Source organism: Equus przewalskii, chromosome 19 (genome assembly GCF_037783145.1).
Source record: "Equus przewalskii isolate Varuska chromosome 19, EquPr2, whole genome shotgun sequence".
In the NCBI taxonomy this organism is placed as follows: Eukaryota; Metazoa; Chordata; class Mammalia; order Perissodactyla; family Equidae; genus Equus; species Equus przewalskii.
In genome coordinates, this window is record NC_091849.1 from 8711618 (window position 1) to 8855796 (window position 144179).

At 37.4% G+C, this 144179-nt stretch overlaps 1 protein-coding gene and 1 long non-coding RNA gene across 9 annotated transcripts; both read right to left on the reverse strand.

Annotated features, from left to right (window-relative positions):
- Nucleotides 1-25593: 25593 nt before the first annotated feature.
- Nucleotides 25594-28100, reverse strand: LOC139077242 (uncharacterized). Its single transcript, XR_011529577.1, has 4 exons — nucleotides 27927-28100; nucleotides 27435-27508; nucleotides 26914-26987; nucleotides 25594-25814 (listed from the first exon to the last, which is right to left on the reverse strand). It is a non-coding gene; the product is annotated as an uncharacterized lncRNA (long non-coding RNA).
- Nucleotides 28101-29514: 1414 nt separating this feature from the next.
- SLC35B3 (solute carrier family 35 member B3) lies at nucleotides 29515-55102 on the reverse strand. Of its 8 annotated transcripts, none has more exons than XM_070584032.1 (11): nucleotides 53526-53672; nucleotides 51904-52000; nucleotides 47928-48221; nucleotides 45237-45358; nucleotides 41202-41356; nucleotides 39799-39906; nucleotides 36507-36604; nucleotides 34484-34576; nucleotides 33972-34083; nucleotides 31225-31294; nucleotides 29515-30132 (listed from the first exon to the last, which is right to left on the reverse strand). In XM_070584032.1, exons 3-11 carry the CDS (start codon nucleotides 48126-48128, stop codon nucleotides 29982-29984), a joined length of 1110 nt encoding a protein of 369 aa, XP_070440133.1. In that variant the 5' UTR covers nucleotides 48129-48221; nucleotides 51904-52000; nucleotides 53526-53672; the 3' UTR covers nucleotides 29515-29981. The 8 variants fall into 8 exon arrangements, with proteins under 8 accessions (XP_070440133.1, XP_070440134.1, XP_070440135.1 ...); XM_070584033.1 differs by having other exon boundaries at nucleotides 53449-53630; XM_070584034.1 differs by having other exon boundaries at nucleotides 53363-53624.
- Between the last annotated feature and the right edge of the window lie 89077 nt (nucleotides 55103-144179).

Here is a 144179-nt window from a genome sequence, read left to right on the forward strand (position 1 = left end):
AAACCTACTGGAACTTCAAATTTTACAAGTGGCATTTTAGAGAGCTTTCCTGAGTTTGTCAAATGATCAATATCAAGTAGCCTCTACATAAGTCTTATCTGCTGTAAAATGGATCAGTAGTCAAAATTATGGCAAAGACAGGTGATGAAATGCTTTGCACTATCTACTTACAATGCAACAAGGTAGATAACTTTAACGATGGCTTTCAGTGAAGGGTTTTGCTGTTTTAAAGATTTTAAAGCACTTTTCTTAGTTTCCAGCTAAGATGTGAATATTTCAGACACACTTTGTGAATGTGTGTATGAGCGTGAGCATGAGACAGTCACTGGTTATCCCAACAGACTGTGTCTCTTTAGAATCTTTGTTCCTTAGTCTTACAGGAAAGGTGTCTCAAGTTTCCCCACGTCAGTGGGAGCAGAAACCTGGACACTGTGTCCGGGACCCTTCCATGGAGAGTTAGCAGGATCCCGGCACAGCATGCCAAAGGACTTCTCAGAGGTGACTGGGCAGTTTGGGAAAGGCAGGAGGGTGGCTTAGACTGACGTTTGGGAAAAATAGACCTCAGGTCCTCAGTCTCTGGCTGCCGAAAGGATGTAAAAAGCCTCTAACGAGAATGCTTTCACTTTTGAAATCCAGAAAGGTAAATTTCCCAAGGACTGTAAAATGACTCTTGTCTCCTGTATTGATATTGTTCTCTGAAAAATAAATGTCTTTTTGCATTATTTAAATAGCACATAATTAAGTACTAAGGGCTCTCTGTTACTTGTATCCAAAGCACAGCCAGCGAGCTATGGAGGCCTGGAGGGTGTGGAGAAGCATCATCTCTGAGTGGAGAGAGGAAAAACAATAGAGTGAGAGACAGACAGAGACCAGGGGCGGAAGAAGACAAGGGAAGTGTTTAACATTCAGAATTTGTCCACAGCCGATAATTTATTGGAACTCATCTGTAACAAGGCCTGGCACTGATTTATAAGTTGATTTGAAAAATAAATAAAAGTGATAGAAACCTGCATTTGGTTTTAATGATAGACTGTTGCAGCGTGAAAAGTAAGGATATGAAACATTGCAAGGAAATTAGATAGTATGCCCTGAAGACAATTGCAGCTACCAGCCCATTAATTGTTAGATATTTATTATTAAAAATTTCTTTTCATGAGTGACTGCAGAATATTTGTGCTACTCAAGCTGTTGAGTTCTGACATGAATGGAGTGTGGGGAGCTCATTTGTTTCTTTGTCTGTGTGTGCATGTGTGTGTGTGTGTGTGGTTGTGTATGGGTAACTGACAAGGCAACTGACCAAACTCGATGATAAATCTTTGCTGCAAAAACACAAGCATAGATGGGCTGCCTCTTAAACAACTTGGAGCAAAGCAAGGAATGCTAGAGCACTTGTCATTTCTGAAGTCATCATCGTCATCCTCACCATTGTTACCATCATCATTATTATTACTATTATTGTTTTTAAACCTGGTGTAAAAACAAGTTAGGTCTTTCTACCTCAGAAAATACAATTCCAAAGTCACTAGCAATAGCACCCCAGAGGGACTTTAACCTATAAATATGAAAAGTAATTTGTTATCTTACCAGCATTTAATTTATAATGTTTCTTTTTGGTCTGGGAAGATCCAGAAGGATTGCCACTTGAACATACCATGGTTTAGATTATTATACACAATGGGTGCCCCCCAAAACAGGGGCATTCCTCCTTCAAGTTATAGTGTGTCTAAAACTGCTTTCTTGAAAAATAGGTAATACATTTATTTTCTCATTGAGAAAAAGAGAATGGGTCTTTGATTAACCAGAAATTACTCATCATTACAGACTAACATTGTAAACATTTTTCATTCCTATTTAACACTTTCTATTGTGGTTCTCTTATTTGCCAGTTATTTTTAGGAAAAGGATATATTTGGACAGATTTATATTTATTTTAAATATGTAATTATCTTGTTCAGATACATATTTTTTTGAAATCAGGAGGCACTTTATGGCTAATCAATTCATGATTCACTCTTAGGGCTATTTTCAGTTTAACTTTTGTACATCAAAACAAACGATAGGGGCCAGCCCCTTGGCCGAGTGGTTAAGTTTGCGTGCTCCTCTTCGGCGGCCCAGGGTTTTGCCAGTTTGAATCGTGAGTGTGGACATGGCACCGCTCATCAAGCCATGCTGAGGCAGCATCCCACATGCCACAACTAGAAGGACCCACAACTAGAAATACACAACTATGTACCGGGGGGCTTTGGGGAGAAAAACGAAAAATAAAATCTTAAAAAAAAAACAAAAACACCAAATGATAGCCATCCACAATAACAAAGGACAGACCTGAACCCTGATACTTACATCACTCTACCGTGCAATGAGGAAGCACACAGAGAGATAATTTACAGTGAAGAGGGTTGGGATAGCAGAGATAACATTGTTTATAGCATATTTAAAAAATAGCTGTGATGAGTTGCAACGCAAATCAGTACATTTAATTTGCCATTATTTAATATCTAATAAAAATACAGTGTAGGGGCTGGCCCTATGGCTGAGTGGTTAAGTTCACATGTTCCGCTTCAGTGGCCTGGGGTTCATCAGTTCAGATCCTGGGCACAGACCTACACACCGCTTGTCAGGCCATGCTGTGGCATCCCACATAGAAGAACTAGAATGACTTACAACTAGGATATACAACTATGTACTGGGTCTTTGAGGAGGAAAAAAACAAAAAATAAAGAAAAAAGGAAGATTGGCAACAGATGTTAGCTCAGGACCAATCTTCCTCACCAAAGAAAAAAAGGCATACCTATAAAAAAAATACAGTCTAGGTGGTCTGTGTGTCACGATGTCTGGCTTTGCCGTCCAGTGATTTACTAATGCAATTCCTTCGTACAGTTTTGCTGACGGCTTTTATCTATAGAGCACTGAATTCTATGGGAAATCATTGACAACCTGAGCAAATGCTTGGGCTCAGATTTTGACTAAATTGTAAGCTTCCTGAGGGTGAAGACTGTACGTATTTCTGTCTTTGTAGCTCCAGGGCCCAGCCTGGTACCAATCACTTTGTAAGTGAGGGATTGATTAGTTTACTCAGCCCTCAGGCTTCATTTTGATGAGTGTGAAAAATCAATCAGCAAGCCTTTGCGGCTTCTCGTTCCTCCTCTTGCCCCAGTGTTGCCCACTTGGCTGAGAACCAGGCTTGCATCCTGGAATGGATAACTAACAACATATATGCTGGAGCATAAATTCCCCTGAGAGCTCTGGGGCTGTCCCACTCTCTCCATTCACTGCAAGATACAAGGTACATTGTCGTTCCTTCCTCCTCTCAAACCACCTTACCTGTCATTTCTTCGAGAATATGTGGATATTCTTAACTCCAACCCTCTCCACGGTCAGCTTTGCTTATATTTCCTGCCTTTTTCCCTCTCCCGCCTGTCTCACAGGAAGGAATATCTGCTTTCCAAAACTAACCCCACCACAATGTGTGTTGATCTTGTACCCACTTTCCCTGAGACTTCATTCCATCATTTGTCGCATCTCTCTCCCTTCTTCAAGTTCCTTCTTTCCATAAACAATTTTCCTTCAGACTTCAAGCAAACTCAGGTATCCCCACAACCGGATGTTTGTTTCCTTTTTAAACTCAGCTTCTCCTTCAAGCTATCATCATCATTTGTCCACTGCTTGAAAAAACAGTCCATGCTTGCTGGCCCTCCTTTGTCATTCTTCGATGTCTTGAAATGTGGTTTACGTCACAAAAAGACTAATCACCAAATCTCGTGGGTTTTCTCATCCTTCCTTCAAACACTTCTTACACGCTAATCAGAGGCACTAGTTTTCCTTGCACCCTTTTGTTTCTTCACCCCAAATTCCCCACGTATCGATGTGACTCAAAGCTTTGCCCTCAGAGCTCATCATCTCATGTTTCCTCAACTATCACCTCTGTGTGAGTGGGGTTCCAAAATTTTTGTTTCTAGCCCCAGCAACAAAATCTTGTCATAAGCCAGACCAAAGTTGTCACATTGTTCCTGGACCAAGTCATGCTTCTCACTTTTCTGCTTATGGCATTACCATATTTCTCCAATCACCTGGGCTAGAAATCTTAGGAGAGCTATTCCCATGGTGTGCTGGTAACGGGCACCACCCGAAAGCCCTCATTTGCAGTATTTTTCTATAAAGGACCAGATAGTAAATATTCTAGGCTTCCAGGCCACGTGGTCTCCGTTGCAACTACTTAACTGCTGCTGCGGGTGAAAGCAGCCACGGACAATGCACAGGTGAATGAGCACATCTTGTTCCAATTTTATCTGTGGACGCTGAAATTTGAATTTCATGTAATTTTGTCATATAATATGTCATTATCCTCTAATATTATCTTCCAATTTTTTTTCAACTGCCATCCTTACTTCACGGCTGTACAAAACCAGGCAGGCAGTACTTTGCTGATCCCTGGTGTAAATAGTCCCACCACGGTTGATTCCAAGATACTAATGGTTGTGGCTTGCAAAATTGGTGCAAATGTAATGATCAGTTCTTGCTAGCTGATAAAATCTGGCTCCAACAGGATGTTCATAGGTGTTAATTTGTTTTAAAAGAAGTGTTCCACTGTCAAACACGTTTGTAAAGACAAGTCAAGTAAAAAGAGTTTGCATACAGTGGAACTTCCCAGAACCGTGGATTTCCTCCTGTGCGTCGTGACTCTCCGGGAGGAGGTCTGGAGCGCAGTGTTTCCCAGTGGACTTGACTGACAGCTCTGAGGAGCGTTTCTCAGGAACACAATTTGGAGGGTGTTGTCTTGGTGTCATTTTAGACTCCCCACTTTTCCATTCTCTAATGTACAATCAAATGCCAAGCTTGTCACTTCTACCCCTTCATTTGCCATTGTCCCTTCCACAATCCTAAGCCAGGTTTCCATCTCTCTTGTCTAAATGAGCCAGTCCTCCCACTGGTCTGTTTCTTCATTTCTCACATGCTGTTGCTAAACCAATCTTCTTAGAGTAAATCTTGCATTTCTTACCTGGACAACTGCACTGCCTCCCTCCCTGGGTCTCTGCTTCTACTCTACTTCCCACATGATAGTCACAGTGATGCTGTTAAACAATAAGTCAGTGCACATCCCTCCTTTAATGACGTATCATCACACTCAGAAGCTCATGGTAAGGATTTTTTCTTTGGACATGAACAAAGTACAGGCACTAGCCATGTAGATATCTGAGGGACCCAAGTGTAAGGGCCCCAAGAAGAGCTTGTTTGGTGTGTGTGGGGCAGCGGTGAGGGCAAGACTGAGGGGTAAAGGATGAAGTCGAGAGGTAGCGGGGGGCCAGATCACCTGTCTAATGTCCTAGCCGGGTTGGACCATTCTCTATTCTCTGCCCTCCCCAGGGGACCCTGCCAATGGAAGGTCTGACTCATTTCTTCCCCCTCACCTAGAGTGGCCAGCTTATGCCTATTTTCCTGGGGTAATTATCATTTGTACCCCCTTTTACTTTCAAAAGTATCTAGGTTTGGCTGACATTATATGCTTAGCTTACCCTCACCTCCTCCAATTTCCTTCATCAAAACCTTCCCATTCAGATGTCACCTGCTTGTGATGCCTTTTCTGATCCTCTTGACTGGCTATGATCTATCCCTTTCCAAAGACACATCATCTTTCTTCTTTCCTCTCTTTGTCTCCTGGTTATACTTATTTACAGTCTTCTCTTCTTCCTTCTAGAGTTTTTCAACACAAAGCTATACTTTAGTAGATGCCACCAAAGTGCCTAGGACAGTGCCTTGCACAAAAGTGAATCCCCAGTACCTGTGTGCTGGGTGATCAATGACTGACTGGCTGACTAGAAGTCCATCAGAAGGTCCATTACCTGCACGAGAGTTCAAGACCCATGAGTTAGGGTCTCCTTTCTTAAAAAAATTTTACAAGTAGTGAGTTTTTCTCCCAAATCATTGTGTGGAGGAATTATGTAAGAGTTTACAAACTACAGAGAACAAAAGTGTTTAGCTAGGTAATTTAGAACAATGTTTTCTAAGGTATGTTTCTTAAAACACTGGTTGAGCCTGATGTGAGTGAAGTGTTTATCGAAAAAAGAATTGTGTGGTCAATCAAGGAAACGCTGTGTTAGAGCTCAACAGGACTTGTAGAGTACTTGTTTGTTAACAGTGGGGTTCTTAGAACTTTTAATAAATGCATGTGCATTGCAAATCTCTGAAGAGGGGCTATAGTAGCTAACATTTTCCAAATTTAGTTGATCATGGATGCCTCCTCTGAATCCCCCCTTCTTTTCTCTATGGAGCCTATCATAGGGGGAATAGTGATTTAGAAAGTGGTTTTACAATTCCTTACAAGGATATTTCCACTGTATTCATTTCCCAGGTTCATTCTAACCATGAGTTGTTAATATACCTTAAAATCTTATGAAGCACTTTTCCCTGGTGTCAATTTCCTAACAGAGGTCTCTGGAGAAGCATGACCAGTGGGCACTGCACTCAGGCCTCGGAGGCGCAGGGCCTGCAATGCTGTCAGACTGAGCTCAGGCCCCTAAGCTGGACAATTCAGCCTCCATTCTTTGCTTTTTATTTCCACTCTTGCTCAGAGCTTTGTAACTTCGAGCTGAAGTCATTTACTTTCCACCTTTCTTTCTCCTCTTACCCATCCTGCATAAGCTCCCATAGTCAGCCTCCCAAACACAGCTTTCATCAAACCACCCCGTGGTCAATAACCCTCAGTGGTCCTCTTTTTCCTGCAGAGTTATTTCCAGCTTATTGACCTGGAAGTCTAGGTGCTGTCTCAAGAGCACCACAGAGTAATAATATTTGTAGGAGGAAGACTTTCTATTGCATATGATACAAAAATCACAGACATGAGCAGCTCTTAAGAACATGCTGTCAAACTAAGCATGATTGGCTGTTTCTGAATTTTTTTCTGGAAATTTCTTGCTGCTTGTATTTTCATGTTAGTTAAATGTTAAATGCTTAAAGAAAATTTTTTGAGAGAAAAACTTTAATTTTGAAAAACCCCACCTAATTCACAAACTTACTTTTCTAAACTGAACAACTATCACTCCTGTTTGATTTTTCCAAGGTGATACCTAATCTAACTCATGATCCAAGAGAGCAGTTTCAATACCACAGGGTCAAGTTGAACTTGTAACCTACTCTCGTCATATTCTTTTCAAACACAACCTTCTACTACTCTGTACTACTCTCTCCTGCACCCGTGCTACGCAGAGTGTGGTCACAGACCAGCAGCCTCAAGATCACTTAAGAGCTTGTTAGAAATGCTGAGTCTCAGGCTCCCCTCCAAACCTAGTGAATAAGTATCTGCTCTTGAACAAGATTCCCCAAGCACACTAAGTTTCAGGAGCGAGGTGAGAGGCAAGCCGCTTAAATCTCAGTTCTCTAGTTTGTAAAGAATGATCTTCTCTCTCTTAACTGTTGTGAGGATGAAATAAAACATTTCATTCTGGTGACTGTGAAGCATATTATTAATTTGCATCATATGACGCTGGGTTACTCACTGTCCATGCACACCCACGCACCTTTCTGCTTCTGAACATTCCCTCCGTCTCACGTGCTTTCCCACCTTTCCCTGTAAGCATCTGAATTATACTGTTATCGGCTGAATTGTGTTCCCCCAGAATGCATATGTTGAAGTCCTAATGCACAGTACCTCCGAAAGTGGATGTACTTGGAGATAGGGCCTTTAAAGAGATGATTAAGTTAAAATGAGGTCATGATGGTGAATCCTAATCCTATGTGACTGCTGCCCTTATAAGAAGAGATTAGGACACAGACACACAGAGGGAGGACTATGTGAGGACACAGGGAGAAGATAACCATTTACAAGCCAAGGAGAGAGGCCTCAGAAGAAACCAGCCCTGTCAACACTTTGATCTTGGACTTCTGCTCTCAAGAAAGGTGAGAAATATATTTCTGTTGTTGAAGCCACCCAGTCTGTGGTCTTTATTAGGGCGCCTTAGCTGACTAATACACTGTCTTTCTTGATGTCAGCTCAAGTGCTTTCTCCTCCAGCCACCTGATCCCCCTGCCCTGTCCCCCTACGCAACTACATTGGGTACATTTTTAAATTAACTCAACACACGTAACGCCATATGTCTTCAAATATGTATTATAATTCTGGATACTTGGAAAATTCTATATAGTGCCCACCGTACTTGCCTGTGAATACCAGTTATTCAGTATATGTTTGTTGACTGATTGGTTGAAAGAAGAGTTCAGTTCAGGTCTTCATAGTCCCAGCCAGTGTGCTAGCTAGCCCAAGAATTCTCCTGCTTCTAGAGAAGCAAAGTAGATTTTGCTTTAAGGATGCCTCGAGCATATATTTGAGCACATATTTGAGCATATATAGGTGTTTGTGAATTCAGTTTGGGGCAGCCAAAACTATAGGAAAGAGGAAATCTTAATGCCTTGCCTTTGAATTTGCTTTGAAATTTCTAACTCCTTACTTTATTTGACCTCCCAGCCCCGCTCCATCCTACAACAGTGTGGGGTGGGCAAAGAAGATGTTATTGCTCCTATTTGAAAGATAAGAACCCCAAGGTCAACAGGCTTAGCCAAGGCCCCTAACGAGCTAGCAGGCTAGAAGGGCCAGTAGGAGGCTCCTGGCATTTGATAACAAACAGGTCCTGTGATGAACTTGTCAGTGAGTGATCTCACAGGAGGAAAAGGAAAAGACTCTCTTACCGCCCCCCACCCCTAAAAAAACCCAAAACAAAACAGAACAAAAAAGCAGAACTTGCATGTGAGCAAACCAGAAACCTTATTTTTCAACTCTCTATGCCGCAACTTCTTAGATTTAAAACCAAAATTGAAAGCAATCTCTGTAGAATTTCTCTGGGGAGAAACGACCTACTTCAGCTTATATTCCTCCCTGTGGTTTCTCTGAGCCTTGGGAATTACCTTGTCCATGTATTTTCATTCAGAATGAATGCTTTAATATATTTCTTTAATCATCTGTTGCATCAGAGAATATTGTTTCATGCATATTAAAGACTTGAGCATGTAATAGACCAGTGTTCTAATAAGAGCACTCAAAGCATGTCACTAGTCTTATTGCTTTTCTTGGCTTCAGGATAGATGTGTTTTATTTGGCAAATAATAATAATAATAGTGCTTATATTAAAGAAAAGGAATTATTTTATTTGCAAGGGGTGTCTTGGCCTTGTACAGATCGTTATTCTTTTGAACAGGTTGACCCTCTACCCCACTTCTCAGCGTTTTATTCCCCATTCAGGCAAATCAATCAATGAGTATTAGGAACCTTCTGTGTGTCCAGCATCAGGCTGTGCAGAAGTAATAAAGATGCAACCTTTGTCTCGAAGTCTGATTTGGGTGTATGAGACTGGCACAAAATAAATAGTTAAATGTACAAACCACATGCTCTAGGAAAACACAGAAGGGAAAAGACTTCAGAGAGGGATGGGGCTTAAGTGGGATTTTGGGAAAAAAGAAGGATTGAGATGGTGGGACCAAAGGAAGGAGGGGATTGGGGGCAAGAGGGAAGAATGTGAACAAAGGCACAATGCTGAGCATTCATGCAATAAACATTTGCTGTTCCAAGTGTTGTTCTAGGTGAGGGAGCCACAAAGATGAAAGACATGGTCCATATTCTAGAGGTAAAGCGAGAAGAGACCCTAGCAGATTGCTGTACAGAGTGGTAAGTGCCATGCTAGGGCTAAGCATAGTCTGCTCATTGACCTCTGAGGAGGGCTACATGACACAGTTGGGGGAGGAAAGAGAGGACAAAGAAAGGTTTCCCAGAGTCGTTCATGCCTAAGAGGACTTTTAAGACAAGAAGGGATTAGCCAGAAGAAGGAGAGGAAGAACATTCCAGACAGATGGACTCATTTGGTGAGGGCAAGCAGGAAAGAGAGAACAGAGAGCTCATCACACGTCTCGGTTTGGCTGGAGCGAGATGCATGTGCCCAAGAGACTAAGTGATGAGGCTGGAGATACAAGCATGGCCCAGGCTAAGGAGAACCAGGCAGATCGTACTAAAGGATTCTGAGTTTACCCTGAAGGTGGCAGGGATGAGCAATAGAAGAGCAAGAAGGAAGAAGGCCTGGTTAGAACACACGCTTCTCTAGAGGTTAATAAAAAAGAAGGAAGAGAGTTTGGAAAGGAAAGAGAAGGGAAGTGGTGATGACTTGTCTTTCAAGAAGTTTGGATTCAAGCTGGGAGGAACTGTGGTCACTGCAGGTTCATGTTCTTGTTCTGGCATTTATTTTTGTGAGGCTTCATTTGATGTGAGTTTCATGCACAGGATAATATGCAGTCAAAATAATCAAACCAGATCATCTGCGTGGGGGCCATTGACATTGCACTCTCTGATGTAGCTAACATCACTTGATGATGACAAATGGAAAATTAATGTTATGCTTTAATGATCTCAACTAGTGCCTCTCCTTCTCAAATAATGCTTTGTCACAATTTCTGATGCATTTAAATTCTTTGCATAAAATAACATGTGCTAAGTGAATTTGAACGTCATAACTGGTCCTTTTTCTTTTTGTACTTTTTATCCCTATTTATAGATTCAAAAATCTTCAGGAGTAGATTTACCTAGCACTCTGTTAGAACTGTGAAAAGTCAGTGGACATTGTCTTCCTTCCTTGATCTCAATCAATAAAGAATATTTGGGTGGTCTTGGACAATAAGGTAATGGAAAATGGAAATGTACCAGAGAGAGTAAGAGTGGCATATTTCATTGTGATCCTTCAGCATGATTCTGGAAATAAATTCACAGGATCTTGCCATTCAGTTTACCAGCCTGTAAAATGCCCTTAAAGCTTTCCCACACAAATGCCCGAGGGATGGATAATGCAACTAATGGCAACTTTCTATATGACTTCAGGATTTATTGGTGAAAATGGAATGTACTGTCATTTAGAGACTTTATATCTTCCAGGAGTGAGTAAATATGTATTGTCAGTATGGATCCTCCTACAACTTAAAAGTGGGGTCTGGATGTGATGAAAAATATGTAAGGTAATATCTCTTTAATCTAACAGGTATATGCAACAGATGAGAGAGCTTATTTTCAGGGAATCTTAAAAGATCAAGATAAAATGAAAATTAAACTGCCTAAAAACTTCATATAATGTAAAATTTATATAATGGAAAAATAGAATTTTTTTAAACCTAGTACCTAAGAGTTAGGAAAAGTAGATTAAGAGTCACAATATTTGGTGAAGTCCCCAAAGCAACTGTTGGAAAAAATAATGTGAAAGTTGATCTAATAGAAAAGTGTTAGTACACAGTATATCTGAAATAACCATAAGATAAAAAATATAAAACATATTCAAATTGTTTTAGGTCATGTAAAAAAATTGTGCAAAATGTCACGCTAGAAAGAAGTACACACAATTATGTTACATTCTAATAATGTTTAAAAGTTCCGACATTGGAAAATGAAAATAAACTTTTAAAATTATATATTATAATAAGTTCTGGAGATATGCTTATGTTACCTCTTTCATTAGAGGTGCCTTGCGTAGGAGTTCGGGAGACATTTTACCATCCACAACACAGTCTACAGCCTTGCTCATTGTATCAGTCAGCTCAGGCTGCCATAACTAAACTCCACAGATGGGTGGCTTAGCCAACATTTATTTTCTCACAGTTCTGAAGGCTGGAAGTCCAAGATCAAGGTGCCAGGTTGGTTTCTGGTGAGACCTCTCTTCCTGGCCTCCAGATGGCCGCCTTCTCTCTTGTCCTCACATGGCCTTTCCTCTGTGCATGTGCAGACGGAGAGAAAGATCACTGGTGTCTCTTCCTCTTCTTATAAGGACAGCAGTCCTACTGGATTAGGGCTCCACCCTTATGAGCTTATTTGACCTTAATTACTTCCTTATAGGCCCTATGTCCATATACAGTCACGTTGGGGTTAAGGCTTCAACATATGAATTTTGTGAGGGGCACAATTCAGTCCATAACACTTATCAACGTCAACTCTGAGAAGAGCTTACCCACAGCTGAAGTGCTTAAAACTCTTACTAAGACACTTTCTTCTTCTTATGTGTTGATATATAAATATTTTTAGTCACATGTCTTTATACCAGCTATCTTTTGTAAATTCTAGAATTATTTATAAGAATATCAGCAACATTGAAATATTTCATATAAACCATGATATTTCATCTAAATCATACTTTAGAATGACTAAAGTAACATTCTAATAGAAGCAGTGGATAAGAAGCCTAGGCTGGGATGCCCAGATGGTGGAGAAGAGGTTTAATAGGGTAAGAAATATAAACAGATAGATGTGGGAATCAGTGACAGCGTGAGGGCTGAAGAAACCCTGTTCAGGCTTGTTTCTTCAGGGAGAACAACAGGCTTGGCTTTTAAAAGCTTGCTTTTGTTATTGTTCTCTTGCCTAGAGTTTTTAAGGCAAAACATATGGTTTCACAGAAGGTAGCTCAGCTGGGAGTCAGAACCCTATATTCTACTCAACCAGTCCTGCCTCCATCTCCTCTTCTATAAAGTGAGGTTAGTTGGACATTGATGTGAATTCTGGGGTCACGTAGATGTCGGGGATGGGAACTTATTTAGGGATATTCTTGATGGAGAGGGAGCTTAGAAAGCTTCTCTGCAGGAAGAAAACCAGAGAGAAGCACGAAATAGCTATGTGGACAGAAGGAACATGAGGAACCGCCTGGGATCCTGATGGCTTTCTTCGTCCTTCTTCCAGTCCTGTGGGGGTCTGGTTTGCAATTCCTGCTCTTGAGTTTCCTAAGAGACATCACAGTGCCCTGGTAATAAATCCATTCCCAGCCTCTTGACAAAACTGCTCAACTATGACTTTGTAGTGTAGAACTTGTGCTCGACAATCCCTTTATCACTATACTTTATCTTGGCAAACTGCTCTGGAATTTAACCACATTTTTATTGCTTTTCCAGCCGGTGTCCCCTTATTTGCCTCTCCTACAAAAGCAATCATATATAGTTTACTCTATAGTTAACAGTATTGTGCTAATCTGGCCAAGCATGACCATAGACTGAATTTTAATGAGCTTCTAACCCCAGGTAGTAATCTGGCACAATTTCCAGCAAATGCATGCCATTGGCTATAAAGAAGCAGTTAAGCTTCAGAAAAGACGTACCACTGAAAATCTGTCACTGGAAATTCAACTGATGATGCCCGATGAGTGTAGGTTGGTAGTGTCAGTATGGGAAATGAATTATGTCCTTGTCATATATCATCTATGAAATAATTCACATCTAAAAATGCTTTATGGTGATTCCCAAACACCACAAGATGAGACTTACCCAGGGAAGATTTTTAAACATAAATTCCTAGGCTCATCCCAGAACTATGGGATAAAAACCTGTGGGAGATGAGGTCTGGGAGTCCGGGTATTTACAGTTCCATATATGATTCTGAGGCTAAGCCAGGTTTGAGGACTACTGCTCTAGAATACATCTAACATCCAGGGGGAATCTTGTAACTGAAAATAAAATGCCAATCAATATAGAAAAATCAATTGTATTTCTATATATCAGCAATGAATAATTGGAAATTGAAATTTAAAAAGTACAATTTACAATAGCACCCAAAACTTGAAATATTTGGGCATAAATCTAATTAAGATATACATGCTGAAAGCTACAAAATACTGATGAAAGAGTTCAAAGAAGATCTAAATAAATAGAGATAAATACAATATTCACAAATTGGAAGATTTAATATTGTTAAGATGTCAATTCACCTAAATTGATCTATAGGTTCAACTCAATCCCAATCAAAATCCTAGCAGCAATTTTTTAAAAAGAAATTGACAAGCTAAGTCTAAAATGTACATAAAAAGACAAAGGAAGTTGATTAGCCTAAACAATTTTGAAAAAGCAGAACAAAGTTGTAGAACCCACACTACCTGATTTTAAGACTTATTTGAAAGTTGTCCTAATCAAGACAGTGTAGTATTGGCAAAAAGACAGACACATAAATTGACGGAATAGACTAGAACGTCCAGAATTAGACTCATGCATATATAGTCAATTGTTTTTTGAGAAAAAGTGCAAAGACAGTTTAGTGGAGAAGGGAACTTCTTTCCAATAAATGGTGCTGGAACAATTGAATATCCATATGCAAAACAATGAACTTTGACATACTTTTCATTATATGCAAACATTAACTCAAAAAGGATAACCAGACCTAAATGTAAAACCTAAAACTATAAAACTTCTAGAAGAGAACATAAAAGAAAAACTTTTGTGATCTTGAGTAAGGCAAAGATTTATTGGAAATGACCAAAATCATGATTTATAAAAGAAAAAGATGGTAAATTGGGCTTCATCCAAATTAAAAGCTTCTGCTCTTTGTAGAACATTGTTGAGAAAATGAAGAAAAGTCACACACCGGGAGAAAATATTTGCAAAACTTGTATCTGACGAAGAACGTGTATCCAGAATATATAAAGAATTCCTAAAACTCAATAATAAGGAAACAATCCAGTAAAAAATGGGCAAGATTTGAATGTACACTTTACCCAAGTAGATATACAGATGGCAACATATGCCCATGAAAAGATACTCAAAATCATAATTATTAGGGAAATGCCTATTAAAATCACAATAAGATACATTTATACATCTATTAGAATAGCTAAAATGTAAACAGCTTACAGTACCCAGTGTTGGTGAGGATGCAGAGCAGCTGTAAGTCTCAGACATTGCTGATGGGAATGCTGCTTTGGAAAACAGTTTGGGAGCTTCTTAGAAACATACACGTACAATATGGCACAAAGTTCCCACTCCTGGGTGTTTATTTACTCAAGATAAATGAAACTTATGTTCACATAAAAGCCTGTACATAGATGTTTATTGTGGCTTTATTCATAATCACCAAAATCAGAAACAAGCCAAATGTCCATCAACAACTGAAATGATAAACTGTGGTACATCCATATAATGAAATACTACTCAGCAATAAAAAAGGATAGACTGCTGATACACGCCACAATAGGGATGAATTTCAAATACACTATTAGGCTAAGTGAAAAAAGCCAGACTCAAAAGGCTCTACATACTATTTGATTCCATTTTAAATGACATTCTGGAAAAGAGAAAACCATGGAGACAGAAAGCATATCATTGGTTGCCAAAAGCTGGTAGGGAAGAGAGGTTGACTACAAAAGGCATGAGGGAATTTTCTGGGTAGTGTAATTATATGTACACTACTCTATGTGTTGGTCAACATACATAGAACTGTATATGAAAAGGGTGAATTTTACTGTGTAAATGATGCATCAATAAACCTGTTTAAAAAGAAAAAATAAAGACAAACAAAATTCCAGTTTCATGGGCCAAGGTATATGTATTTTGCTTTGTTTCATCATTTCTAGGATCCAAATTATCTTTTCTTTTTCCTCAAAACAACTAATGTAATAAGTGGGCTGCCAGTCTTTCCTGCTGTGGTAATTCTGAGAGGACAGCGTGTTATTGTGTCACTCTATCTGCTGCTGGGAGGGGCTTTCAGCACCTACCGTTATTATCACACAGCCCCGCCCAGCTGCAGTGAGGTACTAACAGACTGGGATAGAGGGGGAGAGGAGGACTTACGCTTCTATTATACATCAGACAACCTGTGAGATGAAAAAAAATTTTTTTTAATTTAAAAAAGATCTTCAGATCCAATTAAGAAGTGAAACTGAACACCAATTTTTGCACTTAAACTGGGCATGGTTAGGTTGTTCTCGGCCAGTTGGCCTCTGTATGTGTTTGAACCAGAATGTTCACAAACGAGGCAGGAACTTCTATGATGTCAGGACTGCCTGTGTGCCTAAGCAGGTAGTGTGCTAAAGGAAAATATTAGCTGATCTCCAGAATGCCAGCAAATTGGTTAGTATTTGGAAGTACACAGCAAATACAAAAGAGTTGAGGGATATGAATTGAATTGTAAAAAAAGATACTCAACGTATTTAATTTCCAGAATTTGCCATCTCCCTATTGGACCTCAGAGAGGTGAAATGACTTGCCCACAGCTGGTAAGCGGCAGAAATCATATTTGAACTCAGGTCTTCTGACTCCAGGGCCAGTGCACATGGATTGCTTTCCTTTGTCTCACAGAAGTCCACAAATGGAGAAGCCGAGATGCTGCGGTAGCTCACGCCAAGAGCGGCCAGCAGCACTCCTTTCCTTGGACTCTAGTGCTGTTAAGTTGAATATAACAATTTTTAAATTAACTCTTACTTGGCATTCCATTATCATTAGATTGATTTAACTTAGTTACATTTTTAATTATTTCAGAGTTAGGAGATACATGGCAAACAATTTTATTTTCTTTTATGACTCTTTTTTTCCTTGGGGAGGAAGACTGGCTCTGAGCTAACATCTGTTGCCACTCTTCTTTTCGCTTGAGGAAGATTGTCACTGGACTAAGATCTGTGCCAATCTTCCTCTATTTAGTATGTGGGACGTTGCCACAGCATGGCTTGATGAGTGGTGTGCAGGTCCAGGCTTGGGATCCAAACTCGTGAACCCTGGGCCACTGAAGTGGAGTGCATGAACTTAACCACTATGCCACTGGGCCGGCCCCCCTTTTATGACTTTTGAAAATACTCTAGAAATGAGGAAGGAAAATACTTGGTAACATTCTTCACCAGAGCATGACATTTCTTTTCTCTTGCCTTCCATGGCACCAGCCTCCTGGTTCTCTTTCTTCCCAGTTCTTTGTAGACCCCCTGGTGGGATCATCTCCTTCTGCTTGCCTGTTAGATGCTGGCATTTCTCAGAGTTCTGTCCTTGGGCCTTTTTCCTTCTTAGCGTATATGACATCTCCTAGGTGATCTCGTGCATTCAGTTTCCACTACATCTGTAGACCATTGACTTCATCTTCGGTACAGACCGTTCTGTCTCAGAGAACCATAGATCCCATTTCTTCTTATTGGACAGCACTGCCTGGATGAGCCACAGATAACCGTCTCGACACGCCCCGGATGGAACTCATCGCCTTGCCTCCACTCTGCTCTGCACCTTCTCGGCTCCTCCTTGTTCCCTATGGCATGAATAGCACCTGGGAATCATTCTCGAGTCCTTTCCCTCCCTCCTCACATGCCGGTTTTCACCCAGTCTCACTGTTCTGCCTCCTTTCTATCTCTCAAAGTCTTCCCCTCCTATGCCTTCATCGCAGCCTTCCTCAAGGCTAATCTGCATTATTCTAATTCCTTTCCTCACCGCTCCTCTGCCCCTCAGCTTTGCCCCCTCTCCTTCCTGAGGTGCAAGGCTGAATCCCGTTACTTCCAGCTGAAAGCCCCACAATGGCTTTCCACTCCCAAAAGACAAAACCCAGGCTCCAAGGCTTCCCCCACCTTCCTCTGCAGCTACTTGAAATCCGAGTCTCAGCCGCAATGAACTACCTGCAGCTATCCAGGCACCCTTTGCTGTTAATCAGCTTCAATTATTCACTTTTCCTTCTCCTCCGCCCAACCTCTTACAGCTGGGTGTTAGGTCTTTGCTTTTAACGTCCTTGTCATTATGGATAGTTTCAGCAAGTGTTACATATACTTTTTAAACATTTAAAATTATTTCTTGTTTCCACATTTTCCCCACTCAATTTTTCACAAGGAACAAGCAAATCTTATTAAATTAAAATATCTAACCTTTATTAAAACACCTTATGTATAAGTAATTGCTTTCTCTTTATTTTTCTGATATGGTTCAGATGAATATAGGAAGTGTAAGACTTCAAAAAAGTGATTCTTCTTTAAAGTCTATTCACATTTACAAGGCTTCCAATTTTTTGTGTAACTCACACCATCCTGAAGCAAGCTCCGGGGCTGAGGATTTACTCCCGGCTCTCCAAGAAGAGATTAGGGCATTTCTTGCCTATCACACTGAGCTTCTTCATTTCCTTCTTCTTCCTCTTTTTAAAAAAATAATCAATAGACTCTATTTCTTAGAACAGTTTTAGATCTACAGAATAATTGAGCAGATAGTACACAAGTTCCATATACGCACCACACTCCCACCCCCACGCTGCATACATAGTTTCCCTATGATTAACATCTTTCACAGTGTGGTACATTTGTTACATTTAATGTTCCGATATCGATACATTATTATTAACTATAGCCCATAGTGTACATTAAGGCTCACACTTTGTGATGCGTCATTTTATGGGTTTTGACAAATGCATACGGACGTGCATCCACCATCACGATTCACAAAGAATAGTTTCATCTGCGCTTCATTTATTCATCCTTCCTCTCCCTCCCTCCTCCTCAACCCATGGCAACCACTGATCTTTCCAATGTCACCACAGTTTTGCCCCAACATTATATTTTGAGCCAAAGATTTCACCACCTTTTTAGGCAGACCTCTTTCTGTTTTCATAAAAAGGAGAAAGAATATCTTCTTGAAATTTAAGTTATTTTGCATAGTTAGGAAATGTTCACAGATTGAACTTTTTTAGTTAGCAGTAGTTTTTTTCAAGGACCAGGTTGCATTTTGTCCTCCCATTAACCTACGATGAATACATCATTGGTCAACTAAAGCTGTAGGAGGAAGAAAGACCCTGGGCGATAAATGGGGTCCAGATAGACCCAGAAATACCCACGAGGGAAATTGACTTCTCTTGTCAATCACCAAATTGCAACCAGCAGTCACGTGGACAGCTTGGTAAGAGGTTATCAATTTTTTACATATGACAATGATAAGATAATCTGATATACAAATTAGGCTATTGCAATGGTCAGTATTATCATTTTCTGCGTTTTCCATCCAGAAAAACCCCAGTTGTGAGAGTTCAGACGGCAGACCTCAGTACTGCTCATTTTCAAATAGACACCCTAACAACCCGTTTCTAGATGCCACTCCCATTTAAACATGATAGTGCTGATACTAAGAATGGAGTGCATACTTAACACTCTTGGTTTTGAAGTAAACAAATACCAGTTTGACCCAGTAGCTAGAAGCTGGGCGCATGACTCTGAGTGCTACCGTGCACAATTCCCAGGCAAGAAGCCGTGACCTTCGTTTGACCACATTATACAGCCATTTGTTGGAAAATGACTTTCCATCGTAGAAAGATCAGAAGTCCACATGGAACAAGATCAAAGTTAAAAGAGAAATTCTTGTATAACTGATGAAAGCTAGATATTTTGTCCAAGCCTCACTTTTACGGGAAATAAAAAGGGGAACCCCTGTTAGAAGCAGAGTGAATGGCATGACCGATGGAAGAACTTCACAAAATTAATACTTTGATAGTGCTTTATAGTTTCTAAGTGGCTTTTCTCATATCTAGTCTGATATAACTTATCATTATCAGATGTGTCATTAATATAGCAGTGTTTTAAGACATTGAAAATCTGCTACTGAGAGCAACAGATTAGTGATCAGAGATGATCCTTAGTGACAGTATAACGGTTTTCCTCTTCCTCTTTGTTTTAGCACGATGCTTGAAGCCCTATTCTTTGAGCTGAAAGTATGGTTTGCTATTCCAAAACTATTTTAGTCCCAGCAGAGATGGAGTTTGCACGTGCATTTTATATAAGTAGGGCCGACTCACATTAGGGGGAAATAAAGCCTATGATTCATAATAAGAAATTGCTGCCTTTGAAATCACTTCCTACCGTAATACTGGCCACTTCATTACAGTGGTAATTAGAAAGAAAAAAACCCAGAAACAGCCATTTGAGAGGGAAATTAGTACTTAATTTCCAAGACTGTTTTAGTTTAATGGACGCAACACTGGCAAGATTTCATACTTAAATTGCAAACCAAAGAATGATAAGGCTAATGTTTTAGACCTGTCTTCTAAATGGAAAACACTTAATGCAGCCTGTGATGAAACAGTGTCTCCTGACTGAATACATCCCTTAAAGTCAAATATACTGTCTGTGAAGAAGAGTTTAAAAAATAAATACATATATGTAGGTGAATATGGGTGTGTTTGTTCCAACCATTTAATCAGTTGCTACTGTCATTAAGCAAAGAACAACTGTTTCAGCATGTACCTTTAGCTTGCTAAAGATACTGCAATAAAGAGAAGGCACTGTTAAAAGAAACTCTCATATTTTATCAAAAATATCTGACGCAGTCCAAAAAGAAGCAATGAATATTCTGCGGGAAGACGAAAACAAGACTTAAGACAAAGAAATAAGTGTAGGTTGGTCCAAGATGCCCCACTTTTTAGAGAGGTTCTGAGTCATCCTCTGAAGACCATGTTTTCTGTTTTCCCATTTCCTCTTGTAGAACACTGTTTCATTCTGGAATGTAATACTCATATAGAAAACTGCATCAAATAAAATTATACAGCCCAGTGATTTATCTCAAAGGGCACACCAGCATAATCACCACACTGGGCAACAGAATATTGCCAAGCACCATACAAACCCCCTTCTGCCATTCCTCCTCCCTCCCTTGCCCCAAATGCAATTTTCTTTTATGTTATCACTTCTCTGCTTTTCTTGACAATTTTACCATCAAAACATGCATCCCTAAACATTATAGTTTTGCTTTGCCCCCTTTTTTTTTTAACTTTGCATAAGTGGACTCATACAGTTTCTATTCTTTTGTGTCTGTGTTCTTTCATGCAATATTACGAATGGGAAATTTACTCTTGCTGCTATGAGTAGCAACTGAGTCTTTCATATTCACTGTATTATATGCATACACTATATATTTTTTTAACCCATTCTACTGGAGGTGGCTACTGTATCTAGGTGGCTTTCAGTTTTGCTTTTATGAATGGTGCTACTCTGAATATTCTTCTGTCTTTTTATATATATGTGCACATTTTTCTGTAGTATGTGCCTATGAGTGGAATTTCTGGGTCATCACACATGCATATATTCAAATTTGGTAAATAATGCCAAATAGCTTAGAGTGTCTGTTTTCAACCGTCATTTCTACCAGTGGTACATGATAATTCCTCCTTCTCTGCAGGGTTGTCAACATCTAGTAGTTACAATCTCTTTAATTTTAGCCTTTCTGCTAAGTTTGTAGTAGATTTTTAGTTAGGGTTAGATATGTATTTCCCTGATGATTAATGGAGTTGAGCACCTTTTCATGTTTATGGCCATTTGGTTATCCCCTTTTGTAAAATGCCTCAAGTCTCTTCCCAATTTTTGTATTGGGCTGTCCTTTTTCTTACTGATTGTAGCTGTTCTTTGCATATTCTAGATACAAGCTCTTTTCTGGTTATATGTGTGGTAATTTCTTTTTTCATTCTGCAGCTTGCATTTTTACTTTCTTAGTGACATCTTTGTAATGAATAGGACTTTTTAGTTTTTAAATTTTATTTTGAATTAACTTCACATTTACTGAAGAGTGGAAAAGAGTGCAGAGAACATCCATATACACTTTATCAGCTTCCCCTAGTATTAACATATTTATCAAACATTTATCCAACTCAGAAATTAACATTGGTATGATACTATTAACTAAACTACACAGTTTATTCAGGTTTCACCAGTTTTTCCACTATCGTCCTTTTTCTCTTTTAGGATCCAATCTAGGATACTATGATGCATTTAGTTGTCCTCTCTCCTTAGTCTCCTTCAATCTGTGGCAATTTCTCAGTCTTTTATTGTTTTTCACAAGCTTGAAACATTTGTAAAGGACTGGTCAGGTATCTTGTAGAATGAACCCCAAAAGTTATCATAGAATTCTTCCTTTCTCTTGTGCCCCCATATTAATCACCTTCTAAATATTGCTAATATTGGTTCCAGCCTCTCCAGCCCCGACTGCGTGCTTATTTAGGGCCTCATTTCTTTCTTGGACTTGCTTAAATACTACCTCTTGCAAAAGTCTTTCTGAATAGTTGTATTACACTTTATATGTAACCACAGTATTAGAAATTATTGCACCATCACTCTATGCCTGCCTCTCTCCTCACTGTGAGATCATTGAGCGAAGGGGCTTTGGCATTTATATATACCCTAATACATGTTCTAAGAGCCTTGTAAATTGCTCAACACGTTTGTTGAATGGATAAAGCAATGTGACATTTGGGTCAATGGATGTCATCAGGAAAAATCAAACAAAAAAGAAAGCTTACTATTTTCCCATTACTTATTACAATTGCTGGTAATTTATACTTTTCTGCAGAGGGGTCACATGGGTCCATGGCTTGTTATTTACTAACCTTTCTGAAAAGCCAGTTAGTTCAGATGGGACTATTAATTTGAGTGGACCTGTGTCAATGTCACTTTAAGATAGAGCTGAACCATTTATGATCATCTCTGCTCTCCAGAAAAGTCTGTGTTCATGCAGTTATAATGAAGCCTTCTGACATTATAGCCACCTCATTTGAATAGTCATGTCTATTTGGAAGATAACAGTCAAATCATAATACTGTTGAATTTGTATGCTTAGAAAAGCTTAGCATCAGGCAATTTGAGTTTTGAATATTAAAATTTCAATTTATACACCACTTAACAAAACTATCATAAGAAAGAAAATTCTGTGAAGTGGGGGTGTTTTTAATCATCCCTTTTTCAATATAGTGGATTAAGTATAGTAAAGTCAAGCAATTTATGCTAAATCTCATCATATTACAATAATTCAGGAGTACTGATTGCTAATTCTAGATTCTCCCTTCTTATGGTGGCAACAATGTTTCCAGCTAACAAAGAAGAATCACAAAATCATTAAGTATAACTTCTGATGCGGCTCTTACATGTCATATTTTTAAAATTCCCGTTGTTAATTATCTTTAATCCCTTCACCAGCTTTTGGTTTAGTTCCACCTGGATCTCTTGCTGTGGGAGACAAATGGACCTTGCAGTTCACACCTTTGCAAGTCAGATTCCATTTGGTTCTCTGCCAACATTGAAGCCTACATTCTCTATTTTTTCCCCTTGTGAATAAGCTTCTGCTATATGTTCTATCTCCAGTGATGTCTTCTTGGCCTTGACCACACTTGCCTCGGCTCCTTGCTCAGCACTTCTATTGAAACTCAGATCTTGACCAGTCCTTTGATTCTGTCTCCCACCCCAGTTGCCCATAAGACCTCTCCCTAAGGTTGAGTCCCATTACCTGATGGTAAAATACTCTAAGGGCCTACCTGCAAAATGGGCTGTCTCACTCACGCAGAGGAGGATTTAGCTGATCAGGGACAGCAGGCAGAAAATCACTGCTTCTTTCATCACTGTATGTGAATCCTTCCTAAAGCCTGGTTGAGGAGGCCAGTCTCCCGAGATGGGTTAATAGGCACACCAGCAAGATTGTCAAAGCGAGGACACAAACAGTGGCGAGGATGCCAGTGCTCACCTGGTGGTGTGCTGGCTGGAAAGGTGGAGGTTAAGGAATGGCGGGTTATCAGACAGGCATTAGGATCCAGAGTCAGAGCACCTGGCTTCAGGGCTGCTCTGCTGCTCGCTGCACATGAACCTTATTTTCCTGAGGCCTGTTCCCATGTGTGCACAACAGAAATGATTTCTGCCTTGCCTATTTCACAGGGTTTTGTATAAGTGATGCTTTCTGCACTGTGCACTAGACAACAGCAGAAGTGGGAAATCTTACAAGGTACCATCTCAAATAATCAAAACTTTAAAGTGAAGTAAAGTTTTCCAATCTCAAAGAATCATACATATGTATTAAAAACAGTCTCATCTAACTAAGCATCATAGGAAATTTAAGTTTATTGTAATGACTGAAATCTATTTTATATTTCCATTACTTACTTTTCCTTACAAAAGACTTGAAACCTATTCTTGAATTGTTAAACATTCTGAATCTTACTGCTTAAACTTGAATTTTTACCAATTTAAATTGGTAAATGCACTAGTATTTTAAAAATAAATTGAATCGAAATAGCAGCCGGCAAGCTCTTATATGGATTGGAATGTTAAATCAGAGACTCACTAGTGTAAATCACTAAGATGAAAATTGAGAGAAGTTCCCTTTTCATTAGTCTTGGCTCCCATCAAGATGGTGAACTAGCACAGGCTGCCGGCTTCTTTCCAAAACAAACTTGGAGAAACTATGGAAGAGAGAGAGAGAGACAGAGAGAAAGAGGGGGCAGACAGACTGACATGTGGATTCTAGGGGGAAAAAAGATACCAAAAAATGAGCTGTCCTGGGGAGACTGAGGCTGTGTTAACTTTGGAGTATGGACAGAAGCAGAGGAGGGAGCATGGTTTGGAGGGAGCACGGTTTGGAGGGAGCATGGTCTAGGAAGGAGCGCAGTGTAGACGGCAGTGAGAGGGCTGCTGGGAAAGAGGCCATGCCAAGGCGTATAACAACTGTAAAAGAAAGACGACTACAAATGTCTACCATCAGAATCATTAGAATAGCATACCCAGGAATTTAAAATAACCATGATAAATATATGGAAATAAGGTAAAATACTGGTAACATAAAACAAAGTCAAGAAATCATTAGAAAAATCAAGTGGAAATATTATGAAAATAGTTGGAATATAAAAAAACAAAACACTAAGAATAGGGCAAATAGCAGGTTACTAGATGAAGAACAAATAAATGTTGAATGTTCACACTGAGAAACTCTCCCAGAAGCAGCAAGAAAGATAAAGAGACAGAAACCATGAAAGAACAACTCAGGGATACGTGAGATGAAAGTAGAAGTGCCAACATCAGCAGGAGTCCCAGAAGGGGAGGAAAAAAAGAATAATCAAACTATTAGAGCTTCTCAGAAACTTTGTAAACAGATAAGCCCTCAGAATTGAGAGAGACAACAGTGCCCATTGGTACCAGTCCCGTACCTGCAGACCAGGTACATGACCTTCCCCACGTCAGTCAACGTGCTGTGATGCTCCCCTGGTTCCTCGCCGTCTAAGGACAGACATCTGTATGACTTGAACTGGCTGCGGTCATGCTCTGTAGGCATTTCACAGTAACTTCCTCCCAGCCCTACCCTACCCTATCCATTAGATCAAAGCTTCTCAAGAGCAGACATTTCATTTGACTCCTTTGATGTAATGACAGGTATGCCAACATCAAAACAGTCCTGAGATTTCATGATTTGTGTCGCTTAGCACGGATTTTTCAGACTAACACAAGGTCAATTAAAATGTAGTTTAAAACTGGAGAAAAGATGATTACTGCCTTTACACATCTTCTCTGGGTATATATACAAAAGACATCCTACACAATTAAAATTCAGACAAACATTAATGAACTTTTCAGAAAGTATAAAAAAATCCATTCCCAAATGCTAATATTCTGTTGAGTGAAAAATGAAACAAGATATATACTTGAATTGATCTGTTTCTTATTCCTTGTGTTATAACTGGCATTAAGAGAAACAACTGGGAGGGGAGTCCTGCAAGGAAATCTCTGATAATCAGACTCCAAGGTCTCATGTCTATCACTACCTATCGTGAATAATTATCCACATTTTACTTATTTCATCTACATAATCTTATCAATTGTGTTAAACTGATTAAGATGGCCTAATTATGTTTTAGAAATTCGGGGGTATCCTAGGATTAAGATATTTAATAACACACGTTTTGTGATTAAAGTCTCGGAATTCCGTCAGGGTGAAGTCCTACTTCCTGAAGCCTCGGGAAGACAGCTCATTCTGCAGGAGCAGCAAATTACTGAAGCGAACTTTTTCTTCACAATGTCACCATGAAATAGCATAAAAAGTATTCTAACCACAGGCCATGAAATTAAATCAACAGACCATGACTGGTAGGAAATTATGGGTTTATCTTACTTTCGTGAAGATTTAAAAAAAAAGTAACATTTATGGAGAAAGTAATGAATATTAAATTTTTCACACACCTATAATGATGAAAAAACTCTTTTCACTATGCCAGCAATTCTGCCACATGGTAAGATTTCTGTTCAGTTTGAACAAAGGGACTCTGAGAGACGTTAAACCGGGTCAGGCCACACAGAATGGGAAGTCTGAAAAGCAAATGGAAGGAAATTAGGAGAAAATTATTCAAATAATTTAAGATGTCCTGATATTGAAAACATCTGGAGTTTGTACTCTAAGACCTCAACAACTCAAGTGTGGCCTGTGACAGGTCTAATCCTACTGAATTAATTAACCTCACCCAAGTTAATCCTACTGAATTAACGTCTTTTTTAAGATCCTTCGGTGATTCATATGCACATTAAAGTTTTAGAAGCACTCCCACCGTGGGGAATTATTTTGAAAACTTAGGGCTAAAAAGATACCCTATGACTGGAAGGAAACCAACATAGTTTCTGCATTTTTATGTAGAGATCATAGCACATCATCTATAGAATGGGTGTCCTTAAGGGCAAGGGTTGTATCTGATTCGTTCTTGCATCCTCAGCATCTAGCATAACGCCTGGCACATATTTGGGCCAGTGAGGATGGATGAATAAATGATTCTGAAGTAAAAACTGTCAAGTCAGTGATGCTACACTACCTATTAAAAAGGTTAAGATGGCTGACTCCAGGGGCAAGTACAAGGACATTCAATAAGGACACACGAAAAGCAAAATAAGGGAAAATATGAAACACATAATAGGAAAAAAACTGTCATGGAAGGAAGCACACAACAAAGCTTTTGAGCATCAATATGCAGAAACTGATAATTTGAAACTGTGTAAAGAGCAAATGTGATATTGCAATGCATAAATATTTTCATTATGCTAAGCCATATTATTGGTGTATCATCCTGATAAAATTTTACTAGAATTCTGTGCTCTTTGACAAAGAATCTAGAAGGTAAAGTAGGTTTAAGATAAAAATCACTTGAGAAAACTAAGGGAATTAGATAACAGTCCAGAGAATGCTAAAAGTTATTTAAAAACATTTGTTGAGCATAAAGCCTGCAGTGTGATTCTAAGTACCTGGAATCAGGTCTAGTTTCACAGGTGATGGGATCAATCTCCAGGAAGATTGCCCTCACTTCAGACGCCAGCTGCAAGCTCTGAGCTTCCCAGGTGGCTCGCACTTGTTACCAACTGGCTACAAATTCGGGGGTTCCCACTATCCCCTCAGGTTCAACAGTGTGCTAGAACAACTCACAGAACTCAGGGCAGCCCCACAGGTTCCATTACAGTTTTATTATACAGGATACAGACCGGGAGCAGACAAAAGACCTGTGGGGCAAGGTCCAGGAGGATTACAACATGAAGCTGCCACGTCTGCAGAACACATCACCCTCCAGCCACACCAATGTCTACCTCCAACCAGGGAAGCTCTCCCAAGCCTTGCTGTCCAGGATTTTTACTGGGGTTTCGCTATGCAGCCATGATTGACTGAATCATTGGCTACACAGTTGAACTTCTTCTCCATACCTTTTCCCCGGAGGCTGAACTGATATGTCACTCAAAACCCCAACCTGATAGTCACATGGCTGGTCTTTCCAGCATGGTCAGCCCTGACCCTGGAACTATCTAGGGGCCACCATGAAAAACAAGGACATTCCTATCACTTGGGAAATCGCAAGAATTAGAAGCTACCCATCAAGAAACCAGAACAAAAGCTGCCCAAATTCTTTATTATATAACATGGGCTTACTGAGGATTCTGGCTAGGCTGGCTTACCTCTAGGTCAAGTCTTAATATAGTGATCCACAGGAGTTGGCCAGATTCTTCTGCTGTTATGTTATTTTGCTGTACTGAATATCACGCCAGAAAAGGGGACATAATAAGACAGAATTCAGAATATCAATTATCCAATATCTTTTTCATCTAATGATATTCTTTGATTAGTCTTGTATGGCACAGATATATACTGGGTGCCTACTGTGTGACAGACACCTAATGTGAACACAGCTGAACAACTGATATTTACATTGCTTAAAAGAAATACATCTATCTGCATTTAACTAATGTTCCAATCAAATTATCCTTGCCTATTCATTTAAGCATGTCCCACAAATTCTTTACTTAGGAACACTTTATCACTCATTATGTTACTCTGTTCATAGTGGGGTCCAATGGATAGAAAATATGCCTCGGAGGATGACAGAACTGGGTTTGAAATCCAGTCCTGTTCCATACTAGTTATGTGATTATGAGCTAGTAAGTACTTACCCTGGTTCTCAACTTCTGTATTTGCAAAACTGTGAACAAGAATAATCACGTCTACTTAGAGAGGCAGCTCAGTGGTTAAGAGCATGACTCTGGAACCAGACTGCTTGGCAGATGGCTCTGGCTCTTTCTCGAAGGTGCAATGTCCCTTAATCCCTCTGGCCACAGCTTCCTCATCTGTAAAATGAGGATAATAATACCCTCATAGAGATGTTGTGAGGATTAAATAAGTTATTGTGTATAAAGCACTTATAATAGTGCCTGGCACCTAACAAGCAGTTATACATTACTGATTGCAATTATTATTTTTAATTCCATTTTTATTTATGACTTATTTTGGTTGTTGGGATGACGAGATAATATTCATGAAAGAAGACCATATTATAAAATCTGGCACAAAGTACACATTCAAATGTTGACTTCCTTTACTAGGAATTATCCTATATTTTAGACTCTTCATTAAGAATACTCCATGGATACAAATAAGTGAGATGAAGTTTACCTCCATCTGATGGCAAGTAAAAAAAGGTAATGGAGTACAAAGGGTTATTTAGGCTGGCAAAAGGATTTTTAAACAGTGCTAAAATGTTTAAAATTGGGGGGTAGGATAAGGAGTTTGTAACAGACAGACAGAGGTAAAAAATTAGAACAGTGTGGGGGTAAAGGTAAAAGGATGCCTCGATAAGTTAAATTATTATATTTTATCAAGGATTTGGGAAAACTGACTTTTTTTTAAAAGCACAAATCCTTGTTGTCTTAGAGTTTAAGGCAGCATAATAAAGTACAACTTGAGATTCCTTTCATTTTAAAATATGAAGACTTAAAAATGATTATTACCATTTGGGGGAAAAAACCCCATGGTATTTTAACATATGACAAATGAAAACCAGTCAGAACTCCTTATGCCAGATCCTTAAATTACCACGGGCTCTGCTGTCCCCACACAGGCACATAACAGGTGAAAGTCATCAGAGTACAACTGAATTTTAAGAAAGAGATTAAGTATCCCAAGTAAACTATACTCACAAAATGTAAGTGTTGTCACCGACAGCATAGATACTAAGCTGTTCTAACCAACGTTACTTACACTGAAAATAAAGATTAACAGGATTTTTTAATACAGTGGACGCAATGTCAAAACTTACTGCTAAAAAATATAGGCCAAAACAAAACTGTGCAAGCAACATATGGTACAAATTTTCTAAATTTACTTGTGTTTCTTAAATTTATCCTATTTCATCTTCAAGCTGCCAAATTAAATTTCACTTTTATGAGAAAAATTGACAATTTTATGATTATTTTACAGTAATTTAAAACATCAATGATCTTCCCTTCAATTAAAAAATCCAAATCATTCAAACTTTGAGCACTTCTTTGATGAACAGCAGCAAATTCTTCCTGTGCCGCATGCTTGCAGGACGCAGGGGGACGGCTCCTCCCGCTCTACCGCCTGTAGCCCACAGACGACTGAGGGCAGGTTTTCTCTAAAGCATACTTTTAAACGATCAGAGAAAAGCTTCAGTTTTAAAATTTATGTAAAGCCTTACTCCAACCTTCACCGCCCTCTTCACAACAAAAGTCTGTCAACACATTCTTAAAAAAGGAAAATCACAGAATAATTTTATTTATAATGAAGTGATTCTCTCCTGACTTTAAATCATCAGTTCATTCTTACAACAGAGAATCAATTTAAATATCGCCACCAAAATGGAAGGAAGACAAAACAAGCTGCTGTTACATATCAGTGTCTTTGATATGTCATAACGATACCCAATTAGTCTTGCAACATGGTCCATTTCCAGTGAAATTCTCAATCAACTGCTAAGAACTACAGTCCTTCATATTGACATTTTATTCTAAGGTGTGCCAGATGCGGCTCTCCTGATCACTTCAGCAGTCAGTCAGTGTTCTGAAGAAAAGGGCCGACGTCCTCCGTAATCCAGCCCAAATGGATGGCGTGCTTTCAGAGCCTTTAGTTTTTATAATAATCCCTCTGGAAAGTTAATTAGTTGATGATTTTTTCCTTAGAAGTCTACCTTAAATAGGACAAATCACGTACTATACGGTTTGTGCCAACGTCCTTGACGTTCTTGTTTCCACCATTTTGTTTATCAGATCATAGAGTGACGGTAGTCTTATTTTATCCATATTTTTGCTGTAAACATTGAGAAATATACCAAGAACAACTAAAAAACCAGACCATACATACCTAAGAGAAAGAAATAAGAAAAAAAGGTTAATATCAAGGTAACAGCTTACTGTTAACCACAGAAGTTGGTGATGAGTCTGCAATAAAATAAAATTTTGCTATTGGAGGCCTACAATAATAGCATTAAAATAAAAATAGTATTTTTAGATCAGATTAGAAAGAATTCCACATCTGTTATGTTAGTTACACATAGAGAGAGGATATTTTACAAAATAACGCAGTTCATTTGAATTTTGAGGATAACAGCAAATTGGAAGTTCGACTCCTACCAAAGTTTTAAGAGTATTTTTAAAGTTCTGGATGCATCAACCTGCTAATGGTCACCTTGGGAAAACAATGTAGCAGCTGAACTAGTTATCCCAGTTGGGTAGAATATAAAGAGAAAGAGGGGGACCTGGAGAAAGACAGGGAATTAGCATCGATTACTAGAACGTATACCTAGCACACGCAGAAAGAGAAACTAATTTATAGAAAACAAACAATACATTGAAGGAAATTTATTTTGTGGGTACCTTTAAGCTTACATGTCAATAATTTCTAGGTTTGAGTCTTCTCAATTACTAACCAACATAAGTTTAAATGATGCTAATTTCAAACATAGACACTAGACAGTAAACACTAGACAGTAAAGAAAGCAGTAAATGCTTTCACAAGAAGCCACAAACTAAACAAATCATTAGGGCACAACTTACAGAATACTTCTCTACCTCAAATCCTTTGCGGGAAAAGGCAGACAATAAAGCAACAATTTTAAAAACCGTGTGTGTGTGTATATATATATATATATATATATATATGTATATAATATATATACTTGCATTAGGGCAAGGGGGAACCCCTTCATCTCACGCACACTCATACTCTATATTGGAAACAGGGTCACACCTGCACTGGGACTCTGGTTAGCAATTTAAGTGTGCAAAACGATTTCTTCAAAATAATTACATACATTTCTACAACAGCTGAAAATACATCAATAAATTAGGGGTCAAGATGAAAAAGATTCTTTATAAAGAAACTAAGGCTGTTTAAGAGCAAATGTGAAACAAAGTATCTAAAAGTGGAAAAACTTGTGAATTAAAAAGTACTTACTGAAATGTGAATGGTTTAGCAAAGAATATGAATGAAAGTACGATGGTCATTGCTTTTCTTCCTGTTGTCACTGTAGGGAGAAAAAGCTTGGTTTAGAATGAGCCTACCATCCTGGTGATACTTTGGAAATCATACAAATATTTACAGAGCCTACTATGTGCAGGATCTGTGTTAGGAGCCAAGGAAACAACGGGAAACAAAATTAAAGAGCCACTGTTCCCACTTCTGTGGAGTCTACAGTCCAGCAGGGGTACAGACATTAAAGGATGCTGCTAACGGTTAAAGTACAACTGTCATAGGGACTTGGTGGAGGCCGTGACACTGCGGAAGTGTGCCATCCTTTGGAGAGACTGACTTAGTTTGGCAGGAAAGAAAGGCTTTCCCAAGGAATACATGATTAGGTAGAGCAGAGGTCATTCTCTACAAGTAGTCATGTTAAAGACATACTAGTATCTTAATAGCATTCATCTCTTGATAAGACTATAAGTAATCTTAACAATCCTCTTTACATGTCTGCATTAACTTGTGCTTGTCCTTCAAGTATTACCTTGAAGTCTGCGTTAAGGCTTGAAACCTTCCTTCTCTGTCGCACCCAGTCAGAGACAGGAACTCTGCACTGATCTCCATTATAGCCTCTCCCCCAACTTTGCATTATCAGTTGCTATCTTCCCACCTAACTGTGTGCTTTACTTGGCTCCTTATCTTATTCATCCTTATATGTCTTATACATCCACATATACATGTGACATAGTTCCTGGTAATTAATATTCAATGCATGAATTAATGAATACCAAATGAAAAAACTCTTTTGGAAACGTGTTAGAGCCCCATTCCAAAAATCTATTTTTCCTTCTACTTAGTAAAAGGATGCCTATTTTTAACTGAGCATACCTTCCAGCCTCTCCTACAGCGAGGTGTGGTCCTGTGACTAGGTTTTGGCTAATGAAATGTGAGCAGAAGTGCTGTTTCTAGGAGGTTGATTTCCAGGAAGTTTCCATAAAGAAAAAGGTGTGTCTTTCATCTTCTCTCCATCCCGCTGCCTGGAATGAGGATGAAGATGGCAGGGCAGACAGAGGTGCCTGGGTTCCTAACAAGCATGGGGCCACCACACCAGCTCAGGTGGCAGTATGCATATGGGTCAAGAGCACAGGTATGGAGCCAGACTGCCTCAGTTGGAATACTGACTCTGCAACTGACTAGTTGGTGGACTATTGGGCAAGTCACTTAATCTCCCTGTGTCTTAGTTTACCCTTTTGTAAAATGGAACAATAACAGAGCCTACTTTATAGGATTATTGCAAGATTAAAACGAATAATATGTGCAAAATACCTAAAGTGGCACCTGGTACATAATAAGGGCTATGTACATGTCAGCTATTACTATTACCACCTCTGGATTTCTTTTACGTGAGAGAGAAATAAACCTGCCCACACCTCAAGCCAAGGACTGCATCTCACGCTTCTTTATACCAACCAAAGGGCTCGAGTGATACACACCAAGTGATATCAGACCCCCTTTTTGAACACTTATCTTACAAGCAAAGTTAGAACCCAAGCTAAGTATATGAATTTGCAATCTTTCTTGATAGTATGAGAGGACCGGACATAACTTAGTGATATGGCCTGACGTACATTTAAATTCCCTCTACTTACCATTAGGGACACAAACTTTTAAACGGAGAGTCACATGTTAGCAAACAAGGAGAAAAATTAGGAAGCAAATATACTTTTACAAAGAGAGAGGTATTTACTAATTTGTTTAATTTACTCTGTGGAATTAAAATAAGTATTCCCCTAAAACCATGAAAAATTAAAATCATGTAAAATACTAATGTATATATGCACTATGGATATAAATTCTACATATCTCTGATAGAGGTGATCAAGTGAAACTCAGCCCCTTCGCAAGATGGAGAGATGAGGCCCAGAGGAGACCTACTCCCCAGGTCACACATCACTAAACATCAGAGCTGGGACTGGGCTCTGCCTTCTCTGGCGAGCCAATCCGGCACTCTTCATGACAGGCTATAAGGCTTCCGACCCCGGCTTCAGCACTCTCTCCATCTGGGAGACGCTGAGAGCGTCTGTCATGTGTACCGTTCCTTTGGCAAATGATATGAGGTAGCACACTGAGTCACCTGTTCCCCTCGCCAGATCTCCCCTGCAGCCCCTCATCTGTCCCTCTCCCTCCTCCAAAGCAGGACAAATACAACACCCATTCCTCTAAAGTGGCAGGCAAAGTCTCCGCCCAGAGCAGGCGCATAATAACTACTAGCGAAAAGAGAGGCTAATGTGGTTGACGTCCTAGAAAGGATACAAATGAAAGGTCCCAAAGGCTTTGTTTAAGATACACCTGCCATACTTTAAGTGCAACAAAACTGGAAGTTTTAGTTATAAATTACAAGTGTACAAAGGCAGTAGTTTTCTCTGAAGGCATTCAGCCCATCAGACTTTTTAATAAAAAGTTCTTTTAATGTATTTAAAAGTTACTAGTTAGATACATGTATATATCTGACTTTAAAATTACACCTTTAAATAAGAAATTAAGATCAAACATTATTTTCTTTAGAATTTTAAAGAAATACCAAGGAAAGATATGGGCTTTTAAAGAAAGCTAAGGAATAAATTGGTGAAATATGACAATTTTCTTTTTAATGAAGAGTAGATATTGCCCTTATCTGTTGGAAAAGAGCATCAGAGAAAATTTAAGCGCTTATTTCATAATCCAAGCAAGTACATCATTCCTACCTGTTACAGCAACAAGTGCACCAAAAATTTTAATCAAAGCCAGAACAAAGGAGATTCCAAAATAGCCAGTGAGGGAAAAAAGGAAAGCATAACCGTAGGTCTGAATTGGATTCTGCAACACATAAAGAAAGCCTGTTAGGAAAATGCAAAACAAACCCTGAGGTGTTACAAATGAAATAAAGCTACAGATTTTAATCAACTTTCTGAGCAATAATAAGCCATTCAACAATGCAGTCAAGCAAAGATTCTTATTTAGCTCTGATTTAATGGAAAAACAATGATGAAATTAAAAATTCCCAACTTCTACATTATGAACAGCTTAAAAATGAACTTACAGGGTAGAGCAAGGATAAATTTAAATATAAATCATTTCATTTCTGATCTGCATATATTATGTTAAAGGAGTTATCACATTACATATAAAATAGTCTTTTTGAACAAGAGGAATTAGAAATATACATGAAATTATTTAATGGCAGATGTTTACTTTAAAAAACGTGATCAGTGTTTACCTTTGAACAGAATGTGACCGCAGGGCCTAGTCCACTAGTGCATGTCAATCCCAGTAAAATGTACACAAAACCGATCGAGTACGAATACAAAACCTAGAATAGAGAAAAATGCAGGGGAAAAAAGCGCTATCAAACTAAAGGCAGAAAATGAAGGCTTTTTGATATATGGCTCAATTAATCAATTAAATTTGTAAAATGAAACATTTTTAAAGTAATAGCATTGTTTCAATACAGCTTAACTTTCTGGAAATGATGGTTGACCCTAACTGCTTATAAGTCAACGCCTGGTTTTAAGTACAACATAACACAGTGGCACTCATCTTTTTGTATATGGATACATCATCATTCATTTTGCCTAGCTTAATTAGTGACTTCAAACCAGATTTTAATGTTGGGGTTCTAAAAACATACATAAGCAGAACAAAAAAACCTTAAAGCTACTTATTAAACATCAAAAAACCCAAATATTGTTTGCAAGACATTAAAATATGGTGAAAATAAGCAGTAAATGGCATATCTATTGCTTGGTTTCCCAATTTTCCAGCAATCTTTCTAACCCAGGTTATTATACTCATCAGTAGAATCAGCATCAAAATTAAATACGTGCTATGTGTCAGGTACTGTGCTAATAATGCTCTATATGGATTATCTCATTTATTTCTCACAACCAAGCTATGAGATAGGTACTCTCATCATCATCCTCCAATTTTCACGTGAAGAAACTAAAACTTAGAGATATTAAGTAATTTTCCCCAGATAAGAGAACTAGTAAAGCTGGGATATGAACTGAAACTATCGAAGGCCAGAGCCTACGGTCTTAACCACCGTAGCACATTAACTTTCTAACTACCTACACTTCCTTAATTCTCTGATCTTTACCTTACTAGGAAAAGTAGTGATGATGATCAAGAAAATCCTGACCAAGATTCAAGTTCCTATGTTCCTAGGGACTCCTTAAAGATGCCCCACTCTGCTGACAAAGCAACAGGAAAGACCAGTCCCACAGATCCTTAATGCAGCATGCCCTGTCTGTCCAGCAAGGTGGTTGGCTACACAATTAATGTAAACAAACACACAATAACTATCTTGTACAAAAACATCAACCGGTTAGAAGACACAGTGGAAGAAAAGGCATTGTTTGCAGTAACAATGGCAAAAAGATGAAACACTGAATAACTTCAATAAGAGATATGCTGGATTTATAAGAAGAAAACTTTAAAATCCAAGGGACATTAAAAAGAAAAACACTCAAATAAAAGGAAAGTCATACCTTATTCTTGGACTGAAAGAATCAACTGTATAGATGCCATTCTCCCTAAATTAATTTATAATTCAATGCCATACCAACCACAATACCAATGGGATTTCTAGTTTATTTGGAATATGAACACCCAAGAATAACTATTGGTAGTAATATTCTGAAAAACAAAAGGAACAATGGCGGCTAGTCCTAACAGACGGTAAATGTCTGAGAAAGCTGCAGTCATCACATGGTTCTGGTGCAGAAATAAATGCAAAAGAATACAATTCTGAACCCTACGTTAGAATATGGTATGATAAAGAAGGCACCTAAAATAAGCTGGGAAAGTGGATTATTCAATAAATGATAGTGAATAGGAATAAGGAAGAAAATTTTTAAAAAGTTTTGGTTGAATCAAAGATTTGATAAAAAAGGAAGTCATAAGAGTAGTAGTCAACATGGGTAAAATTCTTAAATCTTACAGAGCTGGGAAAGCCCTTTTCAGTCATAGTACATAGCCAGAAGCCAGGAAGGAAAACATAAACTGGACCACATAAAAGTTACAAACTTCTAAACGGAAATAATTATACAATAAGCAGGGGCAGTGGTATTTTCCCTCTTACCTTCCTTTAATGTTTGAATGTATTACTTTATGAAAGTGATGATGATAAACTAGTTTAATAATACAATGGATGTCTTTAACACCATAACTACTTCATAAAACTAAGTATATCACCATTTTTGAGTCTGTCCGGCATGAAGAAAAAGCACTCGAGTATTTACCATTTCTGAATTCGAAGCATTATGCAGCTTCATAGCTTTCTCTTGAACATTTCCAATGACAGCGTCCGCACACAGGGCCAGGGAAATAAGAATCACACCTTCAAGAAGGCATAAGAAAAAAACAACCTCCTTATTTAAACATGAGCGATAACCAAAATTTATGAGATTTCATTGGGTTAAAAAATAAAAGCACATCTTAAATAACATTTGCTCAGTAAAGCTGAGTATTTTTATCCACAACCAGTTGTAATAGGCACATAGATGATGATATTAATAAATCAAAGTAACACTAATAAACTGTGCTAATGCTGCCACCGTTAGTGTGTTTCACTATCATGTCAAATAATAGTTCTGCTTTTAAACTATATTATATATTTGAAAGGAATACTGTAATAAACAAATATAGAAGAAATTCTTAGATCTATTGGGATTGGTATTCAATCACTTAATTGAAAATAATCAGATGAAGACGGAAACCAAAAGAAAATTGCCTTATTATTAAAAAGTTTAATTTAAAACACATAAACATGCGTGCAGTGGCCAATGTCTTTGAGTATGAGTCCTAACTAAAATTCTGCACTTTTGCTTTTGTATAAACTACACTCAGAGCATATTCTCTATGATTTCCAAGTTTTTGTTAAAGTGTGCACCAGAAACTCCTGAAACAATTGGAGTACAGAATCTTTTCAGATTTTTCTGAGCTCCCTCAGTGCTTATAGTTGTTTCACCCACACCTAGTTCAATGGTGATTTTATTACCTTGTCAACTGTTTCAATTAACTTAGTTTTCACAGAAACAATTTTTTCTCTCTTCAAACTCATTTCTGAATAGTTTAAGTAATATTTAACTATTGCATAATCATAACAACAGGTACAACTGGTATAAACAAAGCTGGAAGTCAACATACTCACAAACGTGGACGTCGCCCTGAGAAGCATGCTATTAACTGTAAGTGTTTAGGGCACTGGTCACCAGGCACGGTGCTTTACAGAAAGAATAAAGAGCAGCCCTGGTTACATCTGTGGGACTCTGCTGGGCTTACAGAGTTTTCTCCTATTTTCTTTCAAAATACAGTCATGTGTCGCTTAATGATGGGGACAGGTTCTGAGAAATGCGTTGTTAGGTGATTTCATTGTACGAACATCGTAGAATGCACTTACACAAACCTAGATGGTACAGCCACCACACACCGAGGCTGTATGGAATTAAATCTTATGGGATCACCGTCATACATGTGGCCCATCGTTGAGGAAAATGTCGTTTCGTGGTGCATGATTGTATAAGCAATCACAGGTAGCAGAAAAATACATGGACACATGTATGCACTTAATTGAGAATTTTCAAGTTTTCATACTTATTTTTCAATTTGACTTTTTAGCATCTAACTTTGGTACTTATTACTCGATCTAACATTTTTATTCACCAAACCTGATTCTGAATGTTCTTTTACTTGTTCCAAATAACAAATCTGTCCTCAAAAGACATGTTGTTATTGAAGACCCTGAAAACAACAATGTTCTAACTCCTAAAAGGCTATTCAAAGACATTCCAAAAATGTTCTGAACAATGGCAACAGCATGAAAACACCTGAATTGCATCCTAAGGGGAATATTTTAAAGGTAGACATCTATTTGAATAAGTAAATTCTGACATACTCACTTTACACATTCAAAGTATTGTTTATGTCTATCTTAAATAACCATCTTAATAAGTACTCTAATCTCCTTTACAAAATATACTCTTATAGATGAGGGACTGTGATGAGTGCTCATCAATTACTGCTAATCATGAAGTATGGTTAGGTGCTAATTCTCTTAAAAAATATTTCCAGGGAACCCAGAAAGGGCTGTAAGTTATAATGAGAAGTTACAGAACCACCTCTTTCCATCATTCTCATCACCACCATTACTCCCACCTCACCAGACATATGGCCCATTATTCCATCATCTCACTCTATCCTCCTGCTATCTTTGTGTGAGGCGAGCTGTCACCATCATTCTGTTTTATAGGTGAAGCACAAAGGAGTCTGGCAATTTACCCATGGTTATATGTTTAAGTGATTCAAACAGAATCTGAAGCCAAATCTCTAACTGCAAGTTCTGTGCCTTCTCTAAAGCTGTTTTTTCATAAGTAGAAGAGTTAATTCCCTCAATTTTCAAATATAATCTTCCTTTTAGAGTTGCTGACACGAAAACGAAGTGCTTCTGAAGAATCTAACCCATGTTAGAAACAGCTGCAACGATAAGCTTTCTCAGAGTAAAACTCATTGAAGTAATGACCACTTGCAATCCGAATGACCAAAGGTGAAAGAATAGACCTAACAGGTTCTGCCAGAATCTTCTAGCTGTCCAAGGGCTGCTCCAAGAGGCTGAACTGGTTACATTTAAATCCATTAACACAGCTTTGCTAACCAGGTGAGGAAGGCAACATAGTAAGAACAGCAAAGCTGGTGTAAATGGTTGTCTTCATTACGTCATAACTGTTTTTTCTCACAATTATACTTTGTACTTGCTCATACATATATACACATTTTTCTCCCTTGTTCTCTCAGAGTTCCTTTGATGACCTAGATATTTTAAATATTATTTGTCAGGCTAGGAGATGGGATGATACTAAAATAATCTCATGAGTAAAACTAAATAGTTTAAGACGACACATTGTATACATAAACAATTTTTCTGTAAGGTCTTTAGAATAAAAACGACCCCAACAAACATTTTTTATTCTTATTTAATTCTAAACATACTATAATACCTATTCTGCTTGTGAACAATCTAAATTTAATTTACAAAATTCCACATGGCACACTATGAGGAAACTATTTATGGTGAAAATTCTAAACACTTTGTTACGACCACATTTTTACTACACAGTTTAATATTAAAGTACAGCATAACTTTCCTTCTTTAGCTAAAACAATGACAAGTAAATGTGCAAATTTCAACTTTTTAAAAAAATGAGAATAAAAAAATTACCACTGTGATTCTCCTATAACTCGTGTATATTTCAAATTTAGCCTATACGAAATTGATCTATTATGTACTTGATAACGGAAGATTTTGAGAGGGCAAACAGCCCCTTGTCATGTCAAAATACAAGAGTACTAAAACAACCGTTATATTTCCAGAGTTGTAATATTTTTACTGCATCTCATATGGAAAGTCTGAAAGCTTTATGTTAGGTATGAGACTCACAGGTGTCACATCATCATTTAAAATCCTTATGAAATTGTAAAAATTCTTACTCTAAACCAAAATGCCTACAAAATCTGGGATACAATAAAATTCCTTACCTGTCAGGTTGAAATTTGGCGCAGTCGTGCTGTCAGCGAGGGTAAACCATATTAGACCAAGGCTCATACACACTGCAGCAGACACGTCTACCACGTTATAGCGCTTTCCTGTGTAAAATAAGTGGACGTCAACCTCATGCAAATACTCTCTCAGCATAGTTTTAGATCTACATGTTTAACCAAGTAGAGCAGGGACCTGCTTTTACACCCGATGACAAAAATACAGGAAGAACACTTCAGTCAAGGCACGGCATAGTCACCAAAGGGGTGCTTCTGAAAATTAAATTACCAATGAGCACCAATGCATCTTTGTAAGTTAGATATGAAATTCTACTTTACCTGTTATGGTAGTGAGTAAATGAACACTGAAAAAGTTTGTAGAAATTAGTGCCTCTTTTACTTTATGTATAACACAAGGCTATGAATTTTCTTATAGTTTCTAAGTTTACAAAGTAACCAGAGTAATTATCAGGCTATATAACTATTTGTTTGTACATACCATAATCAGATAACTTCTAGGTTGGTGACAATTAACTTATCTTAAAATATCCACATTTAAATAATGAAATCATGTAGTGTAATTTTTTGTAAGGAAATATTATATGTGCCCAGCCCGTCACAATGTTAACTGTGATTTTTAATAGGGATTGGGTCAATATTTTTTCCTGTGTGAAGAGTTATTCTGAAGTTATATTTAAGTAGTTGACATACACACTTTCATTTTAAAAGGCTTTTTTGGGGAAGGCATCTAATGCATAAAATGAAGTCAGGCTGTGTCAGAACTTTCGTGATATACAGAAACACTTGATTATCAAAACATGACTATTCCTCATGACAGTTATATGAACAGCAGCAACGAAAACTTGTTCCACTGCTTGTTACCATCACTGCCTCCGCTTTCACTCTTTTTTCCACATAGCTTTTAACTTAGTTGGGGCTCTAGGAAGTCAGTAAGCCAGCAGAGCTGGTGAAAAAGCAGCTCTGCCCAGGTTAAGCTTTGCTTCAACATGAGAACTGTCCATTTGTAAAATGGAGGTAGAGAGTGGAAGCCTGAAGAGCAGAAGAATGAAAGAATTGGAAAAAGCAGCTTTGTAGGCACTTGTAAGCTAGGTCTTCAGTATGTGAATACAGCATTTCTAGAAACGTAGCACATTCTAGACTAAATGAATAAAACAAAATACTGTTATTTTTCCCCGATTCCAAATTATTGATTTCAGAGACTGAGGTACATCACAGAAGTATCAGAGTTTTTATAATAGCTTATTTTTATATATCTCAGAATTGTTAGAATATCTAGAATGTTTACTAGAAATGTTAATCAAAGTTTAATGTTTTTCCTAATGCTAGATGCCATAACATATCCTATTAGTTTCAAACAGTAGGAAAATACATCATTACTATACCTTGAATCAAAACTCCTCCTAGCATAACAGGAATCAATTTGCAGCACTTGAAGATGACTTGGGTAGGGTAATTCAGGTAGCCCAAGGAAGTGTTTGATAACCCCATAGTACCCACAGTTAGAAAAGCTATTATCATGTAGGTTTTTCCTGGTATTCTGTAAAAGACAATTTTTAAAATCTTCATTTTGGGACTCAATTCATACTATTGTAAGATAACGTGTTTACAGTGTGTAAATGTCTAGTTACTCTTCTAATTTAATATTTCTAGAAATATTGGTAAAATATCACTATTTTAGAAGTTATAATACTGTTAACTTGTATAAAAGAATGTTGGTAAAAATAAAAATTTACCCTGATTTAATCAATCATAAGCGGGAACTCTCAACTGTGTGAAAGAGTGGCATTTGAGAGTTACTAAGATTCTTACTGAAGGTATAAATGCCAGTAAAAGGTTTTCAACAGCAGGCCTAGCTACATAAAAAATCTTGACTAAATTTAGAAAAAAAGAGTTGATTTTTAAAAAATATTGGCCTCTATTATCGTAAAAGTCACCTAATTTTTAACTTCTAAATTTTTTGTTCTGTTTCCTAACATTTCCATCTAGCATTAGGAAAAATACATGTGTCCATTCTGCTAGAATAACCTGAGCAGAATTTCTCTAGAAAAAGTCCACAGTGGTTTAAACTCTAGATGGGATTTCTATTACCAGAACATCTTATGATTCACCCCAACTCCATATTTTATAAAGTGTTAAACAATCAACTTCACTTGAGGAGTCTCTCTCCTCATGATCCCAAGTCTTTTACTTTGGGTTCTACCTGGATTTCCTAAAGGAGATTCTTAATTTGGCATCTTTAGAATTTTGAGCTATAACTGCAAGCATATGCTCACTTTGACTAGATATTTAATTGTCTAAAAGAATCATCTTGTACACTGGTGTGACTAAGCCAGGAAGCGCTATTCACATAATCAGATTATGTTGCAAACTTACATCTAGTTTCCACTTTGAGATTTGTGTTCATGTTTAAATCAAGGCAACAAAATTCTTCTGTATTTTTTATATGGCTAGATATAAGGCAAAATAATTTACTGGAAAAAATTCAATAAAAATGCATCATTTCCACTTCCATTTGGATTTGGAGGCCTTTCCTACTTAACTACTAATACCGTGGTCAACATTCAAAATCCACATGAAAATAATCTGGCACGACCGTACGCAGCAGTGTACACAAACACTGATTTTTATGCTGTTTGTAGGGTTTAACCCTCAGTGGGAGATCATCAGTAAAGGAGGACAGCACCACTTCTCCAGGTAACGATATAAGTCACAGTAGTCAAGTTTCCTCATAAATGAATGGCAAACAGTGGCCAGAAAATAAAAATTTGTCAGAAAACTCACAAGGAATGATGATTAAAAAAGCAGCATAATACAGGTAGAAAGAAAACCAGCCTGAAACTCAGGAACCCTGAACTCAAGAGGGTCCAACTCTGAGGGTAACCTGCCTCACAAAACTCCCGGCACTCCTCCAGGTCCCCATCTTCCCACTGCTAAAACGAGGAAGTCAGATTTCATCCTCTTGCCTCTCGGATTCTCACTGCTTCTATTTTAATACCCTGATTGCTTACTTCTTTAGATACGGTGGGAAAATTATAACTTTAAAATGTCCCTTTAAAGCCAATTTGACAGATCTCCCTTATTAAAAATTCATATGAATTAATGATAAAGCTACAAAGTGATCTTCGGTGAAAAGGAAGTAGTAGTATATGTAGGTCCTACAGTTTCCAACGTGCTTCATCACACATTACCACAGTTGATCCCCAAAATAAAACTGAGAGAATTTAAGAAACTTCTCTGAAGTTTTGACAGAGCTAATAAGAGGTGGTGACAAGACTCAAATCCATGTTTTCTGACTCCAAATCCTGTACTCTCTCAAGTATACTGGCATTCATATAAAGATAGGGAGCAAAAAATTAAGCAGAGTTTGGCTAACTAAAGGTCTAAACAGCAGTGCCACTTAAATTCAGGGAGAGGTATATACTCAGAAATACACCCAGAAATATGTGATTGGGCATATTTTTATTGTAACAGACCTTTAAAGACTTTTTCTACAAAAGTTTTTAATGTGCCTTGGAATGGAAAAGTTTGAGTTCATGTTATATTTATTATAGATCTAGAAATTCTGCTACCAAAATCTTTCACTTATGTTTAAATCAAGCACAAATGATTTTATCTTTAAACGTGATGGTCACGTGGTTTAAAGAGGGGATAAACACAGCTTGCGGCCCACTCCCCATCTCGTCTCATCTGCAGAGCTGAGGGGGAGGTGTACCTTCTGAAAGTTAACAGGTCGGAGATGTAGTGTCTTGTGTCACTTTTCATTTAATAAAGACAGCATTCTATTCTTCTACTTTACAAGCAAAGGCCCAGCAGTTTGCACTGGGTAACGAATCACTGGACTTCCTTATATATTAGTCTTAACAGATATATTTAATTACTTTCTATTCTACCACCTATGGCTGTCTTGTAGAGTCTCAGAGCATGAAAATAATGAAGAAGATATCCTCAGATTCAAATTTTTTTAATATCATCCTTTAATAATTTACTGGCAATAAAGAGAGGTTGAGAGGTAAAATTAGACCTGTGAAGAAACACTGGTGTACAGATTTAAATATTTAAGATTTTAGAGTTACCTTCAGAAAAACATCAAAAACATTCATGTAAGAAAAAAAAAGTTGATGTGAAAATTTTTTATTTTTATTAAAGGATTAAACATTAATATCAATGAAGACAGAATTTTGGTATTATAGCTCCTTATTACATTTGATCTGCCTAATATATACTAGAAAAATTCACATATTAGGGCCTTATAACAGGATAACCACACATTTACCAAGAAAATGTTACATTCAAATTCCTAACCACCTTCTGTCATAAGAGACTAGGTTTTTTTTTTAAATTTTTTATTGAGATTATGATAGTTTACAACCTTGTGAAATTTCAGTTGTACGTTATTGTTTGTCAGTCATGTTGTAGGTGCACCACTTCACCCTTTGTGCCCACCCCCCACCGCCCCTTTCCCCTGGTAACCCCTAATCTGTTCTCTTTGTCTACATGTTTAACTTCCACATATGAGTGGAAGAGACTAGGTTTTTATTGCATATTGTTCTATATGCCATTAAAAATATTCCAAGATATTTCTCAAACCTCAAACAAGTTCTTTTAGTTTTGATAAAAAGGAACATTATGAAATTTCTCTAAGAATGCAAACACAGCTACTGGCCATCACAAACATGACAGCGTTAAGTGGAATATATCCCACAAAACGAAACATTAACTATACATTTTAAAGACCACTATAAAAATAGGTATTGATATTTCATTTTACCACTTTGATATTAGTAGAATTGTAAATCTTTCAGTAATCACACATACTTCAGCGAAATTTATAACACCTATGTACTCATATGTACATCTGACTACCTTCTCCTGCTTTAAGAAGATGTTATTATTACTATTGAGTCTAAACTACAGCTTTTTATTTGATAACATTACATTTAAAGGGAGATCTGTTTTTTCAGTGTATAACGGGAGTATCATTTTTAATGTATTTTGTGTGTGAGTGTGAAGACGACTGGCTCTGAGCTAGCATCTGTTGTCAATCTTTCTCTTTTTGCTTGAGGAAGATTCACCCTGAGCTAACATCTGTGTCAATCTTCCTCTGTTTTGTACAAAGGATGCCACCACAGCATGGCTTGACGAGCAACGTGTAGGCCTGTGCCTCGGATCCAAACCTGTGAACCCTGGGCCACCAAAGCAGAGTGTGCAAACTTAACCACTATGCCACCGGGCCAGCCCCTTTAATATTTTTTAATAGTTGATTACACTGATAAAAATTTTGGGGTATTAGATATGTTTTATTAATGGGAAACCTATATTTCACATATAATATACTCCATATGCCCAAAATATAAAAAAAATTTAACTACTACTAGTAAACTTAACTGTCAAAAAATAAAAACAAACAAACCACATACCTTCTCCTTTTGTCCTGAATAAGCTGAAGTTCTATTAGGCCAAATATGGAGTAAAATGCAAACTGCACTAAAGTAAGGTACCAGCCATAGGACTTAAACCCCTCCATTGAAAATATTAATTCCTGTCAAAAGACACATAAATACTGTTAAGTTCTAGGGGCAGACCAATTTCCTCAAAAAATTCCTATAGCACAACATTTTAAAAGAAGCCAGGCCTCACCCCCGACAACAACCACCACCTGACAACAACAAATAAAAAGGAAAAAACACCGAAATCACAAGGCTTCTCATAGGTATAATTAGAGAAGTGAGGAGGCCTTTCCAAAGAACTGACACTAGATTTCCAGGTAGAACCATCAGCAGAAAAACAGAGGGGGAGAGGGATGGCTAGGAAGCCACGTTATCCATGCTTTTCTCTTTTTTTAAAAGACCGAAATTAAGAGTTGCCCAAAACAATGAGAAAGATGGCTGATCGAAGAACTCATTTACTATATAAACAGCACATTTCATTAGAAGTCTCATATTTCAGACCTGTTTATCCATAGAAATACAATCAGTTCAAATCAGTAATACTATTTTTTGGAATACTTGTGTCATAGACTATATAAAACCTGTCCTTGGGGCGGGGGATGGTTACTCTGCCTCAATACAACATTGTATCATGAAGTAACACATTAATTGTCAACAAGCCATTCTTTTTTTTTAAAGATTGGCACCTGAGCTAACAACTGTGGCCAATCTTCTTTTTTTTCTTCTGCTTTATCTCCCCAAGTCCCCCCTGGTACATAGTTGTATATCTTAGCTGCAGGTCCTTCTAGTTGTGGCAACAACAAGCCACTCTTAACAAGTCATTAAGAGGGAATTCTAATAAAGTTATCTGGTTTAATTGAATAAATTAAACTTCCCCTCAAATATATATTTCAACTGTATTTTAAATAAATTTTGAACCTTATATATATAGCTAACTTCATTACACAACTTCAACCCTTTGCTTTAAACTATTTTAATACGCGGTTATAGGTAACAGCAATGTCACAAAGTGAAAGTGATGCTACAAACATAATCATCAGCAGTTTATCTAATTTTAAAATCAACTTTGCATATATTAGCTATAAATGAAGAGCTCTGATTAATCAAATAGAAAAAATTAATGAAATTTGTAAATTTCAAATTCATTTTCCTTTGCAATGGCTAGCTTTGCTCCCAAGCTATTTGGTAATAATGTTTTTTTTCTTCCCCTGAGGAAGATTCACCCTGAGCTAACATCTGCTGCCAATCTTTCTCTTTTTGTTTGAGGAAGATTCTTCCTGACTAACATCTGTGCAAATCGTCCTCTTATTTTGTATGTGGGTTGCTGCCATAGCCTGGCCACTGATGAGTGGTGGAGGTCCATGGCCAGGAATTGAACCTGGGCCACCGAAGCAGACTGCGCCTACCTTAACCACTAGACCAACAGGCCGGCCCCAGTAAGAATAGCATTTTGAAGGAGAAAAAAAAAAATGATTTTCAACAAGAAATTTCAACCTTTATTTGATTAAGTTTACTATTTTTTATTGTTCTTCATTGTGATATCTGAATTTTTATATCACTTTCGAGTGGAGAAATCAGTTATAATTATAAATATTTTTAACTCGTTTTTGTTTTACACTAATACTCTTCATAGCATGTTTACAAGCTAAGGAATAGTCACAATTCTACCATCTTTTTTTATACTTACTTTTATATTTCATCTCTATAATGGAAAAGAGTACAATAATTTTTAAGATTATTCTAACTGGTTAACACTAAAGAATACCAGAAATATTATCTGTGTTTTAAGAAAACATATCACTTTCCTTTTCTTGAATTATAAAATGCTCTTTCATGTTAGGGAGACGCATAAATAAAGCAAAGTTGGTAATGGCTGAAAATAATCACTAATAAACTGGCCATTAATGGTATTAGTCCCCATTCAAACACCCTGTTTACACGAGCCTGGATCCTCACCTACCCAGCCCATATCTTTGGAGGTCAAGAATTTGTTGCTGGTCAAACATATATAACTATCCCATAATACAATGCAAATATAAGATAAAGTGCAGCAATGTTAGAAAATTTTTGCACAGGCAAAAATCACAGAAAAATAAGGTTTGGGCAAAGTTAGATTAGAAGAGGAAACAAACAAGAATGAGAACACAATAGGTGCTCCAAAAAAAGAATGATTCAAATATTACAGGATTAAAGAGATACCCTTGGAAAAAGATACCTTTGAAAAAATCACCTTTTATTATTGAGCTCCAAGAAGCAAGAATGAACCAGAATACGGCTTTTATGCTATCATTCAGTTTTACTGGAGAATTATATTCCAAAATACCAACCGATACTTGAATCATTCTCTTTTAGAAACTAATATATGGTTGAAATTATTACCTACATTTTATTAAATATTTTAAGTTTTTTCATAATTTTAACTTTTTAAGATTGTCTCTGCTCCTTACCCCCACTTAAACTATTTAACTCTGAAATTTTGAGCTGTTTTCAGCACTTACTTTTAAGAAGCCCTTTTCTACTACTATATTAAAACACTCAAATCTGCAAATAAGTTGGTATCCTATAAAGGAAAATATCTTGGACAAAACTATTAGCAAGTGCTCATATTGACTTCAACTGTTATAAATAATTAAATATTGTAAACAAATAACCATTTTTTACCTGTAAATATCCATAAATTAGGTAAAATACAAAAACTCCAGCAACACATATGAAAAATTGAGTAAGTTTGTTAAATCTGCTGAGATTTATGCCAAGGACTACAATGTCATCTACTGACTTGATGTGTGGTGACATTGTTTGGGTTTTGGACGGGACAGTGATGGAAACATATTTTCTGGAGTTGTTGAACTTGAGATCCATTGTTCCTGTTCTGCTGCATTCAGAGCTTCCAAAGTTATCTTTGCTGGTCTCCTCTCCTTTGTTCAGTCCTTCTTTTGTTTGCTGGGCCAAGTCCTAGAGAAGGAAATAAGCAATTAAAGCAAAATATTTAGATCATAAAGTACTACACCCCAAATATTTCAAATTACACAGGTAATTACACAGGTAAGTCTCATTCTCCCTGGATATTAATATATTAATTCCCCTACTTAAGCTTCTGATCAACCAAAAACAGTACATCTACTCTCCTGTAGATAACATCTCTTCACCTGATAAAGACCAACATACACCACTGACTTAAATATACACCATTCTTATTTCTAGAGCAGCAAATCAGAAGCTAGCCTTGTATTTATTCCATTAAAGCAGCAAATATACCTTTACTATGTTTTTATATGTAGGGAGGATATAATTTTTAAAGCCCACGATAGTTCATGCATAACATCTTCAACATTAAAGTCAATCTTTAACTGCAGAAGAGTAAAGAACTAATGCTCCTTTAAATACTAAGACAATTGTAAAATACATTCGTTAATGACATTTTAAAATAAAGTCAAACAACTCCAAGTTACTTAAAGAGCTAGATTTATCAGAGACTATAGAAAGGATGATATGCTTTACTAATAGCATCCCTTTGGGTAACGAAAATATTTTCTTCTTTTGCAGAAGAATTTTGCACTTTAATTTCAAGTCTTTGGGGAGTTCTTGTTCAATGGGTATAAAGTTTCAGTTACGCAAGATGAATACGTTCTAGAGATGTGCTACATAACATGGTGCCTATAGTCAACAACATGGCGTTCTCCATTTAAAAATTTAAGAGGGCAGATCTCATGTTAAGTGTTCTTAACCATACATGCACACACAAAAGGGGACACAAAGAAACTTTTGGAGGTGATAAATATGTTTATTACCTTGATCATGGTGATAGTATCATAGGTGTATGCATATGTCCAAACTCATCAAATTGCGTATATTACACAAGTGTGGTGTTTTTTCTGTATGTCAATGATACCTTAATAAAGCTTTTTTAAAAAAATAAATAAAAAAGTCTTTGGGATTGTAAAAAGCTGGAAAACACATCATTTTTGTTAGTCTGTGAAAAAAATCATGAAAGCTCCATAGATGACTGTCAATTTATTTCTCTTCGGATTTATTTAAACTGAAAAAGGAATTCCACGTAAAGGCGGAAGAACTTTTAACAAGGAACAGAACAAACTTATAAAGGAAAAATTCTCCTCCTAGAAAAGACTCGCTGTCTGTTACAATGCCAGCAGGAACTAAAATTTCGACTCTAGTTGAAGGAAGAGGATAGAGAAGGACGATTCTGATAGTGAACTCTGCTCTGGAAGTCTTTAAAAGAAACTGTCATATGACGGTTTAAAACGGCAAGAGTTAGAGTCACTCTTCCTGTTCCCTCTACTCTGCTGACTCACAGAGATCCGCTTCAGCAATTTAAGCTGGGAGTCAAGGCCCTGAATACGACTTGTAACGAACAACACTCAGGTATCAAAGAACATTTGTTTTACGGGGTACCTGCCATATTTCCACACAGAAAATGTGTAATTTTAAGAAGTTTTACTGTATTTCTTTTCCTTTACCTGTTTCTTCTTTATACATTGTTCTTGCTTCCGCTACTACCTTTCAATCATTGTCATCTCTGAGCAAGACTTCCTAAGTCATCTTGTAGGATACCCTTGAGATTTGACTTTTTTTATAAACCATGCTTGAAATGATATTCCCTAAACGTTGTCTGCGAATGTAGAACAAAAAACTTAGCAACTATTTTCCATATGTGTAGGCATGGATACAGAGTGCCACGCAAATAAATCTGAAGCCTCCTCTCCCTCCACTTCTTTCAGTCCAGCGCTAAACCGCCCACAGCAGACTACTACTCCACTCCTGACACACACCATGGACTCTCAAACACCTGTGCCTTTTGCTCATGTTCTTTCAGCCTGACATCTTTTTGCTTTGGCTCAGGATCTGAAGACGAGCTTTAACATTCCCTCCTTCGTGACACCCTTCCTAATTCCCCCAGTTGGGAGGGAAGAGAAGTGGAAAGGCAAGACTCAAATCTTATTTGTGTCTACGTCTTTGCTATCTGGCCTACCCTGCACCTAGCATTCCAGGGAACCAAATAAACTGGTCCTTCTTCTGGATGCCCTCAAACCTCAGCATGCAATCACTCACCCTCTGCCTGAATAAGATCTTTCAAACATACTGTGGTGTTGGCAAACCTTGTGGGCAAAACTAAAAATCTTATATTAAACAGAGGTTGGGAGAAAAGTACTAATAATTATTATATATTTATACACACAGAGAGAATAAATAAAACTTCTACAAGACCTTTCTTTCCTGCTTTTATTGGTATTAAAATTTCTCCTGGAATCACCTTCTGCTGAGATGCCTGTAATTTAGTGAAATGCCTGGCATATTGTAATGACTCAATAAAATTACAGCTAATATTATGAGAAAGCAGCACAGCATGATGTTTTCTCCATGCTTTGGAATTTTGACAGATCTGAGTTCAAGACCTGGCTTTATGACTTATTAGCTGAGGAGCCTCGGGCAAATTATTTCTGAACTTTAAGTTCTGTATCTTTCATACGGAGGTAAAAAATGTACCGATCATAGAACTTTTGTTGGGACTATATGAAATAAATGTAAAAGTGCCTGGTACTCCATAAACGTAAGCTATCATTATTCTACTCTTTGGAAACATTGCTAAGGTGACATGGTGTACTGAAGCAGATTCACCCCTCGGATGTGCAGGTGGAAATATGAATCTGGATTTCCGACCCAGACTTCTCATCTGAGATCCACATCTACATTTCAAATGCTTCTTTGACGTTTCTACTCATGAGATCCACCAGCACCTCATTTTAAAAGTGTCCAAAGCTGAACTCATTATTTTCCCCTTAAAACAAACCTGCTCTTCTTCCTATATCCTCAATCTCACTTAAGAGTATCTACTAGGAAACACAAGCTAAAAGCCCAGAAATTATTTTCGACTCTTTCCTTTTCCTCGTATTCTACATTTAGCCAAGATTCCTCTTGACTCTACATCCACAAATATACCCAAAGTCTGTTTCTGACACTACCATCGAGCAGCCACTTTCTCTTGCCTAGATTACTAGACTGTTAATAATCTCTCCTTCCCTTTCTGATCCATCTTTCACACTGCTCAACGTGGATTCTGACCATGGTGTACCTCTCATTAAGGTCCTATAAATTACATGTTGGTCGATCCTCTGGACTCTCATAGCACTTTATACATATTTTTATAAATACCTAAATCATAATGGTATATCTTTTTTGTTTTTATGTCTGCTACTCCTACAAGCTTATGAAATCCTTAAGGGAAGAGACATCATCTTCATGTGATGTTCTAGAACATAACAAAAAGTGTAAGATATTAAATGACTCTATTGTACTTTAGTAAACACCATTTAATCAAAAGTATTCTGCTCCTTTCCAACACTTTCCCATTTCTAACACACTTATGAGGCAATCTTATGAGCCACAAACCTGTGCTAGACATGTGGAGTTAAGCCAAAATACTGACATCTCTCCTGAGATTTACCACAAAGCATCTGAAGTGAACATGAAAATAAATTCATTTCCTTTGTTTACTTGAGGCACCTGCACCAGAAAACCTGACCTTTAAAGCCTTGCATTTAGAATGTAGTTTTAGGAATCAGAACATCACTGGTCAGATGAAGCGAGTGATGAAGGAAGACACTGTGAGCTCTGATACCTAATAACTGGGATCCCGCATGTTTGCCATATCCCTTCCTTTGGATACGTTAATAACTGATATTACCATCTGAAAAAACTGGGCCAATGTCCTTGTACTGCAAGAAAAAAAATAAGGCACAGAATTAAAATTAACTTTCAAACTAAATGATCAACATTTTGCTTTGCTTTAGAAGTTCATAGAAACCCCTGAAACCAATACACAAAAAACCCACAGGTGTGACTCACTGCCTGCGGCCTCTTCCTAAAGTCAATAGAGATATTTAACTTTAATTACTTGAAGGTACAAATAACTGCTAAGATGGAATAAAAAGGTAGCATTTCTAGCACATAGTGAAATTTAAAAATTATAAATAACTTGTGATAACAATTTACAATCACCTAATGAAGTCAAAATGATTTCAGTTAATTTCTTAATCTAGTCTCTTCCAACCTTCAGAAAAAAAGTCTCCCACTACAAAAAGGTAAGATATGAGAAAAACATGTCATTACAGTGTGAGTAACCTGAAAAAACTTGATTCCCTATTTTGTCACATTCAACATTACAAATAATATTTCTATTATACCTAGATTAACTGGTCTCTGGATATTAATCATAACCTATGGAGTATGATTATAAAACAGAAAAACAAGATTCTGGCCTATTTCTTTGTACATACTTCATTACACAAAGTTCAAGAAACTCTTTGCTAATTTTTAAAGGTTACTCCTTTTTTTCTAAGGGAGAAAACTAAAATTAGGATTTAATATCTATAATAAGAAATTAAGTACAAATAACACATCTAAATTATTTCCAAACGCTGCTGTCTCTCCCTTCCAAGTCCCAAACTATCCCAATTCACTTAGAAAAATGTTTATCCAAAAAACAATTCTAAAGGTCTGATATTCTACTATAGAAAAAATGCCTATGACCAACAGTAAAAAACAAACAAACAAAAAACACAAAACTTCTGTTAGCACACCAAATCATTCCGCCTTCAATTTTTGTTTAAAAGAAAAATAAAAAGGTGCGTGAGAGAATTAAACAGCAGTTTAAGACTGGAGGAATTTGCAGAACTTCTAGTGGAAGTCTATGACATAAATTTAACAACCTGGCGAGAACAATCACCTTGCAGTGCAAATCAAACGGACAGCAGAGAACCAGAGTACGCTAGCTAATGCAAAACCCGGAAGTACTCAACTAAAATGCAGTCTCGGTGAACCTGACAATTCTCCACAGGTTAGGCGGCCTAAAAGACCCCCTGAAAGTGGCCTCATGCCTGCGGGTCCACAGACGGGAGCCTGAGGGAATTTGAGCCAGCCGGGGGGCGGAAAGGGGGAGAGGAAAAGCAGATGCTCCTCCCTAGAAACCGTGCCAGCAGGTTCCCGTCCTTTAAAAAAGAAAGTCACCGGTGCCCTCCATCCCGACCTCATCCTCTCCCCGCATGCTCGCTATGGAGAAGGAAGATGAGCACTGTCACCGTTCTCTGGGGAGAGGGAGTCTGGGTCCCAAACACGGCGAAGGGCCCAAGGGACAGACACATCCATTCCAGAGCCGGTGTGTCACCTGGAAGGGTGACCTCAGCCTGGATGGCGCCTCAGCCAGACGCAGCGTCTCCCCCTCCCCAGCCGCGTCGCCATCACCTCCTGGTGCTTCTCCTCTTCGCCCACTCCTCCACTTTCCACCACAGCGGCCGCCTCCTCGCAGGATACTCGCATCCCCGGCGCCCGCGCGCCACTTCCGCCTATGTGTCCCCATGCGCGTGCGCAGTTGCACAGCACCGCCCACTCGCCGGCCTCCGGCCGCGGGTGGTGTTTGCTCGGTTACCTCTCGCGCATGCTCTGTGCCCTTGAGGATGCTGCAACCGCGCGGCCGAGGTGGGCGCCGCGGTGCGAGGACCGCGCATCTCTGCCTGCTAACGCTGGCGTAGGCACGGCGGGCGCCGTCGGGTCTAATGTTCTCACCCTCCTGTTGGGGCCCCCTTGTTCCTGAGCCTGTGAGCTTCTGCAGCCCCCCGGGTTCCGGCGGCCGGGTACTCCCCAGTCCCTTGTGCCGGGTGGACGCCCACGCCCCCGGGGGAGACCTTCACGTGAAAGGCCCTGCTCTGAAGTTTGAGAACGAGGCCAAGTGGAGAATGTTGAACCTGACGTACAAACCCTTGCGGTTCTCTCTTCCCTCTACTAGATCCAAATGAGAGGGATCAGTCGCCTTACCTTCCTCTGCTTCTGCGTCTCGCCCGCCTCATACCTGCTTTCCGGTGTAGGTGGGCTGAAGGAACACTTGGGTTTCCTCTGACGTTATAATTCAGCTTGTAGCTACAGCAACCCCGGTCTTTGCAACATGACGAAAGTGTCTCCAGCCTTGTTTTGACAGTGCCACTTAACTGCTCAGAATGTAAATCCCATAGCTTGACCAGCCATCAAAACTCCCAAACATTTACCCTGCATCTAGGACAACATCTACAGTTGTGATGATGTAAAGACCAAGATAGGATAGGTGATGAGTCGCTTTTAGGTAACACAAATTGATATGGAAGGCAGAGATGACTATAAGGAAGCTGGAACATTTCTGAGTGCATGCTTTGGCTACCCAGAAAGGAAGAGTTGGATTTATATACATTAGAATCCAGTCGGTCAAGTACAGCTCTTAAAATTTCACAGACGTTTTACAGCAAGGGCAACATCTGTGTTTTGTTTTGGATGTGAGGGTTTATACTGAAGCACAGCAGACAGCTCCTGCTGGAAGTGGTGGGTCTGGCTGAGCATTTTCATTTGATCCTTACCAACCTGGTTAGGTTGATGTTATCAGCATTTCACAAATGTGGAAACTAAGGCTCAGCGAATTTAAATTTCATAAAGAAATAGTAAATGACTAAGTCTTTCGATAATGCCATACTGTTAGCTGAATAACGTGCATTTAATACTACTGTTAGACATTTAAACGACAGTTATTTATCAGGCACCTATTAAATAGCCATATGCATAGGTCATATGCGTAATCCAAAGATTAGAAGTATGAGCTCCCTGCCCTCCAGGAGTTTTGGATTCACATGAAAAGGTAGATGTCAGTATAAAACAACTCATCATACAAGAGGCGTTTTAAGGTACCATTCACTCATGCCTGGATAATTGCAGTAACCTTCTAACAGGTCGTCTTCCTCCTTATTTCTTTACATCTGAAATTCATTCAGCAGCTGGAATGATCCTTTCAGAACTTTTAGATCGTTTTAGAACTGTAAGAGAATATAGCATTCCTCTGCTCAGAACTTTTAATGGTTTACCCTGTTACTCAGATTGAAGTTCAAAACCCTTACCGTGGCTTCTAAGAAAGATCTTGACAGCTACTATTCAAAGCCCATCTAACCCTCTCCAAGCATACCAAGCATCAGCACTCTGGACTCACTGTTCTTTCTGCACGGAACACTGCTCTCCCAGATGTCCATGGGATGTGCTACCTCACTCTGTTTGGGTCACTGCTCAAATGTAACGTGATCAGACAGTTCTTCCCTGACTACCCTATCTAGGAGAGCTGACTCTCCCACATACGCACACTGTCCTCACTTGGCTTTACTTGTCTTCGTGGCAGTTATGATGACTTCCCACATATTTGTTGTTTATGTCTCCCCCACCTTTCTTGCCCCTTTGGAACATTTGTTCCATGAGAGCGGGTTTTGTCTCTCTTATTCACAGCTGTATTGCCATCATCTAGAACAGAGATGCTGACACGTAGTCTGCACTCAATAAATACTTGGTGAATGAATGACTGAGATTTAAGTGATAAAGGAGTGTTAAGATAATAGTGTGGAAATTCAGAAGAAGTAAAATATTGGCTGGAGTGGTTTATGAAAGCTTCCTTTGGAAGGCAGAACCTAAATGATGAGGAAGATTCAAATTGCAGGGGAGATGGTTTGGAATGGGGAAATGGGGAGGGAAGGGTGGTCCAAGCAGAGTCAACCAAAATAAACAGAGCCATTAGACAAGTCAGTTATCAGATCTACAGTAATGCTAATATACCGACCTCTAAAAGTATAACTAAAATGGGAAAACTGCTAATAGCTGATCTATGAAAATTCACCTCACCTCACCAAGCGCTAGTTTATCATTTTCCTCTTTACCAGCAAATCCCATCCTTCCATAGATTGTGTCTATCAACTACTGTCAATTCCACACTGACTGGCAAATATATTTAGAAAGTAGTTGAAATTGGTTTTGAACTATGAAAAAGAAAACAATACTAAAAATAACATAGAATTAAATGTTTAAATAAAGTGTAAGTTCCATGCACATTTTAAGATTTCTCATGGACATGAAGGACAAATAAAATAATAGGGCATAAAAAAAAAACAGCTGGATTAAATGTCCCTGTAATTCTCTCTGGAAGTCCAGAGGTATTTCTTATGTACAAAGAAAAAAAATCAAAGTTTTACTTTCTAAAATTATCCCAATTTCAACTATGACAGTGCTTCATTATAAAGTTATGTTTATTTAAATCTTTGTCACAAGGGTTTAAACCACTTTTTAAAATGCAAACTTATTTTTGTTACTATAATTAGATAAGTGGGGACTAGTCATTAATAATTTTCATAAATCTAGTCATAAAGATCAGCATGACTTTTGACCCTTTTTGATAATCAAAGATTATCAAAAGATAAGATATATTATATTATGTTATAAGATAAGATTATAATATAAGATTATATATTATATTATATTATAAAGATAAGAAATATTATATTATTATTATAGGAAATGATCTTTAGAAATCCAGGGTAATTTTTGTATTAGTTCAAATAAGACGTAGTTTAATATAATATTATAATTTTTTTTAGTGTAAGGTCAATGTTATGGGCTGAATTGTGTCCCCCTCAACATTTGTATGTTGAAATCCTAGCCCCTAGGACCTCAGGATGTGACTGTGCTTAGAAATAGGGTCTTTAAAGGAGTGATTAAGTTAAAATGAGGTGATGAGGGTGAGCCTAATCCAGTATGACTGGTGTCCTCGTAAAGAGAGGAAATGTGGGTACAGACATGGACAGAAGGAAGACCAGGTGACCAGACAGCCAAAGAGGGAGACCTCAGAAGAAACCATCCCTACCACCACCTTGATCTCGAACTTCTGGCCTCCTGGACTGTAAGGAAATAAATTTATGTTGTTTAAACCACTCATGTGGTTTATTATGGCAGTCCTAGGAAAGTAATACAATCAGTGAAATATTTTTACATGTCAAATGTGAGATGTACAAGAGAGTATCGGGGGTAGTACTTATTGGAGAGTAGGTGTTTAATAGCCACTGATTCTGTTACCTTACAGCCCATTTACTCTGTGATAATCGCTGTGGTAAACAAAATTAAAAATGTGCAGCTATGAGTTGATTATCAACTTCTGAGAAATGAATAGTCCTATTGTGTCAAAAGCCTTTGGTGTCCTGACTCATATTCTGAGCATCGCTCTGATTTCTGACTTGGTTGGAAGAACAGTTTCAAGCAAGTTTCCACTCACTTCCCTGAGAGATTCTCTTCTCTAGCATTTACCAGACTGCTTTGCTTTCTGCCCTGAGGCTCCTCTGACTTGGCTGATGCCACCAGCAGTAGCTCTTTCAATTCACACCATGCACAGCTTTGAGGGGTTGGTGAGTTCACATTCCTGCATCAACCTTCAACCAACAGGTGACAGGAACGGATGGATAAAGTCTCCTGCCTCTTACCCTTTAGCAAGACAGTTTTGTAAGGCCTTTCTGGGTGCCTTCAAGAGGTCTTGGTGAAAGTGAGTTCTGGTCGCCCACAGCAGCAACTTCAGTACACACTCTGGGGTCATTCTCCCCACTTCCTCACTGCTTTTCATTAGGATCACTTCCCAAATGACCTGGTGACATACAAGTAGTTGTCTTAGGTTATGCTTTTGGGGGAAACCAAGCTAAGAAAGTTGGTGTAACAAGAAAGTCTCAAATGCAGGCCCTGAGTTCTGTGGAAGTGGGTCATTCAGTAGTCAGATGGAAACAGGAATACCTCCTGTTGTGCTGTGTTATCACAATTACTGATGTTCTTCTTACCTGTGGTGGGGAGAAGATGAAGATGAAACATTAGTCTGCATGGTAGCTCAGGAGCTTAAATGGGAAAAGAGGAGTGGTAGGAATGGTGCTTATAGGAATAACAGAATTTGCTAGCTTTTTTTTCCCCTTAACTTTCATGGTCAGCCAGCTATTAGCTCAGGGCTCACTGTGAGAGCTGGAAAGACTCCATATCAACATTTACAGGGACCCTCATCTCTTGCAGCTGCAGGACAGACAGCTAAACATTTGGTTCAGGATTTCTTATTAGGGTGGCAGAGCTGCAAAGGTGATTGAATGTATATCCTTGACATGTCTCTATGCTAAAGTCAGGGCCCTCATCAGAGAGGAAAAGGACCCTGAGATCTAGGAAAGGGACAGTTGTGTGGATGATCCTAGGAACCTTGAACCGCTAAATTCCCTTGAGCCCTTTGGGTTGGTGGAGGCAACCCCTTCCCCTTGTTCAAGGAGGACAACCTCCCCTCCCTTGAAGACTCTGAAAAAATTCATCAGAGACAGGTGCGTGACTAGATCATGCTTGTCTTCAAGATCTACCCCGACCTCCTCTCATTGCCTCCAGACTACAAATGAAGAATGAGGGTCAGCCCTCAGTATAACCTGAGTGGGGAGGTACAGTCCTTTCTCTGGGAGGAAACAGTTTTGTCACCCAAAGAATCACTAGATATAGCTGATAAGAACTGGCAGCAACTGAGAGAACACATGCCAGAATTCAGGAGTGGATATTGCAGATATTGGACAAGGTGGGGAGGGGGAGGGGGGACAAGATATAAGCTGGATAAGGGAGGATTCAATCACTTAGGAGCAATCTCCATGACTCAGAATTTAGTATCCAGGTGAGGACACCTACAGCCCTGCTGAGACAGTTCCTTGAAGCTTAAATGCAATGAAAGCCTACAGTAAATGAAGTAGAGGTGGCCAATGGCCTGGACAGAATATCAAGAAAGGGATCAGAAGCCTCAGGGAGATATTTTTGGAGTAAATTTATTGTTTGAGAACAAAGACCCCAACACCTGACCATGTTCCCTGGGAAGGCAGGGTGGACACTGCCTTCAAAAAGGCAATGAGGAATACACGGGTGACAAGGGCATTGGTATCTTTGAGAAGCTTGGTGTCCTCTGTAAGCCAAGGCTGTAGTAGGAGATGCTTCCATGGAACTAGGATTCCTAACAATCATTAGGGATGACCAGGGTGATAGGATTCCAGAATAGCAGAAACCCAGTGGCAGTATTTAGCCAACAGAAGCAAGGTGGATGTAATTACCATAACTAGCAGCAAAGCCAGAGTGGCGACCAGGTTGTCTTGGCCTGCAGGCTCATAAAGTATTCCTAAGGGTCACGCAGATGTGTGTCCTAAGCATATTGTTTGCCTTGAATAACCATAAATGCAAACAAACAGAAGATCGAAAGGCTGACATTAACTGCCTTAATGAGAGTAACCTCACACCCAGGGCCACCAATTGAGGGATAGACAGTCCCTTGAGGAAGAACCTGCAATGCTACCACAAATTATCTACAATAAGTGTTCCCCAAAACATCCCCCAAGGGACTGAAAGCCATTTACCCAAGGATGAGCACACTGTGGAAAGTGAATCACCAGATTTTCAAGGGCTGATTCACATGGGGACCAAATTGACACTGATACCAAGCACTCAAGATGGGGGCGAGGTGATAAAAGGCCAAGTGTGTCTCATAGTGTGTCCAGTGGGTCTATGGAATCCCCAAAGTATAGATGTTGACATGCTTAGCAATTGATAGAGCTGTCTCCCATCTGTGGTAGAAGTTCCTACGGTAGGATGGGCTGAGTGGAAGCTCCTGAAATCGTCTTTCCTCCCTCCTGAATAGTGACTACTTTTGATCAGGGTTTAAGAAAGAGCAAAAGTAGAAGATTGGAGACAAGGAGCTCTGGGGAAGAGACGTGTGAATAGACCTAAGGGTGTGGGCACAAAATCCATGAATGTTTCTGTCTCATTTTTGTGTCTTTCTATAGAGCCCTTATCACAGAAGAGGCACACAATAAGGGAGTAGGCAGGAGGACTTGTCCAATGTGTTACTCAGCCTTTGTTCTCTGCTGCTTCAGTGCTTGCCTGATTTGCTTATGTACAGAATAGCCATGATGCCAAGGAGGGAACTCATGCCTGGCCCAGCAGCTAAAGCTCCTGCTTACTAAAGCTGGTATAACTACTACCTTTTGGAATGTCCAGCCTGTTAGCAGCAAAGATTGATGGTGAATCCCGAAAAGAGAGCAGCCAGCTACTGATTACATAAGAGCCCTTCCTTCCTGGAGAGAGCAGTGATTTGTCCTTATGGAATTGACACTTCTCTTGATATGAATTTTTCCTGTTCACAGTGCCTCTACAAGCCTCTACAAGCACTATAATCTGATGGACTTATAAAACACCTGATTTCCTGATATATTGCCCTGACCAAGGAACCCACTTATAATAAAAGAGATGTAAAAATGGGCATGTGATCATGGAATCCACTGGTCCTGTCATATATTTGTAACACCTGGAGGCAGTTGGCCTAATAGAACATTGGCATGGTCTAGTGAATATCAAGTCTTCTTCCCAAGACGATAACCAAATAGGGTTGGGAAGCCATTGTCCAGGATATTTATATGCACAGAACCAACAGCTGATAGATATCATCTTGTGTCTCCAATAGCTGGAATACATGAGTCCAAGTCTGGGAATCAAGAAGTGGGCCAGTTTCAATGGCCCCTCTACAACACCTCCTAGTAACTTGATTGCAGAATTTGTGCTTCCAGTTCCCCTACTAATTAGAGGTTCTGGTCTGCATGGAAGAACTCTTCTACCAGGGAATATAATAGGGGCCACTGAAACTGAAGTTATGATGACAGCTTGATCATTTGGGTGCCTCACACTAGTGGACAAGCAGGTGGAGAAGAGACTTGGATTCTTCTCAGGGCCTGCTACATAATAGACCTTGAGAATTACGAATGCTGCTCTCCATTGTGTGGACAACGAGGATATATGTCTTCAAAGCTAGGAGATTCACTGAGGTGTCTCTTGGTGTTTTCATGCCCAGCAAAACTGATGAATGAGAAATTGCAGCAACAATAGGCTGAAAAGGGCAAAGCAACTAAAGACTCAATGTCTCAGTTACCCCGCTATGCAAGCAATCAGCTGTAGTGCTGAACAAGGGTGAGATAAATCCAGAATGGATGGTGGAAGAGGAAGATGTCTATCAACAACAGCCTTGGGACAAGTTGCAGCAGTAAGATCTCTAGCTGATTCTACTAAACCTTGGGTGTTAAATTTTCTGTAAAGCTTGCATCTTCTGGATCTCACCCAATCACTTCTTGCTGACGTTGTCTTGCCTCAAGCTTGCATTGTGTGTTTTTTGCTTTCTGCTTTTCTAATGCTTCAGAGGCCTGAAGGAGCTCATTACCCCTCACCCCCAACATACGTGCGCACACACACACGCACACAGCTGCTCCTTGGAAGGTTTGGGGGAGTTAACACTCCTAGGCAATGATCTGCCAATGGGAGATGGGCACCTGTGGATAAATGCTCCTGCCTTCTATCCCTCAGGAGGGCAACTCTGGGAGGCATTCTCCATGCTTCTCAGGTTCTCAGGATGTCCTGGAGAATCATCTTGCATAGTGTTAAGACTTAGCTTCTAGAGTGAGACTAAATTTAAATCCTTGTACCACCACATTTTTGTTGAGTGTCTTTGGGAAAATTACTTAAATCTTCTAAGTCTATCTCCTCATGTGTAAAATGGGAATGATAATAGTACTCATATGGCTAGTGGTTGTGATGACTAAGTGACAAAAGGTTAAATATGGTTAAATGGCTGGCAGAAATGTTAGCTATTAATATTTTTATTGATATCACTTGCCACCATTACACATTATCCGTCATTTACACATTATTATAATCAGTTGCTTCTTTCCTATCTCTGCCATAAAGAATAGCTTATATAGCATTTCCAAGCTAGGCAGTTCATTGGTGGATGTGTGGTTCCAGATACCCTGAGCAGAAAAACTAGTTAATTCAATTTTCTTTAAACATTTATTTAATAAATATTTATTTAGCACTTACTATACATGCTACTGTGCATTGTGGACATGTTGATGAATAAGCCGGATATGGATCCTTGCCCTCACAAAGCTCACAGTCCTGTGGTGGAGACAATTAATTATACAAGTAATTACAATGTGATTAGTGTCAATGATAAGAGAATTAGCTGCAGGATGTGATAGGAGCTCTAACTATACTAATGAGGCTATAGTTGTACATTCAGTTCCCCTGTAGGTCGGTTGACTTCCAGGGCTATAGGCTTTTCTTGGCTTTCTTTCAAGTGCACAGAGGTTCGTGGAGCTGGGTCACTTGGTGGACACCAGCCCCCATTCCCCTTCTTTCCCAGCACTAATAATTTGCGAGGTGCAAGATTCTACATAAAGAGTTAGCACATGTAAGGAGATGGAGAAATATTTTACTCTTTTATCACTGATTTGAGAATCCCTTTTGGGACAAAACACTTTTTTTGTAAGAAGTAATTTGATAAACCTCTTAGAAGATTATTTCTAAACTGCTTTTTGTGGAGGGTTGGTCTTGTTAACATGAAGTTCCTTTCACTTAGAACAGTGCTGTCTAATAGAAATATAATGTACACCACATAGGCAATTTAAAATTTCCTGCTAGCTATGTTAACAAGGGGAAATGGAACAAGTGAAATTAATTTTAATACTACCTTTTGTTTAACTCATTATAGATAAAATATTATCATTTCAACATGTAATCAATATAAAAATTTATTAATGAGATATTTTACATTCTTTTTTTACATGAAGTCTTGAAAATCCAGTGTGAGTTCCACACTTCCAGGGCTCTCAATTCCAACAATCTCGCTTTGGACTAGCCACATTTCAAGTGCTCAATAACACATGTGACACTGGCTACCACATTAGACAGCACAGTTTTAGAGCATTTTTATTAATTCTGGGGGTACATTTGGAGAGAAACTGAGTTTATAGTGCTAGGGAAAATCCAGGAACGTGGATCAAAGGTGGATAGAGGGAGGAGAGAGAAAACAGGACCATCAGGTGATATGGCTGTGGGGAAAACCTAAGTATCTCATTGGAGTTAATTAACTATAAATTTAATAGCTAATTTGTAATTCCACCACTCTATCTTCTTAAAAAGATTTAGAAAGTCTGCATTGCTCATTCATGCCTCTGTGCAGGTGGATTATTTCAGGTGAGCTTAAAGGAGGCTAAATTCTGTGGCCAGGTTGGTGGGAGGTAAAAATAGAGACTGCTCCTCCGGATTCAGGGGCAAGTGGGTGCGGAACTGGTCTCTCCTGTTTTGCTCAAGATAAGCACATCCCTCCCCCCACACCTCTAGCACTGTAGTTCTTGAAGGGTTGATGACACTATTGTTCAACCTACACACCTTTTCTCGGGCCTGTTCTTTTTCTGATGGCTGCAACAAGAACTGTTGAGAACCAGCTTCATTTTGAAACCTTCTTCTTCCTTGACTTCTATAGGATGGTACTTCCACTTCTCCTACCTCACTTGTTCCTTGTCCGCCTTCTGGCCTCCAAACATACCGTATTTCAGTCTTTGTCTCTCTGTTCTTTGCATAAATTCCTGTTCACGAAATAAGTTCAATTTAAGGCCACAAACTTGTCTCCTATCTTTATCCCTGTACAGTTAACTGCTCACCTATGCTTTAGACTCATTTCTCAAATTGCTTGTTAGACATTGGGTGGAGTGAGATCGCCTGTGATCACCCTAAGCCTCGCAGTAACTCACAGTAAACAGCCTTTTCCCCTCGCTTCTCTATTGCTATCCATGAAACTCTCTTTGTCATCTCTATTTCTTTCTCTTTGTACTTACTGTCAGCACACTTTGGTCCGTTTTGTGCAGAGGAAACTGTATTGGCTTCCCATTGCTGCTGTAACATATATATTATCACAAACTTAGTGGCTTAAACAACACAAAGTTTTTATCTTTCTCTAGAGGTCAGAAGTTCGAAATGGGTCTTACAGGGCCACAATCAAATTGTCAACAGGGCTGCATTCCTTTCTGGAGGTTCCAGGGGAGAATTCATATTCTCGACTCTTCTAGCTTCTAGAGGTGGTCCAAATTCTTTGGCTCATGGTCCCCTTCCATCTTCAAAGCCAGCAAGGATCAGTTGAGTCTTTCTCACATCACATCTCTCTAACACTGACTCTTCTGCATCCTGTTCCACATTTAAAGACCCTTGTGATTTCATTGGACTCATCCAGATAATCCAGAATAATCATTTTACTATTTTATTTATTTATTTATTTGAGGAAGATTAGCCCTGAGCTGACATTTCTGCCCATCTTCCTCTACTTTATATGTGGGACACCTGCCATAGCATGGCTTGATAAACGGTGTGTAGGTCCACGCCTGGGATCTGAACAAGCAAACCCTGGGCCTCTGAAGTGGAGTGTGCGAACTTAACTGCTATGCCACCGGGCCGGCCCTAATAATCATTTATTTTAGGGTCAATTGATTAGCACCTTAATTCCATCTGTGACCTCGATTCTCCTTTGCCATGTGACATAATGTATTCACAGGTCCCAGGGATTGGGACGCAGGCATCTTTGAGGGGCTATTGTTCTGCTTACTACAGTAACTGTACATTTGCCCTGACTGGACTTCTGGACATCAATCTTACCCACTGCGTTAGATTGTGTTTCCCCAGAAGGAGTCCCCAAGACAAGAGTTTGCATGAAAGTTGTTATTTGCAAGGTAGTTCTGGAAACACTGGTAGAGAAACGGGGAAGTAAGACAGGGAAGGGAAGTAAACCAATCAAGGGTGTGTTATCAAGCAGGTTACCTCTGTGGGCAACTGGAGGCTCCATTCCCCTGGGGACCTCTGAGAAACAGTATAGAACACACTTCTGAGTTATTTTCCTCAAAGGGTGAGGAAGCTTGGATATTTATCCTCCAACCATCTCCCATTGGAGGAGGACGTTCCTAAGGCTGTTATGTCCTAGCACTTCACGTCCAGCTTCCCCATGCCAACAAGCAAAGCCAAGATAAAGCGCTCAGCAGAGGGTCAGTAGGCTACTGACAGTGCCCTCCAGCCAAAGGCCACCAGGAACGTGTGTGTGGTTGAACAACACTCTGTTATTGACTCATTGCAATGCGGGAGAATGAATGTTAGGGGGACCTGTGGGGCATCTCAGTAAGGGAATGTTAGAAAGAACTTTTAGGATTTGAGTTATCAGTCAGGTGACTGGGGGAGGGTTCCACAGAGCAGGCGCTTGCTCTGGGAACTCCAGGAGAAATTTGTTGCCAGGAAACAGAGATCACTCTGTGATAGGGTATCTTCATAATTCTTACCTAGATGGATGGAGGAACGAAGGAAAGTTAAAGCTGTAATTGGTAAAGAAGTAGCTGTCACTTAGATTAGCCCAGATAGGCGAATATTTGGTCATTTTTGGAGTTTAGAAAATGTTCTTGTTTTTGTCTGAATTCAGACATGATTGCTGAGTAGTCTTGTTTTTGTCCTGGTCCATTGTGATCACTGAGTGGCCTTGTCTGATGTTAGTGTTCTGTGAAATTGGTTATGTTCAACAGGAGGACACCATTTCCTAGTAGGTGGTCCCAGGCCAGCTCCCAGCTGTCAGGGGCTGCTTTTCTATTTCTCAATACTATGGTCACATACTGGAATGGTGAAGCCAAGACCAGTGAGACACCAACAACGTCTGCTACTCCTGACTTACCCCATCCTACAAATTGCTATGAGATGAATATTGATATTTCTATAAGACTTCTTTCATCAGAGCTTTACCATGTATGTTCATTTTTTATTGCTGTAAAGCAAATTATTGCAAATTTAGCAGCTTGAACAACACCCATATATTAGCTCACAGTTCTGTAGATCAGAAGTCTGGGTATGGGTTTACTGGGTTCTCTGGGTCTTACAAAGACTGAAAGCAAAGTACTGGCTAGAGATGTTATCTTATCTGAGCTTGGGGTCTTTCTTCAAGCTCATTTAGGTTGTTAGGAGAATCTAGTTGCTTGCAGTTTTGGGACATAGGTCCCGTTTCCTTGCAGGCCATCAGCTGAGGCCACCTGTCATTCTTGCTGTGCAGTTCCTTCCATGTACAAAGCCAGCAATGGCATGTCAAATCTTTCTTGTGTTTCAAAATCTGATTTGCTCTGTCTTCGACTTTTAGGCCTAGATTTTCAAGACTCATGTGATTAATTCATGCCCACAAGGAGGTCTTTTTGACTAATTTAACGTCAACTGATTAGTAACCATAGCGACATTTGCAAGATCCCTCTTGCCATATAATGTAACATAGTCCCTGGGGTGATATCCCATCGTATGCATAGGTTCTGCCCACACTTAAGGGTAAGGGTCATTGGGAGTCATCTTACATTTCTACCTGCCACATTATGATTTCAAACCATAAATGGCTTTCCCTTATCTGTGAAGAAAAGTTTGATTTTCTCATCCTGGTTTTTAAGACTCTCAAGAATCTGGAGATTTATCTCCCATCTTCTGATTTTTGGAGACCCATTCCTTCAGCCAGTCTAATCAGTTTATAATCTCCCATGTGTTGTCTTTAGCTCACGTTGTTTCCTCTCTTCTTAGCAGAGCATAGAAGGCTTTCTAGGATCTGACTGTGATTTCCTCAGAAGCCTCAGATCCCTCAACCCCGGCCATAGAGAATTTATAGGATCCTTAACATTCCAGGCTGTTTTGTCTTGTTGTTCCCTAGGTCTAGGAGAAAGGCTCGAACACAAACGACCACATCCTACTTTGAATGGACAGAAGAGCCCTGGGCTCACATACCACATCCGATCTTATTTAATTGTTGAAGAAATTGGTGATAAAGCTGTAGGATCACTGCACGACACATTTCTGGGGGTTTTGATTAAGCCACGGATATGCCTGATTCATATTAGAATTGCTATGCATGCACATGCAGGCATACCTTGGAGATATCGCAGGTTTGGTTCCAGATCACCACAATAAAGGGAATATCGCAATAAAACAAGTCACATGAGTTTTTTGGTTTCGGAGTGCATATAAAAGTTATGTTTACACTGTTGTAGTCTATTAAGCGTGCAATAGCGTTTTGTCTTAAAGAACAATGTACATACCTTAACTAAAAAATACTTTATTGCTAAAAAGTGCAAACTATCATCTGAGCCTGCAGCAAGGCATAATCTTTTTGCCGGTGGAGGGTCTTGTAAAAAATGCCGTGTCTGAGCACAATAAACGAGGTATGCTTGTACTTGTGCTATTATTTGAAAACATGTATAGCCCAAACAAACTGTTGAAAAAATATTCATTATTATATGCAGTAGGGTTAAATAGATCCATAGCAATGAAGTCAATAACAAAGATAAATTCAAAAGAATTTACAACTATAAAGCAAGAATAAGAGCTATTAAGAGCTATAACCAATTTAATACTGATGATACAGTTTTTAAAAACTTTATTGAGGAATAATTGCATAAACTGCACATACTTAAAATGTACAATTTCTAAGTTTTGAGATATATATATATATATCCTTACAAAAATCTCCAAAATCAAGATAATGAACACATCTAGTACCTCCTAAGATTCCTCCTGTCCTTTTATATTCCATGGCTCCCACCCATCCCTGCCTCTACCTCTTCAGCAAGCAACCGTTAATTTGCTTCATGTCCCTATAGATTAGTTTGAATTTTTTAGAGTTGTCAATAAGTGGAAATGTGTCTTATGTACTCTTTTTTTGATCTACCTTTTTCCACTCAGCTAAATTATTTTGTGGTTCATCCATGATCTTATGCTTATTAACAGTTCATTCCTTTTTATTGCTGAGTAATATTCAATCATATGGGTTGCACAATTTATCATTCCACTTGTTAATGGCATTTGGGTTGTTTCCAGGTTTTGGCTGTTATTCATCAAGCTGCCATTGAGCATTCATGTGCAAGTCTTTGTGTAGACATAGGTTTTCACTTCTCTTGGATAAATACCCAGAAGTGGAATGGCTGGGTCCACTAAACTGTCTTCCAAAGTAGTTGTACCATTTTACATTCCCATCGGAATCGGATGCGAATTCCAGTTGTTCCTCAGCTTTGCTAAGCACTTGGTACAGCTTTTAAATTTTAGCCATTTCAATAGATGTGTAGTAGTAGCTCACTGTGGCTTTAATTTGCAATTCCCTAGTGACTAGTGATATTGAGCATCTTTTCATATGGTTATTTGTCTTCTCTATATCTTGGTGAAGTGTCTGCTCAAATATTTTGCCCATTTAAAAAAAATTGGTTTCTTGTTTTCTTACTATTGCATTTTGAGAGTTCCTTATACATTCTGGATGTAAGTCCTCTTATCAGAAATGCAATTTTAAAATATTTTCCTCCAGGTTGAGGCTTGCTTTATCATTCTCTTTACAGTGTCTTTTGAAGAAAAGATGTTCTTAATTTTGGTGTGGCTGAATTTGTAATTTATTTTTTTTTGGTGAATTGTGCTTTTTGTGTCATAGCTAATTAATCTTTGCCTGACCCAGTGTCACAAAGATTTTTCTTCTATTTTCTTTTAGAAATTGTAGAGTTTAGGTTCTACATGTAGGTCTATGATCTATTTTGAGTTAACTTTTGGTTATGTCGTGAGGTCTTTAGTTTGACTTTGTTTTTAAGTTATTTTTGTTGGATTTTGAATTCTAAGATGACAGATATTTTTCATTCAATACTTTAAAGATGTTGCTCCACTGTCTTCCTGCTTGCATTGTTTCCAATGAGAAATCTGCTAAGTCTTTTGTTCCTTGTGGGAATTGACAATTGGTGTGCTCGAGCACTTTGCTTGCTTTAAACATGACATCAGAGGTTTTAATTACTTTACACACATTTGAAGAGGATAGGGTATTTGGACAATGTAAGTAGCCAGCTCAGTTTTGTATTGAGTTAGCTACGTTAAATAAGGTAATCCCTCTGAAACATGTTCTGTTAAATAAGAGAGACGGCAATAATGAAAAGATTCATCCTTGCTTCCAATCTAAGTATCCTGCTGGGATAAGAGTTTTTTAGCAACACAGTGTGACAGCTGGCTAGTTGATAAGCTTTTGGTACCAAAGAGATTGTAAATAAACTGAATTGGACTTGTGGATTTGAAATGACACTTATCACTAGCTATGCATATCTCAACTTCTATGTGAAACTACAGATACACACACATATATATATCATACTATGCACGTGCATGAGTGCTAAAATCTTTTGGTACAAAGTTAGAGTTGTTTAAAAGGTCTTTTTTTTCATTCTGTGAAGTAGGTGATAGCAAGACATGGCTTTAAAACATTGCTTAAATTCACTCTCACTAATGTGCTTGTTTGCTATAGCTACAGTATTGATGATCTTTGATCAAGTTGTAAGGGAACAGTGTTAGCAAATGAATACCACCTGGAAATCCAGAGATCTGAATTTGAACGAAGGCTCTCCCATCATCAAGCTCTTTCATTGTGAGAAGTAGCATCACAGCATTTCAGTAGCATCCTCACCATTCTCCTCTTTGCCAGGTAGATTAAGAATTCCCTCTCTTGGGCCACCGCAATTCTTATACTCACTTATGTTAGCTTCTATTAGAGCAATAATCACAGTGTTTGGCAGTTTTTGTGCCTCTCTCTCTCCCTCTCTCTTTCTCTCTCTTTTACTGGGCTGTGAGCTCTTAGAAGGCAGTGACCATGTTTATCCTCACTGTCCAATACAGTGCTTGCCACATAGGGGACACTCAGTGAATATGTCCCGAATGAACAGATTAGTATATGAAGGGGCTGGAAGAGAGCATCTTTAATGACTCAAAGAATTCTACTTATAACTTGATATTTAGTTGGTACAGTTATTTAATACAGTTGGTTTGTAATTAATTTAGTTGAGCAAATGGATTCCCAAATGTAGCAGTGGATTATTCCAGATTACAAATTCTAGGATTGACTGGGTTTGCCATGGACATCGAGATGTGTTATTCATTGGTTTGTGACTTATTAAGAATAATTGGAATATTTTATGGTCATTCAGTCACATTCTGAACTTCAGCAATGGAAGAATGTTGTTTTACAGCTGTTCATGAAACAAACAGTACAATCTGAAGGTTATTTTACCATACCTTAAAAAATGTATTTCTGGTTAATAACCTCATCAGATCATTGAACACATTAGTCACCAGCATTGCTAAAATGGGCAGCGATGGCATAGTTTTAAATTTTCTTGATACGTCCAATCGGGACTTACATGTGCAATGTAATTCTGGATGGCTGAACTATCCAAAGGCAGGAAAATTTAAAGGTAATGATTAATATGGAAATATTTAATACTTAGTATGGAAATATTTAATACTTAATATGGAAATGTGATTTTGAGACTTGAATAAGAGGATTACTTTACTCTTCCATTTCCACATGTATGTAGGGATGGGTCTTCATCTGGATCTGAACCTTGGAAGAGAGTCAACAATTCAGAGATGAACTCAACTCTGGGATTATTTCATTTTCCCTTTTGTTTAATTGATAGGCTATGCTTCAGACTACTGGTCAGAGAAAATGCCCCAGACGAGTTTTATTCTGGCATTCATGGAATTCTTTATTTAAATGTCTATATGTTTTCAAATTTTATTGTCTTCAAGTTTTGATGTTATTTATGATTATGAAATGTATCCACAGAGTTAAAAATTCAAAAATTGCAAAAGCATGTTGATAAAAAGTTGATCACGTTCTCCTGGCCTCATTCGCTTAGTTCACCTCTTGTAAGACAACCAATGTTACCAGTATCTTAGTATACTTCTAGCAATATTATGTGCTTGAGAAGTATATACACTCACACCTATTTTTTCATTTTTAAAAGCTTAAGATGGTTGTATAATATATAATTTTCTGCATCTGGTGTTTTTCATCCAATGGTATATATTAGGGATTTCTTAGGTTGAAATGGTTGAAAAAACTAGATTTAGCCAAAACAGGACCTCATGTTATATAAAACATACAATTTCTTTTTGATCTATTTACGTATATTTATATTTTATTTATATCTATTATTCTTATATTTATATGTTATTCATGTACATTTACATTATATATATTTTTCTTCTATTCAGTCATCGTGCATTTAATCATGACATGTCCAGTATGATCAACTGTTCCTTTCAAATTGATTGTGGGGGAGGGAGGCCTAGGACAAGTTTTACAGGCATGGTATAAGTTTAAATTTTGGGCTTCAAACAAAGATTTTAATGAAGAACATAGGGACTATGTTATTAAAGGGTGTAGAAATTACAGCATAATGAAGAATCATTGAAATAAATGAGCATGCAATTACTGTCCTAGAATAATTGTCTATTTTATAAAAAGAAATTAGACTTATATGATTCTTGAAGGCAGAACTAGAACTAAACTGAGATACATAATGCATCCTTTCTTGTGCCCTTGACTTCAAGCTTAGTAACTTCCAACATGAAGTGGGCTGTCTTACGTAGTGCACAGCAGAGATTAGAATGGTCTTTTTCTGGGGTGCTTTTACACAAGGGGTTCCTGTTCTGCAGACAAGAACTAAATAACCTCTTAGAGTTCCCAACTCTGACATGCCCTCTTCCAGACAATGCTCCTGATCAGACTTGCCGAGGCTTGGGTGTGCTTGATGGCTCACACTGCTCCTTCTCAGTCACGTAGTTCCCTACAGAAGGAGCAATACCAAGAGATCAGCAGCGCCAACAGCAGCTCATGCTTGCAGGCAGTGGTGAATGGTTACAGATCTCTTACACACCGACAGATACATATAATAGAAATAAAAGGGATATTCTTTGAGTTAAAAATAATCTAAAAATGTAAGAAATATTTCAGACCTAAGCAGCACCATTTCTGTACTGAAAGAAACAGTCTGAACGAGCACAATTTTCCCTATTAAGAGTGCTTGGCTGTCTATGTCAACCTTAGTGCATATATAGGGAGTAGTGGAACAGGGCTGACTAGTTTCTTGATCTATTTTTAATTTTATGAAATCATCTACAGTCGTCCCTCGATATCCCTGGGGAACTGGTTCCAGGACACCCCCTCCATCTCAAATCCACAGAAGCTCAAGTCTCATACAAAATGACATAGTATTTGCGTATAATCTATGCACATTCTCCTGTATACTTTAAATCATCTCTAGATTAGTTATAATACCTAATACAATGTAAATAGTTGTTATACTGTATTGTTTAGGGAATAATGACAGGAAAAAAAGTCTGTACACGTTCAGTACAGACACATCCATGGTAGGCCTTTTGATCTGCGGTTGGTTGAATCTGGGAATGGGGAACCCGCCAGCAGGGAGGGCCAACTGTAATTCTCAGTTCTCAGCAAGGTACTTAAGAGTAGGCTTGATGTCTAATGACATCTAATACGCCTGGAAATCTCTATCATCCAATTACAGTGTGTTGCTCAAGTAAATATTTGTTGACTGCATCAATAAATCATAAGCTTAGTCAAGGCCAATTTCTTCAATATCTCATATAAATATTTATAATGTTCATTATTAGTAGGAGTATACCTCCTAACAGTGTTTCTCCTTCTGAGCCTTCATTTATTTTGCTTCACTAGCCTAGGTTGTGTCCTTTTCTCAAATTTTTTTCAAAATTCTGAAATCCTTCAAACTTGGGATCTACATTTTTAGACCTCATGATTGTCTCTTTCTCTTCCCCCTTCTCTGTCTTTAGATACCTTAATTCTTGTTCCATAAAGTCTACACCAAATTATCACAATCTCCTATTATTCACTACATATACATAAATACTTTTGGCATATGTACAAGGAGTTCCCATATACCGTACCCCCACCATTTCCCCCTAACATCTTGTATTAGAGTAGGACATTTATTACAATTGGTGAGCCAGTATTGACGCATTATCGTTAACTAAAGTCCTTAGTTTGCATCAGAGTTCACTCTTGGTGTCTATGGGCTTGCACAAATATATAATGACATGACAAGTATCCACCATCACAATATCACACAGAATAGTTCCACTGCCCTAAAAATCCCCTATGTTCCACCTATACATTCCTCCCTCCCTCTCCCACGAACCTCTGGCAACCACTGATCATTTACTGTCTCTATAGTTTTGTCTTTTCCAGAAGGTCATATAGTCAGAATTATACAATATACAGCCTTTACCAATTGGCTTCTTTTGTTTAGCAATGTGTATTTAAGTTTCCTCCATATCTTTTCATGGCTGATAGCTCATTTTGTTTTATTGCTGAATAATATTCTAGTGTATGTTTGTTTGTCTACTCACGTATTGAAGGCTATTTCTGTTATTTTCTAAAGAATAACTTTTTTCTTTTGTGCAATGCTTAACAGATTAATTTAATGCAGGAGTAGAAAGTATAGATAATGTAGTTTATTATTTCCCCATACAAAAGAGATTAGAAAATAAGCCTCCTAGTGAAACATTCAATTAAAATCTAGCTCTGAGATCAATATCTGTATTGTGTCAAAATATGACAATATTTAGATTTTTAAAATAAATATGCTGTCTTTATAATCACAAAAACAAACATTTAAAAAATTTTATTTTTTGCATAATCAAGCTTCCAAAAGTATGCGAATGTAGAGAGAAATCTTCTTTACTTATGGATGTTTATCTCATTATCACTTCTCAGAAAAAATGTTAGTAAGAAGGTTTTCAATGTGTATTTTGGTTAGGCTTGTATTATAGATTCCTGCAATGCACAAAGGGAACTTAGAGTCATCTGGGCCCATAGGTCACTGGTGTCTGAATTTCTTCTCTGACTCTGAAAGCAGATGGTCTGACAGCATATGTTTGAACATTTGGAGTGATAGGAAGTTATCACTTATAAATCAAGAAGTTTCACTTTAGATAACTCTAATCATTAGAAAGGTCTTCCTTTTATTAAACTAAACTCTGTTTTCCCATAATTTCTACCCATTCATTCTAATTCTACTCCATGAATCATTAAGAATAAATTTAATTTTTTTCCCAATGATAGCCCTTTGAATATTCAAAATATAGCTATAATGTCCCTTTTCATACTAAACTTCCTAAGCACCTTATCACATTGGACATCATTCTCAGAATGGTTATGCTAATGTCGCTCTTCAAAATCATTTTGTGGATGCACACCCACATTTTTCTCATTCATTCCTTATTATTTGAGTACCAAGTATCTGCCAGACACTGTGTTAGACACTGGGGATTAATGGCAAACCAGACAAAAGCTATCCCTTTCATCATGAAACATACTTTCCAGTGGGTGAATACAGACCAATGAAAGAAAAAAAGTAATGAAATAAAATCAGATAATTATAAACTGTGAAAAATGTTAGGAAGGGAAGAGACAAGGGGCTAAGACAGAGACTAATGGGGGTGAGGAAGCCACTTTAGAAAGGTGTTGGGGGAAAGCCAGCCTGAAGAATATCACTGGGACTAGAATGCAGTGAGAAAGGTTTATGCGGTGGTTTAAAATATGTCTGCATGTCTTTTCCTAAGATGGAGCCTATTCCCTCCCCTTAAATCTGGGCTGGACTTAGAAATTCCCTTCTAATGAATAGAATGTGGCGGAAGTGATGGTATGTGATTTCCGAGGAATGGTCATTAAAAAATTAAAAGAATAGCTTCCACTTGGCTCACTCCCTCTTGGAGCCATCATTCTGAGAGAAGTTGGCTGCCATGTTGTGACTCAGCAGCCCATGGAGAACCCTACGTGAGAAGGGACTGAAGCCCCCACCAATAGCAAGCGCCAAGCTGTGAATGCGAATGAACCATTTTGGAAGCCAATCTACCTGCCCCTATCAAGCCTTCAGTTGACTGCAGCCCCAGTCACCACCATATCTGCAACCTCACGAGTGACCCCAAACCAGGACCACCCAGCTAAGCTACTTCTGAATTCATGACCCACAGGAACCGTGAGACATACCACATTTATTGTTGTTGTGAACCACTAAGTTTCGAGGTAATTTGTTACACAGACAACTGACAGAGAAGGGATGTGTCAGTCAGATTGTTTTTGGTTTCCACTAATAGAAGACCCAACTAAAAGCATCTTAAACAATGAGGAGTTTATAGTTTCACAAAATAAGAAGTGCAGAGATGAGGCAGCTCCAGGGTTGGTCAATTGTGTGGCGCACTCACTCCCCCAGGTGCTTGCCACTTTCTGCTCTGCCATCCTTACCCTGGCAGCGATGTCTCCTCACAGAACCACAAAATCGTAGCAGCAGTTTCAGTTATCATCTGGATGAGAGAGGCATTTCCTTCTGTGAGTCTTTTTATAGATAAGGAAAATCTTCCTCTCCCTGTTGGTGGCCAGAAATGGATAAAATATTGCCCTTAACCCAACATCTGGCAAAAGGGATGGAGTGGGCAGGGGCTCAGGATGGCACCTAGATCTCTAGCTTAAGCAACTAGATGGAAGGTAGTTCCCTTTGTTTGCTTTTTTGTTTTTGGAGGGGTGGAGAAACCAAGAGTTTCATTTTGAATATGTTAACTGTGAGATGTCTATGAGACATACAAATTGAGATATCAGGAAACAGTTGGGTATTTACATTTGGAGTTAAAAGAGGGGATAAAAATGTAAGCATAATCAGCAAAAAGATGATTTTTGAATCCGTGTTGTGGATAACTTGACCACACAGAAGCTGATGAAAGGTGACAGAGGAGGCCCAGAGCCAAGCTCCGAAGAACCTCCGCATCTCAGAGCTGGGTACAAGACAAGGCAGCGAAGGAAACTCCAGGTAAGTAGGAGGTAGGAGGGGAGGTGGAGGGTGGTGTCCTGGAAGCAGTGAGGGCAGCGTTTGTCAAGGAGGGAATGGTTAATTGTGTCGTGTTTGCCAAAAGGTTGAACAAAATGAAGACATAAAAGTGACCTTTGGATTTAGCACAGCAGTTTCCGTGGAGTGGCGAGGAAGGAGGCGGATTCCTGAGAGGGGGCGGAACGCTTGGGACGTAAGCAAGTAGAGACAGCGCGTGAGTATGACTCCTTAGAGGAGCTTTGCCCTGAAGGGGCGAGGGGAGCTATAAGGGGGTGTAGGATCAAGCGGATGGAGGCTAAAGTCAGAAGACACTAGAGCACATCTATATGCTAATGGAACTTTCTCTTATAGGAAAAGAGACTGACTGATAATGAGGGAGACGCCAGGGGCAGCTGAAGGTGTAAATTCCCCAGGAACATCACATACACACATTTATGCACATTCATATATAATTTTAAGAATTATTAACTATTAGAGTAAAAATAGAATGTCCATTGTTTGGGGAGAGTAATTTAAGCAGTATTTTTTGGTGGGGCAATTTTGCAAAGTGGCTAAGAATTCAGACCCCTAGAAACACATTGTTGGGGTTTCAGATCAGCTGTGTGACTTTGAGGAATTTGCTTAACTTTCTGTGCTCCACTTTCCTAATTTATAAAATGGAGATAGTAATAAAAGTACCCATCTCACAGGGCTGTCATCAAGGTGACCCAAGTTAGTACACGTAAAGCCTTTAGAGCAGTGCCTGGTGCATAGTTGCTAATTTACATGCCCGGCGCCTGCTTCCTAGTATTTGCTGGGTTTGGTTCTACTAAGTAACCTGGCTAAAGGTGCTTTCTTCAGGAAACAATTATTGATTTAAACTTTATTATTATTTCTGCATGCTTTTTGGGTTATATGTGGAACTTTATAAAAAGTGTCATATATTGAGATGCAACCTCAAGTGAGAAAGTGGAATTTACACTTTGAGAGAGATTTATCTGAGCATTAGTAAAAACCAATTGGTTAGTATTTGACATTTATTATTTTTCGCTTGTTGGGCCTCTTGCCTTGAAATATAAAAGTATGACAAATATGATAGCTAGACATCCATCAGAAAGCATCCAAAGAATGTTTGGGTGGAGGCAGTCAAGGTGCTAAATTAAACAATATAGTATGAAATAGAAGATGGATACGAATCTTGTCCTACATACACAGCATTTTCTTCCTCTCTCCCTGAGTGTTAATTCCCTCCCAAGACCAACTAGATGTTTGCAGGAGTCTGCAAAGGTAGAACATTTGTGGGAATTAATGCTCTGTGGATATACAACACATAGAACCCTGAAGAACTGAAAAAGATGAATAAATGTATTCCAATTACAGGCTAATGCACGGAATGGGTTTATAGTACTTAGAGGTCTGGATCCATTCTCTGACAGCCTGCAGACATTAGAAGCCCCTCATGACTCGCTTGCAATGTAGGCATTATGGAGTGATTTTTACTTTACTGCCTTTTCCATCAGATCATCCCCTTTCTTTCACACACAAGGTTAATTCACTTCTTGATCACATTATTTCCTCGCTGCTCTTTGACAATATAAAAATTCTGAGTGGACAGCTCAATCCCTCTTCCATCTCAGATTTGATTGTTATGGTATTGCCTGGCGTTCCTCAGAGGCCTCCAGCAGCCTTTGCTGCGCTTTATGACACTTAAATGGCTCGGCTACAATTTCTCCATCTATTCACGAAATGCTGTTAATAACTCATTTCCAAAGAGGCCCTTCTTTATGTCTTGGCATTAAAGGAATTTTTATTAGGTGCCAGGATAGGTGACACACAGCCCCAGTAACCAAAGAGTTAATTAATCTGTTGAAATTTATTGCCTTTTATACTGCACTCAGTGTGACAGTCCCTAAGAGAAACAGATACTATATTTACAACCCGAGTTGAAATATTCAGTAATATAGTCTGCATACTGACCTACTCCATCAGTGTATGCCTTCTGCTGGAACGTCCATTAATCACAGAAGATGAATTTGTGTAATCTATCTTCTTTCTTATTCTGAGATTCCAATAAATATTGAAATAATAATTTATTGATTACCTTGCAATATAAATGTGTAGTAAAGTCACCCAAGATATTTGCATGGTAATGCATTTTGGAAGTTCTTGGCATTCTGTGGAAATGAAAGGAAAAACTGACACAGGAGTGACATGGAATACTCTTGTGGGTGAAACACCAAACAATTTCTTATTGTGTTTGGAAAATTATAAAGTAATTTTTGAACTACCAAAAATCATAACCACGGCCACAGCAATTACATTCTCCAACGTAAACAACACAAGTCCTTAGTATCATATTGTGCTTTACTTTCTTTGTGTATTGTCCCCAGAATAGTTTAGATCACAAACAATCTCTTTGTGCCACCTTTCACGTGTAAAGTCACTTCTTTCCTGCACTTAATACAGGCAAATATGAAGGGGTATAGGAATGATGGGAGTTATCTTCCTTTTAATCCCAGTTAAATCTTCTGGGACCATTTTATAAATTCTTCAAGCTGAAACGTGTATTTCCTAGGACCATAGTTTGAATAGTGCTTCAGGCTCTCATCCTAAATCTAAATTCAATTGTATAATTTTCATAAGTTTTTGCTTTCACTTATGGGACATCAGTTTTTTCATAATTTTAGAAGCATGATAATTTTTGCATCAAATCTGATTTAGTCCAGAAACATCAGAAGAGTGTACGAAAAGTGTTATAGAACATTTGGATGCCCTTGTCTATCAAGCATAATTACTGTTAAAAACTCAAAAACTCTGAATGTCTTTGTCTCTAGACATATTGTAAATGTGCTTATGCTGTGTTGGGTAAACGTGAGCCGAACGACCAGCCTTTTCTATTCTGCACCTGTATCACCACCAGCAGCAGCATTACACCTTAGGGTAAGTAATAGGTGCAATTCGTCCAGTTGAATCCAATCATGCAAAGTTATTGTAGCCCATTCCTGGTCTCCATAATAATTTATCTCAGTTTTGGGCAACTCTTTATGACCAGAATAACTCTGCAGAGTGGATGAAATTCTAATGTGTGAGGTTGTTTTCTAGTGCTTTACTGATAAGGTTAACCAGGTGGTGAAATGAAATAGCTTGGAAGATCCAGTTTTGATATATGGTCAATTATTTCTGGAATGATAATGAAAAAGTGAACAGGAATAGAGCTTTTGTAGATTCTCCTCTTGGTCATGAAATTGAAAATACACATTTTGAAAGGATAAAGAAGTATCTAATCATAATTCTCCTGACATTTAAACCCTCTTGGCTACATATTTCTAAAAGAAGACAAAGTATTTAGAAAATTTTGCTATAAATTTCTATATAGCATATTTATATCACATTTTTAAAAATGAAAAATTATACTTTTTAATGTCACCTGAAATAGTGTTTCTGATGTGGATTTCAAAATAAAATATATTTTCTTCAGTATTTTTAGTAATGATGACACCAATTAAGTCATATGTTTCTTTTATGTCTATTTCATTCTGATGAAACCTCAAATCGGTGGCTATCAACATATCATAGGGTTAAGCAACCCTCAACTTTGTTCTGCTATAACACTTGCTAAATTAGCACAAATATTATTCTTTGAAGGTGGACAATATACAGTTTTTCATCAGGTTTGATTTTTGCTGATTTGAATTATTTTAATTATAGATAGATATATTTACATGTCTTACAAAGGAATTATGTCGATGTGTTAGACTATAGATATTTCTTTGATGATTGGGTTGCTATGTGCTGGCATATTACCACATAATTGCTGTACGTTTTTTTTCTGGTCCTTTTAGCTTGTCAGTATTAATAGTTGCTCCTTGTTCTGCTCATATAAAGTTATATTCTGATTTAAGTTCTCCCTGGTGTTTGGCTAATTGGACTATTCATTTAAAGTATACTATGTTTTATCACCTTATCTTCCATGGTACTTTACATTTTGGATTGACTGATTCTAATTCCTGTTTCACGGTAGTATAATTTCACAGTAGCAGAAGCTTGGGAATCTATTAAATGTGGCCTTTAAAACACTGCCTTGTTTTTCTCCACACAGTCGTGAAAAGCTGTGGCATTTTCCGGCATGCACATTGGCTCTTTCCCTTTTTATAGGAATGCTACATTCCCTTCCCTTCTTAATTCAAATCGGTGCAACCCAATGTATGCTTATTAAGCATCCATCGCATGGCAAGTTCTGTGTTAGGTACTGAATATACGACCTTGAGCAGGCATATTGCTACTCTCAAGCAGTTCAAAGTCAAAGTCTTAATTGAGACCAAAAAGTCACAAATAATGGCTTTTAAAAATCTTTTTCCCCCTCATCACATTAAGTTCTTATCTTCAGAATTTCAAGTTAAGTAATTTTGGAAGCTTTCCATTTATTTAGCTTTCATCCAAGAGCAGGCACTTCTTTATGCACTTGAAATGGATTGTTTTACTCAACCTTAACAAGGCTATGAGGCAGGTACATTGTATCGTCCCATTTTACTGATGGGTGAAGTGAGGTACACAGAGGCTAGGTAGCATACCCAGGCTCTTATTTCTAGTGCACCTGAGGAGCGATGGGAAGGCGGCCACCTGACTCCAGCGATGGATCATGTAACCATTCGGTCTCCCTGCTCTGTAAGAATTAACCATTCTTTTGCGTATTTATTGTCCCAGCTCCAATTATTGAATCCTTTCCCCAGCAACTTGCACTGCTTCTCTATCATAGAACAAGTTCCAATACATGCACAAGATTGTCTCCAGGCTCTGTTTGTTCTTGGGTGATCTGTACTATTCCTTTGGTTTATTTGCCTATTCCTACCCTATTCTTACAGTTGTAGTTGCTGTAATTTTATAAACGTTTTAATGTCTGATTGGGTGAGTCTCTCCTTTTTCTTATTCAAAAAGTGTTTTCTATTCTTGGCTCCTCCCTTTTTACTTAAACTTTTTTTATTGTGAAACTTATTATGCACACAAAAGAATACACAAAAATGTATGTCTCATCTAAAGAATAGCAATAAAGAGAGCCATCATAGATCTATTAGCCAGGTCAAGAAATAAAATATTGCCTTGACAGTCTTCTTGTTGTGATCCTTTTGATTTCATTCTCCTCCCAACCTTTCCCTTCCTCCCACTGGTAACAGGATCAAAAAGTTTTTGTGTTCATCTTTCCCTTACTTTCTTTTTATACTTTTCCTATCCATGTGAATAATACATTATTTTATTTTCCCTGCTTATGACATTTATATAATGAAAACAAATTATATACGATTTTCTCTAACTTGTTTACTTTGTTCAGTGTTATGTATTTGACATCCACCTATGTTGATCTAAGTAGCTGTAGTTAATTCACTTTCACTGCTATATAATATTCCACTGTGTGAATATAACAAGCTATTTTTCTATTCTACTGTTGGTTGATATTACACTCATTTCAGGTTTGAAATTATGAACAATGCTGCTATGACCATGCTTGTACACATATTCTGGTATGCATGTGCAAGAGTTTCTCTCAAGTGTATATTTACTGGTGGAGTTGCTGAATCACAGGGTGGGCACATGTTCAATTTATAGTTAATTTCAAACTGTTTTCCAAAGTGGTTGTACCAACACGTGCTACAGTTGTACGAACACTTGGTTGACAGTATATATGCCTGTCAGCAGTATGTGGGACTTTTTGTTGCTCTACATTTTACCAACACTGCAGTGTCTGAACTTAAAAATTATTTTTCAATCCATGGGTATAAAACAATATTACATTATGGTTGATTTTTATTTCTCTGGTTACTAATGAGGTTGAACACTTTCTGGCTTATTTATATATATGTATATAACTATAACTATATAACTATGTGTATATATTGTTTTTCTCTTCTATGAAGTGCTTGTCCAAATCTCTTTATATTGGGTTGTTTGTTTTTTTCTCCTTGATTCATGGGAGCTCTTTACATATTCTCAATATAAGCTCTTTTTCAGTAATATTTGTTACAAACATCTGCTCCTAGCTTGGAGCTTATATTTTCACTATGGTAACTTTTAATCATCAGATATCTTCAATTTCAATGTAGCTGAATTTATCAATATTTTCCTTTGTAGATTGCACTATTTGTATCTTGCTTAAGAAATACTTCCTACCTCAGGTCATAGATACATCCTTATCTTTTAAAAGTTTTATACTCTGTCTTTCACATTGATTTTCAATCAGCCAGAAACTAATTTTTTTCGTGTGTATGTGTGTGTATATATTATCATTGTCAAGGTTGTGGTAGCCTCATAAACTGAATTAGGGGTAATTCTCTCTTTTTATTTTCTGTGAGAGTTTGCATAATATTAGATTTCCCTTTGGTTGACTGTTTGGTAGAAGCCCATGTAAAGCCATCTGGGCTTGGTGTTTTATTTGTGGAAAGAGCTTTAATTATGCATTAATTTCTTTAATGGTAATAGGACTATTAATGTATTTTTTTCTTATGTTAGTTTTGGTAAGCTGTGATTTTAAGGAATCTACCCATTTCATCTAGTTTTTCACATTTACTGGCATAATATTGTTTATAATGTTATTTTATTATCTGTTCAATCTATGCAGTTTCTGAAGTTATATCCCGTTTTTATTCCTGATAGAGTTAGAAAAAATCTATCTTTTATCATGATTACTCTTGCCAATGGCTTGTTTACGAGTTTTTTTCAAGGAACTAACTTTTGGCAATTCATCTTCTCTATAGTGTATTTGTTTTCTATATCATTAATCACATACTTTCTGCATTCCTTGGGCTTATTCCATGATCCTTTTCTCATTGTAGTATTTAGCATCATGAATTTCCCACTAATTAGTGCTTTAGTAACCACAGTCCATAAGTTTCCAATTGTAGTATTTTTAAATCTTAAGTATTTTCCAATTTCACTATAAATTCTCCTTTTATCTGTAAGTTATTTAGCAGAGTATCTTTAATTTCCAAGCATATGTTGTTTTCTTGGTTACCTTTCTGTACCAAATATTAAGGTAATTTTGTTGTCATCAGGAATTTGCTGTGTATAATAAAAATTCTTTAAAATTCGTGGAGGTTAGCTTTGTGGTCAAACACCTGCCTCCCAGGGTTCCATGACATGGACATTCAAGTATGGCCTACAATGGACGTGTCTACTGCAAATTTAGAGTGTAGTTCCACAGAGCCACTAGCCTGAAGTCGCTCATTGTGCAGTCAAATCTTCTAGACCTTTATAGACAGCTATCTTAAAATCTCTCACTGTGACTGGGGAGTTCACAATTTTAACTTTATATATTTGGAGGCAATATTATTAGGATTCATACTTGTTGTATCTTTCTGGTGAACTGAAACTCTTACCAATATTTAGCAACCTTTTTATCTCCGGTAACGTGTTTGACTTTATAGTCTATTTTCCTTGGTGAAAATACAGTTATGTCAGCATTCTTTTAACTAGTATTCATTTGATGTATCTTTTTTACATTAATAGACTTTCTGGCTTTCTGTGTCCTTGCGTTTTAGGTGTGCCTATTTTAAGCAGCACATAATATTTTGAATTTTAATCTTGTCTGGCCATTTTTTCCTTTGGTCTGGAGAGTGTCATCCATCTATATTTGTTGTACTATTAATATATTTGGATTTGGTTAAGCTATCTTTTACTTTCCATTGTCTTGCCATTCCTATGGTTGTATCTTTACTTCCTTGCCTTCTTTTGGATTAATTTCTTCTGTTTATTTTCATTCAATTTTTTTTCCTCCTCAACCTGTTTGGAAATTACCTGTGCTATGTCTATTTTTAAATCTATAACCTAAGTATTTTAATATGTATTCTTGACAAAGCCTAAATTAATAATTATTCTCTACTCCTGAGTCAAATAAGCATCTTAGAATACACTAATTTTGATCAGCCTTCTTTGAAATTATCTTCAACTGTTGACGAGTATTTTAGTTCTTGCTAAATTATGTTCTTGTTATTTCTTCATTTTGTCAATTTTTAAAAGATTTTTCTTATGTATTTTCTACTATATTTGCTTACCAATAATTCTTTGAGAGTAGGTTATTTTACTGGGATCTTTTCCCTTCTGCTTCATAAATTCATGAAATTTTCCTTTATGAAAGCCTTCTGCTTATAAACTCTCTACCTTTTTATTTGATAAGGTTTTTTTCCCCAGATGTCTCTGACTTTTATTTTACTGTTTCTTTAAATTGAAGTATAAAACATAACATTATATTAGTTTCAGGTGTACAACATAATGATTTCATAGTTTTATACTGATATGGTCTTTATTTCTCCCTCATTTTTGAAAGATAGGTTAACTGGGTATAGAATTTTATGTTGACAGTAAAAGACAATATGCTCACAATGAATGAAAATGTAGTAAATCTTAAAATAGAAATGCAAATTATGAAAAAGAATTAAATGGGACATCTAGAACAGAAAAACACAATATTTGCATTAAAAATAATCCTTTAAGGATCTTAACAATATATATGAGTTAAAACATGAGTCAGTTTACTTGAAAATTGATCAGTATAAATTATTTAATCTGCAACCAAGACAGAAAAAAACATAGAAAAAAATGAACAAGTCCTTGTGGAGGTGGTGTAGCCATCTTTAAACAATAGATGGACCACCTCACCCAAAATTTGATTCAGGTATCAAGACTGAGAACACCACACACACACACACACACACACACACACAGACCCCAAGAGGGTAGGAATATGTTTATTACTCATATAACAAGGCTGTTTGGGAGAGCTGGGCAGACCTCTCAAGCTAATCTAAAAAGGGCTAAAGAGAGGAAAGAAAGGGTAGCGGTTTGAATCTCCTGCTGGTGCCTAAAGAGGCTTTCTTATCAGCTTCTCCATATGCAGGGCAGCAAGGGAAGAGGGAGGGGCTTGGCTTAAAAGCTTTCAGCAGTTAAACATTACAAAGCTGAGCCAGACCTATATTACAGAGGCAATATCAAAATGTCTAAAACATATGTAGTTGGAGTTTAGCAAGCAGAGAAGAGGATGTGGCAGAAAAAATGTTGGAAGATACCATGGCTGGAAATGTCCAAATTTGCTGAAAGACTTAAACATACAGATTCAAGAAGTTTATAAACTCCAGCAAGATAAGAACAATGAAAACCACATCCAGTCACATTGCTGAAAACTAAAAGGAAAATCTTGACAGATGCCAAATAAAAATTACACATCTTTCATGGGGCAAATACCTAGGAGTGGGTTAAATAGTCATATGGTACATCAGTCAGGGCCCAATTAGGAGAAGAAACCACATAGTAATTTAAGCTGGGGAGAAAATATAAGGATTATTAAGCTGTGATAAGAGAGTAACTATATAGATGTAAAGGGAACTCTAAAAGTTACTCTAGGACTGCGGAAGAATACCAATGGAATGATAAAGTTGGAGGAGAGGAGCCTTTCCCTGAGCTGAAGTCAGACGTCGTTGGAGAAAGTGTTGTTGAAGCCCACTGGATGGTGGAGAAGTTCACCGGGTTGCTGTGACTAGAGCTGGTCCACCTTTGCCAAGCAGGCAGGAAACAATGCTGTGGGGTACAGGTGAGCTAAAGAGGTGGGGCCGGTGCACAGAAGTAGTAGGGTTGCTGTTGTGAGAATGAGGTCTTCAGAACATGGTATCAACATCAGGAGGGGTAGGACAAGGTAGTAATTTGTTCTAGCCTGTTGCTGTGAGGTTGAACATCTGGGCATGCTGCTGGGGCATACACCACTGCATACTCCCCCACACAAGTGCTGATGGCCTGTGCAGCAAGGACAAGAAAAAACAAAACACGGCAGACCAGAGCCAAGAGGAGAAGCCTCTTTTGCCTGCATTGTCTCTCTTGTGTCCTCTCTGGCAAAGCTTAACACTGGCTCACTGTAAAGGAGAGATTCTTAAAGAGTGCAGTCCGTTACTGCAGAGCAGGTTCTGAAGGATGAATATGAAATTGAGAGGTAATAAATTGATAACTAGTATGTATGATAAGTATATGTTTAAATTTTGTAGGGAATTGTTAGACTGTTTCCCAAAGTATTTGTACCATTTTGCATTCCCACAATGGTATGAATGAGAGTTCCATATCCTCAATGTCCTCACCAATGCTTGGTATTGTCAGACTTTAAATTTTATCCATTCTACTGTATGTGTAGTAGTATTAAATTCTATTTTTATTTACACTTCCCTAATGATGAATAGCATTTTTATGTGCTTATTTACCTTCCATATATTTGTTTTGGTGAAGTGTCAGTTCAGATTTTTCCTATATTTTAAATATGAGTTGTTCATCTTATTATTGAATTATAATAGGTTTTTTAAATATACATATTCTGGATACAAGCCCTCTGTTAGATTTATGGTTTATAAGTATTCTTCTCCCAGTCTGTGGCTTGTGTTTTCATTTCTTGATGTTGTCTTTAGAAGAGCAGATGATTTTAATTTTGATAAAGTTCAATGTATCAACTTTATATAGTCTATGCTTTCTGTCTCTCAGTCTAAGAAATCTTTGCTTACTCTAAGTTCACAAAGATTTTATCCCATATTTTCTTTTAGATTTTTTATAGTTTTAGCTTTTGTGTTAGATTACATGGTACAATTTGTGTTCACTTCTGAGAGGTAATGATTGATGTTTGTTTGTTTATTTATTTGTGCATATGGCTTTTAATCATCTCATCACCTTATGTTGAAAAAAACTTTTCTTTCCCCTTTGAATTGTCTTGGTGCCTTTATTGAAAATCAGTTGACCATATGTGTTTAAGACTATTTGCTAAAACTTTGTTAAAGATTTTTGCATAATATTCATCCGTGATGTTGGTCTATACTTTGCTTCTATGTTGTTTCCCGGAATTGCCAAGCTGCAAGCTTTGAGGGTAGAATCCTCCCTACTTCCCAGTCTTCCCAAGACTTCCAACACCAACTGCAAGTTTGAGGGAGTTCCCAAAATCACCTTTAGGTTTGATAACTGCTAGAACTGACAGGACTCATTGAAAGCTGTTATACTCACAGTCAGAGTTTATTAGAAGGAAAGGGTACTTTAATCAGCTAAGGGAAGAGATGCATCAGGTAAAGTCTGGGAGGATTCCAAAACAAGATCCTTTCATTGCCCTCCGGATATGGTACCCTCCTAACATCAATGTCTGACTATTCACACAGAGTACCAACCACCCGGGTGGCCTAACTAAACTTATGTATTTGTATCTTTATATATAAAGTGGCTTTTTTGTAGACATCATATAAATAGAGCTTGTTTTTCAAAAATATAATCTGACAATCTGTGCCTTTTATTTGGAATATTTAGGCCATTTGTAATTATTGTGATCATCATTTTGGTTAGGTTTAAATATACCTTCTTTCTGCTTGTTTTCTATTTGATAGATTTATTTTTGGGGACTTTTTCCTCTTACTTGCCTTCCTTTAAATTAGTATATTATTTTTTATGATTCTATTTCTCACTAATATAGACTTATTAGCTATACTTCTTTCTTCTTTTGTGGTTGTGCTTGAATTTACAGAGTATATTTTTAACATATACATTCTACCTTTAAATATATTGTATCACCTAACATATATTCTAGTAATCTTACAACATCATGCTTCCATTTATACTCGTAGTCCTTTGTGCATTATTGTCATACATATTATTTCCTCATATTATAAATCTCATAATTCACTTTTATTTTTCTTTAAAGCATCAATCGTCTTTTTAAAAGATTTAAAAAGAAAAAAGGAAATATCTTTTGTATTTACCACATATTTACTATTTCCCTTCTTCTTCATTCCTTTGTTTAGATTCAAATTTCCATGTGGTTCCATTTTATTTTTGCCTGAAGAAGTTCCTTTGATTTTTCTTGTAGTGTAGTGCTGTTGGTGATGATTTCACTTAGCTACTGCAGGTCTGAAAAATTCTTTATTTTCCCTTAATTTTGAAAATTATTTTTGATGTGTGTAGAATTCTGGACTGACAGTTTTTCTCTTAATACTTTAAGGATTTCTCGTTCAGTTTTTTGTAGATGTACCCAATTGGAAAAAGAGAGAGAAGTGTCTATTCCATCTTATCCCTTATCTCCTGACTTTCATGGTTGCTGATGAAAAGTCTATTTTAATTCTTTCAATACTTCCTCTGCATATAATGCATCTTTTTTCTCTAACTGCTTTTAAGATTCTTTTGGTATCACTGGCTTTCAGAAATTTGATTATTATGCATAGAATTTTTCACATTTATTCTGCTTGGGCTTCATTGAACTTCTCAGATATGATGTTTTTTAGTTTTAATCATACTTGTAAATCTTTCTTTCATTATTTGTCCAAAAATATTATCTGCTTTCCTGTATTTAATTTTCACATATGTAGCACTGGTAGATATTGTTCCACAGGTCACTGATGCTCTGTTAATTTTATTTAATTCTTTTTGTCTCCATATTTTACTTTGGATAGTTTCTATTGCTATGTATTCAAGTTCAATAAAATTTTCTTCTCCATTGTATAATCTGCTGTTAATCCCATCAAGTAGATTTTTCACTTTAGATATTATATTTCTCATCTCTAGAGGTTCCATTTGACTCTTTTTTATATCCTTCATTTCTCTCTTCATTCTGCTGTGGATCCCTCTACCTTCTTGCACATATAGAGCAAATTGATGGCAGCTGTTTTATTCTACACTATTTTATTATCTGTATCATTTCTGTGTCTTGTTCTATCGACTTTATTTTCTTCTGTTTATGGACCATATTTTCCTACTTCCTTACAAGTATGATAACTTTTTAAAAAATTAAAACAAATTGGTTTTAAGGGAAAATTTTAAAACATCATGAAACTCCTAAAGGATAAGAAATATCAGTAGAATGTTTTAACTCTGAAAAGATAAGAATCATTACTTACATCAAATTGGTATTAAAACATTAGATTCATATTGGCATGCCTCAGTAATATCTGTATATTCCTCTCATACTTTCTGATCACAACATCTTAAAGAAGAAAATGAATATAAATATTTTTGCCTAAATAATTCCACTCCTCAGATGGCCTCTACTGATACCGTGGGGAAATAGGGACTCATTACTGCTAGACAGTGATGAAATCTCTAGCTCCCTATTAGAAACTCGAACACCAACCTGGCCTCATTACAGTCTAGTAAAGAAGAAAGTCTAGACTCCCCACCCAGCATTTGCTGAGGGAGGGTGTGGAGCTGAAGTTTTTTTCTGTAGTGTTCAGCTAGAACAGGGTAGTGGTTGTATAAAAGTATTTAGCAAAAATTGCCCAGCAAGGGCTGTCACTTTCCTGATTCTTTGGCTAGAGAAAAAGAGCAGTAAAAGGAAAACCTAGGGTACTCACTGGTGTGATGTTTCTTGTGTTCCAACCTGGTTTGTGCTCTTTCCACATTTCAGAAACTTCTTATGTTTGCCTTATAAATAATGTTCAGTTTTTTGTAGATGTACCCAATTGGAAAAAGAGAGAGAAATATCTAGTCAATCTTATCCCAGAACTGGAAAGCATGCCTGGTACATGTATGTGTATATATGTATATACATTGCTGAGGAAGTTTCACCCTAAGCTAACATCTGCGCCAGTCTTCCTTTATTTTTTAGTATTTGGACCACCAGCACAGCATAGCCACTAACAAAGTGGTGTAGGTCCATGCCTGGGAACTGAACCTGGGCTGCTGAAACTGGCTCCACTTCAGCAGCCCAGCATGCTGAACTTAACCACTAGGCCACCAGGGCTGGCCCCATGCCTGATAATTTTTATTTAGTTATTTTTTTGTGTGAGGAATATTGGTCTTGAGCTAACATCTGTTGCCAATTTTCCTCTTTTAGCTTGAAGAAGACTGCCACTGAGCTAACATCTGTGCCAATCTCCCTCTCTTTTATGTGGGACGCCACCTTAGTGTTGCTTGAGGAGCAGTGCTAGGGTCACGCCCAGGATCTGAACCTGTGAACTCCAGGCAGCTGAAGTGGAGTGCATGAACTTAACCACTATGCCACTGGGCCAGCCCCCTGCTTGATAATTTTTGATTGGATATTAGACAATGTGAATTTTGTGCTCTTTGATGTTGATTTTTTAAATCTTCCATTAAATGTTCCTGGGATTTGTTCTGGGATGAAATTAAGTGACTTTGAAAGAGTTTTGTTATTTTTAGGCTTACTTGTAATCTTTGTTAGGGTTGGTCCAGAGAAGTCTTTGGCCCAGGGCTAATTTGACCTCACTCTAAATGCAATACCCTCTTTAGGATTTTACCTAATGCCCTGTGTGTTGGGACGTGTCTTCACATTGGCTCCTGAGAAGATAAACTATTCTCAGCCCTCTTTGACCTTCAAGGGATTGTTCTTATTCCTTGCTGATGACCATTTCCTGCCCTTGCATAACATTCTCACACTCATGCACAGCCAGCGCTTAACCATAACCTTTAGGGGATCCCTCTGCAGATCTGTAGAGGGAACTCTTTCTCTATCTAGTTCCTTCTTTGATATTTTGGCCCCAAATCCTAGCCTTCTTGGCCTTCCTAAACTCTGCATGGTCTCCATAACTCAGCTAGGTCATGGGGTGCTATTTGAGTGTTTCCTCCCTGTGCTGCAGCTTGGAAATCCTCTCCAGGAAGTAAGCTGGGGAAATTTTAAGGTTCACCTCCTTTGTTTCTGTGTCATCTAATGATTAGAAACTGTGTGTCATACATTAGATCTGGTTTTCTAGTTGTTTAAGGCAGAAGGTAAATCCTTTCTTTCTTAATCCTTCCTGGTTGGAAGTGGAAGTCCTTCCTTGCTTCTTGCACCATCAATTTTTCCCTTCTGGTTTCAAATTTTCCTCAATTAACTTCTTGTTTCAGTTACCTTTCAATTACTAGTAGTAGGTTGATTCTTTATCTACCTATCTACGCACCTACCTATCTATTTTGTGCATTTTTTTGTTTGTGTTTTTGCCAGAGTGACATGCTCTAAATGTTTGACTATCTGAAGATATCTTTATTAGGCTACCACTCTTGAAGGATATTTTAGGTGAGTGTACATGCTCGGGTTTCAGTTATTTTACTTCATTGCTTTCAATCCTTTTATTCTGAGAGTCTAGCATTAATTGCTGTTAATGAGATCTCTGCTGTCAGCCTAATGATTTTCTCTCTATATAAGTAATTTATATTGTTCAGTTGCTTGTAAGAAATTTTTCCTTTGTTTAGTGTTTTACAGTTTCACTATCACATATCTAGGTGTGAATTTGATTATATTTATTTTGTTCAAGACATTGTTTTCTATAATTTTAGACACGTTTTCCTTTAATGTTCTAAAATCCTCAGTTATATTCTAAATGTTTCCTCCTTTATTTTTCTCTTCCTTTCTTTTGGTGCTCCCATTGAAGAGATACTGAAATTTGTCATTCTGTCTTCCAAATATCGCAATAATTTTTTCTTTCTCTCACATTTTCCATGGTTTGTCTTGTTTTATCTGACCTGCATTTTGAGTTATTATTTTAGATTTATTTTTCAGTTCACCAGTTGTCTTTTCAGCTGCTTCTAATTTGCTTGTTAACTCAGAAGTTGTATTTTATTTTAATTTCAGTATGGTTTTGATTTAAAGAAGTTTTATTTGTTTGTTTCCTTAAATTCCCCATTCCTTTTCGTGATTCCTGCTTCTTTCATCGTGGTTCTATTACTTCTTTTATATCCTAACTCATTGAAAAAAATTGTACCTATTTTATAGTAATTCTTAAATGAAGTATAGCTTTCTTTCTTTTTTTCTCCCCCAATCCCCCCAGTACATAGTTGTATATTTTAGTTGTGGGTCCCTCTAGTTGTGGCATGTGGGATGCCACCTCAACATGGCCTAATGAGTGGTGCCGTGTCTGCGGCCAGGATCCAAACCCTGGGCCACCAAAGCGGAGTGTGGGAACTCAACCACTCAGCCTCGGGGCTGGCCCCCTGAAGTATAGCTTTCTTATGCATTATTGTTCTTCCTGTGATTTTCTTGTCTTTGATTATGAGATCATCTGCAGCAGAAACTGTTTAGGTCACATAGCATGACAGCAGGATCTAGATCCTAAAGTTGGGGTTCACGGTCTCGGTGGTCTCGGTAACTCTTCATTGACAATTGTAGAATGACTCTCCAACGTATTTGACTTCTTCCTGATTCACCCATCTTTGTAGACAGTTTCTGCTCGTTGAAAAAGTAATTATAAAAAAATCACTGATAATTTTTTTCCCCTAATTTTAAAATGGCAATGAACTTTTTTTCTTCCTCAATCAAGATAGTGCAGGAAGAAAAAAATCCAGATGACTACTATTTATCTCAGCATTTTCAGGCTAAGGTTCAGGCCATGCTATGTTTTGGAGATCTAATATTTCCCAAAATAATAAACAGAGAGTTACTAGTCAGAAAAATTTTGGAGATTTTTTCATTTAAAAATGTAAATTTTATGGATAAATTGAAAAAATAAAATAAAAATTTTATTTTATAAGTAAAATAATATGATTGAAAAGCTTACTTTCTATCATTTTAGGAGTACAAGGTTGGTTCAACATATGAAAATCAAACAATGTAATACACCATTTTCATAGAATGAAGGGAAAAAACCACATGATCATCTAAATCAATGCAGAAAATGTATTAGACAAAATCCAACATACTTTCATGATAAAAAACACTGAACAGACCAGTGACAGAAGGGAACTTATACGACCTGATAAAGGGCGTCTACAAAAACCCCACAAGTAACATAATACTTAATGGTGAAAGTCTGAAATCTTTCCTCCTTAAAATGGCAACAAGACAAGGATGTGCACTCACACTGCTTCTATTCAACATTGTACTAGAAGTTCTGGTCAGTGAAATAAGAAACAAAAAGAAAGAAATCAAAGTTATCCAGCTTGGAAAGGAAGAAGTATAATTATTTCTATTTCCAGATGACACGATCTAACATATAGAAAACCATAAAAAAATCCAGGAGAAATTATTGGAGCTGATAAATGTTTTGTGAGTTGCAAGATACGAGATCAATATAGAAAAATCACTCGTAATTCTATACGCTGGCAATGAACAATCCACAAATAAAATTAAGAAAACAATTCCATTTGCAATAGCATTGAAGACTAGAATATTTAGGAATAAATTTAACCAAAGGAGTGTAAGACTCGTACATTGAAAACTACAGAGCATTGTTGAAAGATATTAAATAAATGGAAACACATCCTGTGTTTGTGGATTGGAAGATGTACTATTGTTAAGATGGCAATATGCCCCAATTTCGTCTACAGATTCAACACAGTCTTTAACAAAATTTCAACTGCCTTTTTTACAGAAATAGACAAGCTGATCCTAAACATCATACAGAAGTGTAAGTGACCCTGGATAACCAAAACAATCTTGAAAAAGAAGAGCAAAGCTGAAGGACTCACATTTGGTGATTCCAAAACCTATTACAAAGGGAAAGTAATATAGACAGTGTGGTACTGGCATAAGGATAGATGATATAGTTCAGCGGAATAAAAGGGTGCCAAGACTATTCAATAGTTAAATAATAGTCTTTACGAGAAATGGTGCCATGATCACTGGATATCCACATGCTAAAAAATGAATTTGGATGCCCACCTAACACCATAGACAAAAATTAACTCAGAATGGATCAGTGACGTAAACATAAGAACTAAAACTATAACATTCTTAGAAGAAAATATAGGTGGATATCTTCTTGATCTTGAACTAGGCAACAGATTCTTATATCTGACATCAAAAGCTCAATCAAAGAAAAAATAGACCAATTGGACTTTACCAAAATTAACAACTTTTGTATATCAGAGGACGCTACCAAGAAAGTGAGAAGACAACCTGCAGAGTCAGAGAAAACATTTGCAAATCATACATCTGACAAGGGTCTAGTATATAAAAAATATAAATAATTCTTATAACAACAGTAAAAAGACAATCCAATTAAACAGTGGAAAAAGCTTTGAATACACATTTCTTCAAACAAAATGTACAGATGGCTATTAAGTACATGAAAAGATGCTTAATTTCATTTGTGGAATGCACATCAAAACCACAATGAGATACCACTTCACACTTAATAGGATGACCATAAACAAACAAACAAACTGAAATTAACAAGTGTTTGTGAGGAAGTGGAAGTATGGGGACCCTCACGTGTTGCTGGTGGTAAGGTAAAATGTTGCAGTCATTTTGGAAAACAGTCTGGCAGTTTCCTAAAATTTAAGCACAGATTTGCTATATTACACAGAAATTACACTGTGAAGTATATAATCATGGGAATTGAAACCATATGTTTATACAATAACTTGTACATGGGGGCCGGCCACGTGGTGGAGTGGTTAGGTTCGTGTGCTCTGCTGCAGCAGTCCAGGGTTTTGCTGGTTCAGATCCTGGGTGCGGACATGGCACCACTCGTCAGGCCATGTTGAGGTGGCGTCTCATATGCCACAACTAGAAGGACCTGCAACTAAGATATACAACTATGTACCAGGGGGGATTTGGGGAGATAAAGCAGAAAAAGAAAAAACAAAAGAGAAAAGGATTGGCCACAGTTGTTAGCTCAGGTGCCAATCTTTAAAAAAAAAAAAAAAAACTTGTACACGAATGTTTGTAGAAGCATTACTCATAATAGCCAAAAAGTGGAAACAACACAAGTGTTCATCAATGGTGGATCAGCATGAATGGATAAACAAAATAAGTTAGAGCTGTACAGTGGAATATTATTCAGCCATAAGAGGAAATGAAATACTGTTGCATGCTACAGCGTGGATAAACCTTGAAAACATCATGCTTAGTGAAAGAAGCGAGACACAAGGGCCTCATATTATATCATTCTATTTATATGAAATGTTCAGAAAAAGCATATCCATAGAGACAGAGGCATATTACTGGTTTCCAGACGTTGAAGATGGGGGAGTAGAGAGAGAGATTCCTAATAGGTATGGGTTTTTTTGCGGGGAGATGATGAAAAGATTTTGGAATGAGGTAGTGGTGAGGGTTGCACAACCTTGTGACTATATTAAAAAAAACTGAAATGCATGCTTTAAGTGGTACATTTTGTGATATGTAAATTATACCTTAAAAAAATGAATATCATAAAAAAATCAGCTCAGATCAATCTGACTCAAATTTCTCTGCTATGGTATCAAAAGTCAGGAGAAAAGATTGTTGAGGCAAAAAGATTATGAACTTAGAATGGTTTACACAGATCCACCATATTTCAGGTCTCAAAGTAATTTACAACTTGCAAGATATATTCTTGCCAACTGAAGGTGATGAAAATTAAGAGATTGGTTAGGTGATTGTGATATAAAAACCTATACTAGAGCTAGTTAAGATAGTGTAAGATTGTGGAGAAATGTACATGTAAAATTTTATTCTTAAAAGATAGATGTAAACATCAAAGATAATATTGTTACAAGGAAAACCTGAACCTAAAATCTGAAATTGTTTATACTGACTGAACCAGGTGGAGGGAAGTTTTTTTAAGTAGGACTCACATATTCCTTTATCACTTATCACTCTGACAATTAGATAAACATAAAGTAAAATGATTTGAAAAATCTTAAGGATAATCACTAACTGAATAGAAAATAAGAAAAAAATTTTCAAAAGAACAGCAGATAGAAAAACAAACAAATATTGTCCATGTAGAAAACAAAATAGCAAACAAATAGCAAAAGGAGCATAAAAACAGAAATCACAGGACAAGAAGACAAAAGTAAGGCAAAATATAATATTTATAACAACAAAAATGAATGCATTAAAAAGACAAAGAAGACAGTGTCAACATGATAGCATAGGCAGACTCTGAACTGGCCTCCTCCCAAGGACACAACAAACTTACAACTACTATTGGAACAATTACCCCCCAAGAGAGAACTGAAAACTGGATTAAAAGAACCCCTACAGCAAGGGACACTCCTGACTGAGGAGGAAGATGCAGAAATGCCTTTCTGGAGAGAAAAAAGCCACCTTTGAGCCATGGCACTTCACGGCTGACCAGGAGCAATCCTAAGGTATGAAGCCTTCCTTGGAGGAGCAGGAGATCCGAGTGGGGAAGCATTACCACTATAGGCAGGTTTTGGACTCAGCACAACCAAGACAACTGTCCTACTATCTGGCTTTGCTGACTATTAACAACAACAGGGAATATCCCCAGAAAACCTATCAGACATAAGGGGGAAAAAAGCCAGCTCTTAAAGGGTCCATGCACAAATTCACCCATTTCGGAAAATAACTTAAAATCACCAGAAAGAAAAGTGCACAGTCCTTTGGTGAAAAGACACTCACTTGGTGCATCTTGGTGAGAGGTGAGACCACCTCATGCTGGGACTACCTCCCCAGGGAATGAGACATTGGTGGCAGCATTATTGTGACCTAGTACAGGCGTGCTGACACAGACACTGGCAGATGCCACTGGAGTTCTTTCCCTGGCCTCTGAGCCCAGGGGTCTGCCCCACACACTAGCGCACTGATTTAATCCAGCTCAGCCAGGGCAGGCAGCCCACCCTAGGGACTAGCCCTACCCAACAGCAAGCCCTCAGGAAACTTGTGGGCCCACATAGGCGGGGTGCCCGGAACCTCTGCAGCCAGGCAGGTGGGTCTGCCTCTGTGGGGCAGAGCATGTGAGAAGAATGGGCCTGCATTGGTGGAGTGTGTGTGGCCTCTACAGTGGGATGACTGGGTCTGCTTCAGTGGGTTGGGGTGCGCACACGGAACATGACTGTGTTGGCAGGGTGTGTGGCCCCTGCAGGCAGTGGGGCCTGTCAGCTGCAACAGAATTGTGCTTCTCAAACAGCTACATAGAGGGTTGGCCCCACCTTCCAAAGCCTGAAATAAGCAGATGATTTCATGCCATGGGCCAGCCCTACTCACCTGCAATCCTGAGATTGCTGACAACAGACTTGCAGGCTGGAGGCCTACAGCAATTTTAAACTCCTGAACCTAGCAATCAGCCATGCTGGGGGCCTACTCACTTAACAGAAAAACTGAAACAGGGAAGTGCTATTAGATATTGCAGCCAACTGTGTTGGGGCTCCCCATGCCTGAAAAAGTGACTGAAGGGACAATAGCAGCCACATGCAGCTAGCTGAGCATTATGACCAGACAGCGAGGGGGACAGCCCAGCCTCCCAAGGCACCTGCAGCAAGAGCAACCCTGTCACAACAGAATGACACACATGGCGTCCCACACAGGGGATACTCCTGGAACATTTGGACTGGTGATGAGCAGGAAGCACACTGCTGGGCCTCATAAGGCCTCTCTTACATAAGGCCATCTCTTCAAGATTGAGAGACATAGCTGACCCACCTAATACCTAGATACAAGCACAGAGAAAGAGGCAAAATGAAAGATGAAGGAATGCGTTCCAACTTAGGGAACAGGACAAAACCCCAGCAAAAGAAATAAATGAAACAGAGATAAATAATGTAACAGACAAAGAGTTCAAACAAAAAGTCACAAGGATGCTCGCTAATCTTGGGAGAAGAATGGATGATCTCAATGAGAACTTCAGCAGAGAATTGAAAAATATAAAAGAGAACCAATCAGAAATGAAGAACACAATACTGGAAATGAAAAATTCACTAGAGGGACTCAAAAGCAGCCTAGCTGATACAGAAGAACAGATCAGTGAGCTGGATGAAAGACTAGAGGGAATCACCCAAGCTGAAAAGATAAAAGAAAAAAGAATTACAAAGAATGGGAACAGTCTAAGGGACCTCTGGGACAACATCAAGTGCACTAACATCAGTATTATATAGGTGTCCCAGATGGAGAAGAGAGAGACAAAGGGGCAGAGAAGCTATTTGAAGAAATAATAGCTGAAAACTTTCCTAACCTAAGGAAGGAAACAGACATCCAGGTACAGGAAGCACAGGGAGAACCAAATAAGAAAAAGCCAAAGAGGCCCAACCAAGACACATTATAATTAAAATGTCAAGAATTAAAGATAAAGAGAAAATCCAAAAAGCCACAAGAGAAAGGCAAAAAGTGACATACAAAAGAAGCCCCATAAGGCCTGCAGTTGACTTCTCAGCAGAAACCTTACAGGCTAGATGGGAGTGGCATGATATATTTAAATTGCTGAAAGGAGAAAACCTACAGCCAAGAATACTCTACCCTGCAAGGTTATCATTCAGAACTGAAGGAGGGAGAACAAGTTTTCCAGACAAGCAAAAAGTAAGGGAGTTTATCAGGAAGAAGCCAGCCTTACAAGAAATGCTGAACAGACTTATTTAATTGGAAAAGAGAAGACCACAAATAGGGAATGAGAAAATTATTTTTTAAAAAGCAATAAAATCACTGGTAAAGGCAAATATACAATAAAGGTAACAAGTTAACTCCCTATGAAGCTAATGTGAAGGTTGAAAGAGAAAAGTACCAAAATTATCTATTTCCATGATAAGAGGGTAATGGATACTCATGCACAAAAGAAGAGGTTAAATATGATATCAAAAGCATAAAATGTGGGAGAAGGGGAATAAAATAGTAGAGCTTTTAGCAAGAGATCAAACTAAAGAGACCATCAACTTAACATAGATTGCCATATCATAGCAATGTAGGTTATTATATATGAACCTCGTGGTAATCACAAACCAGAAACCTATAATAAACATGCAAAAAATTAAGAGAAAAGAACCCAAACATAATACTAAAGAAAGCCATCAAGGGAAGAGAGCAAGAGAAGAAGAAAGAAACAGAGAAGAACTACTAAAACACCCAGAAAAAAGGTAACAAAATGGCAATAAGTACATACAGATCAATAGCTACTTTAAATGTCAATGGACTAAATACTCTAATCAAAAGGCATAGGGTGGCTGACTGGATAAAAAACCAAGACCAATATATATGCTGCATACAAAAGACACACTTCAGACCTAAAAACACTCACAAACTGAAAGTGAAGGGATAGAAAAAGATATTCCATGCAAATGTCAGTGAAAAGAAAGCTGTGGTAGCAATATTTATATTAGACAAAATAGACTTTAAAACAAAAACTAACAAGAGACAAAGAAAAGAGCTACATAATGATAAAGGGAACAATCCAACAAGAGGCGATAACTCTTGTAAATATCTATGCACCCAACATAGGACCACCTAAATATATAAAGTAATTATTAACAGACACAAAATGTGAAACAGCAACACAATAATAGCAAGGGACTTTAACACTCCACTTACACCAATGGTTAGATCATCCAAACAAAACATCAATAAATTACACATTAGATCAGATGGACTTAGTAGATATATATGGAATGTTCCATCCAAAACCCACAGAATACATATTCTTTCCAAATGCACATGGAACATTCTCCAGGATAGATCAAATATTAGGCCACAAAACATGTCTCAATAAACTTAAGAAGACTGAAATAATACCAAGCATCTTTTCTGACCACAACAGTATGAAACTAGAAATCAACTACAGGAAGAAAACCAGAAAAGCCACAAATATGTGTTGATTAAATAAATGCTACTGAACAACAATTAGACCAAAGAAGAAATCAAAAAATACCTGGAGACAAATTGAAATGAAAATACAATACACCAAAATTTATGGGATACAGAAAAAGTGGTTCTAAGAAGGAAGTTTATAGCATTAAAGGCCTACTTCAACAAACAAGAAAAATCTCAAATAAATGATCTAACAGTGCACTTAAAGGAAGTGGAAAAAGAAGAACAAACAAAACCCAAAATCAATAGAAGGAAGGAAATAATAAAAATCAAAACAGGAATAAATTAGAGACTAAAAAAAAATGGAAAAAAAATCAGTGAAACGAAGAGCTGGTTCATGGAAAAGGTAAACAAAATTGACAAACCTTTAGCTAGACTCATCACCAAAAAAAGAGAGAAGGCTCAAACAAATCAAATCAGAAACAAAAAAGGAGAAATTACAACAGACACCTCAGAAATACAAAAGATTATAAGAGAGTGCTATGAAAAGCTATATGCTAACAAATTGGATAATCTAGAAGAAATGGAAAAATTCTTAGAATCATACAATCTTCCAAAACCGAATCAAGAAGAAATAGAGAATTTGAATAGACCAATCACCAGTAAGGAGATGGAAACAATAATCAAAAACCTCCCCAAAAATAAAAGTCCAGGACCAGGTGGCTTCAGTGTTGAATTCTACCAAACATTCAAAGAAGACTTAATACCTATACTTGTCAAACTCCTCCAAAAAATTAAAGAGGAGGGGAAGCTTTCTGACTCATTCTATGAAACCAAAATTACCCTGATACCAACACCAGACAAGGAGAACGCCAAAAAAGAAAGTTACAGGCCGATATCACTGATGAACATCAATGCAAAAATCCTCAACAAAATGCTATTAAATAGAATACAACAATACATTAAAAAGATCATACACCATGATAAATGGGATATATTCCAGGGAGGCAGGGATGGTTCAACATCCGCAAATCAATTAACGTGATACACCACATTAACAAAATGAAGAACAAAAATCGCATCATCATCTCAATAGACACAGAAAAAGCATTTGACAAAATATGGCATCCATTTATGATAAAAATTCTGAATAAAATGAGTATAAAAGGAAAGTACCTCAACATAATAAAGGCCATATATGACAAAGCTGCAGCTAATACCATTCTTGATGGAGAAAAACTGAAAGCTGTCTCTTTAAGAACAGGAACCTGACAAGGATGCCCATTTTCACCACTTTTATTAACATTGTATTGGAAGTCATAGCCAGAGAAATCAGACAAGAAAAAGAAATAAAAGGGATCCAAACTGGTAAGGAAGAAGTGAAACTATTACTATTTGCAGATGATATGATTTTATACATAAAACCCATAAAGAATCCACCAAAAGACTTTAGAAATAATAAATGAATATGGTAAAGTTGCAGGCCACAAAATCAACATACAAAAATCAGTTGCATTTCTATACATTAACAATGAAGTAGCAGAAAGAGAAATTTACAATCCCATTTACAGGTGCAACAAAAAGAATAAAATACCTAGGAATAAATTTAACCAAAGAAGTGAAAGACCTGTGCACTGAAAACAATAAAACACTGTTGAAAGAAATTGAAGAAGACACAAAGAAATGGAAAGATATTCCATGCCCTTGGATTGGAAGAATTAACGTAGTTAATATTTCCATACTTCCTAAAGCAATCTACAGATTCAATGAAATCCCTATCAAAGTTCCAATGAAATTTTTCACAAAAATAGGACAAAGAATCCTAAAATTTATATGGAACAACAAAGGACCCCGAATAGCCAAAGGAATCCTGAGAAAAATGAACAAAGCTGGAGGTATCACACTCCCTGATTTCAAATTATACTACAAAGTCATAGTAACTAAAACAGCATGGTACTGGCACAAAAACAGACACATAGATCAATGGAACAGAATCAAGAGCCCAGAAATAAACCCACACATCTTTACATAGCTAATTTTGACAAGGGAGCCAAGAACATATGATGGAGAAAGGAAAGTCTCTTCAGTAAGCCGTGTTGGGAACTTGGACAGCCACATGCAAAAGAATGAAAGTGAACCATTATCTTAGACCATACAAAAATTAACTCGAAATGGATTAAAAACTTGAATGTAAGACCTGAAACCAGGAAACTTCTATAAGAAAACATAGGCGGTACACTCTTTGACATTGGTCTTAGCAGCATATCTTCAAGTACCATATCTGACAGGGCAAGGGAAATAATAGAAAAAATAAACAAATGGAACTACATCAAACTAAAAATCTTCTTCAAAGCAAAGGAAACCATTAACAAGGTGAAAAGACAATCTAACAATTGAGAGAAGATACTTGCAAACCATATATCTGATAAGGGATTAATGTCCAAATCATATAAAGAACTCATACTTCTTAACAACAAAAAACTAACAACCTAATTAAAAAATGGGTGAAAGATCTGAGCAGACATTTCTCCAAAGAAGATATATAGATGGCCAACAGGCACATGACAAGATGTCCAACATCACTAATTATCAGGGAAATGCAGATCAAAACTACAATGAGGTATCACCTCACTCCTGCCAGGATGGCTATAATTAACAAGACAGGAAATAACAACTGTTGGAGAGGATGTGGAGCAAAGTGTACTCTCATACTCTGCTGGTGGGAGTGCAGCCACCATAGAAAACAGTATAGAGATTCCTCAAAAAATTAAGAATAGAGCTACCATACAATCCAGCTATTCCACTGCTGGGTATTTATCCAAGGAACATGAAAACATGAATGCATAAAGATATCTGCACTGCTATGTTCATTGCAGTGTTATTCATAATTGCCAAGACTTGGAAGCAACCTAGGTGCCCATCAAGGGACAAACGGATAAAGAAGATGTGATATATATATATGCCATGGAATACTACTCAGCCATAAAAAAGGTGAAATGTCGCCATTTGGACAACATGGATGGACCTTGAGGGTATTTATGCTAAGTGAAACAAGTCAGAAGGAGAAATTCAAATACCATATGATCTCACTCACAAATAGAAGATGAAAACAACAACAAGCAATCACATAAAGACAGAGATGGGATTGGTGGTTATCAGAGGGCAAGGGAGGAGGGAGGAGGGCAGAAGGGGTGATTAGGCACATGTGTATGGTGATGGATTGTAATTAGTCTTTGAGTGGTGAACACGATGTAATCTACAAAGAAATTGAAATGTTATGATGTACACCTGAAATTTATATAATGTTATAAACCAATGTTACCACAACAAAAAATAAATAAATAAAACAAAACAAAAAATAAATAAAAACACAAAGACGAATTGAATTAGGCAAAAGAAACGAAACGAAAAGAATAAAGGAAATCAGGGATTGAAACATTAAAATCAGACATAGGCCAAAATAATTACATGGAATAAAGAGAATCCCCTTATATTGCTAAAGTGAGCAATTTATAATGATGATAAAAATAACATTAATCTTTATGTGCTGAATAATGTATCATCAAAATATAAAAAGTAAAACTATTAAAATACAAGGAAAGAATGATGGAAACATTTTAGTCAGATATTTTAACTACCTTTCTATGTGGTCAAGTAAATATATAGAGGATCAGAGGAATATTATTGATAAGGTTAATTTAATAGACACAGATGGAACTTTGTAGCCAATGAAAGTAAATGTGTCTTTTTCTATGCCATTTGAGCATTCATAAAAATTGGTAATTTATGAGACCAGAAAGAAATATCTTAATAAATTCTCCAAAGAATAAACATTTTATGGTAGAGTTAAAATAAAATTTAGTAACAAAGATTTAATTCTGTCAAAACTACAACTTGATCATTTAAAAATCAACTTGATTTTAATTCTCCTAATTACATAATTCTCCTAATTACTGTCTAAAGAACTAGAATTTTATTTATCAATACTGACATTAAATTTATACTTTAGAAGAAAATATATTGCTCTTACTAGATTCATTATAAAAAATATTTAAAATCATTCAGTAAATCAATTTGAAACCATATAAAGACACGCAAAAAAGGGAAGAGCAGGAATTAAAAATGTGAAAGCAAAAGTTAATTAATTAAAAATTAGGCAAAGAGTTGAATTGATAAAAATATTCCAAGAGCTATTTTCCTAAAATATCCAATTAATAGAGAACCTCTCAGAAGACTAACTGGAAAACCAGGAGACACAGATCTGTAACGTTAGTACGGATCTAATGATGATTACCAACTATGAGACCAACAGCCTCTCTCTGTTGTTGAGCACTTATGATGGATCAGACACTGTGCTGATGGCTTCATGTACAGAATTGTTATGAGTTTGGGATTTGAAGTCGCATTTCCTGTGTTCAAATTTTATCAGTGTAAACTCAGCTATCTCGATTTCTTCTTTCATTAAATTAGGATAATAATAGCAGCTACTTCACAGGACAGTGGGAAGATTTTACATGATAAACATGTAAAATACTTACAGCAATATGTGGCATATTGTATGCACTTAATAAAAGTCAGTTCTGAGCTACAAGGAGACAGTATCATTTAGAACTGTATTTGATGCAAATAATCATGCCTACTAGAGTGGCTTCAAAAAGTAAGAATTATACTTTCCTTATGCAACGGGAACTCCAAAAGTAAGCAATCCAGAGCTGGAATGGCAGCTCAACATTACCATCAAGCTCCAGGACTTCTTGGTATATATTACACACACACACACACACACACACACACATAGAATACTAGTTAGCCGTAAAAAAGAAGGAAATCCTGCAATTTGCGACAATGTGGATGGACACTATGCCAAGTGAAATATGTCATACAGAGAAAGACAAAGACTGTATGATCTCACTTATAGAAAAAGAGATCAGATTTGTGGTTGGCAGAGGTAGAGGGTGGGGTGTGGGGGAATCAGATTTAGGTGGTTGAAAGGTACAAATTTCCTGTTAAAAGATAAATAAGTACTGGAGATGTAATGTACAACATGATGACTATAGTTAACTCCGCTGTATGATATATTAAAAGTTTTCAAGAGAGTACATCCTGAAAATTCTCATCAAGGAAAACAACCAATTTTTTCTTTTCCTTGTTTTTTTGTATCTATATGAGATGATGGATCTTAATGAAACTTATTGTGGTAATCGTTTTCTCAATACGTGTAAGTCATGCTGTATACCTTAAACTTACACAGTACTTTATGTCAATTACAACTTAATAAACTGAGAGGAAAACCATCAGCAGGACTTCTTATACCGTCCTGTTTTGCTCTTCTTCCTCTGTGGCTACCACTCTCATAGTCACAAGATTGCTGGCACGCCTCTAGGCGTTGCATCTGCAGTCCAGGCAGGAAGAAAGAAGAAAGTGAAAAGCCTCATCTTCATGAGGTTGTATTTTGACTTGAGAAGAGAGCTCTCCTCACTGACTTTTCATTGACCAGAAATATTTTGTACAGCTTGTCCTAACAGCAGAGGAGGCTGGGAGATTAAGCGTTTTTGTCTGAGCACAATGCTATGCCTAACAAAGGAAGCAATAGATGTTGGACAGGTAACCAGCAGCATCTCTCATGGAGAGGCATAAAATGTTTTAATGTGTCTTAATAAATTAAAACGGTTTAATAAATTGGATGATTTTCTGGGAACATATATATATCCTGATTCAAGAATAAAGGAAATTTTTGAATGATTAATAAGATACTAAGATTTTCTTTTTAATTTAAAGAATTACATTAAGAAGGACACCAAGCTAAGGTGGTCACAAGGCACCTTTTAAAAAAGTTTTTGAGAACACATTACTTTCCATTAGTTTAAAAAACATTCCAGAGGATACAAAGGATAGGAAATATCTCTATTTATATAACCAAGTTGGAAAAATTTTGCTACCTGACAAAAATTGTACAATAAAAAAAATACATTAGGGGCCTACCCAGTGGTGCAGCGGCTAAGTGCGCGTGTTCCGCTTCGGTGGCCCAGGGGGTTCACCGGTTCAGATCCTGGATGCGGACATGGCACCGCTTGGCAAGCCATGCTGTGGTAGGCGTCCCACATGTGGAGGAGGATGGGCAACGTATGTTGGCTCAGTCCAGTCTTCCTCGGCAAAAGGAGGAGGATTGGTGGCAGATGTTAGCTCAGGGCTAATCTTCCTCAAAAGAAAAAAAAGAAAAAAATGTTAAATTTATTTATGCTTAGTGGTAAAAATGCTAAATAAAATATAAGTAAATACATTTTAGCACTAAAATCAACAGTAACATGTTGTGACTAAGGCTTTATTTCTGGAATTCAGGGATGGTTAAATAATTGGAAATCTGTTTATATAATACATACCCTCAAGAGGTAAACTGTGAAAAGCTATTTATTCGCAAAAATTCCTAGTAACTTGTATAGATTCTTTCTTAATATTATAAAGAATGTGCGAAACCAAAAATTGCCATCAGCAATAATAATTGAAGACCTTTCTATTAATGTCAGGAACAAGAAAATGATGCCCACAATCACAAATATCCTTTTATCATAAAAAAAAGAATATGATTATCAAAAGGGAGGAGACAAAATTATCATCATTTACCAAGGACATGCATAGCTATCTGAAAATTTCCATAGACTATTAAGCCTGATATAGCATCTTAGCTGGTTATACAGAAATACATGAAAATTAACTAATTAGAAATCATTAGTTTAAAACTAGAATAAAAACAAAGTCTCAGTTCAATACATAATATAACTTAGGTATGAACCTAACAAATGTATGTAGAATCTGTATGGGAAACATTTTAAAGTTCACTGAGGGACGTAAAGAAGGCTTGAATAGATGTGCAAACAACCCACGTTGCTCACAGGAAAGACCTAGCCTTGTAAAGATAATAGTTCTCCTAATTAGCCTATAAATATACTGTATTTTAATCAAATTTTAATGGAATCTTTTTCAAAACTTGGCAATATTATTCTTGAAGTCACAGGAAGAACAAACAAAAAAGAGCAAAGATAATTGTGATTAAAACGAGGGTTCTAAGGTGGTCCTTGGCTTATGAGACATTGAACATGTTAGGGTTCTAGGAATTTAAACAGTGAGATAACAGTGCGGGAATAGATATTTAAAATAGAAGAAAGGCCATAGAGAAACCTAAATATGACAAATAATTTATGATAGAAATTGATTTTGCTTTTGTCATTGAGAAAGGATACTTCTTCAAAATGGTGCTGGGAAAAACCATAAGGAGAATACACTATTCCAGCCTATTTCCCACCTAAATTAAAATTCAGATGCATTGAAAACTTCACGTGAAGAGAGAAACTATAAAGTGACTGAGAGAAAATATAAATAAGCTTTTATACAATTTTGAATTTGAAATTGTTTTGCTTTTGTTCTAGAAGTGCCAACCCAATGGATTTCAGATGTGTGTTACTTCCTGTATTTGTAGACGTGGGGGGTATTGTCATGATGATGGGAGGGGTTACTACTGACATTTAGTGGGTGCCAGGGACGCTAAAATCCTGCCATGTGTGAGACACTCCGCACGTAAGCAACCGTCTTGCCCCTACCTGCCAAAAGCACCCCCAGTGAGAAATAAATATTGTTGAGGAACATTAATAACCACTTAAAAAGGTCGTTGTTGGGGCTGGCCCGGTGGCGTAGTGGTTAAGTTCCCACGCTCCACTTCCGCAGCCTGGGGTTCACTAGTCTGGATCCTGGGTGTGGATCTACGTACTGCTTAGCAAGCCGTGCTGTGGCAGGCATCCCACATGTAAAACAAAGGAAGACAGGCAGAGATGTTAACTCGGGGACAATCTTCCTCAGCAAAAAGAGGAGGATTGGCAGCAGATGTTAACTCAGGGCTAATCTTACCCCCCCCCCCAAAAAATGTCATTATTAATCATGAAGAGGTCCAATAACTAAAAAATATTTGTACCTGTGTTCTCCCTCTTTTTACAACAAAATGCCTGTAAATAAGTAGAAATTTGAATAATGGCTTTCCTGTTTGCTGTTTCTGTGTATCAGCTCTACCAAAATGTCAAATTCAGGCAACTTGCTTTTAAAAGTAAAATGAAAAACTCATTGTCGTTGTACATTGTGGTGTTTGTAAAGAGAGAAGATCTCTAGACAAGATAGCATTAGCCGTGTCTCATTTTGCCTCTCTCACTGTGTCGGTTAACGGAGAGTGTTGCTTACTGAGAGAAGACAGAAGAAGTCGTCATGTTGCAGTTGACACAATTACTGTAAAAGCTTCCCTCAGACAGGCTGGAGCCAGGACTTCTCACGAGTCTCAGTCTAGAGGATGTCACATGCCAATGTTTCTTAATATTCTTCTGATCAAAATGACTTTTTAAAAACTTGCTTGAGTACCTTAAAATGGCCATGACTATTAAAAAGGGAGGATTGAGTCCTGGAGGCTAAGATATAAAAAATTAGTGTATCATAAAAATATTTCATCAGAATACACAAACGGAAAGAGACGCTTTCACTGGAACAAAGAAGTCCTTTTTTCAGGAGCTGTTCTCCCTCTTTTTCTGAGCTCTTTTCTAAATTCAGACATGGTAACACTAATTTCATACCCTAATTTAAAGAGTATTTCCTTATTTTTGTCACTTTCCGGAGAAAGTGATCTCCTGCTCGTCCAAGTCGTCTCCTATTTCCAACAGATGGAGAGAGGCCTTGGATTTTAAACCCTTTACAGACCTGGTCACCTGGCCTACAGCCCCCCTGAAGGCACATTCCAGGCTTTTGCAGGCTCTATCCTCGATGGCCAAGTCCCTCTAGCCCACCAGGGAACTGTTGGAACAACCGCCTTTGGAAAATTGGTAGCAGGATCTGCCTCTCGTGCTTCGTATTTTTATTACTGTTAGACATGGATGCCTTTTTCTAGTAATTTCCCCAACCCCAGTTTGTTTTAGAATGTGAGCCTGGAGCCAGTGAATATGTGATGTACAGCTCTGCCTCTTAATTAGCTGGGGGACGTTGAGCAAGTTACTTAACCTCTCTTTGCCTCAGTTCTGTTATGTGTGTAGGGGTGATAATAATCCTTCTTCACAGAGCTGTTGTAAGGATTAAATAAATTTATCCTGGAAGATAGTAAGTGCTTAATGAATGTTCCTGTAATAAATGTAAGTGCATAATAAATACATGTTGCTTATTCTTGCATAATTTGCATGTTCTCTGTGTTTCTTTTCTTTGAGTCAGTATGCCACTATGCCATTTCATGAGCTGTTCCCCTAGCGCGTGAAGGACATTGCTCTCACTCACAGCCTTCTCCCTCTTTCACAGTCCAGATAGCATCTGAAGTTAGTTCAGTGTCCATATGTGCAATTTGTGAAACGGTACATTAATTTCTCAATGTCATCATTATCTTATCTTTAAAACTCAAACACCTGGATCCTATTCTCTGACAATCTCCAGTCCTTCCAGCTGTCATACTCAGCAACTCATGGGCTCATACCTCAGTGGAGTCCGCAGTCTGCTCAGCAATTCTCTAGCTACCCATCTCCCATCTGAATAGTAGCTATCTGAAACACCTTCTTCTTTTCTCCAATTTTCTATTTCACCACCTTCTTTCACTGATTCCTGGAAGCCAACCTTGCCTTTTACTGTAGTGAGAAAATAGAATGTAGTCATTTCTCTGAATTTCTACCACCATACCTACAAACTTAATCACATCTCCACCTATCATTTCCGGCTACTCTTTTTCCTCAATGGAAAAGGTATGCTTCTAATTTTTTTAAAAAAAAATCTGCTAAAGCTAATACTTCCACTGCTACTCTGTATAATTTTCCTCAGCTCTTCAGAGACTTCTCTGGATTTGTTTCACTTCTTGCTCTTCCTTCACTGACTCTTTTATCAGGATCTTCAATTCTCAAGTCTCTTCCATCTTCAAAGGAATCCTCCCTCAATCCCATGACTACTGCTGTCCCTCTCCTCCACTCCACAGAGAAGCTTCTAGAAAATGTTATCTACACTTCCAATGTTTTTCAAAACTGCTTCTAGAAAATGTTATCTACTACTGCTGTCCCTCTCCTCCACTCCCCAGAGAAGCTTCTAGAAAATGTTATCTACACTAAAACTGCTCTCAAAACTGAGAAAACCTTCATAGAGAACTACCAAACTGAGTTGGTGGTCTGAAATACATGGGACAAGAAACAAAGGGAATGCAGAAGAACAGGAAAATGAATGATGAAATGGTAGCATTCAGCCCTTATATGTCAACAATCACTCTAAATGCAAATGGATTGAATTCTCCAATCAAAATACAGAGTGGTAGGATGGATTAAAAAATGAGACCCAACGATATGCTGCCTCCAGGAAACACATCTCAGCTCTAAAGACAAACACAGGTTCAGAGTGAAGGAATGGAAGGCAATACTCCAAGCTAATGGCAAACAAAAGAAAGCAGGTGTTGTCAAAATTATATCAGACAAAGTAGACTTCAAGATGAAACAGGTAATGAGAGACAAATAGGGGCAGTATGTAATGATAAAAGGGACACTCAACTAAGAAGACATAAAACTTATACATATCTATGCACCCAACACAGGAGCACCAAAGTACACAAAGAAATTATTAACAAGCCTAAAAGGAGATATTAACAACAACGCAATAATAGTAGGGGACCTTAAAATCCCACTAACATCAATGGATAGATCATCCAGACAGAAAGTCAACAAGGAAATAGTGGATTTAAACAACAAACTAGATCAGATGGACTTAATAGATACATATAGAACACTCCATCCAGAAACAACAGAATACACATTCTTCTCAAGTGCACATGGAACATTCTCAAGAAGAGACCATATATTGTAAGATAAGGCAAGCCTCAATAAATTTAAGAAGATTGAAATCATATCAAGCATCTTTTCTGACCATAACGCTATGAAACTAGAAATCAACTACAGGAAAAAAGCTGGGAAAGTGACAAATATGTGGAGACTAAACAATATGCTATTGAACAACAAAATGATCATTGAAGAAATTAAAGGAGAAATCAAAAAAATCTGGAGAAAAATGAAAATACACTATACCAACTCATATGGGATGCAGCAAAAGTGGTCCTGAGCGGGAAATTCATATCAATCCAGGCTCACCTTAACAAACAAGAAAAATCTCACGTAAGTAATCTTAAACTACACCTAACAGAACTAGAAAAGAGAAGGACAAAGAAAGTCCAAAGTCAGTAGAAGCAGGGAAATAATAAAAATTAGAGCAGAAACAAATGAAATTGAAACAACAACAAAAAAGAGTAGACAGGATCAGTGAAACTAAGAGCTGGTTCTTTGAGAAGATAAACAAAATTGACAAACCTCTAGTCAGACTCACTAAGAAAAAAGAGAGAAGTCTCAAATAAACAAAATTAGAAATGAAAGAGGAAAAATTATGATGGATATCACAGAAATAGAAAAGATTATAAGAGAATACTATGAAAAACTATATGACAACAAATTGGACAATCTAGAAGAAATGGATAAATTCTTAGATTCATACAACCTCCCAAAACTGAATCAAGAAGAAATAGAGACTCTGACTAGACCAATCACAAATAAAGAGATTGAAACAGTAAACAAAAGCCTCCTAAAAAATAAAAATCCAGGACTAGATGGTTTCTCTGGGAATTCTACCAAACAATCAAAGAAGAATTAACACTTATCTTCCTCAAACTATGCCAAATAGTTGAAGAAGACAGAATACTTCCTAACACATTTTACAAGGCCAACACACCCTGATCCCAAAGCCAGACAAGGACAACACAAAGAAGGAAAATTACAGGCCAATATTGCTGATGAACATAGATGCAAAAATCCTCAACAAAATATTGGCAAACAGAATACAGCAATACATTAAAAAGATCATACACCATGATCAAGTGGGATTTACACCAGGGAGGCAGGGATGGTTCAACATGCGCAAATCAATCAATGTGATATGCCACATTAACAAAATGATGAATAAAAATCATGTGATCATCTCAACAGATGCAGAAAAAGCATTTGACAAGATCCAACATCAATTTGTGATACAAACTCTCAATAAAATAGATATAGAAGGGAGATAGCACAACATAATAAAGGCCATATTTGACAAACCCACAGCCAATATCACACTCAATGGGGAAAAACTGAAAGCCATCCCTCAGAGAACAGGAACAGGACAAGGGTGACTACCCTTGCCATTCTTATTCAACGTAGTACTGGAGGTTTTCGCCAGAGCAGTTAGGCAAGAAAAAGAAATGAAAGGAATCCAAATAGGCAAGGAAAAATTGAATCTCTCACTGTTTTCAGATGATATGATTTTACAAATAGAAAACCCTAAAGAATCCATTGGAAAACTATTAGAAACAATCAACAACTACAGCAAAGTTGCAGAGTCCAAAATCAACTTACAAAAATCAGTTGCATTTCTAAACTCTAACAATGAACTAACAGAAAGGGAACTCAAGAATACAATCCCATTTACAATTGCCACAAAAAGAATAAAGTATCTAGGAATAAATTTAACCAAGGACGTGAAAGACCTATACAATGAAAGCTATAAGACATTATTGAAAGAAACTGATGATGACATAAAGAAATGGAAAGATATTCCATGCACAGGAATTTGGAAGAACAAATATGGTTAAAATGTCCATACTATATAAAGCCATCTACAGATTCAATGCAATCCCAATCAGAATCCCAGTGACATTCTTCATGGAAATAGAACAAAGAATCCTAAAATTCGTATCAGGCAACAAAATAGCTAAAGCAATCCTGAGAAAAAAGAACAAAGTTGGAGGCATCAGAATCCCTGACTTCAAAATATACTACAAAGCTATAGTAATCAAAACAGCATGGTACTGGTACAAAAACAGACATGCAGATCAATGGAACAGAATTGAAGGCCCAGAAATTAAACCAGACATCTATAGACAGGTAATCTTTGAACTAAGAACATACAATGGAGAAAGGAAATTCTCTTCAATAAATGGTGTTGGGAAAATTGGACAGCCACAGGAGAAAGAAGGAAAGTAGAGCATTATGTTGCACCCTACACAAAATTAACTCAAAATGGATCAGAGACTTGAAGGTAAGACCCGAAAACATAAAACTCCTAGAAGAAAATATAGGCAGTACTCTCTTTGACATCAGTCTTAGAAGCATCTTTTCGAATACTATGTCTACTTGGACAAGGGAAACAAAAAAAATAAACGAGTGGGATTTCATCAGACTAAAGAGCTTCTGCAAGGCAAAGGAAACTAGGAAAAAATCAAAAAGACAACCCACCAACTGGGAGAAAATATTTGCAAATCATATATCCAACAAGAGGTTAATCTCCAAAATATATAAAGAACTCACACAACTCAGCAACAAAAAGACAAACAACCAGATCAAAGAATAGGCAGAGGACATGAACAGACATTTCTCCAAAGAAGATATACAGATGGCCAACAGGCACGGGAAAAGACGTTCAACATCACTAATCATCAAGGAAATGAAAATCAAAACTACACTAAGATATCACCTTACACTAGTTAGAATGGCTAGTATTGCCAATACAACAAATAACAAATGTTGGAGAGGTTGTGGAGAAAAGGGAACCCCTATACATTGCTGGTGGGATTGCAAACTGCTGTAGCCACTATGAAAAATAGTATGGAGATTTCTCAAAAAATTAAAAATAAACATACCATATGACCCAGCTATCCCACTCCTGGGTATTTCTCCAAAGAACTTGAAATCAGCAATTCAAAGAGACTTATCTACCCCTATGTTCATTACAGCATTACTCACAATGGCCAAGACACGGAAGCAACCCAAGTGCCCATCAACTGGTGACTGGATCAAGAAGACGTGGTATATAGTCACAATGGAATACTACTCAGCCATAAATAAGACAAAATCGTCCCATTTGCAACAACATGGATGGACCTTGAGGATATTATGCTAAGCAAAATAAGCCAGACAGAGAAGGACATAGTATGATTTCACTCATATGTGGAAGAAAAACTAACACATGGACAAAGAGAACAGTTGAGTGGTTACCAGAGGGGAAGAGGGTTGGTTGGTGGCACAAGGGCTGAAGGGGCGCATTTCTGTGGTGACTGACAAATACTAATGTACTACTGAAATTTCACAATGTTGAAACTATTATGACCTCAATAAAAACAAACAAACAAACAAAAACTCTAAACTAAAACTGCTCTCATTTAATCCAGTGGAACCAATTGTTTGAGCTCTTGGATCCAGTTCTTTTAGAATCTTCTCTTTATTCCTCAGTGATGCAAATAGCTGCAAATAACAGAATGCCTGATGAAAATGGCTTAAATGGGTAGAGGCTTATTTATTTATTTTCCTCACATAGCTAGTGGGCCAGAGAAAAGCAGTTCATGGTTATTAATAGTGTTAATGTAACGTTATCTGTCTTTGCTTCTTTTGTTATCAGTTTGATCTATTATTTTCTGATAGGCTTGTGTTCTATGGTTTGGTCAGTTTTGCTTTATACTCTAAGGCAAGGGTTGGAACTAGATTTTGTGGGGCTTAACAATTAGACAGATTAAGGAAACTTCTTGAGGAAAAACACAAAAATACGAATACAAAATTTCGAGGCCTCTGCTAGGAATTTGGAAGGGACCTTTTCAAGCAAAGAGCTGCAAAATTAAAGCTCTGTTAAAGCTTCAAGGTAAATTTGTCATTAGTTGAGGCTTTATTATTTGGAAAAATATATTGTTCGTGCTTTATTTACTTGATTTATTATGTTTTACATCCTCAGTGGAGGACATAGAAAAGGGAACTTTCATGCACCCCAGTTATTTTTTACCACTTATTTTAGCATTAATTTATTGATCGTCACTCTCTGTCAGGAAGTGTTAAGTGCTGAGTATTCATTGGTGAAAAAAAGATATGGACTTTGCTTTAACATAGTTTACTATCTGCTAGGCGGGTGGGAGAGAGAGAGAAAGACCCAAACAAGTAAATAAACATATAGTATGATAAATTGCCATGAGGAATCTGATAAGGTACAGGATTGAGGCTACCAACTTGGACATGGCCTTTGAGAAGGGCATATTTAACTGAATCCTGAAGAAAAAGATGGAGCCAACAATGTGAAGTGTGGATAAGAGTAGTCCAGGCAGAGGGAAGAAGACCCGGGGAGACCCTGAGGTAGGAAGGAGCTTGGTGACTTGAGGAAACCTAATAGGAGGCTAGGAGGACAGGAGAGGGGCAGGTGGTAAACTTGGAGCAGTAGGAAAAGGTCAGCAAATTGCATCCAATTCAATGATCTTAGGGACCAAGACTGATGAAGGAGGGAAAGTGAAATGGAGAAAGAGGTATTTGAATTTCATTTACTGTTTGCATTCATATTATCTCAAATCAGTGAGTTCCATTCCTTTAGTTGCTTTATATTTCTTATCAATGTTTCAAAGCACACGCGTCCACAAATCTTAATTTTAGTGGAATTTATTATTCTAGGCTGCATTCCTTTAGTGGAATATGGAGTGGTGTTTATCTATAACATGGCTGGTATACACCCAGATTTACAGTTATATAAATTAGGCAAAGAACATTTCATCAAACCCTTTTTGTAAGACTTTATTTTCTCTTGAAATCTTCAGTAATATAATATTTTTTGTCCAAAATAGAAGGACCTACAGGGAAATTTAAATTATATAAGTCATCCCAATTAAGGCAAATATTTTGAGATTATAAATCTGATGACTTAATCTCGTACTTGCCCTTCATAATACTTGTAAGGTTTAGCAAGAAGGATTGTGAAGAGAAATTGCACTTCATTCTAGAAACTGTGGGAGAAATCTCTGGAGTTTATCTTTGTAATTTCTTATTCTTTCCTGTAAGAACCACCAATGCTCATTCCGTGATCTATGAATAATTTTAGTTGACAATAAAAATATATTAGCCCCTTGTGACCTCAGAGCAACAAAATCCATCGATTCTTATTCACAAAGATGTTTGGCAAACTGATACACCACAAAAATTCTTACAAATGAAAAGCTTGATGGACTCTCCTAAAGAATAGTTCCAGATATTTTAACCTGGGATTTCTGAATTATATTGCCTTTATCTTGCTGACAGAAAGTATAGTAAATGTTTTTTGTGTAAGACCTGATTTTAGAGTTGATTGTGAAGACAATCCCATTCAGATTCAAGAGCAAAAACCAAACTTCCCTCCACCTTTGGCCAGAAGAGGGAAGCAGCCGACTGCATTGAAGCATATTTGCAGTGATTCCAACCAACTCTTTTATTTCAAATTAATTACCACTCAACAATGTGATAGTTAAAATAATGGGTATCTCTTAAATGCCACCTTGAAAAATTACAGATGTATCAGTAATGCATTTTCTTTTCATTCATTCACTCCTTGAAATTATGGCTTTCTCTTAGACTGTGTTTGTGAGATTTAGTGAATGCTTGCTAACTCATGGTCAATCTCTGCTTGAAGTCAGAGCTTTACCAGTGCATTTGCAAATCAATAACAAAACAGCTGGAAGACAACCTTATCGTTTAGGTGTAAACTTTGGCTTCTGATAGAAGAATGTTATTTCTTAATTGCTCTTCACAGTTGAATTCAAGCCCATGGCGACACGGGATGATATATTTTTACCTCAAATATTGTTTATATTAATCTAAGATTTTATCTCTTCTAAATTAGGAAGGAATCACTCCCTAAACTGCTCTCTTTGACTACGTTGTTCTTGTTCTATATCTGGGATATTTGGTAACAGTTAGAGTTCATCTAAAAAGTTTGCCTGAACTAGTTTGTACTCCAAAGGTCAGATGGAGTAGAGAATTGAGGAAAATTTTTCTGGATAATAAAAAAACAAGAACAAAAACAGATTAAGCACCTATTATTGAATAAGCACAGGAATTTAGGTATTTCTGTGTTGGTAATTGCTCACATTTCCTTTTTTATTTTGAGTTGATTCTAGCTGTATTTATACATCCACACGCTTTCACTGTGACAGCAGAATGCTCAGAATTTGATCTGCTTGCCTCCTGATACATGGTATTGTTAGACCTTACAGGAATAGGTTTACCAGATCCACTGTGAATTTGTTGCTCACTGTTTGTCCAGATACAGACCTTGTTTTAGAAGGGTGATGCTGGCATTCCATTTCTTCACTGTACTTTTTATTCTTGAGTATATTTGGTTTTTCTATGTTTTCTTCTTTTCACTCTGATTTAACTTCCAAATTAAGAATACTTTTACAAAGAGCCTAAAAGAAAAACATATATCTAAAGAAGTCTAGAAATATCATTAGCTCAAAATCTATGATCTTTTCAAGTGAATAGGCAACTTGTGGCACATTAAAGATGGCCACGAAAATCTTTGAGGGTCCTCCCATCTAGAAATGGGGTCTGTGTTCCCTCCCCTTGAATCTGGGTAGGCTCTATGACGACTTTCACCAGTAGCATCAGTGGGAGTGAAGTGGTGTTTCTTTGCGGACCAAGATTTTAGGAGACTGGAGGCTTGCATTTCCTGTCTCTTGGAATCCTTGCTCTTGGACTCCAACAGCCATGCTGTGTGGGAGCCCAAGCAGCCCTGTGGAGGGACCTATGTGAAAGGGAATCAAGGCCTCTGGCTGAAGTAGTTGACCGCTGACACCAATTTGTAACTGTGTGACTTAGCTAGCTTTGAAGTGTCTTCTCCAGCCCCAGTCCAGCTGCCCCAGCTTTCATTGTATGGAGTAGGGAGGAGTCGTCCTTGCTCAATTGTTCAGACTGCTGATTTGTGAGTGAAGCAAATTCTTGTTTTTTCTTTGAGACCAAAAGTTTTAGGATGGTTTGTTATATGGCAGTACATAATTCTTCATACAAAATCTTGTTTCAGAGAAATTTGTTCATAATAAATGATATAAAGTTGACAATTCGGTCTCCTAAAGGTTTTCGTACTATTAGGAGGAAAATGAAACAATGTAGGCTTGTAATCAGCATTAGGGAGAATGGGAAACTACTGCTGAATTTTCAATCTTATACTTTACAACAAGGCTTCAGGATGGGCGTGTTGATTGCTTCATTGCTTGTGAGTAGTGTCAGTAAATTCAGAGTTTGCACAATGTACCAAGTATGTAATTGTGTCATGACACTGTCTACTTATGTGGGTCATAAAGATGGAAAGGATTTTAGAAACTCTAATTAAAAAATTATTCTTACTGTATAATGATGTTTCAAGATTGTCCTCAACAACTTTAATCAGCATCCTGCACCTAAAGCAAAGAGCAGTGAAAGCTAAATAATGCCCGCTGTTTCTTTCCTGGTTGAAAAGAGTCTTCAGACTGAAACTCGACGACTTATAGGGACCTTTCTGATTCTTTTAGAAGGAACATTCTTATTTTTACACTGATTTATTTTTATAAAACAATTCTTTTTAGGGAGCAAATGTATGTTTCTACTTAGAGCAGTATTTCTAAAACTTTAACGGCATCAGAATCATCTGGAAGGCTTGTTAGAACAGACTGTAGAGATCGAACTCCTGAGTTGATTCCTTAGGTCCGAGGTAGGGCCCAAGAGTTTACATTTCTATTAAGTTCTCAGGCAATGTTCACATTGTCAACTATTTGGTTTCAACTATCGTCACCATGGTATATATCAGATCCCCAAACCTTATTCGTCTTATAACTAAATGTTTGTACCCTTTTACTAACTTCTCCCTGTTACCCCCGACCCCATCCCCTGGCAACCACTTTTCTACCCTTGTGTTTTTGGGAGTCTTTTTATCTCAACTAATTTTAAACTGAAGGTGTAGCCTAAAACAGAAATGGTGCTTCACAACAAAATTTCAATATCAAGAAGTATCAAATCATATTAATCAACTTGAGTATATTAAATACCAATTAGTTTTTCTCTAATTCAAAACTACTTGGTGGGCAATTGAGGGACAGCACATCACACCACTCTCCCCAAAATATAATGCTCATTTCAGAAAAACAATTTCCTAGTCCCCTGTGATAGAGAAAATGGTGGATAAATTAAAAGGAACCAAAAACAGAGGCACAGCTGCTATATAAACAGATAATATGAAAATGCACAAACAATAAACACGGGCGCCTGGAGTTAACATTTGTCTCTAGTATGTATCTGGCTGACATATTAGAAAATCCAAAAATCAAGCATCTTGAATAATAAACGCATCTCAGTTTTGAAGTAAACAATTTTTGGCGCAAATTCAGGAAGCTAGAAAACGGTTTAGAAATAATAAAATAGATCTGTATTTCAAACATAATAGACAGACATATTGAGCAGGAAGAAAACTGAACAAAAAAGGACTTCAACGTGATGAGAGACAGTCTATTGCTTTAATAGCCCCATAAAGCCAGAACCGTCATGAAGGACACAGTCCTCGATGCGTTACTCTGGCTTCAGTCAGAGCTTTTTAAATCTTTTACCAAAAACAGCTAAACCTGGGCACTATAGCAACATCTTTTATAACCTTTTCGGTTCAAGCAATATTCACACATTCCCTATTACCTTTCTGTGGGTGGTGGGGGGAATATGCTTAACCCTTTAAAATGTAGTAATGCTGTTTAACATGGCAAGAAGGTCAAACAGTAGCACTTCAAAATCATAAGAATTTTTTAAACGTAATTAATTTAATTAAAGCATTAAAACAAAGAGATCCCAGAAAAGGAGAGCAGAAACATTTTACTGTAACGTCTTTCACAAATTTAGATTCTAATCCAGTCTTTAAATAATCCTTGTGTCAAAATAGCGAACTGGCTTTCTGCAAAGGGCGTCTTTGAACTGGTTTTTACTTGCGGAGCTGTTTTGTGTACTGAAGATTATCCGCTTGTCAAGATGCCACGCTGAAACCCACATGAGTAGCTGAGAAGCTCACTCTACTTGCCCTCGGGACAGCTAAGCTTTACATTTTTGATCACAATGGAATGCAGTAGTTTGTGTCAGGTGTGTGTGTGTGTGTGTTTTGTTCTAAGCTTCTGTTTGAGGTTCACCTTACTTAATTACAAAGTAAGCATGAAGCAGAGGAACACCCTTTACAACTACCCTTCACTTTTCATTTTAAGGTCGTGCATCTCACAAAAATCTCGTTTTCTCTCCATTTTAGTTCTAGAAATAGTTTATATAAAAACTGCTTCTAAAAAGCACCAAAATAGAAATTTAAATATTACACTAAATCACTTTGCTTGCTTTAAAGACAGAAACCCTGTATTTCTTATTTTCCATTGCATTTCAGAATTTAGGAAAGCAAAGGGAATCCTGAAGGTCTATACAGTTGTCCTATGAAACAACTCTGAGTCTTGAGAAACTGACTTCTGTGTTTGTAAGCTCACTCAGAATTCCAGAGACAAAAGGTTTACTTCTACGGAAAAGATAGTCCTGTTGATTAAGCTCGAGGTGTTTCTTATTATTTTGAGATTAACATCATCAGAAGTTCAACTGGTATCATTGAATAAAACAATATAGTTAGTTAAGCAACTTTATTTAATGATATATTTTATAAGACTTAAGTAGTTAAGCAAAACATCTGTATCACAAACCTTGGGTGTCTATGACTCAGATAGTTTGTTTCCGAGAATACAGCCATATTACAATGGTGTAATAAGGAAAAGATCAGTCTCAAATCTGCCATTAATTGTATGATTTTGATGGAATGTCTACATATATATAGTAAAGAATTGGACTAGATCTTTAAAATTCAATTTCTAAAAATTCTATAATTAAAAACGCAAACTGATCCATAGGAAGAAACACGATCTAAGACAATGCAGATTTGAATTTCCTTTCTTTCTTTATTTCTGTCTCGCTCTAACTTCTTTTCTTGCTTTTTCTCCTTTCCGTCCTTCTTTCCTCCCTCCCTCTCTCCTTGCTTCGTTTCTTTTCTCTCCCTTCCTTTGACTTCCTCCCCCCTCCTTCCCTTCCTTGTTTTCTTTCTTTTCCTTCATTGTTTAACTTATGGATCCTGCCTTTAATAAAAGTGAATAAATTATATTAACACAGAGCATGAGAAAGTTATACTAGAAACTTAAAAGCAGAAATGGAGAATGGTAAAACACATTCAAAGAAATGATAAACATCTTGTACTAGGAAATGACATTCTTGGTAGAGCCATTTAATACATCACCAACAACACTACAATAGTGAGCTTTGAGCTGAAGGACGCTGACAGAGTGTTAGAGAGGCCTTGTTGACCAACGGACATTGAAAATTAGGTTTAGATTTTTAGAAATGCCCAGACCACAGCCACTCTAATGGGCACCGCATTTCAGAGATTCCTTCTTTACTGACAATTCAGCTTTTCCAGAACACCAATCTCACCAGATAGACTTCTCAGAAGATAATTACTATTCTACTCACACAGTAAAATTTATGGGAGCAAAAAACAAATAAATCCCTGGTCACAGAGAACAAGTAGGGCAGATGGGAAAAGCAGTGCAGTCTGATAAAAAATTTACAGACCTGACATTGACTCTTATGAGCTATTTGACATAGGGCAAATTTTCTTTACTTTAATCCTGTCGACTCTCAATTTCCTTATGCATAATGTGGAGATTATACCAAATCCCATGTAAGGGTGATGTGAGGATGAAATGAAGCAACACTTGTAAAGCATCTCACACAGTGCCTGAAAATAATGGATGCTCTTCCTTCAGTTTTTCTCTACCCCCACTTTTATCCTTTTCCCTTTTCCTTGCTCCTGATCTTTTCCCCCACCCTCTCACCATGGAAGAAACAGAAGTTTCCAATTAAAAGACCTTGAAATCCAAATGGTCTGTTGGGTTGCTCCTCAATCTCTGAAGGTCTTAGAGGTGGGTGGTTCTTCCTAAGAACTCCCTCCCCAACTCAGTTTCCGACAGCCTAGACCCACAAGTGGCTCTGCAGGGTGCTGCCGGGCGTTTTTAAGATTCTCTCCTGGTGCTGTCTCAGTGGCGCAGTTGTTAAGTTTGAATGTTCCGCTTCGGCAGCCTGGGGTTCGCTGGTTCAGATCCTGGGTGTGGACTTATGCACTGCTTGGCAAGCCATGCTGTGGTAGGCATCCCACATATAAAGCAGAGGAAGATGGGCATGGATGTTAGCTCAGGGCCAGTCTTCCTCAGCAAAAAAACGAGGAGGATTGGGAGCAGATCTTAGCTCAGGGCTAATCTTCCTCAAAAGAGAAAACAAAATTCTCTCCTCAGCCACTTGCTCTATCTTCCTGGGGACTCTAAAGCAATTCCTGGCATTAGAGCTTCTGTAGAGATATTTATTAGCAAGAACAGAGCTCTCCATCTTTTTCAAAGAGTAGCTCTACCAGCAAGGAACTGTAGGGCCTCATCTAGGAGTAAAGGAGCAAACCCAGATGTGATTTTTTCCTTTTTGCTGCTGCTTATACTACAGAGCCACTGGTTTAACACTGAAATTAATTTTTTCTGAGTTAAGTTGTAGGATTTCATTATATATAAAATTTACTATGAAATCTTTCAAACCCACCTCATGGCCGGACATTTTTAATGATCTCAGTAAGGATTCCATCTGGGGCATTGCATTAAAGTGTGTCTCAGAAACACCTGAGGAGCGCGGCTCCATTTGGATCCAGCCATTGAGCCTGAGCGAGTGTTCCACACCATTTCCAAGTCAGTTCAGTTTGTGAGGGGCGATCCCCACCATCTGTTTGTAGATTAAAGGATGCAAAATACAGATTCTGCCGAGGAAAGTGCTACCTTGAGATCAGGTGATGTTCTAAATCCATCAGTGTGAAATTCAGGAACTAGGATCAGATGATTTTTATTATTGACAAGACAACAATTTTTGATGTTTGACCTTGGGAAAAGGGAATAATTCATGCTGAAAAACAGTTCAAAAGTAGAAGTTGTCCCTGGATATCAAAAAGCAGTAAGTATACCTGCCACAGCATCCTTAAAACTTTATTGAAATGGTTGCTGAGACTCTGAGTAGTTTTCAAGACCCTGGTGGGCAGCACAGTCGCTCTCCCCAGCAGACGTGGGAGGAGTGTGCCGTTTGCCCTCTCTCTGTGGAACATCGAGAAATCAACACACGGGGGCAGCTCAAAAATCAGACCTGGCTAGCAATTCATCAAAAGGATCATACATCATGATCAGGTGGGATTCATACCAGGGACACAGGGATGGTTCAATATCTGCAAATCAATCAACATGATACACCACATCAACAAACTGAGGAATAAAAACCACATGATCATCTCAATAGATGCAGAGAAGGCATTTGACAAGATCCAACAGCCATTTATGATAAAAACTCTGAACAAAATGGGCATAGAAGGAAACTACCTCAACATAATAAAGGCCATATATGACAAACCCATAGCCAACATCATACTCAATGGGCAAAAACTGAACACCATCCCCCTGAAAACAGGAACTAGACAAGGATGCCTTCTATCACCACTCTTATTTAACATAGTACTGGAGGTCCTGGCCAGAGCAATCAGGCAAGAAAAAGGAATAAAAGGAATCCAAATAGGGTGGGAAGAAGTGAAACTCTCGCTGTTTGCAGACGACATGATCTTATATATAGAAAACCCCAAAGAATCCATTGGAAAACTGTTAGAAGTAATCAACAACTACAGCAAAGTTGCAGGGTATAAAATCAATTTGCATAAATCAGTAGCATTTCTATACTCCAGTAATGAACCAACAGAAAAAGAACTCAAGAACACAATACCATTCACAATCACAACAAAAAGAATAAAATACCTTGGGGTAAATTTAAGTAAGGAAGTGAAGGACCTATATAATGAAAATTACAAGGCCTTTCTGAGAGAATTGGATGACAACATAAGGAGATGGGAAAACATCCCATGTACATGGATTGGAAGAATAAACATAGTTAAAATGTCCGTTCTACCTAAAGCAATCTACAGATTCAACGCCATCCCAATCAGAATCCCAATGACATTCTTTACAGAATTAGAACAAAGAATCCTAAAATTCATATGGGGCAACGAAAGACCCAGAATTTCTAAAGCAATCCTGAGAAAAAAGAACAAAACGGGAGGCACCACAATCCCTGACTTCAAAACATACTACAAAGCTACAGTAATCAAAACAGCATGGTACTGGTACAAAAACAGGTGCACAGATCAATGGAACAGAATTGAAAGCCCAGAAATAAAACCACACATCTATGGACAGCTTATCTTTGACAAAGTAGCTGAGGGCATACAATGGAGAAATGAAAGTCTTTTCAACAAATGGTGCTGGGAAAACTGGAAGGCCACATGTAAAAGAATGAAAATTGACCACTCTTTTTCACCATTCACCAAAATAAACTCAAAATGGATCAAAGACCTAAAGGTGAGACCTGAAACCATAAGGCTTCTGGAAGAAAACGTAGGCAGTACACTCTTTGACATCAGTATTAAAAGGACTTTTTCGGATACCATGCCTTCTCAGAGAAGGGAAACAATAGAAAGAATAAACAAATGGGACTTCATCAGACTAAAGAGCTTCTTCAAGCCAAATGAAAACAGGATTGAAACAAAAAAACAACCCACTAATTGGGAAAAAATATTTGCAAGTCATATATCTGACAAAGGCTTAATATCCATAATATATAAAGAACTCTCGCAACTCAACAACAAAACATCAAACAACCCAATCAAAAAATGGGCTGGAGACATGAACAGACATTTCTCCAAAGAAGATATACTGATGGCCAACAGGCACATGAAAAGATGCTCATCATCGCTGATCATCAGGGAAATGCAAATCAAAACTACACTAAGATATCACCTCACACCCGTTAGAATGACAAAAATATCTAAAACTAATAGTAACAAATGTTGGAGAGGTTGCGGAGAAAAAGGAACCCTCATACACTGCTGGTGGGAATGCAAACTGGTGCAGCCACTATGGAAAACAGTATGGAGATTCCTCAAAAAATTAAAAATAGAACTACCATACAATCCAACCATCCCACTACTGGGTATTTATCCAAAGAGCTTGAAGTCAGCAATCCCAAAAGTCCTATGCACCCCAATGTTTATTGCAGCATTATTTACAATAGCCAAGACATGGAAGCAACCTAAGTGCCCAGCAACAGACGAATGGATAAAGAAGGTGTGTTACATATATACAATGGAATACTACTCAGCTGCAAAACAGAACAAAATCATTCCATTTGCAATAACATGGATGGACCTTGAGGGAATTATGTTAAGTGAAATAAGCCAGCGAGAGAAGGATAATCTGTGCATGACTCCACTCATATGAGGAATTTAAAATTATGGACTAAGAACAGTTTAGTGGATACCAGGGGAAAGGTGGGGTCGGGGGTGGGCACAAAGGGTGAAGTGGTGCACCTCCAACACGAATGACAAACATTAATGTACACCTGAAATTTCACAAGATTGTAACCTATCATTAACTCAATTAAAAAAAAAAAATTCCGACCTGGCTCATGCCATCCAGACTCCATGGACTGGGTTTCCATCAAGTTAGGATGGGTTCCCCACAGTCTGCAGACTTCTAAAAAAGCTCGGGAGGCAGCCCATGCTCTCTGGTGCAATGGCTGTACCAATTCACTTGAAAGCTTGAAACAGTCCTTTTATTCTAGGAGATAAGTCAAGAAAAGTGGAATGAACTCCTAATGGAACGCTGTGCCCTTGGACATCTAGCAGGTCATTTAACTGTATGTGAAAAGTGCCATCTACAGAATGGAACAGCACACATGTTGCTAGGAAACGTTAGATGTTATTGCCAGAGTTGATATGTCAGAATTATACTGGTGATCTAACATTACTGCATTTTAGCTGTCAGTGAAAATCCTAAATTGAATTATTTTAAACTTATAGAAGGCAGCATGATGTATGGTTAAAAGCGTGTGGCCTCTGGCACCAAACTGCCTAGATTCCAAGCTGGACAAGTTATGTGACCTCTCTGTGTCTCAGCTTCCTCATCTGTAGCATCTCCTCCCTCATGTGGTGGTTGTGAAGCTTCCATGAGTTACTACATGCCGTGGTCCCAGAGCCACGCCTGGCAGGTAGTGAGCATTGTCAAAGGGCTGGCTCTCTGTGGACCCCCTTCAGCTGTCAGCCTCTTCAGGGATTTCTTTAGCTGCAGAGATCACGCCCCTTCCCAGGGTGGTCCACACACCATGAGTGACAGATATGAAAGTGCAAAGGAGAGGACTTCTTGGCACAACTAGGGACATTCTGAATGGCTATTCTAGCTCCAGAATCCAGCCCTTCCCCTGTCTCCCTCCCCACTCCCGTGTTAGCTCTCAGACCTACATCAAATCTCCATTTCTCCTTCTGTCTAATCCCATTTTCGTTTCCCCTCTTCCATTGATATTGATTTCAAATAAACATCTTAAACCCTAAACTTTGTCTCCATGTTGCTTTCTGGAGAATCCAAATACTGACACCCGTTTTTCTATTGGGGTCTGTATTTTTCTTGTTTACTTGCTATAGTTTCCTCTATATTAGGCTTATAAACATATGTCCTATTTATTATAAAAACTTTTCTTACCAATTTTTTGCTATTTAATTTTGCTTCCATATGCTTTTTTTTTTACATATAGAAGTTTTAAATGCTTAAATTATCGTCTATGCCTTTATTCTTTCATGCTTTAAAAACATCCCTGTTATAATTTCATTTTTAACTCTTTAAACCATTTGGAGTACATTTGGGTCAAAGATATAAGTTGAGGATGAAAAAAATTGTCCCCAAATTAAATTCATAATCAATGTTTTATGAAAAACAATTCTCTTTACTGTTACATTTTTTAGTAATATTTTTAAAGTTTACATTTATCAATTAAAAATTGTTATATATCTTTGGATCCTTTTCTGGCCTGTGCTGATCAGCTTTGGGCTAGGACCACCCTACCTTGGCTATCACAGCTTCCTGCGTGTTTGTTAATTTTTTTGGGTACCCCTTTCAGGGTCTTCTTTTTAGGGTACTCTGCCTTCTCGAGACATTTTTGTCCACTTTTACACATTGTTCTACCAAATGAACCTTATAATTGTTTTGTCAAACTCCTATCCTATCCCTCCAAAAGACATTCCTCTTGTGAGTTTGAATACAATTGTATCAAGCTGAAAAATGAACTTGGGTTATGGTGCTTAAACTCTATAAATTCACTAACAATCATTGAATTGTACACTTACAATGGGTGAATTTTATGGTACTTAAGTTCTACCTCAATGAAGCTGTTTTTTTAAAAAATGAACTCTATCTAGAAACGTTATATTTTATTCAAGCTTTCTTTATATTTTGGATATGTTTGTAGGTTGTCTTCACCTCCAATAGGTTCTATCTAGTAACTTTCTTCTCCTGAGCTGGTCTCAAGTGAGCTACTGTGATTGAATTCACGGGGCTGTGAAATCCGAAGAGCAGAGGGGCCAGTGTGGCATCTACGCACTAACCAGCTAAGAGGCTCAAATGGCAATACAGCCACTAGAGCAGCGCCTTTTCTGCAGGGATCCCAAACACCAGCGTCTTTGGGGCTGGGCGGGGCACATGGATGTGTACAGCAGGTTGAGGGGAGGCAAAAGACCATGGATGAGGCTATGGAGAACAGGAACTGGGTCCCTCACCCGAAGGCATGCAGTTTCAGTGTTTTGAACAATACGGTGCTAGCCAATCAAAACACCTCTGTTACGTAAATTTAGCCCAAAGACCCTCAGTATGCACCCTTGTTTTACCGTCACCTGAAATTCCTCTTGAGCCACATGCCTTGAGAACTCATCAGCAAGATAAACTGAAGGAGCAAAACTTCATCACGGCACACGGTAACTGCTGAATTGAGTGAGCGGGCATTTCTGTCCAGGTTCTTCTAACCCAGGGGCAACCTCTTAAGGGCAAGATACAGTAGTTATTGAGGAGAGCTATGGTGTGTGTGAGAAGGCTTGGGGAGTCTATGCTGGCATGTTGAGTCTTTTTCTGTTGCTGGTTCCAGGCACATACGATTCTTGTGTTGTTTCCTGTTCTTTACCAGTTTTACTGCAATATCCACTAAGGGCCTATTTGAAAGACTTAATTCGTACTATAAATTGAAGTTAGAAGATGATCAAGTTTTAAGACTCATTACCTGACTGCTTATAATTATCAAAATATATTTCTTCCTGCTAATATAGAGATAGCAAAATTTATGTAATGCTTAATAATGAGATCTCATCTTTTTATTTTTTCTGATGAGGAAGATTGGCCCTGAGCTAACATCTGTTGACAATCTTATGCTTTTTGCTTGAGTAAGATTGTTGCTGAGCTAGCGCCTGTGCCAATCTTCCTCTATTTTTGTATGTGGGACCTTACCACAGCATGGCTTGATGAGCAGTGTGTAGGTCCGTGCCCAGGATCCAAACCCATGAACCCCGGGCTGCCAAAATGGAGTGTTTGAACTTAACCGCTATGCTACTGGGTTGGCCCCAATATCTCATCTTATGCTTTTTTTTGGTTAAAAATTATATATATATATAATTTTATAATTTATTAACATATATCCTTTTTTCTTTTTGCTTGAGGAAGATCAGCTCTGAGCTAATATCTGTGCCAATCTTCCTCTACTTTTTTGTATGTGGGATGCCTCCACAGCACAGCTGATGAGTGAAATAGGTTGGCATCTGGGATCTGAACCCATGAACTCAGGCCACTGAAGCAGAGCACACAGAATTCTAACCACTCAGCCACAGGGCTGGCCCATATATCCATTTGATAAATTATAAAATGCCACTCTAACTACTTGTATTTTTAAAATACACTATCTGTATTTTTCTATTTGAATTGACATGTTTGTATCTATTTTTTTGCCCAAAGACTTGCCCAACAGCTCAGTGAAGCAATGAATATTAATTCATTTCTAGGGATTTATGTTAGCTTGGCTCTGATTAGAAGGAGCTTGTATCTTAAAATGATACATAAACTCACCAAATGAAAACACTACCATGCAGTATATTAATTTAATCTTTGGCAATTAAAAAACTTCAGGGGCCAGACCGGTGGCACAGGGATTAAGTTTGCTCATTCCACTTCAGTGGCCTGGGGTTCACCAGTTCAGATCCCAGGTGCAGACCTACATACCTCTTGTCAAGCCGTGCTGTGGCAGGTGTCCCAGGTATAAGGTAGAGGAAGATGGGCACAGATGTTAGCTCAGGGCTAGTCTTCCTCAAAAAAAAAAAAAAAATTCAGTCTTGGCTTACAATTTTTAAGACAAGACATCTCATTTGCATAATTTTAAAGATTGACCAGTGAATTATATTTTTAAAATGTAAGATGTACTTAAATATCTTTTCTAACTTTTGAATCTTTATCTTTAAGTTTATTTTAAAATGGAAAAATAGTGATAAGTATTAGTAAATTTCACAGGAAATATTTATCATCTTACAAAAAATTTCATACAGCTTCTTAATACATTATTATTGTTATCTTTATTATAGTTATTTCAATTGATCTACTTACTTGAATTTTATGCTTGTCTTAGAAAAATATAGAAATAGACAATACACTATTAAATCTTTTCCAGGGTCATAGTAGTCTTAAGCTTCTATTTTATTTAATTTATAAGATGTTTCATAAAATTTGTTTTAATTAATTGACACCATTCACCAAATCGTCTCTGAATTATTTAAATTTTTAAGTCACTTAAATTATGGTGAAATTAACTTTAAGGCTTTAAATTTTATGTTAGGATTCACTTGCTACCAAAAATTCTACTCCGAATACCAGTATAATTATACCTCAGTCTCTATTATATCACAATTCTTCTAAGAGATTAACGCTCATCAATTAATGCTCTTGAGTTAAATTTCATAACCATGACAAGTTTCCAGAAGCTGAGACTAAATTGCTGAGAAATTTAAGAGGGTTTGAACAAAGTTACGGACGAATTGCTTACAAAAGGAAACATTGATAAAGAGCTTTGTGCTGTTGAATTTAATGAGAAAAGTATAATCCATTGTTCTAATAAAACACTAAATGTTTCAACCTAGAGAAAAAGCGGACATCGTCATCATCATCAACCACCACTACCACCCAACAACTCTACATTGAGTACCATTTTAGAAACTCAGAACACGAACTCCCCAATTGAATGAATCTTGAGGACGTTTCCCCATTTAAGAGTTCCATTATCTACTAAAATACAAAGGTATTCCAGCCCTAATAATTAGTATTCTTTGCTGTTGACATCCTGAAGGCGTTTTTTTCCATAAAGAGACTTTCTTCCAAAGTACTTCCAGGCTCTAAATCAGCTGTTAGCTGTCAGTGGCGCATCTGTTTCTTCTCCTTCCTCTGAGTTAAACATTACTCTCTAAGTCAAAAATAAAGAATTCTTAATTACGAAGGACTTGACATAATCTAGACTGTAACAAGACAGCAGCATAATTAATTTTTAAAAGATGTAACAAATATTCTTACAGGTCAGTTTGAATAAATGAAAACTTCTAAGATAGCAAAATTTGTTATTGTTGAAACTTAAATATGAATTCTGAGCGTTTTCCATTTGCTGTAATTATTTGTCAAAATTTGATAAAGTGAACTTTGCCCCCAAGAAGTTGGTACCTAGAGCATAAGCAAAGTCTGCTGTCACAGCTGGTGGGAATTTTAAGTAGGATGGAGAATAGATATCTAGGGTTGGGAGTACACTTTCTCTCCATATGTAGCATTGTAAAGAAATAATGCTGGATTTCTAAGATACGAATGCCATCACCATTTTCAAGGGGGAATGGGTGAGAAAACTCAGGAAAGTAAGTATGAAAATATGTCTTAAACACTGTATGATTTCACTCAAATGTAGAAAATAAACACATGGACAAAGAGAACTGTTTAGTGTTTACCAGGGGGTAGGGAGTTAGGCAGTGGGCACAAAGGGTGAAGGGGCACACCGATAAGGTGACTGACAAATAATAATGTACCACTGAAATTTCACAATGTTGTAATCTATCATAACCTCAATTTAAAAAAGTGAAAAAAAAAACCTCAGTCTTCTTCATAGCTGATGAAATCCAACAAGTTCTGGACCAAGTACATGCAAAATAGTAAGTCACTCTTTCTGAAGCACAAAGAGATTTTAGGTCACAACAAGGAATAACAGATAAATCTAAAAAATATGCACCAAAAAATTGGCATGAATGTGTTCATAAACATCCTTAATAATTTTCATTAATTGATTGTTTGATATTAAACTTTGTTTCTGATGCCTTGAAAGAATCTTCCAGTTTTAGAAATATTTTCTCGCATTTATTATTATGCAGTATGATAAGCACTTTATACATATCATCTTATTTAACACATATATTCTTTTTGGAGATGGGGAAATGAAACTTAGATTAAATAAGACCCAATAAGCGGTAGAGGTCTGATTCAAATCTAACTCTATTTTCTCTTTATAGCAGAGAAATATTAAAGTCAGAGATTTGCTTCTGGCCAAGATGGAGTAACAGAAACCTCTCACCTGAAAAGACTTGCTAACCCACTGAAAAAATAAAATAAAACAAACAACCCAGACAAAATACATGAAAGAATGAACTCAAACATTGGACATGAGGCAGGACCAAGACAATGATTCTTAAGAGAAGGAGGAAAAATGGGTAAGTCCTACAACTACCCTGGTCTACCACTTAGAGTTTTCAGGTCACAACACAGGGAGGGAGAACCCAAGAAAAGCTGGTTGAACTTGGAGCTCTCTGAGTTGAAGGGTCAAAATTGGGAGTAGGAGGAAGCAATATCAGCTAGAGTTGGCAGAGAAGACTATCAAAGTGGAGAGAACTGCAGAGAGGAAGAGCTGCAGAGATCTGCTCGTTTCCTCTCCAGTCTGTAACTGCATGCATCCGCAGGGGGAAACTCCCTGAGGCCAGGGAAAGAACTCCTGAAAGGATTAGAGGCAATAATCTCTGTCACTTACACAGGGCCATTAATAGTACCTGTTGCCACCACCCAGAGTGGGGAAAAAAGACCTGTAGTTGATGAGACATCAAACAGAGTGCTTAGAAAGGTATTGCCTCTGTAGTGGGAAAAATTAGTGGTAGACTAAATGCTGCTCACCTCTTGTCTTACGAAGCTTAAAAGCATGACTCAAAGGATCAAACCGATTCCAAGTAGCCCAATTGCATTCCAAAATAAAGCTAAGTTTATTTACAGAGATACCAAATATCCAACACCTAACTAAGTAAAAATCATAGTATCTGGCATCCAATGAAGAATTATCAGACATGAAAACAAGCAGTAAAATATGACCCATGAAAAGAAAAATCAATCAATAGAAACAGACCAAGGAATTACACAGATGATAAAATTAGTAGACATGGACATTAAAAGTTATTATAAGTATACTTCATATGTTCAAGAAGTTAGAGGAAAGGCACATCATGTTAAGTAGAGCCATAAATACATCAAGAAGACTAAAATCAGACTTCTAGAGATGAAAACTACAATGTCTAGCATTTTAAAAATACTTTAGATGAAATGAACAGTAGAATACACACTGCAGAAGAAGTGATTAATCAACTTGAAGACATAGTAATAGAAACACAGAGCAAAGACCTCAAAAAACAATTTTTTAACCAAGCAACAGTACACTGTAGGGCAACTTCACACAGCCTAATATATATCCAATTGAAATTCCAAAAGGAAAGGAAAGAGAAGGAGATTTGAAGAAATAATACCTGAAAAATATCCAAATGTGGTGAAGGTCATAGATCCAGACAGTTGAGATCATCAAGCTTAAAGCAAGAACCATGAAGAAAATTACTTAAAATTAGTGATAAAAGAAAATCTTAAAAGCAGGTAGAAAAAAGAGAAATGTGTACAGAGGAAAAAAGGTAAGAAGGGCAGCATATTTCTTATAAGAAACAATACAAGCTGGAAGACCATACAGCAGCATATCTAAACTACTGAAAGAAAGAAACAACTATTTAAGAATTTTCTCACCAGTGAAAATACTTTTTCAAAAAAGAAGATGAAATACTTTCTTTTTCAGACATGAAAAAGCCAAAAGAATTTATCACCATCAGATACACACTATAAGAAATGTTAAAGAAACTCCTTCAGGAGAAGAAAAATGACACTAGGTGAAAATCTGGACCTACACAGAAGAATAAAGAACACTGAAAATAGTAAATATGTGGTTAAACACAAAATAATTTTTCTTATTTTTCTTTATTTTAAAGATAATTGATTGTTTAAAGCAAAAATGATGAATCATGGGATTTGTAACATGTAGAAGTAGAATATTTGACAAAAATAGCACAAGGGCTGGGAAGGGGGAAAGAGCAACAAACTGCTGTAAGATTCTTACATTACACCTGATTATATTATTACTTGAAAGTAAACTGTAATAAGTCAAAGGAGTATAGTGTAAACCCTAACACAACCACTAAAAAGTCAATACAAAGATTTACAATTAATAAGCTAACAAAGAAGATAAAACAGAATCATGAAAAGCCAATTAATCCAAAAGAAGGTAGAAGAAAGAGAAAAAAGATCAAATAAATCAAATAGCAACATGGTAGATTTAAACTCAAGAACATAAACTCAGGAACATAAATTATCACAATAAATGTAAACGTTCCAAACAATATATTAAAAGGTAAGGTTGGCAATTGGAATTAAAAAAAGAAAACATCTATAAGAAATCTACTTAAAATATAAAGGAACAAATAAATTAAAAGTAAAAGGATGGAAAAGATGCATCATGGTAGCCCTAATGAGAAGAAAGCTGAGATAGCTATATTAATCTCACACAAAGTAGATTTCCAAAGACAAAACAATCCAAAATACTTTTGCACTGAATAACAAAGATTCATAGTAAATAGAGAAAAAGCTGATAGAACTGCAAGAAGAAATAGAAAAATCCACAAGTAAAGTAAGAGATTTCAACCCTCATTCTCAATAATTATAGTACAATTAGATGGAAAATCCACAGAATGTACGTATTTGAACAAGGCTATCATCAACTTGCTCTTACACTTATAGAAAACTACACTTAACAAGAACAGAGTACACACTCTTTCCAAGTGCACACAGTATATTAATCAAAACAAACCATATTTTGGAGCATAAAACAAGTTTTAAAAGAATTCAGATCTTATAAAGGATCTTCTCTGAAAATAGAACTAAACTGGAAATCAATGACAAAAAGAATTATAGAAAATACCCAAATATTTGTATACTAAAACATATGATTCCACAGATCCCACATATGTAGGGCCAAAGAAGAGATCAAAAGTGAAATTAGGATGAAAATGAAAACACAACATATTAAAATTTGTGGGATTTGACTAAAGTAGTGCTTAGAGAAAAATTTATAGCCATAAATGCCTACATTAGAAAAAAAGAAAAGTCTAAATCATTGAAGTCTGCTTCCATCTTAGGAGGGTAGAAAAAGTACAAACTAAAACCAGCGTATGCAGATGTAAGGTAATAAGAAGTATGTGGGCATAAATCAATAAAAAATAAATAAAATAAAACAAAAGAGCAAATCAGTAGACGAAAGCTGATTCTTTGAGTAGGTTAGAAAAATGGAAAAATGAAAAGAGAGAGAACACAAATTATCAATATCAGGAGTTAAACAGCTGGCGTAGATATAGATGCTACCTATGTTAAGACGATAATAAAAGAATATTGTGAACAACTTTATGCCAAATATTTGACAATTTAGAGTAAATGGACAAATTTCTGTAAAAACATAAATTACTGAAGTTCATTCCAGAATAAATAGATAACAAGAATAGCCTTATATCTATAAGAGAAATTGAATTTATAGTTTAAAATCTTCCTACAAAGAAAGCTCCTGGCCAGGGGAGCTTCACTAGGGAATTTTACAAATTTTTAAGGAAGAAATAATACCAACTTGAAAATTGAACAGGGTAGAACATTTACCGACTCATTCTATGAGAGCAGTATTACTCAGATACCAAAACCAGAAAAATATATTAGAAGAAGAAAATTATAGACTATTAACATTCAAAACCCTAGATACAAAAATAATTAACAAAATTTTCCTAATAGAATACATTAGTATTTTTAAAAAGGATAATACAACATGACCAAGTGGGGTGGATCCTGGGAATGCAATGTTGGTTGATATTTGAAAATCAATCAATGTAATTCTTCGTATTAACAGACCAAAATATATGATCATCTTGAAAGATACAGGAAAAGCCATTGACAAAATTAAATATTGATTTCTGATAACAATTCTCAGCAAACTATGAATAAAAGAGAAATTTCTCAACCAGATAAAGAAATCTAAGAAAAACCTACAGCTAACATCATCCTTGATAATAAAAGTCTGAATCCTTTCCCCCTAAGATCCAGGCAAGAATATCCTCTTTCATATCTCTATTCAGCATAACACTGGAGATTCTAGCCAATACTATAAGGCCATACAAAATAAAAGACATCAAAATTGGAGTGGAAGAAGTAAGTGCTGTCAGCATTCAGAAATGTCAGAATTGTCTATGTACAAAACCCTACAGATCTACAAAAATTTTTCTAGAAACAAGAAGTGAGTTTAGCAGGCTTGTAGGATACAAGATCAATAATAAAACTTCAATTTTACTTTTATATACTAGCAGTGAGTAATTGGAAATTGAAATTACAATAATAATATTTAAAAGAGCCAAAAGAAAGATATTTAGAGTTAAGTTTAGCAAAAGATGTGTAAGACATACTGAAAACTACAAACATTTTAAAAACCTAAATGATCTGAGAAAACTAAGAACCATGTTCTTACTTGGGGAAACAACATTCTTTAGATGCCATTTTCCTTAAATTGATCTATAGATTCAATTAAATCCCAATTAAAATCCCAGCAGACATTTTGGTAGAACTAAAAAGCTGATTTTTAAATGTGTGGAAACAGAAATGACCTAGAGTAGCCAAAGATAACTGCAAAGATATAGTAGCTGTTTTCAGATGTTGTATTACTTGTTACATTAATCAAACAATGTGGCATTGGCAAGAAGATAGAGAAACAGGCTGAAGGAACAGAACAGATGCCAGAAATAAGCTGAAACATACACAGTGAAATGATTTTCAGCAAAGACAATTTGATGGAGAAAGAATAGTAATTCCAATGAATGATGCTGGAACAATTAGATGACCATATGCCAAAAAACGAAACTTGACCCATACATTGCAACATACAAAAATTAACTCAAAATAGTTCATAGACCTAAGTGTAAAACCTAAAAGTATAAAACAACTGGAAGTAAACATAGAAGAAAATCTTTATAATTTGGGGCTAGGCAATGATTTCTTAAACACAACATTGACATCATAATCCAAAAAAGAAAAGAATAATATACATATTATCTTTTATCAAAATTAAGAAATTCTTTTATTTGAAATATGCTATGAAGAGAATGCAAAAACAAGCCATGGACTGGGAAGATATATTTGCAAATCACATATTTTGTAAAGCAGTTATATACAGAATGTGAAAAGAACTCTCAAAATACAATAATTAAAAAAACACAATTAAAAATGGGGAACAGATTTGAACAGATAGTTCACCAAAAAAAGATATGGATAGCAAATAAGCATATGAAAAGATGCTCAACATCATCAATCATTAAGGAAATGTAAGTGAAAACCACAATAATGAGAAACCACTACAGATACACTGGAATGACTATAATCAAAAAGACCCATAACAGAGTTGATGAAGATGTGCAGAAACTCAACTCTGGTATTGCTGGTGGCCTTTAAAATGAGAAAGCAATTTGGCAGGTTCTTAAAAATTTAAACATTCACTTAGCACAAGTTCCAGACATTCCACCAAGAGAAATGAAAGTATATATCTACACAAAGACGTTTACACAAATATCCTTTATTTGTAATAAAGCAACTTTCTCTATAATAGCTAAAAACGGAACAACCCAAATATCCATCCCAGGTGAATGGATATTTAATTTGTGGTATATCCTTATAATGGAACACTGCTCAGCGACAGAACGGAACTACTGATTTATGGGACAATATGGATAAATAACAGAATCATTATGTTAAGTGAAAGAAGCTGGGCAAATAACAGTATATATTGTATGATTCTAGTTGCACGATATTACAGAAAATTCCACCTAGTCTAGTGACAGAAAGCAGATCAGTGGTTGCCTCTAGACAGGGATAGGGAGAGGAGAGGGGCAGGTAGGAGGGATTAAAAAGGAAGCTTTTGGAGGTGATGGTTGTGTTCACTGCCTTGATTATGGTGATGGTTTCCTGAGTGCATACATTCATCAAAGTTATCAAATTGTACACTTGACATATGGAAGTTTCTTATATGTTAACTATACTATGGCTACAAATAAGCATATAGGAAACAAATATATGTTACTCTATTTAATGTATGTGAAAATCTTGAGTTATAACCTTGGTCTGTCTCACTTGAGTTCTCTTGTGTTGTTAACTACAACTGCTTGAAACATCATTAAAAATACTAGACAGAGCAATCAAAGCTAGCAGTAATCTTCAAAATTGTCAGTAGGAGGGCAAGGATACATAAGAACATGTTCAGTTCTTTGGGTGGCTGTTCTTTTTCATTTATTACATTTATTAGTCCCCATCCTTAAGCATTACTATGCTTTAGATCATGTGTTATTTATTAATAATTATAGAAGCTAAGATACAATTAAATAACAGGTCAAGAAGGACCTTACGTTTTACAATTATAGTTACTCAATATGGACATTATACCAACTTTAAGACTTCGTTCTATAAAAAAGCTTGTTGAAGAATCTTTGCAGGGTCAGAAGGGTGTGATGGATTTTATTGTTTCTTTTGTCAGAGAGAAAGAATCTTGATATGTGGGACCCATGATCGTTGAACTTCTACATCTGACTCGCTGTATGACCATAGGCAAGTTTCTTTGATCTCCCCAAGACACAATGAGCTCCTATAAAGCCTGCCCCCTGAACACCTTAGCCACAGCGTGAGGAAAAACCTGTAGACTGGGGTTAAGACACAGGCCTGGGGATCAAATATATTTGTTTCTGCAAAGGACTGTTATGCAGCAACAAATACAAAAAAACCAGACAAACATTTTCTCGTATTAAAATTTAGCATTGACCTTTTGTGTTCCTAGGATTTTCTGAGAGGGAGAAAAATCATGTGCACAATTGCCTTTTGATGATTATTAAATTTAAAATATGGACCTTCCCCTGATAGCTGTCCACAATTCTGTAACACCTGAAACAGAGTTTGGACATCTTGCCAGAGACCATATTGTTTCTTGGCCTTAGCAGAAAGATCCTGCAATAAAATTGCCTACACCCACATCCGTATCAACCGTCGTGGGCAGGAGTGGCAGAACTCTGTTATCTTAGAGCAGTACTTCTCAAGCTGAAATGTGCATAGACATCACTTAGGAATCTTCTTAACATGTAGGTTCCAATTCCATAGGGAGAGGCCTGAGATTTGGGGTTTCTGTTGAATTTCTAGTTGATGCCATTGCTTCTGGTTGATGAATCACACTTTAAGAAGCAAGGTCTTACACGTTTGTTGGACCTATTGCTGGGATGTGAGTATTTGTTATTCTATCTCAGAAGGGTTGTTACAAAATTCATGAACCTGAAATTATCTGAACCAGTTAGGATTCGGATTGGCTGCATGTGCCTATTAGCGGCTTTAAAAAGATAATTTCTTTCTCACATAAAATAAGTCCTGAGGGAAGCAGTCCAAGGCTGGTATTGCGGCTCCATTGTGTCTAAGACACATGCTCCTTCCATCTTGTTGTTCAGCCATAGTTGGTACATCCCTTCAGGGTCCAAGATGGCCGTAGGAGTGGCAGCTGTTTAGTTTGAATTGAGCCTGCAAGAAACAGCAAATTGCCAGAAAAAGCTATGCCTTACACCTCTTTTTCTTGTTTTTGATTTTTCTCTCCAAATTCCCCCATTACATGGTTGTATATTTTAGTTGTGGATCCTTCTAGTCGTGGCATGTGGGATGCCGCCTCAACATGGCCTGATGAGCGGTGCCATGTCCGTGCCCAGGATCCGAACCAGTGAAACCCTGGGCCGCCGAATTGAGCTTGCGAACTTAACCACTCAGCTACGGGGCCGGCCCCTACACTTCTAACGTTATTTCTGAGAAGTCCATACAAAACTTCTGTTTACATCATATAGGCCAAGTGGTCTCATAGCCACGTCTAGCTGCAAGGATGCCAGACAGGGAGGCTGGGCTCTGGGGGCACTAGCAGCTCTTGCCACAGTATCCCGGTACTGACCGTGATTAAAGGGCCTGCAGTTCTCACTGCATTAAAGCTCAGACCAGCAATCAACCACGTAACCCTGGACTTAACAGATCTTAGCTTGTTGCTTGTAGAACAAGAGGCTTGGAGTAGGTGAGTGTAATGGCTGGAAGGTCATAGAGGGAGGAAGGAAGTGGCACTGCCATCTGATGGCTAAAACGCACCTGAGGAACTCACCGGCCTGTTTCCCAGGCAGGAGTAACCTCCACTTCCACCTACACTCGGGGAGCAGTGGCTCTTCTGTAATATTTGTGTCTCTTATTCTCCCATCCAGCCTGCCCTCAGTGTGCAATATAGTTTAGCAGGGGAATCATGCCCCTTATTTCCCTATTTCCCTTTCCCCATTGGGATAACACTTTAAAAATATTTAACAAGGTGTCTCAGGAGCAAAACCATAAGAATATTTAATAAGTAGCAGGCAAAGAATAACATCAACTAAAATTTTAAAAATGCTATTTTTTTCAGCAATTACGGCTGATGTTTAAATTAGGGCCCCTGTGTCCAGTTCTGACTTTAATTTTTCCTCAGAAAGAATGCAGGCCATACGTGTACAGCTTCTGAGGACTATAAGACAGTGTATATATTTTTTGTCAGGTGACATCATCTCTTCCAGTGAAGGGAAAGAGCAATGTTGACGAGTCTTGATGATCACATTTAGCTTTTGAAAGTTAAGGGAGTGGATTCATAAGGAAATACATATTGTACAATTTAAAAAGTTCTTTTAAGAGGAGAAAAAAATCATAGTTGTGTGAAGATTTATTGAATGTTTTGCATTAAACCATATAATATTCCATAAGATTCCTGCGGTCTGTGAAAGACCATGTTCTAACTAGAGAGCTCCCATGCCTAATTCTGCTTAAGCTGCTATCACCGCATGGGCATGGCTGTGATGGTTTACACAGACGTGCACCCCCGTGTAAGGAGTATGTAGTAATCTACATGAAAAGCATTTGTGAAACAATTTGTACCCTCTGTTATAAAGTAAATTGGACTCTAGGGACTTGTGTGTTTATTAAATTCAGTTTCCTTAACTTGCTCATAAAAAATAAATCCATCCTTCTTTTTTTAAACAATCCCCATATATAAAACCAGAAACTAAGAAAGCATACTTTTAGACTTGAGACTTTTCTGGGGTTTTTTTTTTTTTTTTTGGCATTTTAAGAGAGAAAAACGTCTCAGAATTACAAGAACTTCCAAACTTTACAAAATTCAAATATAGATGTTAGCATAATTTGAGATAATATCATGCATGTTATTTAATTTTTGTTAAATAAATCCTTGTTTTAAAAAATCACTATATCACTCGGGGTCCAGCCAGGAGACAAAAAACACACAGAAATCCAAACAAGTAAAATTCATCATAAAGAACTAGTAACTAGTAACTAGGCATTAACTACTGAGAGGTAAAGAGAACTCCGAGGAATACAGGAACAGCAGACAGAGTAGCTGCTGACTCTGCGGCTAAGGCAGAGGACCAGAAGGAACCCATTTGGAGGGGGTGTGCTGCAGCCCCCTGGATGGTGGAGCATCTCCCTGAGGTGCTGCAGGCTGGCAAGCAGGAAACCCCAGCAGGGATGCCAGTGAAACTCACTAATGAATCACCTAGAGCACAGGTGGAAACCTCTGGGAACTGCCCACTGGGGGCCTGCCAGACTCTCTGGGTTACTGACTGGGGCACCAGCTGAACTTGCTGGGAAGCTGCTGCAGGGGTGCTGCTGAAACTTGTGGGCAGCTGAGCACCACAGGATGTCCCACATGCTAGCTGACGCCGCAGTAGTGGGAAGGGAGGAAAGAACACTAAATAGAGGAACAGATTCCCTTTTCTTCTCCAATATCTGTCTATTGTCCTCCACTGACAAAGTTTAGCCTTGTGCCAGTAGACGAGGAAGTGTTTAGAGGGTGCAGCTTCAGTACGACAAGGCAGGGCAATGAAGGGCGGATTTGGACCTGAAGAACAATAAATTGATACCTGGCACAATCACTCTGTTTTTTCGTTTTTTAATTTAAGTAACTGAACATGAATTTGAATTACTAAAATGGAAAAAAATGAAATTTGTTGCTGCTGTAATCTGAAGAGTAGCCATAACCAGTGATGTAGGGAAATTAACATTTGCCTAAATGAATTCACGGAAACATGCTATAATTAGGAAGGAAGGTCTAGGGGTCAAATGAAAGCATTTGAATCAAATTAAAGGTGTTTAAACGGAAACATCCAGGAGATCACTTAGTCCGTTGCTGTCATTCTAGAAGTTGGGGAGAGCCTGAAACCCAGAAGAATTCAATGACTTTTCAGGGCTAAATAGTTAGTTAGTAAAAGAGATCATTCATGTTCTATGAATATTTATTTAGTAAATGCTACCAGGGGCCAGCTGTGGCTCCAGGTGCAGGGGTACAGCAGTGAACGAGTTATATCCCACATTGGCAGAGCTTACATTTAGGATGAGAGATTCAGACAATAAACCCTTATCCAAATGAATATATAATAATTCAGGTACTAGGAATGCTATGACAAAAAGTAAAGTAGGGTAAGACAACAGAAAATAATGTAGGTGGGGAGGGTGGGGAGAGGCCGTGCTATTTATATTGCTGCCATTTGAACAGACACCTGGAAGGCGTTGTCCCCACTCTCAATCCAAAATACTCAGATAGGCAAGGGCTTTTGTCTAATATTTGGAATATTGTAATATATTTTCTAATTTAATGTAATTTAATATATTTTCAAATTATGTATTTAATATATTTTCTAATTATATGAGACTTTTTGTATTTGTATTCATGTTTTTATGGATAAGAATAGCAATCAAGGTTGAATGGTGCCCCAGTTCCTTTTTCTCCCATCTATTTTTATGAGGGGCCTAGGTTCTCTGTTTGCACAATGTTTCAGTTGCTCTCACTTTAGGAAACCAGGCAGATGGAGCTTGCTGGAAACCTGGTTACAATGGACACAGATCGTAGTCTCACAACTCAGACTGACCACATAGTTTGACAAGTTTCAACTCGTTGCATGATTTCTGGCGGTTTAGATATTATCCATCTCCTAAGGGCAAAGTTGAAAGTGCTGAAACTCTTTCAACAGTTAGTGCCCCACGTAAGATGATGTTTCAGCACTGGGATATTTCTTAATTATATGTGTTTTTACTGGATGTGTAAATAGAGAATAAAAGTTGCTGAAACGCCATTAACAATGGCTGTTGAAACTTTGCACCTTAAAAACTATATCCACGGAAAGAGAGTTGATCATTTGACGGGTAATATGTGATCGGGGTATTTCCTGACAAATATAGCTGACTTTACAACTGGTATCATTGTCACACTTTAAAAACTTCGTCTTAAATAGGCAATGTGGCCACAGACAGGTGATTTAGTTTTGGAAGCTAAAAGAAAAAATTTGTCCATGATTATTTTGAAAATGTCATCAAATTTTAATTTGATTTCAACTGAACCTTTTGCAACACAACTCGAAAATTTAGGATTAATCTTTATCTCCCTGTTACTGGTCGTTTATCCTGTCACAGTTTTTTGGTTTGTAACTCTATTAATCAATGTAAAATGAATTTCATTAACATTTTGATTTGTCAAAATTTGTGTCCTTTTAAAGGAGATTGTACTAAAATTCTGTATTAGTTGAAACAAAATTCTTCTCTTTTACAATAACTTTGGTTATTAAAATCACTTCGCTGAATTGCTATTTAACAGCATATAGATAAAGAAACATCTCTTGAATTTAATTGAAATTGTCATACAAATAGAGAATTTTAAATGCATTATTACCTTGTTTCTCTCTCCATTTTAGAGATGTTTTGTTATTAATTCAGCCCACTATGTGTAAGAAGGCTAAACTTTGAAAGAAAATTACTGCAAAATTCAAAGCATTATATGATAGGAATAATAACTTTAAAGTTTCTAACGTTCTTTTATATCTTTTAACTGATGCAAGCAGAAAAGTTGAGCTAACACGTCTCAATGTTTGCTTACAATGATCCAAAAGACAAAAACCCAGATGACAAAATAATTCCTTCCCTAATTAAAAAAAGGAATACATGTATAGTGTAGTACAAAGGATAAAGAGATGACCAATAAACTGCCAATTATCATTTTCTCTTATATCTCATCCTAAGAAGCTTTTAGTTAGTTTTTGAAGCAAATCAGGTGATAATTAAATGAGCCTGGAGGCCTCCTGGAAACGTCCAATTACTGTCCTCATGGACATCTGTCCTCTCAGTGATGCGCTGAGAGACAACCTCTGGGGCCTGGAGTTATGTTGGTCACATTCAAGGAAAAAAAATATTTTGTAAAGAGCAATGAATGAAAAGGGACAAAAGTTTTAAATAAGTTCCTTATCTCTTTTAGTCCTCAGACACCTTATGTTGAATAGCCAGATCATTTTATTATTGCAAATGCCAAGGTTGTAATCTTTTATTGCTTGCAGTATAGGCCTACAGCATTAAGTTAGTATAAAATTACATATAGTTTAATATATCTGTACAACACCTTTAAACAAGCTTCTCTAGGCAAGAAGGTTATCCGTCTTATAAATCTATTATTCCATTGTACATCTTGATAGCCTAGCATTGCTCCTAGCCATGTTTAAGCATTAAATAGTGCGTTATTATTTCACATAAATCAACCAGAGATGTGTGAATTCATAAATTTTGCATTTGCACAGACAGTATTTTAAACGTTTTACTGCTTCGTGGGAACTCAGAGCACAAGCCTGTACACAAATCAGGACCTGAGAAATTTCAGTAAAATTTAATATCACAATTACTTCTTCTCAAAGTCAATGCATGCATATTTTAGAAGTATTTTAACTGAGTCCAAAAATGAAAGCAAAATTTGACGAGTGGCTTTTTTTTGTTGGCATTTAGTCACCTTTTGTTATAATCAGCTAATGAGCTCTTTGGCTCTTTATTCTTTAGAGCAAAATGGTATAAAGAGAATAAGATCTTATAGAAATTTGAAATGAAGGAAAAAAAATATATCACAATCAGAAATCTTGGTAATTATGGGTAACGTATCAAAAGTAATCAGATAGAAAGTAGTATAGGATTGACAAGCTCAAATTACAATTAATATATAGCTTTACAGTTTGAACCTGAAATTCATTTTAAAAAGTCATAGCTTAGGCTATAAGTTACATGAGGGCAAGAATTAGAACTTTCCTAGGGATTTCTAGGCGATTCTCTCTGATTTAGAAGAATGCTATATTCTTTTTCTTATTTCTAGGCACTATGGGGAGTAATAGTGTTTCCTATTTCTTCAAAGTCTTCATTATTTTTCCCAGAAATTATTCCTTTTAGGGTTTTTTCTCTGTAGGAAATGTCTATAAAATTTAATGTGCAGAAGTTGTGGGCTCTGGAAAGGTCTCTGGTTTAATATGTATGTGTCTGGTGAAAATTACATTCCTGTTGAAATAATTCCTAATGTGTATAATTAACGGAATGAATGCTACGCTAATTTGAAAATGGCATATTTATCACCTAGAAACAGGTGATGTAGAAAGATAAATTGCTGTGAACACAGAGCTTGCTTCCAATCATCGTCAACTTCTGGACAGAAAGCTGAAAAGGAGAGAAGAGAAAAGAAAAAAAAATCTCATGAATTTTTTCAGACTGTTCTTAACTGAGATGCATTTTAGAGTTACAGGTAGGCAATTCCTAGGGGGATAAATGAGAAAGGACAGGTAAAAATAGCATCCTATCTTGGACCTTTCCTTTTGGAGTGAGTGACGTTTCATGATGAGGACTTATTACATCAGGAAACCAGTTTCTGTTGTCCTTTATACACTTTAGATATTTTCTCTGCCATTCTGAATCCTGCCCTTTCTTTCTTGATGGACTAAAAAGTTCAAACCTAAGGTTAACAGTGCCAGAAGATCATTGTTTAGAGACGAATCTCTTTACGATGAGAAGCAAAAGACAGACACAGTGAT

Excerpts from the sequence above, each read along its gene's own strand:
- SLC35B3 (XM_070584029.1), bottom strand. The coding sequence starts at position 53,640 with ATGGGGACACATAGGCGGAAGTGGCGCGCGGGCGCCGGGGATGCGAGT. Across the intron at positions 45,359-47,927 it reads TAATTTATGGATATTTACAG|GAATTAATATTTTCAATGGA; the intron begins GTAAAAAATGGT and ends GTCTTTTGACAG. Across the intron at positions 30,133-31,224 it reads GCTAAACCATTCACATTTCA|GTATGTATGGTCTGGTTTTT; the intron begins GTAAGTACTTTT and ends TCTTTCTCTTAG.